Below are 144,179 nucleotides of genomic sequence, written 5' to 3' on the forward strand. Positions count from 1 at the left end.
CAGACCCTTTGCATCAAGCTGAACAAAAAGTCAAGGATGGGTCATTTTGGAAGAAGGAAAATTGTTTCTGTTTTGTCTTAAAGTGGTGTGAGGAATAGAAGGGATTTTCCTGCTGAATGAGAATGCAGAGAGGTTATTGGGTATGGGAAAAAGAGGCAGGATCTAGCTCTAAGTTCCCTAGTGGTTAGACCACCTCTCTATAGCACAATGCTGTGGTTTCCGAAGGTGTGCTTAAGAATTACCTGGAGATTTTCTAAAAACAAGGCATCCTAAACTCCACCGGCAGTGATTCTATTCAGTTGATCTGGATTTTGATACAAGATTCTGCCTTTTTGATAAAATACTACAGGTGCTGTTTTAAGGTAGATGGTTTATGGGTCATATTGCAAGAAACACTATCTAGTGTCTTGGTGGAGTTGACCCTGATTTCCACCCATAAACAGGGCAGTACACATTCCTTAGAGTAGTTTGCAGAAGTTTTCTGAAAGTCTCACTAATGGGCATTGGTATAGGAATATCTCTAGGTCTTTTAGGACAGGAGCCACTTATAACCATACAGATCTTCCCAAGTAAGTCAATTGTTGAAAATACAGAATAAGACCTCAAGTGATAGCAGATCTGGACTAGCGAGAAAAAGATGTGTCATCTGCCTTGCAGAACAATGGAAACCTCAACAAGTAGAATAAAAAGGCCAAGTAGACTATCAGAGATTTCATTGTGAAGAGACAAGAGCTATCTAGCAGTAGAGCAGACTATTTATTTGAATTTTTCTATACCCTTTAAATATCAGCTTTTTCGATGTTACTTTTCAGAGACTGTGACCTTTTAAGAAGTGAAAAAGCACCAAAATGCTATACACTATATTGAAGCAGTTTATCAAAATGTCACCCAACAGTTGATGCCAATTGCTAACAAGATATTGTGTTTCCTTATTTAATTGGCCAGCTTATCTAATTATGGCTGGTTTTGGATATTTATCGATGAGCTCTTTCCGAAGAAAAAACATCATCTGAAGCAATTTCATATAAATATATGAAAAGAATATAAAGTAAGGGAACACCCCCAATGAGAATTATGATTAGGTAATAAAGTTTACCTGTTTGCATGGATCCCTAATTTATAGAAACACCTCCATAACATAGCCAACACAAACCTGGATCATTGCCAATTACCTATGCCGCTGTACCTTCCAAAAGTTATCTTGGCATACAGCTCAACAGAAAAATAGGAAGTGCCTTGGAAATTACTCACAAAATGTGAATACCACATGTCAGAATCGGTGAGCTTTGGAAGAACTATAAAGAGTTTTCATTATTTAGGTCTGTGAAAGCAGAGGAAACAGAAATATATCTAATAATGTAAGGCAACGGAACCAGGAAATTTATAAGAAAGCTTAATCTGTGGATTTAATTTAAAATATTGGGCCCTGTTCAAACTGCGACATTAAAAACATTATCTCTGGCTGTAGTTGTGATCACTCAAAGGTCACAAAGAATAGGATGTCAAACTTCCCAAGGTTTTTAGACAAAGGACTTTTAATGAGTCCTTTCCCTTAAGCTTGCTTTTTTCTTCTCTTATGTGGACATGAAAGACAAAACCTTAACACATTCCACAATCAATGGAGAGGCTGCCTAGTGCCACTTATCTTAAATACTGTATTAATCTTATTTATTACCCCTTAGCTGAGGGTTTAGATAATTAAGTGGGAGTAGGTTAGTCCATGCTCTGTAGGAATGCTAATAAAAAAATTCCAAATCACAGTGAATTAAACAGAATGATACCCAACCTCACTGCCCCAGATATTATCACCAATGTGTTATTCAGCTTTAGGAGCTACAGAAAACATATGAGATTTAGAAAATGATCTTTGGTTCTGTCTCCAGTGTTCACTAAATTTGGAGAACTTCCTGGGGACGAAGTCTGGGCCTGTCTGGTTTGCAGAGTCTCAGAGATTCTCAGGAGGTTTATACCCAGGGCTTGTTTATACTCGAGAAGAACAGTATCTGCAGGGAAATTGAATCTTCAAGCCTCTAGGAGATACCTACTCAAAGGCTACAAACCTCTTGATGAAGGACCCTCTTGAGTATCAGGTTATTCCACATAATAAAGTAGAAGATTTTGTTGTGTGCTGCAAATAATATTATGCCTTAGAAGTCTTATATTTCAAATCCTCTTTGGCTCATAAATTGCTTGAGCTCCTATGGAATAAACACTGGGTGAATATTGCTGAATTCCTCTAGCTTGCTTACCGATGCAGGCTTTGCCACCGTTCAGGCCTTTGATTTGTCTGAAAAGATAGAACGGTCAGAAGCCCTGCTGGGACAATCAAGTTTTACTCTGCGTTTAGAAACACATGGTGAAAAACCAGGAGATAAACCTGCTAAGGTAAGGCTACTGAGACTGTAAAACTGCCATAAAAGCTATCCGTGGGTTGGTGTGTCACAATAAACCTTGAATCAAATTAACATCTCTTATTAATCACTCAGTAGTATTTCTACCTGAAAGTCCCCATGAGAGAAACACTCAAGTAACACTTCATTTTTTTATTTATCGTTTTTCACATTTGTTTTAATTGAAGTTCGATTTGCCAACATATAGTATAACTGCTAGTGTTCATCTGATCAAGTGCCCTCAGAAAGGATGAATACACACCATTTGCTTTGATGTGGATGGAACTGGAGGGTATGATGCTGAGTGAAATAAATCAATTGGAGAAGGACAATCATCACATGGTTTCACTCATGTGGAATATAAGAAATAGTGAAATACAAGAAATAAGGGAAAGGAGGGGAACTGAGTGGGAAAAATTAGAGAGGGAGACAAGCCATGAGACACTCCTAACTGGGAAACAAACAAAGGGTGAAGAAGGGGAGGTGGGCGGGGGATGAGATGACTCAGGTAACACTTTAAAACCAGTTACCAAAAATCAGATTTGGTATAGTATAAGAATGTTCTGAAGTGTCCTGAATATTAGCATTTTGCAATAAAACTCCTTAAAATAATATTCACACAAACAAACCCAAAACCTTGGGTCCTGTTCAACTATAGGAACTAAGATCTCTACATCCTATTGAGCTGAGCAACCACAGAGACATGTTTATAGTGCTGAACCCCAGAGAAAATGAAATGAGGGGAACAGAACCGTTAAAAATGATTAAGGTGCTAAATTGACTATAACAAAACCAGCACCTGCTTGGACACATTTTGGAAGAGGGTGGAGGGATACAACTTGGAGGTGAGATGATTTCCCTTATCTGGAAGCCATGACAGACTCTAAGAACTCTCTGCACTGTGACTTTTGTCAAAAACTACCTGAAAATGTCAACTGCTGCTTTGGAGATCAGCATTTTATTGAACCTATAATTCTTTTCTTTCTATTTCCCTCCATGAGCATAATTGCATTTACGTTGCCGTAAGAAAGAGAAATACTATTTATTCATTCATTCATATATAAAGCCATTTCTAAAACTTGAAGAATGTTACAAATACTGTTAAAATGAGATGATCATTTACATAATTTTGATTCTAAAAATGGTGAATTTATTCACCCTAGATCTTTGAACGTGGTCTGTGTGCAAAATGGCAGTTCTATCTAACAAAAATACATAGTAAGATTCTGTACAGTGTTGCTTCTTTCTTGAGAATGTCGAGAAAGGACAGTGGCTCACTTCATCCTTCTCAAATATTCCAGTTAATCATGAGAGCAGCTTCAGGATCAGCTGTTAGAAAGCATAATAGGATGGGGGGAGAAAAAAGAAAATATAATAAGATGAAGAATAACAGTATAGTTAACCTGGTTTACCCACTAGAATTCCAATCCCCTGCAGATCTAGGGAGTGTGAATGAAATGTGTTCTATGGTATAGGTGTGAGATGGCATTATGGGCTGAATTGTGTCCCCTAAAAATTCCTTTGTCGATGCCCTAACCCCCAAAGTTACTGGATTGGGAGATAAGATCTTTATGGGGGGTAATTAAAGTTAAATGGTATCCTAACAGTGGGTTCCTAATCCCATAAGACTGGTGTCCTAAAAGAAGAGAGATATGAGGGACACTCCTACACAGAAAAAAAGATCACGTGAGGACACAGAGGAGGCCGCTTATAAGCCAAGGAGACAGGCATCAGGAGAAATAAAAACTCAGCATATCTTGGTCTTGGACTTTCACCTCTAGAATTGCAAAAAAAACCCCAAATTTCTGTAGTGGCAGCCAGCGCCCAGTCTGTGGCATTTTGTAATGGCAGCCCAAGCCTACCAAGATAAAGTCTGTGGATGACCCTCTATCCTACACATGGTGCCTTATTGTCATGCCTTCCATTGTTCCCAGGATGCCTTTGGAGTTCCCGTGTGTGGACAGTTGATAATGGCTGATATTCCTGTCTTGTCTCCTGTGGTGCACACTGACTACCCCAAACTCCTATGTAGCTACCATGGTGGCCTGGGCTGCTTCTAAAGTAGTCCTCAGGGGATGGAAAAATTCTGGAGCCATAATGGGGCTTCCTGGATGGAATGCTCAGTTTGTTCTTTGAGACACTCTGAACCAACAGAAAGTACCACACACTTTTTGATTTGCCTTATTTTTTATAGAAACCCAACTCTCCCTAGAAATCTGCCCCCCAAACTGGAATTTTGTTCTCCCAACTTAAGATCTGTCTCAGCATAATGTTACAGCCACACAAAATACCACTCCAAAGCCTTACAAAATAATGCAAGTCTTTTTGAGATATACTTGACATATAAAATATTACTTTCAGGTGTACAACAAAATGATTTGATATTTGTGATCATCATTAGTTGACATCCATCACCACACAGAATAACATTTTTTTTGTAATGAGAATTTTTAAGGTCTACTGTCTCAGCAACTTTCAAATATGCAACATAGTATTATTAACTATAGCCCCATGCTGTAATTAAATCCCCATAACTTATTTATTTTATAAGTGGAAGTTTGTAACTTTTAGATCACTGTCACCCATTTTACCCACTCTCAGGGTTTTGTTTTGTTTTGTTTTAGATTCAGCATGTAAGTGAGATCATGCAATATTTGTCTTTCTCTGACTTATTTCACTTAGTGTAATGTACCTAAGACCCATCCATGTTGGGACGCCTGGGTGGCTGAGGTATGCCTTCGGGTCAAGTCACGCATCGGGCTCCCCGCAGGGAGCCCACTTCTCCCTCTGCCTGTGTCTCTGCCTCTCTCTGTGTGTCTCTCATGAATAAGTAAATAAAATCTTTAAAAGAATCCATCCATGTCACAAATGGCAAGGTTTCATACTCTTTTATGGCAGAGTAGTATTCCATTGTGTGTGTGTGTATAGTGCATGTGTGTAGATAAATGTGTGTTTATATACATATAAATATACCTATTATATATATTAATCTTCTTTTCCATTCACTCATTGATAGGCACTGAGATTATTCCAATATCTGGCTATAGGAAATCATGCTGCACGTTATGAATACAGGTTATGAATATGAGTTAGTGCTTTTGGTTCTTTCAGATAAATACCCAGAAGTGGAATTGCTGGATCATATGGTAGTTCTATTTTAATTTTTTTGAGAAACTTTGATACTGTTTTCTCTAGTGGCTGGACCAATTTACACTCCCACCAACAGTGCCCTTTATCCATATCCTAGCCAACACATGTTATTTCTCTTTCTGATAATAACCATTCTAAGAGATATAAGTTGATCTCAGTGGGTTTCAAGTTTTGTTTCCATGATGATTAATGGTGTTGACCATCTTTTATGGACTTGTTGTCCATCTGTATGCTTTCTTTGGAAAAATAAATATCTATTCAGATTATCTTCTCATTTTTCATTGGAATTTCTTGATATTGATTTGTATGGGTTCTTTATATATTGTGGATCTTAACATCAGATATAATTTGCAAACATTTTTTTCCCATTCATTAGGTCACCCTTTCATTTTGCTGGTTTCCTTTGATGTGCAGAGGCTGTCTAGTTTGATTGTGGCCTCACTTACTTATTTTTGTTTTTGTTGTCTTCACTTTTGGTGTTAAATCCAGAGTTATTATTAAGATTGATGTTAAGGAGCTTATTACCAATGTGTCTTCTAGGAAATTTATATCTTCTTAGGTTCAAGTCTTTCATCCATTTTAAGTTAATTTTTGTGTATGATATAAGCTAGTGGTAAAGTTTCATCTCTTGCATGTGGCTGTCCAGTTTTCTTAATACCATTTATTGAAGAGACTGTCCTTTTCTCATTGCATATTTTGGTCTTTTTGTTGTAAGTTAATTGAATATATATATATATATATAAAATATGTTATATGTATATTAATCAAAAGAGTATGGTAAAAAAAAAAACAAGAGTATGGTAGTAGCATAAAAAGAGAAAATAGTAATCAAAATATAAAATGTAAAAATAGCCAAGAATTTCTGGGCTCTCTATTCCATTGATTTATGTGTCTATTTTTACGCTAATACTTTTTTATTAATATAGCTTTGCAATATAGTTTGAAATTAGAGACTGTGATGCTTCCAGCTTTGTTCTTTCTCAAGATTGCTTTGGCTATTCAGGATTTTTTGTGGATCCCTACAAATTCTAGAATTGTTTATTTCTGTGAAAAACACCATTGGGGTATTGATGGGGATTGCATTGCATCTGTAGAACGAATATTTTGACAATATTCTTCCAACCTATGAGCACAAAAAAATCTTTCCATTTATTTGTGTCTTCTTCAATGTATTTCATCAATGTGTTATACTTTTCAGTGTACAGGTCTTTCACCTCGTTGGTTATATTTATTCTTAGTTATTTTATTCTTTTTGATGCAATTGTAAATGAGGTAGATATTTTAATTTCTTTTTAAGATTTTATTTATTTATTCATGAGAGACATACAGAGAGAAGTACAGAGACATAGGCAGAGGGAGAAGCAGGCTCCTCACAGGGAGCCCGATTCGGGACTTGATCCCAGGACCCCAGGATCACGACCTGAGCTGAAGGCAGACGCTCAATTGCTGAGCCACTCAGGCGTCCCTTAATTTCTCTTTCTGATAATTCATTATTAGTGTATAGAAATGCAATAGATTTTTGTTTATTGATTTTATTCGCAATTTTACTGAATTTGTTTAACAGTTTCTGGAGTGACTCTTAAAGGGTTTTCTTTTCTTTTTTTAAAAAAAGATTTTATTTACTTATTCGTGAGACATACAGAGAGAGAGGCAGAGACACAGGCAGAGGGAGAAGCAGGCTCCCTGCGGAGAGCTGAAGTGGGACTCAATCCCAGGACCCTGAGATCACAACCTGAGCTGAAGGCAGCCCTGAGCCAAAGGTCTAGACGCTCAACCATCAAGCCACCCAGGTGCTCCAAAGGGTTTTTTATACATAATATTATGTCATTTGCAAATAGTAATAGTTTTATTTCTTCCTTTCCTATTTGGATACTTTTTATTTCTTTTTCCTGCCTATTTATTCTGGCCAGGACTTCCAATACTATGTTGAATAAAAGTGGAGAGTTAAAATCCTTTTTTTTTTTTTTTTTTTGTTTCTGGTTTTAGTGTAAAAATTTTGATCTTTACAGACCAATATCCCTGATGAACATGGATGCAAAAATTCTCAACAAGATACTAGCCAATAGGATCCAACAGTACATTAAGAAAATTATTCACCATGACCAAGTAGGATTTATCCCTGGGACACAAGGCTGGTTCAACACCCGTAAAACAATCAATGTGATTCATCATATCAGCAAGAGAAAAACCAAGAACCATATGATCCTCTCATTAGATGCAGAGAAAGCATTTGACAAAATACAGCATCCATTCCTGATCAAAACTCTTCAGAGTGTAGGGATAGAGGGAACATTCCTCGACATCTTAAAAGCCATCTATGAAAAGCCCACAGCAAATATCATTCTCAATGGGGAAACACTAGGAGCCTTTCCCCTAAAATCAGGAACAAGACAGGGATGTCCACTCTCACCACTGCTATTCAACATAGTACTGGAAGTCCTAGCCTCAGCAATCAGACAACAAAAAGACATTAAAGGCATTCAAATTGGCAAAGAAGAAGTCAAAGTCTCCCTCTTCGCCGATGACATGATACTCTACATAGAAAACCCAAAAGTCTCCACCCCAAGATTGCTAGAACTCATACAGCAATTCGGTAGCGTGGCAGGATACAAAATCAATGCCCAGAAATCAGTGGCATTTCTATACACTAACAATGAGACTGAAGAAAGAGAAATTAAGGAGTCAAGCCCATTTACAATTGCACCCAAAAGCATAAGATACCTAGGAATAAACCTAACCAAAGATGTAAAGGATCTATACCCTCAAAACTATAGAACACTTGTGAAAGAAATTGAGGAAGACACAAAGAGATGGAAAAATATTCCATGCTCATGGATTGGCAGAATTAATATTGTGAAAATGTCAATGTTACCCAGGGCAATATACACGTTTAATGCAATCCCTATCAAAATACCATGGACTTTCTTCAGAGAGTTAGAACAAATTATTTTAAGATTTGTGTGGAATCAGAAAAGACCCCGAATAGCCAGGGGAATTTTAAAAAAGAAAACCATATCTGGGGGCATCACAATGCCAGATTTCAGGTTGTACTATAAAGCTGTGGTCATCAAGACAGTGTGGTACTGGCACAAAAACAGACACATAGATCAGTGGAACAGAATAGAGAACCCAGAAGTGGACCCTGAACTTTATGGTCAACTAATATTCGATAAAGGAGGAAAGACTATCCATTGGAAGAAAGACAGTCTCTTCAATAAATGGTGCTGGGAAAATTGGACATCCACATGCAGAAGAATGAAACTAGACCACTCTCTTTCACCATACACAAAGATAAACTCAAAATGGACGAAAGATCTAAATGTGAGACAAGATTCCATCAAAATCCTAGAGAAGAACACAGGCAACACCCTTTTTAACTCGGCCACAGTAACTTCTTGCAAGATACATCTTTGAAGGCAAAAGAAACAAAAGCAAAAATGAACTATTGGGACTTCATCAAGATAAGAAGCTTTTGCACAGCAAAGGATACAGTCAACAAAACTAAAAGACAACCTACAGAATGGGAGAAGATATTTGCAAATGACGTATCAGATAAAGGGCTAGTTTCCAAGATCTATAAAGAACTTACTAAACTCAACACCACAGAAACAAACAATCCAGTCATGAAATGGGCAAAAGACATGAAGAGAAATCTCACAGAGGAAGACATAGACATGGCCAACATGCATATGAGAAAATGCTCTGCATCACTTGCCATCAGGGAAATACAAATCAAAACCACAATGAGATACCACCTCACACCGGTGAGAATGGGGCAAATTAACAAGGCAGGAAACAACAAATGTTGGAGGGGATGCGGAGAAAAGGGAACCCTCTTACACTGTTGGTGGGAATGTGAACTGGTGCAGCCACTCTGGAAAACTGTGTGGAGGTTCCTCAAAGAGTTAAAAATAGACCTGCCCTACGACCCAGCAATTGCACTATTGGAGATTTACCCCAAAGATACAGATGCAGTGAAACGCCGGGACACCTGCACCCCGATGTTTATAGCAGCAATGGCCACGATAGCCAAACTGTGGAAGGAGCCTCGGTGTCCAACGAAAGATGAATGGATAAAGAAGATGTGGTTTATGTATACAAAGGAATATTCCTCAGCTATTAGAAATGACAAATCCCCACCATTTGCTTCAACGTGGATGGAACTGGAGGGTATTATGCTGAGTGAAGTAAGTCAGTCGGAGAAGGACAAACATTATATGTTCTCATTCATTTGGGGAATATAGATAATAGTGAAAGGGAATATAAGGGAAGGGAGAAGAAATGTGTGGGAAATATCAGAAAGGGAGACAGAATGTAAAGACTCCTAACTCTGGGAAACGAACTAGGGGTGGTGGAAGGGGAGGAGGGCGGGGGGTGGGAGTGAATGGGTGACGGGCACTGGGGGTTATTCTGTATGTTAGTAAATTGAACACCAATAAAAAATTAAAAAAAAAAGTTTTGATCTGTTCACCTTTGAGTATGATGTTAACTGTGAGTTTGTCATATATGGCCTTTATTATGTTGAGGAATCTTTCTTCTATATCCACTCTGTTAAGTGTGTTTATCATAAATGGATGTCAAATTTGTTGAATATCTTTTCTTTTTTTTGAATACCTTTTCTATAACTATCCAGATAATCATATGATTTTTATCATTTTTATCATTCATTTTGTTAACATGATGTATTACATTGATTAGCAGATGTTGAACCATCCTTGCTCACTGGAATAAATTGCTTTTGATCATGGTGTGTGATTCTTTTTAATGCATTGTTAAATTCAGTTTGCTAATATTTTGTTTAGAATTCTTCCATCCTCATCTGGTTTTGGTATCAGAGTAATGCTGCCCTGATAAAATGCGTTTGGAAGTGTTCCCTCTTCTTCTATTTTTGGAAAAGTTAAAAAAATACTGGTATTCTTAAATGTTTGGTAGAACTCACCAGTGAAACCATCTGATCCTTGATTTTGTTTTTTGGGAGTTTTTTTTAATAGCTGATGGGTAGAGGTTTCATTTTGGGGTAATGAAAAGTTCCGGAACTAGATAATTATGATTGTACAACATGGTAGGGTACCAAAAGCCACTGAATTGTATATGATTAAAATGGTGAGTTTTAGGTTATGTTAATTTTACCCCAATATAAATAATATAACTTAGTCTCTCTCAGCTTTTCTCAATCCTCTTCTTCCTCCAATAATAACTCAATAATCCATAAAGTTTTGGAAAACAATAATAATAGCTAACATTTTAGGTACTTACCCTGAGCCATACATTATTTTTAAAATTTATTTTATTTTTTAAATTATTTTTTGAATGGGAGAAGATATAATTTTTTGAGGATAGTTGACACACAATATTACATTAATTTTAGGTGTACAATTTAGAGATTTGGCAAGTTTATACATTATGTTGTGTTCATCGCAAATGTAGCTACCATCTGTTATCATATATCATTATTACAGTATCATTGACTGCGTCCTTTATGCTGTACCTTCTATTCTTGTGACCTACTCATTCTATAACTGAAAGCCTATATCTCTTTCTCTGTTCCACCCTTTTTGCCCACCCTCCTTATTAGTGGAATCATATAGTATTTATCTTCCCCAGTCTGACTTATCCTCTTAGTCTATCCAAGTTTTCTCAAATGGCACAACCTCATCCTTTTTTTAACGGCTACACAATATGCCTTTGTGTGTGGGTGTGTGTGGGGTGTATGGGTATATCGCATTTTCCTTGACCATTCGTCTATTGATGGACACTTAAGGTGCTTCCATACCTTGGTTATTGTAAATAATGCTGCAATAAATATAGGGATGCATATATCTTTTCAAATTAATGTTTTCATTTCCTTTGGTTCAATACACAATTGTGGAATTATTGGATCATATGGTATTTCTACTGTTTTCCACACTGACGACCTCTGTTGACAGTCCCATCAATAGTGCACAAGGGTTCCTTTTCCCCCACATCCTTGCAGACACTTGTTATTTCTTGTCATTTTGATTGTGGCCATTTTAACTGGTGTAAGGTGATATCTCATTGTTGTTTTGATTTGCATTTCCCTGATGATGAGTGATGTTGAGCATCTTTTCAAAAGCTCTATATTTTGATGTAGTCCCAATTGTTTATTTTTGTTTTTATTTCCCTTGCCTTAGGAGGCAAGGTCAGACAACAGGTAAGCAGCAGAATTTGGATTCAAACTAAGGAAAAACTGCATTCTAAACATTTTTTATAATACTATCTTCTGAGGCAAAAGGTGAAACTGCGTATGTGTTTCTTAATATTTTTTCACAGTACAAATTCCTAAGGTTTCAGTGAGAGAATAATCTGAGGGATAGGTGCAGATATTTGCTGAAAGTTATCACTCCTTTTTGACACCAGAACGTCTTTGGAGTAAGTTTGTGTACAGAGTCTGTCACCTCTTCGAGGAAGCTTCCTCCTGGAGTGGGTGGCCTTTACCAAGAGCTTTAGGATCTCAGTGGTCTTAGTCCAGTGAACCATGGTAGGAATGATTGTAGCCATCTGCTGTCAAGGATATTATTGTTTTACCTATGAAGTTTCTAGAGTTACCAGGAAGGAATTCCAGAATCTTTATTAAGTACACAGAACCTCCACTATATGCAAAAAGACATGTACATTAGAGAAAGAGAGTGAGTTAAAGAAACAATTTGGACATGAGATAGGCAGACAGAAGTTGGGCTTCTGTATTTAAAAGAAAAAACAAAGACACACATTCTGTATTAAGAAATTATTTTGCTTTGTAAATATAAATCATTAACAAAATATGAGGGCACAGTAAAAAGCAAGTGGGGTATAAAGGTTGATGGGCATAAAGACCAGATTCAGAGGTTTATGCACTGCATAACCTTGAGTGATTTTTTAAATTCTAAGTCTCTTGATTTATAAACATGGAAGAAACTCACCTCTGAGGACTGTAGAGGTCAGATAAAATAGGCTTTACAGATCTAAGAACACTGCCCAGCATAAAGATATTGTCCTTACATATTGCAAAACTCAAGCTTGAGAATAGAAGGCATCACTAACTTATGTCCAAGTTAGACTCTTTCTCAGAGAATAAGGACCTAAGTAGGATTCCCTATAATGGTGTTGTTGACTTGTTGACATGGAAACACAGTGGCAACACAGTTTGAGGGACCCTTTATAAACATACATAAAACTAGTGTTATGAGAAGTGGGAGATGTACAACAGAAAACTCATATAAAACCCAGTAAGTGAGGATCCCTGGGCGGCTCAGTGGTTTGGAGCCTGCCTTCGGCCCAGGGTGTGATCCTGGAGTCCCGGAATCAAATCCTACATCAGGCCCCCTGCATGGAGCCTGCTTCTCCCTCTGCCTGTGTCTCTGCCTCTCTCTGTGTGTCTCTCATGAATAAATAAATAAAATATTTAAAAAAATAAAAATAAAACCCACTAAGTGTGTTGAGAGGAGGAAGACATTATATCTAACTAGAGAATCAGGAAAGGCTTCCTGGAAAAAGTGGAGAACATATGTGATACCAATGTAGTGAGTATTTCAGTCGGGGCAGCTACTTGAACAAATAATAAGAGGTTGAAGAGCAACTGGCTTGAGTAGTTAAGTTTGGCTCGAGCTGAAAGTTTGTAAATGAAAGATAAAAATATGGCAAAAAGGAAATACACGTTTTGGGCAAAATTCTGGAGAGTCTTGCCTGCTTGGCAAGTGCTCAGGCTTTATCCAAAAAGCAAATCTGAGAGTTCCATTCTGAAGTTATAGAGAGTTGTGAGAAATGATGGTGAAATAGACAAAGCCTTGTGTACACAGAACACCCATTCATAAACTTAGGGCCCTACTCAATTAGGATGCCATGAATCAAATCTCTGAAGGTCACAAGAACTGTGTTTTATTTTATTTTTTTATTTTTTTTATTTTTTCTTTTTTTTTCTTTTTTTTTTTTTTTTTTAAGAACTGTGTTTTAAACATGCAATGCTTGACTAAACGTATACCTAGGTTAGGATTCAATATATAAATTGGGTGCTGAGTTAGACAGTACTGAACTGTCTGGACATGGAAATAGTCTACTCCCTTCCTGAGTTTTTTTCCCTATCGAGGAAATATTCATATTTGATCTTTCCTTATTTTTATTCATGAGCCATAATTCACACCCATCTGAAATTCTGGCAATGTCTCTGTCACTCTTAATGATACAGCTGAAGTGAAACATTTACTTAGTAAAAATCTGTAGTTAACCTCTCCTCTCTGCTGCCCTTGCTTCAAGTGTGTCCACAGGGCAAGAGTATTGCTCCAGGAGGTTGAAGGAAAATACCTGATGGAGTGAAGTTTAGAATTCAATTTCTCCTGCTTGTACCTCTTTTTTATTTATTTATTTTCTATCTGTACATCCTTCCTTACTTGTGCTTGCTATCTTCATCAATACTAATTCCAGTTCTGTAATCCTCCCTTTCTTTTATACATGTTTTCTGAGACAACTCTCCTGTTTCCATGCCAGTGGGGAAAAAGTAGAGGTACAGATAACCCAAAGGTCATTTGATTTTAGTTTCAGAATGCTATGTTACTTTGTTAAAAATGGACTTACTACTTTATTTTGCTAAGGAGCATAAAACGTCAGCTGGATAGTAGACAGTGGAACAAGTAGATTATGCACTCTGTTGTGAGGCAAGATGGACTAGCCATGGATTAATAATCTGCTATGAATAAACTGTTAATAGATAAATGATATTTAAGGATCAGAAATTGATGTGCTAGGAAAAAAATGTTAATTCATTCAGATTACTATTTGTTTCCCCCCAAAATTACTTAAAATACACTTGGCTTTGTTCTCTCTTAATAGAATATAATAGACCTCCAGTTTGGGACCATCACACATAGGGTAGGGTTGAGGCAAGGAAGTTGTATGCGTCTTCCTAAATGCCTAAGAGGCACCTTCACATGAACATTACTTCAAAATAACTTTGTTCTAAACTGAGCAGAGCATTGTACCCCTGGAAGCAACTGGCAATCCCAGTTTCCCCAGTCCACACTTCAAATCATTTTATTATTTTCCTTTTTCAGCAATCTCTTTTGAGGGCATTCCTTTTCACAGCTAAACTTGAATTCAGAAACAGCAAATGTCACTCTATGAAACATAAATGACCAGCTTTTCCAATTCCACATGTAAGGAGCTCCATCCTAAATAAGAAGCTGAAAAGACTGAAAAATCAACAACCCTCTTAGGATCTGTAAGAGAGGAGGAGGGCACAGGGCAAATAGCTGCCCACAAAATTGGGCACACCAACAGACAAATACCAGAGAATAACAATTTATTGAAGGAGAGACAAGTAAAAATCATTGTAGGAACCAGTGCTAGATTCGAAAACCTCAACTATAATTGGTGAATTGCTGGACATTCAGTTTGGACAACTCTGTAAGTTGAAAACTCCAAGGGGAGCCCCACAATTTTATGAGATTTACCACCAGGAGCTATACTAGGCTCAAAGTAAATATTGGAGAAAAATCCTCTTGTGCTTCTGGCAGGGAAAGGGAAAAAGAAACCATATTGAAATGCACTAGAGCACTTTCTTCTCCTTAACAACTCCTGCCCTCAGGAGAAACTAGTTAATGAGAGCCTGATCTGTTAGGTTATCATCAGAGCCTAACTGATTTGGGGAAAGGGAATACCTAGCTCCAGTTCACTCTGGCCATCCTATCCCACTTAAAGGGGGCAGAAAAAGTCCTGAGAAATACTGTGGAGTGTACAGTCTAGAGGTAGAGCCTCCCCTAAAGGACTGAGACCTACTCATTGAACTATAACACATTCTATCTTCATACCTTACCTCCACATTACTAAAGGTCTATTTATAAATATTCTTTTTATTCAGTACCTCATGCCATTATTAGGGGAAAAAATTACAAGGCAAAATTAAAAGCAAAAAAACAAAACAAAACCAAAAATGAGAAAATTTGAAGGGAGAAGACAAAAATCAAAATCAGATATCACAGGGATATTGGTATGATCAGACTGGGAATTTCAAACAGTTACGATGAATATGCTAAGGTCTCTAATGGATAAAGTAGACAAATACAGTAATGTAAGCATTATAAAATGAATTTGGGAGTTTTCTTTCTTGTTCTATTTTTTTGGAATAGTTTGAGAAGAATAAGTATTAACTCTTCTTTAAATATTTGGTAGAATTCACATGTGAAGCCATCTCCTAGACTTTGTTTGTTGGGAGTTTTTTGATTACCGATTCAATTGTATTGCTGGTTATTAGTATGTTCAAGTTTTCTATTTCTTCCTGTTTCAGTTTTGATAGTTTATATGTTTTTAGGAATTTATACATTTCTTCTCGGTTGTCCAATTTGTTGACTTATACATTTTCATAATATTGTCTTATAATTGTTTGTGGTGTTGCTTGTTATTTTTCCTCTTTCAATTGTGATCTTTATTTATTTGGGTCTTTTTTCTTTTCGATAAGTCTGGGTAGAAGCCTGTCAATTTTATTTTTTTCAAAGAACCAGCTTCTGGTTTCATTGATCTGATCTATGTCATTTATTTCTGCTCTAATCTTCATAATTTTCTTCTTTCTGCTTTTGTAGGCTTTTTTTGTTGTTCTTTTTCTAGCTCTTATAGGTATAAGGTTATGAGATTTTCTTGCTCCTTGAGATAGGCCTGTATTTCTATTTACTTCTTTCTTAGGACTGCTTTTGCTACATCCCAAGGTTTTGGACATTGTGTTTTCATTTTCATTTGCTTCTGTGTATTTTTAAATTTCTTCTTTGATTTCCTGGTTGATCTATTCATTGTTTAGTAGCATATTATTTAGCCTCCATGATATCAAAACCAGATAAAGATTCCACTAATTAAGAGAACTACAAGTCAATATCCCTGATGAACATGGATGCAAAAATTCTCAAAAAGTGCTAGCACCCTGAATGTAATACATTAAAAAAAATCATTCACCAGAATCAAGTGGGATTTATTCCTGGGTTGCAAGTGTAGTTCAATAGTCACAAATCAATCAGTGTGATACACCACATTAATAAAAGAAAGGATAAGAACCATATGATCCTTTCAAAGAGTTACAGAAAAAGCATTTGACAACGTACAACATTCATTCATTTTAAAAATCCTCAACAACTAGAGTTAGAGGGAACATACCTCAACATCATAAAGGCCATATATGAAAACCCCACAACTAATGTCATCTTCAGTGGAGAAAAACTGAGAGATTTTCTTCTGTGCTCAGGAACAGTCCACTCTCACCACTGTTATTGAACCATAGTACTGGGAATCCTAGCAATAGTAATCATACAATAAAAGAAATAAAAGGCATCCAAATCAAAGAAGTCAAACTTTCACTATTTGTAAATGACATGATACTTATATACAAAATTTGGAAGACTCCACTGGAAAAACTACTAGAACTGATAAACAAATTCAGTAACGTTGCAGATACAAAATCGATGTACAGAAATATGTTTCCTTTTACACAGCAATAATGAAGTGGCAGAAAGATAAATCAAGGAATCAATCCCATTTGCAATTGCACCAAAAAATATAGATACCTAGGAATAAACTTAACCAGAGGGGTGAAAAATCTGTATTCTGAAAACTATAAAACACTTATCAGTGAAATTGAAGATGCCACAAACAAATGGAAAAATATTCTATGCTCATGGATTGGAGGACAAATATTTTTAAAATTTCTATACCACCCAAATCAATCTATACATTTAATTCAATCCCTATGAAAACACCACTAACATTTTTCACAGAGCTAGAATAATCCTAAAATTCATATGGAACCACAAAAGTCTCTGAATAGCCAAAGCAACCTTGAAAAAGAAAAGCAAAGCTGGAGGCCTCATAATTCTGGACTTCATGTTATGTTACAAAGCTGTAGTGATTACGATAGTATGGTATTGGCAGAAAAATAGACATATACATCAATGGAACAGAATAAAAAACTCAGAAATGAACCCATAACTATCTAGTCAATTGATTTTTCCCAAAACAGGAAAAAATATCCAGTGGGAAAAAGACAGTCTTCAATAAGTAATGTTGGGAAAACTGGACAGCAACATGCAAAAGAATGACACTGGGCACTTTCTTGCACCATCCACAAAAATAAATTCAAAATGGATGAAAGACCTAAATATAAGACAGGAAAACATCAAAATCTAGAGAAGAACACAGGCAGCAACCTCTTTGACATCAGCTGTAGCAACTTCTTTCTAGATATGTCTCTGGAGGCAAAGTAAACAAAAACTATTGGGACTTAATCAAAATAAAAAGCTTCTGCACAGTGAAGGAAACAATCAACAAAATTAAAAGGCAACCTATGGAATGGGAGAAGATATTTGCAAATAATATATCTGATAAAAAGGCTAGTATTCAAAATATATACGAAATTTATAAAATGCAGTTCCCCAAAATGAATAATCCAGTTAAAAAAATGGGCAGAAGACATGAATAAACATTTTTTCTAAAAAGACATCCAGATGGCCAACAGACACATGAAAAAATTCTTAGCAGCATTCATCATCAGGGAAATGAAAATCAACACCACAATGAGATAATACCACCTCATACATGTTAGAATGGCTAAAACAAACAATACAAGAAACAATGGGTGCTGGTGAGGATGTTATTGTCACCACTGAAAGGGAACCCTCCTGCACTGTTGGTGGAATGCAAACTGGTACAGCCACTCTGGAAAACAGTATGGAGTTTCCTTAAATAATTAATAATAGAAGTACACTGTGATCTAGTAATTGCACTACTAGGTATTTATACAAAGAATATAAAAATACTAATTTGAAGGGAGACATGCACTTCAATGTTTATAGTGGTCATATCTATACTAGTTAAGTTATGGAAACAGCCCCAGTGTCTATCAACTTATGAATGGGTAAAGAAGATGTGATATATATTAGCACAATGGAATATTACTCAGCCATAAAAAAGAATGAAATCTAGCCATCTGCAACAACATGGATGGAGCTACAAAGTACTATGCTGAATTAAATAAGTCAGAGTAAGACAAATACCATAAGATTTCACTCATATGTGGAATTTAAGAAACAAAATAGATGAATAATGAAAAAAGAGACAAACCAAAAAAACAGACTCTTAACTAGGGAACAAACTAATAGTTACCAGAGGGGAGGTGGGTGGGGGGATAGGTAAAAAGTGTGGTGGGGATTAAGGAGCACACTTGCTGTAATAAGCACCAGGTGTTATATGGAAGTGTTGAATCACTTGATTGTACACTTTATTGAAACTAATATTGCATTGTATGTTAACTAACTGGAATTTAATTTTTTTAAAAAAGCTACATTCCAAAAATATATATAAAAGTAATAAAAAACACAATTCAGAAAGAAAAATAGAAAGCATTTTCTTTCTGGATAGGAAAAGTAAGCAAGGAACCCTAAGAGGTTACCAAAAAGAAATGCTAGAGGTAAAAACAAAACAAAACAAAACAAAAAAAACTAAAAACCCTAAAAACCTAAACACTACTAGGAATGAAGAATGTCTTTGATCACTTCATTGGTAGCTCATTAGTAGTAAATATGACTGAAGAAAGAATATATAAACTTGAAGATATTTCAATAGAAACATCCAAAACTGGAATGCAAAGAGTACAAATACTGGAGAAAACAGAACACTCATGAAACAAAGTATAAATAAATGAAATCAACACTAATTATACAGAATGGGTAGTGAAGTCTTTGAAGAAAATATGCTACTGTGTAGCTTTTAAAAGACTGGTAGTACAGATGAATAGAAAAAAAAACTCAGTGGAGGGTATGGTAAAGCTTTAGGGACTTGAACAAGCAGAGTTAATTTTAAGAGGTGTGTAAAAGTTCTGGTTAAAGTAGATTTATAATTGGGGAGTACTAAGATAAATCTTATATAGTTATGTTCTTGAAAAAAATCAAAGATAGGCATCTGTCAAGCCCATCTAAAAGGATTAATGCATGATTAAAAGAATATGAAACAATACTGTTGAGAGACATGTGAAAGAGAAAAAAGTTGAATGAAGACCACTTGGAAACTATGGTCATTACAAGTGTTAGCTAATTAGAAGCAGAATTAGGGTTATGGCAATGAGAACTGAAAATAATAAGTATGCTATGACTGTTCTGTGTCTTATACATAAGAAATTATGTTTAACATGTTAAAAATTGCTAATATGATAGGTGTATGAAATGGAATTTTATATTTGGAACAAATGTTAATGATAATATCAAGGCTATTGCTTACTCTTGTAATAAACTCAATATTTTAAATGCCATTAAAAAATAGAAAGTGAACTTAGATTAGTTGTAATATAGATTGCAAATTCTATAGCAACCATTTAAAACAGTAAAAAAAATAGAGTATAATGGATATACTAAGAGAGAAAATAGAATCCTATAAATGTTCAATTAAAACCACAAAAGGCAGAAAAAGATTGGAATTTAAAAATAGCAAAAAAAAAGTGCAATAGAAAATAGTATCAAATATGGTAGCTATTATTCCAATTATATCAATAATCACTTTGAGTGTCAATGGTCCAAATGGACCAATTAAGTGAGATTGTCAGAGTGGATCAAAAAACATGACCTAGCTACATTTTTTGTTTGTTTTTTGTTATATTTGTTTATAAAAAATATTTTAACTACAAAGACACACTTAGATTAAAAGCAAATGAAGCCCTCAGACCATAATGAAATTAAACTGGAAATTAATAACAGAAAGATAACTGGAAAATCCTCAAATATGCATTGATTTAACACTATACTTCTAAATAACACATGGCTCAAAGAAGAAATCTCAAGAAAAATTTAATATTTTGAACTAAATGAAGATGAAACATAACAAAATTTGTGAAACATAGTGAAATTCATTCTTTGGGGAAAATTATAAAATTGAATACTTAATAGTAGAAGAGAAAAATGATCTAAAATCAATCATATATATTTTCACCTTAGGAAACTAAAAGAAGAGCAAATTAAATCCAAACTAAGTAGAAGGAAAGAAATATTTCTTGTTAAGAAGTGTTTCTTATCAAGAAATGTACAGAAATCAACTAAATTGAAGTTAGAAAATCAATGGAGAAAATCAATGAAATCAAAAGTTTGTTCTTTGAAAAAGTTAATGAAATGTATAACTTTCAGGCCAGGCTAACATAAAAAAAAGAGAGAAAGTGAGAGAGAGAGTGAATACACAAATTATCAGAAATTAAAAAGTTTCTGAGACAAGGAATCACTTGACTTTTCTGAGTATCAATTTCCTTACCTATAAAATTATGCAGCCCACCTCACTGTCTTTTTATGTGAATCAATAGTCATGCAGTATTGATATTTTCTATAAAAAAAGAAAGAAGAAAGAAAGAAAGAAGAAAGAAAGAAAGAAAGAAAGAAAGAAAGAAAGAAAGAAAGAAAGAAAGAAAGAAAGAGAAAGAAAAGGGAGGACATCACTACAGATCCCATGAAAATTTGAAAAATAATAAAAAAGTACTCTGAACAGCTCTAAGCTCATGAATTTGATTCTGTAGATGTAATGGACCAATTCCTTGAAAGACACAATCTTCCAAAACTTCAAGAAAAAAATAGATAATCTGAATAGGCCTCTATTAAATAAATCGAATCAATGATTAATAGCCTTTTAATACAGAAAGCACCAGGCCCAGATATGTACATTGGTAAATTCTACCAAACATTTAAGGAAGAAATTATAATAATTCCCTATGGTTTCTTTCAGAGAATAGAAGCAGAAAAAATACTTCCTTACTCATTCTGTGAGACCAGGATTACCCTAATACCAAAACCAGGCAAAGAGACATGTATGTTCATAAAAGAACACTAAAGACTAGTATCTTTCATAAACATAGATGCAAAAACCCTCAACAAAATAGCAAATAAGATTTAACAATGTATGAAAAGAATTCTAAACCACCACTAAGTGGGATTAATCTCAGATATGCAAATCTGAGATTTGATGCAAGACAACATTTGAAAATTAATATGATCACACTGGATGTCTTCACTGAGGCAGTAAGACAAGAAAAGGAAATAAAAGGAACACATTGGGAAGGAAGACATAATAGTATCTTTGTTTGAAAATAACATTATCACCTGTGTATAAAATCTACAAGAATCAACAAAAAACTCTTGGAACTAATAAATGATTATACCAAGATTGCAGATACTAGTTAATATACAAAGGATAATTAACTTTTTCTATTTGCCAGTAATAGACATATTGAATTTGAAATTAAAAACACAATGCCATTTACATTAGCACCCTCTACCCTCCAAAATGAAGCACTTATGTATAAATCTAACAAAATCTGAATAAGATCTATATGAGGAAAACGACAAAACTTTGATGAGCAAAATCAAACAAAAACTAGTTAAATGGAGAGAGATTCCATGTTCATTACTAGGAAGTCTTAATATTGTCAAGATTCTTTTCTTTCCAACTTGATCTATAGATTCAATGTAATCCCACTCAAAATCTGAGCAAGTAATCTTATGAATATGAATAAATTGATTCTAAAGTTTATATGAGGCTAAAAACCCAGATTACCCAAAACAATATTGAAGAAGAACAAAATTAGAAGACTGACACTACCCAGCTCAAGACCCACTACAAAGCAAAAGTACAATGTGGTATTGGTGAAAGAACAGATAAATAGATCAATGGAATAGAATAAAGAACCTAGAAATAAATCCCATATGCATAGTCAGTTGATCTTTGACAGAAGAGCAAAAGCAATAAGCAACACAAAATAGTCTCTTCAACAAGTGATGCTGAAACAACTGGACATGCATATACAAAAAAAATGATCTAGGGAAAGATTTTACACTTTTTTTATATATATTTTTATCGAAGTTTGATTTGCCAACATACAGTATAACACCCAGTGCTCATCCCATCACATGTCCCCCTCAGTGCCTGTCACCCAGTCACCCCATTCCCCCACCCACCTCCCCTTCCACTACCCCTTGTTTGTTTCCCAGAGTTAGGAGTCTCTCATGGTTTGTCTCCCTCTCTGATTTTTCCAACTCAGTTCCCCTCCTTTCCCCTATAATCCCATTCACTATTTCTTATATTCCCTCTTTGAGTGAAGCCATATGATGATTGACTTTCTCTGATTAACTTACTTCACTCAGCATGATACCCTCCAGTTCCATCCATGTTGAAGAAAATGGTGGGTATTTGTCTTTTCTGATGGCTGACTAATACTCCATTGTATTATTGTATTATATAATATTATATACCACATCTTTATCCATTCATCTGTCAATAGACATCATGGCTCCTTCCATAGTTTGGCTATTGTGGACATTGCTGCTATAAACATTGCGGTGCCAGTGTCCCAGGCATCTGTATCTTGGGATCCCAGTGCATTGCTGGGTCGTAGGGCAGATCTATTTTTAACTCTTTGAGGAACCTCCACACTGTTTTCCAGAGTGGCTGCACCAGTTCACATTCCTACCAACAGTGCAAGAGGGTTCCCCTTTCTCCACATCCTCTCCAACATTTGTTGTTTCCTGTCTTCTTAATTTTCCCCATTCTCACTGGTGTGAGGTGGGATCTCATTGTGGTTTTGATTTGTATTTCCCTGATGGCAAATGATGTGGAGCATTTTCTCATGTGCGTGTTGGCCATGTATATGCCTTCCTCTGTGAGATCTCTCTTCATGTCTTTTGCCCATTTCATGATTGGATTGTTTGTTTCTTTGGTGTTGAGTTTAATAAGTTCTTTATAGATCTTGGAAACTAGCCCTTTATCTGATATGTCATTTGCAAATATCTTCTCCCATTCTGTAGGTTGTCTTTTAGTTTTGTTGACTGTTTCTTTTGCTGTGCAGAAGCTTTTTATCTTGATTAAGTCCCAATAGTTCATTTTTGCTTTCGTTTTCCTTGCCTTCAAAGATGTATCTTGCAAGAAGTTGCTGTGGCCAAGTTCAAAGAGGGTGTTGCCTGTGTTCTCCTCTAGGATTTTGATGGATTATTGTCTCACATTTAGATCTTTCATCCATTTTGAGTTTATCTTTGTGTCTGGTGTAAGAGAGTGGTCTAGTTTCATTCTTCTGCATGTGGCTGTCCAGTTTTCCCAATTTTATGCTTTTCACAAAAATTAACGTAGTTCAGAGACTTAATAAAACATAAATATATAATATAAAACATAAACCTGTAAAATTCCTAGATGATAACACAGGAGAAAACCTAGATGACCTTCAGTGTGGTGATAAGACTTTAGATACATTAAAGACACTTAACATGAAAGAAATAATTGATGTGAGACTTAATTAAAATTTAAAACTTCTCTGTGAAAGACCATACAAAGAGAATGAGAACAAGCCACAAACTGGGAGAAAATATTTGCAAATGACATGTGTGATAAAGGACTGCTGTCCAAAATGCAAAAAGAACTCTTAAAACTCAGTGAAAAGAACCCGATTAAAAAATGGGCCAGGGATCCCTGGGTGGCGCAGCGGTTTGGCGCCTGCCTTTGGCCCAGGGCACGATCCTGGAGACCCGGGATCGAATCCCACATCAGGCTCCCAGTGCATGGAGCCTGCTTCTCCCTCTGCCTGTGTCTCTGCCTCTCTCTCTCTCTCTCTCTCTGTGACTATCATAAATAAATAAATAAATAAAATTTAAAAAAATGGGCCAAAGTTCTTAAACACCTCATCAAAGACAATATACAGATGGCAGATAACCATATGAAAAGATGCTTCTCCTCAAATGCTGATAAGAATGTGAAGCAACCTGAATTTCTCATCTATTGCTGGTGGGGATGCAAAACGGTACACTTGAAAGTCAGTTTGGTGACTTCTTACAAAATTAAACATACTCTTAAGATACAGTCATCAGTGCTCCTTGGTATTTATCCAAAGGAATTGGAAAATAACATCTACACCCAAACCTGCACATGGATGCGAATGGCAACATTATTTATGATGTGGAAGCAACCGAGATGTCCTTCTATAAGTGAGTGGATAAATTAACTGTGGTACATCCAGACAATGGAATCTTGTTCAGCACTAAAAAGAAATGCTTTGTCAAGCCATGAAATGGCTTGACATGCAGGAAACATAAATGCATAGGACTAAGTGAAAGAAGCCCACCTGAAAGGGCTACTTACTCTATGATTCCAACTATATGACATTCCGAAAAAGGCAAAGTTGTAAAAAGATGGGTTGTTGCCTGGACTTGGGGGAGGGGGGTAGGGATAAGATGAGTAAGTGGAGCACAGAGGGTTTTTAGTGTAGTGAATATACTCTGTATGATATTATTCTGATAAATATGTGTCACTATACATTTGTCCAGATCCATGAAATGTACAACACTAAGAGTGAATCCTGAGGTAAACTATAGACTTTAAGTGATAATGATGTGTCAGTATAGATTTACCTACTGTAACAAATGTACTATGCTAGTGAGATGCTGATAAAGGGGAATGCTATATGCATGCATTGGAGCACGGAGTATAAGGGAAATCTCTGTAATTTCCTCTCAATTTTGCTGTGAACCTAAGCTGCTCTTAAAAAAACACAAATACTTTTAAAAAGTGTTAGAGGAACAGGAAAAAGATAAACATTTAAAAACTTGTTTTGGTGCTATATTCCCAGTCCTTTGTGCAGTGTCTGATACAGAATAAACACATACAAATTGTTTTCTGAGTGACTTGAATGAATGCATCACTGTCTGGTATACCACGCCAGCCATCATAGATGACAAAATCTCTTAAAATAGAGATTAAAAACCTAGAGACATAGTAACATGATGGAAGTGAGCCTGGTGATTTCTGTTGTAAATTGGAGAAAGCATGGCTCATCTTGAAGATGTAGTTGCTACCTGGAGCAAGATAAATATTGCTTTCTATACTGAAGATAGTGTTATAGACATTTTGAATTTTCTGGAAAACTTGCCCCTATGGATTATTGGGTAAAATATCCTAAATCTTTACATATTGGCTATTAATGTTAAAAATATTTAAATACTCTGGAGGCCCATAGGTTTTTCTCATACTCTGTATTTTGTTGATTACTTCCCATGGTGTCAGCGTGCTTCTCGGTCACCTGCATTTCCTGAATAGTGGTAGAACTAGAAGCTTGACCGGATTCAGTTTTGATTTCTTTTTCCTATAAAAGTAGTGGTAATCTGTGTTCCTGCCAGGAGGTACATCATATCTGATTTTTTTTTCTTTTTTCTGATGTTGGCATTGGGATTAAAAACTTTGATATTCTAATGTATCATTTCTTCTTACTTTGTTGACTAATATATTCCTATCAGGTAGGATTTTCCTTATCAACTCAAATAATTTTGTACAAGGAATGCAGAAAAATGCCTGTTTATTTCCATTTTTAAAATTAGTTTTCAAAATAAAGAGTTGTTTCCTTGGTATTTTTCAAATATGACAAATGAGTTGTTTTAATATCATTATAATCTCATAGGTTTAAACATATTGTTATACCTTAGTTGTCTTCACATAGTATCCCTTACTGATGCTTAAATTGTCCTCTGTAGGCTACTGGAGCCTCTTTAAGCTGCTTTCTAAGATTTTTGTTTTGTTTGACATACCTAGAAGTCATTGGGAATTTTCTTATTTTTTGAAGTAATCAAATATTTCAGTCTCAGCTTATAAATTTCCTCCCTCAGCCCTAAGAAGTTTCATGAGAAAATTTGAGCATCTTTTCATCTGGTTAAAGTGTCATTTGCATACCATTTCTGTTAATTGCTTATTCATATATAAAACTTTTCTTTTTCCTATGTGGTTATTGATCTTTTATTTATATCTTTTTAGAAAATTAGAAAATTGTTTTTGCCATGTCTAGGCAGTTCATCAAAAGGCAACTTTTTGGCCCCAAACTGAAAGATAATATTCCCATGACAGATCTTAAAATGATTCAATAGTTTAAGACTACATAAAGATCATATAACTAAATACCTTCTTCTAATATAGGACTGCTCCAGTAATTCTACTCCACAGAATAAACTATATTTGGCCCAACTCCATCATAAAATTTCCACTATTTGATTAAAATCTAAACTGGCTTCTGGCTTCAAAGGCTTTAAAGATTTCAAAGGCTTCAACTTTGACATTTTCCTAGTAAATTCTCGAATTAGGTAAGATCCCTATGACTGTTTCCCACTTAGCCTAAGTTTTCACAAAGTTCATGGATCCACATGGTTTGTCAGTGTGCACCCAAAGTAGGTCTTGCTCTCAAAGATTGATCCAGACAAGTCAAACTCTGTAGAGATGGATTTTTAGATTAGAATGGAAGTTCATTCTTTGACAATGTGAACACACACACTTTTTCTTTCTTTCTATTTATCTAAATATCTATCTATCTATCTATCTATCTATCATCTATCTATCTATCTATCCATCTATCTATCATCTATCTTCTGAAGAAGCTAAAAAGCAGTCAATAAGTGATGATGATGTCAGGGTCCTAAGAAGAAGCAGATAGCACATACCCAAAGTAGGTAATTGAAGAGAATATAGTTAAAGATCTATTTAGAGAGTTTTGACCAGGATTTTGGAATGATAATGGAATGGGCAACCACCCAAGAAGCCTCAACACAATGGTAAGTATACCAATGCTTGGTCGAAAAGGCCAAAAGGAGTGCTAGTGCCCAGGGCCTGGTGAGGGTGATAGCCTTTGAAGAGAGGCTACCTGGTAAAAATTGTGGCTTTAGTAGAGGAATGCAAGACCAAGTGGTAGTTTGAGTTAAAGAAGCTCAAGCTGAGGAGCATATCCTTCTGGAACATGAAGCAAGGCAGAGAAGGCTCGAGACTGTATCTTGTCCCTGGAGTCAGAGCTCATAGAAATCCTAAGTGAAATTCACCAATGATATGGAAGAGCATAGAGAATGGTTTTTTCCTCAGAAGGCTCTTATCCTCCCAGGTCCAGTATCTCTCTCACTCTGAGAGTGCTCACAAATATTAATATTTTCCAATTTACCTTTTTTTAGACTTCTTTCTAACCAACCCATCTGTGCTTACATCTTTCTTTAGACAGGCCTCAACACAACTGATTCTTCTCCAGTTTCTAGGTTCATCATGTTTCTAGGTTAAAATTAAAGCTGTACTTTCATTACCTAGATTGATCTTTGGCATTCTCAGGGTTATCAGCCATGTATGATAAGATGATGCGTGATTTTTCTGCAGATAGTTATTATAAACATTTAAGTTTTTTTTAATTTCACTCTCAGATCCCTATGTTTTTACATGGGAGAAAGGAGCTCCTTATAGTTTCTAATATTCTTCTGATACTGTCTTTCAGCACTAAAAATAAATAAATACACATCTATCTCATGGAATAGTTTAGTCAACAAAAATATTGATTGAAAAAAAGAATAGGTGCTGAAACTAACAAACATTGTTCTATATTTGTGTGACATAAATAGAAGAGTTAGCAGTCTAATTGAGAAGTTTAAGTTCATGATATCACACAAAGCTAAATGCAACTTGAAATAATGGAAACCAAGGGTAAAAAGGGCTAATTGAAGAACAGATTTAGATTTGAGAAGAGAAAGTGCATATTTGGGAAGAAAGAAGAAAATTTTATATACAAAACCACACAAATTGTATGTGTTGAACAACAAAATTCACCTGAAGAGCATAAGAACAATTAAATGAGGCCAGACAGAGTAAATTTAATGTTGCAAGCACAAACCAGTCTATGGAACACAAGGCAGCTCAAGAAATCTTTTCTGAAGTTATAAGCTGTGTGATTATCCATGTTTGAATAATGGTTAGGGCCTAGCTTATAGTGGGTAATATGGAGATAAAAGAAGATGTGGGTCTCTTGGTTATGTATAGTGCACAAGTGGTGATAAGAATGAGGTGACAGAGGGGTGCCTGGGTGGCACAGCCAGTTAAGCATCTGCCTTCAGCTCAGGTCATGACCCAGGGTCTTGAGACCGAGCCCCACATTGGGTTCCCTGCTCAGTGGGGTCCTTCTTCTCCCACTCCCTCTGCTCTTCCTCCCTGCTCATGCTCTCTCCCTCTCTCTTTCAAATGAATAAATAAATATTTTTTTAAAAAAAAGAATGGGGTAACAGAAATGACTGTAAGGTCCCAAGGAAAAACAAACAAACAAAAAAAAAAATGGTAACAACATAGAAAATAATTGGAAATTAAGAAGGAATGCCAAACTGTGGAGTGTAGGAAAAATAAGAACTTTAATTTCTGACAAGTCTACCTTCAGGTGTTGATAGTCAGTATAAACTTTCCAGGAGTCAACGGAAGTTTCATAACTGTAAAAGGATATGGTATCTAAACTGAGAACAGACAAAATAAAGTTGGTGAAGTGTTTCTTCTGAGCATATGAATTACCCAAAGCAGAGAAGCAAAGAGATTCTGTAAATATGCTTAGGAGTTTACCATCTCTCATGGCAAAGAATAATCAGAGAATAGTGGTCAGAGAATCAAGGTCTGGAGAGTAATAGATCATGGAAGTCAGGAGTGGAATTGCAATGTCAAATGCCCAGAAGAAAAAATCATTGGTTTCCAAACAACAGACCATAAATTTAATGTAAGCTTTCACTTTTAAAGATTCTATTCATTCTTTTTTTTGCACTAAATACAACAACAAGATTTATTAAATGTGTTGCATACATGTAAAATATTTAAGTCTACCCAATAATTACTCAGATGACAAATTGATCACAACATTCAATTTGTATTTTGCATTACAAAATTTATGAAGTACTACATGTAAGCAATCAAATTATCTTTGATCCTGATAATATATTTGTTTTCTGATTTAAGGAATGTGATGTTACAATTTGAGAACTTTTCATGAAATTAGGATCAAGAAATGAGAGCTATAACTGGATAACTTGTCCTCTGGTGATTACACGGAATGCTTCATGCAGTATAACTTCGCTTAAGACAATGTTGGCTACAATTTGTGTATGTTCAAAAGTGTAATGTGTGTATGTGTGTGTGTGTCAGATCATAAAATGAAATATGTTAGGATTTCTCTAATTGGTGGAAAGACCTGGAAGATTAAACAGTTGGGATTCCTTTCCTGGTCTTTATTCAAAGAATGTTTGTTTTGCACTGAACTTTTTGATGTATGTTGTTATATGTGTGTTTTGAGGGAGAGGGGGTTCCTCATAAGGTTTCCCAGAACTATGTTGCCTTATATGGTAATACAGATGTGAGATCAAACTTCATTTGAGAACATCAAAGACCATATCAGGAAGCCAAGTGATGTCAGATTATTATTCAGCATACCAAATAAACATCCATTGTAAAGTACACTATGTGGACTGGAACTGCTCCTTTGCTGAAAGTAGTGTGGGAAAATTAATATCACTGTGTGCAATATGAAAAAGAGCCTAAACACAAGGCTGGAATAAAACTTGTTTCTAGTCAGATTGAACTAGAGATAGATATATGTACCCAAATATAAATTGTACAATTATGGGGGTAGTTTACATGCTTCTGAATTCATTACCTGGTAAATGCCAATCTCTTACTAGCCTTTAAAAAATAAATCTGGGGAAGTTAGACCACAAGCTTCAAAGAAAAGGATGCTTCACGTTCAATATTATTGTCCCCTTAATTTTTATAAATAAAACTATGCTTATGGAAGCGCAGTTCCATTTCTTTACCTAAAGTTGGTTATTCTGTTTCACAGATCTTTACATTCTTCATTACACACCGAAATTGATTTTTTTCTTTTTAAAATACAAAGATAAAATACCTTCAAAAGAACGCATTTGCCATCTGGAAAACTAAGAGGAAAGGGGATTTTATTTTTCAGTTTGAAAAGAATGTGTGTTTGTAATTTTAAAAAATAAAAGTTGTATTCATATTTTGTATTTTCCATTTTTATTTGTTTTTCATAATTAAAGTGGCAATTTTTATTTTTTACTTATTTTTATCAATTTTCATTCCAGTATAGTTAAATTATAATGGTATGTTAGCTTCAGGTGTACAATACAGTGATTCAACAATTCTATGCATCATTACTCCATGTTCATCATGACAGTATACTCTTAGGCCCCTTCACCTATTTTACCCATCCTCCCATCCACCTCCCCTCTGATATGCTTTATTTTAAGCAAGTACCCTCAGTTAAAGTTATTTTTAACTTGAAGCATACTTCAGAATACATGATTCTAAAATATATATAAAAGTAAAATTATAATATATATGTATATATGCAGTAAATTAATGCTTATAGTGTGTGTGTATATGTGTGTGTGTGTGTGTGTGTATGTGTGTATGCATTCCGTCTAAGAAAAATAGAATAAACATTTTCTTCAAATACGCATGAAAGAATCCCCTGGTTAAATCAAATAAAAAGAGACATAATAAATATTATGAACTTAAAGAGACTAAAATCATACCAAGTATATCTTCCAACCACAATGGTATAAAACTAAAGATCAATAATAAAACAAAGCTGGAAAATCTACAATGTAAATATTAAACAACACACTATTCAGGCAGGGGACCAAATAAGAAATCAAACAGCAAATCAAAATATGTCTTAAAACAAAAGAAAAAACAATATTCCAAAACCTATGGGATGCAGCAAAATCAGATGCTAGAGGGAAATTTATGTTATAAATGCTTGTATTATGAAAAACTTTCAAATAAATCACATTACACCACAAGAAACTAGAATAAGAAGAAACTTAGCTTAAATTTGGTAGAGGAAGGAAATAACTAAGAAAAATCAGAAATAAATAAAATAGAGACCAGAATAAACAATAACATTGAAAGTAATGACCAGTTTTTCCAAAAATGCAAACAAAATTGGCAATCTTTTAACTACATTAACTAAGGGAAGAAAGACACAAAAATAAAAAGAGAAAACAACCCAACAGATAACCACAGAATACATAGGCAGTTTTTATTTATAAAGTTAAATTTATGTCTTGCTGCTGGTAATATACATTGATATGGCTAATATATAGCAATTTGGTAGCACATCAAGAGCCTTAAAAAAGTTAATTCTTCTTGACCCACTATTTCTAATTCTGATAAAGAGTTCTGAGGAAGTAATCCTAAAAATGCAAAATGTTTTGTGTGTGGATGTTTATTCTAGTTGTGAAAAACTCCAGAAATAACAAAAATGGCCAACTATAGAATGGTTAAGAAAATTGACATATAGGTTTAATAGAATTGTGTTACTTATGAATTACTATGGATTTAACTACCAGGCAATAGCTTGGAAATTCTTATTATTTAGCAACTTTAAATGATAAATTCAATATAAGCCAGCATCAAAAATAGTGTTTAGGTAGATGTTTCCTGATGAATGAATGAGTTAATGTAAACTCATTCATTATGAATGAATGAAAGGATTGTAGATCAATCTGGCACGTGTATTGTCCCTCTTTATTGAGGCATAATTGACATATGACATTATGTTAGTTTCTGGTACACCACCTAATGATTCAATATTTGTATATGTTGAAAAATTATCATAGTAAATTTAGTTAATGTCTATCACAATACTTTGTCACAAAAATGATTTCTTGTGAGAATTTTGAAGATGTACCCTCTTAGCTACTGCATGCAAGAAGGTATGAACTCTAGTCACTATGCTGTACGTTATTTCCCTATGACTTATTTCTTATTTCTAACTAGAAGTTTATACCCTTTGATGCTTTCACCCACTTAACCCACTCCCTACATCCTGCCCCCGGCACCCACCATCTGTTTTTTTTTTTTTTTTTTTAAGATTTTATTTTTTTATTCATGATAGTCACACAGAGAGAGACAGAGAGGCAGAGACACAGGCAGAGGGAGAAGCAGGCTCCATGCACCGGGAGCCCGACGCGGGACTCGATCCAGGGTCTCCAGGATCGCGCCCCGGGCCAAAGGCAGGCGCCAAACCGCTGCGCCACCCAGGGATCCCACCCACCATCTGTTTTATATGAGTTTGTTTTTTTGTGTTTTCTGTTTGTTTTTATATTTTTGGTTTCACTTTTTTCCTCCAAATTTTAACTTAAATTCCAGGTGGTTAACCTGCAGGATAGTACTGGTTTCTGTTGTAGAGTTCAGTGACCCATCACCCACATACAATACCCAGTGCTCATCACATAGGCTACATATGAGTGCTCATCACTGTATATAAGCAATGAATCATCAAATTCTATAACAGAAACCAACAAAAGGTGGTTTTTGTAGCAAGAAAATATTCTTTGTTCTTATTCCATGGTTCTGGGCATTAAATTTCTTCGTAGGAATTTAAGTTCTTGCACTATGATTTATCGGGAAGGCACTTCTACTTTTAACATGTTGAAGAATCTGATTCCTAGGTAAAATCTCATTTTAAGTTTTCTCCTAGTGAAATAAACATAAAAAGAAATGTCTCTGAATGACTGTCATCTACTGGTATTATTTCACTAAGGAAATTATTTTTTATTCGTTTTCTTTTTGTTTCAACTTTTTATTTAAATTCTAGTTAGTTAACACAAGCATAATATTGGGTTCAGGAGTAGAATTGAGTGATTCATCACTTACATATAACACCCAGTGCTCATCACAAGTGCCCTCCTTAGTACCCATCACCCATTTAGCCCATCCATACTCTTTTCACCTATCCTCCATCCATTGTTCCCTTTAGTTAAGAGTCTTTGTTGGTTAGCCTCCCTCTCTTCCCCCCCCTTCCCCTATGTTCACCTGTTTTGTTTCTTAAATTCCACATGTGAGTGAAATCATAAGGTATTTGTTTTTCTTTGACATATTTCACTTGGCATAATACACTCTAGTTCCATCTATATCATTATAAATGGCAAGATTTCATTCTTTGGTGGCTATTATTTCCATTGCATATACACATATCACCTCTTATTTATCCATTCATCAATCAATGGACATTTGGGCTCTTTCCATGGTTTGGCTATTGTTGATAATGCTGCTATAAACATTAGGGTGCAGGTGCCCCTTTAAATCAGTATTTTTGCATCCTTTCTGTAAATATCCAGTAGTGCAATTGCTGGGTCATAGGGTAGCTCTATTTTTAACTTTTTGAGGAACCTCCACGCTGTTTTCCAAAATGGCTGCACCAGTTTGAATTCCCACCAACAGTGTAAGAGGGATCCCCCTTCTTCACATTCTCCCCAACATCTGTTGTTTCCTGTGTTGTGAATTTTAGCCATTCTGGCCGGTGTGAGGTGGTATCTCATCGTGGTTTTGATTTGTATTACCCTGATGATGAGTGATGTTGAGCATCTTTTCATGTGCCTGTTAGCCATCTGGATGTCTTCTTTGGAAAAATATTTATTCATGGCCATTTCTTAACTGGATTATTTGTTTTTTAGGTGTTGAGTTTGATTAAGTTCTTTATAGATTTTGGATACTAACCCTTTACCCAACATGTTATTTGCAAATATCTTCTATTCCATAAGCTGCCTTTTAGTTTTGTTGACTGTTTCCCTTGCTGTGCAGAAGCTTTTTATCTTGCTGAAGTCCCAATAGTTCATTTTTGCTTTCATTTCCCTTGCCTCTGGCAATGTGTCTAGCAAGAAGTTGCAATGGGGGAGGTCAAAGAGCTTGCTGCCTGTGTTCTCCTCTAGGATTTGGATGGTTTCCTGTCTTTCATTTAGGTCTTTCATCCATTTTGAACTTATTTTTGTGTGTGATGTAAGAAAGTGGTCCAGTTTCGTTCTTCTGCATGTTGCTGTCCAGTTTCTTTCCTGTTTTATCAAAGATTAGTTGACCATATAGTTATGAACACATTTCTGGGTTTTTTATTCTATTCCACTGATCTATGTGTCTGTTTTTGTGCCAGTACCAGACTGTCTTGAGGACAATAGCTTTGTAATATAGCTTGAGGTCCAGCTTTGCTTTTCTTTTTCAAGTTTGCTTTGGCTATTTGGGGTCTTTATAATTTTGGTTTTGGATTCAATATATAAGTAAGATCATACTGTATTTATCTTTCCCTGTCTTCTTTTTCTTACCATAAATGCTTTAAAATCCATTTATGTTACAGTAAATGGCAACATTTCCTTCTTTTTTATGGCCAAAAATTATTCCATTCTATGTGTGTGGATACACACACAAATGTATGCAAACACACACATATCAGATTTTCTTTATTCATTCAGCATTTGATGGACACTATATTGTTTCCATATTTTGGCTATTATTGCCATGATGACCAAGGGGGTGAATAATTTTTTAAAATTAGGATAAATATCAAAAATAGAATTGCTGGACCATATGATAGTTTACTTTCTTAAGTTTTTGAGAAACCTCCCTACTATTTTCCATTGTGGCTGTTCCTATTTATATTCATACCAACTATGTACAAGTGTTCTCTTTACTCCATATCCCCTCCAACACTTGTTATATCCTGTCTTTTTGATAATAACCATATGGTTTTAACCTTCATTCTAGTTTATAAATGATTAATCCACCACCTTTACTATATATTTACATTTTTAAGGGAGATTTATACTTTTATATATTTTCTTGTTTCTAATTTGCACCTTTTTTTCTTTTTAGCTTAAGTCCCTTAAATATTTCTCATAAGGCTAGTGTAGCAGTTAATAAAGTTTTTTAGCTCTTTCCTGTCTGGAAACTCTTGATTTCTTCTTCAATTCTGCATGTCAACATTTCTGGGTAGCTATTCTTGGCTGGAAGTTTTCTCCTTTTAGTACTTTGAGTATATTGTGCCACTCTCTGCTGCATGCAAAATTTCTGCTGAAAAATATACTGATCATTTTATGGGGATTCTCTTGTACATAACAAGTTGTTTTTCTCTTGACACTTTTAAGATTCTCTTCTTGTCTTTAACTTTTGGCATTTTAGTTATAGTGTGTCTTGATGTAGGTACCTTTGGATTCATCTTATTTTGAATCTATGGGCTTCCTGGGTTTGGATGTCTTTTTCCTTTCCCAGCTTAAGGAACTTTTCAGCCATTAATCCTTCAAATAAGTTATCTGCCCCGCCCCAGCCTCCCTCCCCACACATCTCTCTCATAGCTGTTAAGTAGTGATTTCCCTCGGACACTGCTCATCTCTTTTTTCTCCAAAACTGAATACTAGATGCAAAGCCTACTTGTTTCATGAATAGAAGCAGTCCACTTTTGGCTGCAAACGAGGCAGGTAGCCATGGCCAGCAGCAAGCTTCCAGTGTCCTGGGTTGCAAACTAGACACCTCTTGCTCTTCACACACACTGGCTTTTAAAACCGCCCTGCCATTTTCTCCTATTTATACTGGAACCCCTGTAATGCAAATGTTGGTCTGCTTGATTTTGTATCATAAGTCCCTTAAGCTATCTTCACTTGTTTTACTTTTTTTCTTTTTGCTTTTCTGATTTAATGAGTTACACTCCTATTTTTTAGTTAACTGATCATTTCTTCTATTTCATTAGTCTGCTATTGAACCCCTCTAGTGCAATTTGTTGTTCAGTTACTGTATTATTCAGCTCTGTGACTTCTATTTTGTACTTCCTTATATTTTCTGTCTCTTTATTAAATTTCTCTTGCATTCATCTATTTTTTCAGGTTCATGAGCAATCTTTATGAACATTATTGTTAATTCTATTGGATAACTCACTTATCTCCATTTTATTTAAGGTTTTTTTTTCTGAGGTTTTATCTTGTCCTTTCTTTGGAACATATTCCTCTGTTTATTTTCCTTAACTTTGTGCGTTGGTTTCTATGATTAGATAAAATAGCCATCTCTCCTAGTCTTCAAGGAGTGGCCACATGTAAGAGATCAACCTTATTGTTTAACCCTGCCCTAGTATTGGTTGTCTCTTAAGCCCTTGTGATTGTCCAAACATCCTATTCTGTTTTTAATAACTCCCAGCATTTAGGAGTCTTCCAGATCTATTGTGTCTCAAAGGATAGGACCTTAGTCAGCATTTAGAGGCAGGCTGATTGGAAGCTGGACCTTTAGGTGGCAGCTTTTGAAGTATGCAGATATACACAGCTCTGTGGGGCCACAAATGTAAACTCCACTGGCCACCAAAGTTGGCATTTGACAGATGTCTACTGCAGCTGCAAAAATCAGGGACACAGACAAGGGTATAGAGTCTTCTGGGAGATCCTGGTGAGCTGAAGTGTGGCAGAGGGAGAGCAGAATGTGTCCGCTGGTTACTGTTCCTTACATATATGTATATAGATCCCTAGATGTGTGTCAAACTGGAAGACTACCCTTCTAGTTGAAGCTTCTGGACAAGCAAATAGGCCTCATTCACTCAAAGATTGGAGTGTGTTTCAGTCTACTTTGTGTGCAATGCCTGGTGTTATTACTGTTGTGTCCAAGATTGCGAGTCTGAGAAACCACCAAGGAACCGACACCAATGCAAGCGCATGAGGGTTTATTAGCAAGCTCTAGCCTGGGTCCAAGTATACCCAACACAGCAGAGCAGAGACTTGGACCCTGAAGTGGGTTACATCTGGGTTTTTTATAGGCTGGTCTAGGGGATTTCCAGAAGGGATGGAAGAATTCTAAGATGGGACTTTCTGACACAGGTGTGGGTTCTTTTGTCTTTCTGATATGGGATTACCTGCCGAAGACATTGAGGACATTCTGCAGTTTTTCCCAAAGTTCAGCTCTTATTCCCAGGGGCCTAAGATGGCTGTACTTGTGCTAATGCTAAACTTTAGGTGGGATGGCCTTAATTTTTCTCGGCCTCACATTTCCCCCTCTCAGAGGAACCTAAGGAAGGACCCAATCATCGGTCCAGGTTGGTCTCAGAGTGAGCCAGTGGGAATGATTAAACCATGATTCAAACCAACCTTGTTGCTGTTCTTGCTCCCGTTTATGACTAGCCAAACCTTTTCTGACTTTTGCCATAGAATCCCAGACTATTCCTGAGTGGTCAGTAAAGAAGCAACACTCCTCATCTGGGGCAGCACATAACCCCCCGCCCCCCTTGCAAAAGCCTCTCTACAGTTAAGATGCTCCTATCTTTTTAAACCTTAAAAGACTTTAAAAGCAAGGCTGAATTGGGTGCACATTTTTAAATGGCTAATGGGGATTGGTTCTGGCACGAAGAGGACAGAGCATAAGCAACATTAGTGGGGTAAGTGAGAACAGTGCAGTCTTAACAAAGTCCTTGCAGCTGGCCCCGCATGGGTGTAGTGGACCCAGGGAGTAATCCTGCGACCTTGAGAGTGGTGGGAGTGGCCAGGATCACGAGGTAGGGTCCCTTCCAGCGAGGTTGAAGTGTCTGGTGTTGGTATCTCTGCATGTACACCCAGTCACCCGGCCGGTATCGATGGGGGCCTGGGGGTGGCCCAGTCTCATAGAGGGCCCTCAGCTTAGGTCACACCTGCTCATGGGTTCCTTTTAACATTTGGAGGGAGAAAAGGAGTTGGTGATCAAACTCAGCAAGCACCTCAGGTTTAGATCTGGGTAGAGCCAGGCGCGAGATTTACACCCTGTCCCCCGGATTCTCAAGGGCCAGTGAGAGCTCCCCGGGCACCACCGAACTGCGACGCTTCCAAGGCACGGGCCCCTCTCTGGGGGCGAGCCCATTCCAGGGCGCCCTGCCCTTCACAGAGGAAAGAGCTCTCCCCGGGGCTCCTGCCGGCTTCTCCGGGATTGGTTGTGTTACCACACTGGACGCCTCACGGTGCCCATCTCTATCACTCCAGATTCGAGGATCTTACCCCGACTCCCTTTCGATCGGTTCCAACATGCCAGAGGCTGTTCGCCTTGGAAACCTGCTGCTAAACTGGGGATACTAGGTGGAGGAAGACCGAACTCGGCCTCGTAGGGAGTCAGTCCCATCTTATGGGGAGTTCCTCACCCTATATAGGGCGAAGGGGAGGAGAGTCACCCAGTCCCCGCCAGTCTCCAGGGCTGATTTAGTTAAGGTCTCCTTTAACGTTCTGTTCATCCCCTCTACCTGTCCTGAGCTCTGGGGCCTATGTGCACAATGTAATTTTCAATCTGCCCCAAGTACTAGTGCCACTCCCTGTGTTACCTTAGAGACGAATCCTGGGCCATTGTCTGATCCAATTCTAACAGGAAAACCAAAACTCAGTGAGATGTCTTCCAGCAGTTTCTTGGTCACGGTCTGTGCTGTCCTCTGCTCTGCAGATCTGGGCTTTTTTAGCTGAGGCCCAGTATCCTAGAGCCACTATGGTTTGTAGCAAGTCCCTGGTACTTCGCAGGCCATGTGTCCTGTTCCTCCTCCGCCAACAGGTTATCAAATGAGGGTGCTCGGAACAGAACTCACCCAAGTAATCGTTAGAGTGTGGTTTCCAAACCGGCAGCAAGGGAGTGTTCCATGCCGACTGGCAAGGCCTCAATATGCCCGAGTCCAGTAGTCGCCGTATGTGGGGTGTGATTCCCCTACATGCTACGAGAGGCATGGGGTATTGGCGGACCCTGACGGGGTCTGCCCACCGGCTTTAGTTCTATGTATATGGCTGGTCGATGCTGGGCCAGACCAAGTCCCCCAGTTTCTGCCCATGCGTGGGGAAATTCCCGCAGCCAATGGTCAATGTCAGTCATTGGGGCTGAGGGCGTTTGGTGGAGACAATATCCGTCTTCTAAACTCAGGAGAAGCACCTGAATAGGGTGCCCCTCCTTGTTTAGGATTTTTGCCACTTCGGGGTGGAAACAAATTTGTGCCCCCATCTTGGTGAGCAAATCCCCACCTAACAACGGGTAGGGACACTCAGGGATGACTATGAAGGAATGGGATACCCAGCCCATGCCGAGATCCACAGTTCTTCGGGTAGTCCACGAGTACTGTTTGGTGCCCGTGGCCCTTGCATCCATGAAGTCTTGTTTGCCAATTTCCCTTGGGGTTGTAATAAAACCGAATGTTGTGCACCAGTGTCCACTAGGAATTCAACAGGTTGCCCCTCCACTCTGAGAGTTACCCTGGGCTCGGGGAGGGGTGCTGAACCCCGGCTCCCCTAGTCATCCAGGTCATTCATATCCAAGATCTTGGCAGGGGCCTTAGGTCCTTTGTTAAGACAGTCTTTCACCCGGTGGCCCTCTTCTTTGTAGTAAGCACATTGGTTTTTGTTCAGCTTAGGGCGCTCCCAACGAGGACCAGTTGGGAAATTTAGGTGTCCTGTGGGTGTAGCTATAAAAATTGGGTCACCACAGGAGAGAACAAGCTTCTTTCTGAGAGGTATCAGTGATTTGGAGCAAGGTAAAGGGTGAGCACAAAGATTGCACAGGCCAGCTTCCCTTCCCAGAGAATACCCCAGCAGCCCTCTACTTGTATGCTAAATTAGATGCCTGCCCCTCAGGCTAATGCCTTAAAATAAGCAAATAAGCCTTTTCACATAAAGTCTGGGCACTCTTCAATTGACTGCTTTTATACTTGACCCCAGTGTGTGAGTTTGTGATTGTAGGTATTTTAAAAGCCATTTCTCAGTTCACTATGGTCCTGTGGGTCTTACAGATATGAGGCTCACTAGTTTTCAAAGCTATATTGCCTTGGGACTCATTTCTCACTCATAGGTCTTAAAAGTTGGGGTGCCCAATGTGGGGTTCAAACACTTCACTCCTCAGGTATATATTCCAGGGTTTTAGTTTTCTCCCAATGGGTCTATGCTGGCAGTGGAACTCATGTGTTTGCCTCCCCTTCCCACTTTGATGTAGATTTTTTTTTTTTCTATTTGCATGATGCATAGGAGTCACTCAGCTAGGTTCTAGGATTTCTTAGAGGAAATTGTTCCATAGATATTGTTCAATGTGTCCATGGAAAGAAATGAATCTAAGATCTGCCTATACTACTATCTTGAACCAGAACTCTACTGGTAAATATAATTTTTAAAAATTTTCCAGAATATTTTATAATATCTTTTATACACCTATTTTCTTTAAAGGAAACCAGTAATAAATGTTATTTTAAAAATCTAGTGATAAATTGAAGTATTTCCATCAAAGTCATTATAGCCTCACAACTGAACTACAAGGTCTCTAAACACTAGGATAGGTAGGTCTGTAGAGACATTATAATGTCTCTTATAAACAGTTCTCCATCACTGAGTTTTACACTCTTTATGATATATTGTCTTCAGTTGTCTATATCTGTTAAAAGCCCTAATAGTCACTGGATGATACATGTATTGGCTTGTTGTGAATAACATTTTGTCCAAGTGATTCTCACTCTTCTGTGAAAAACATGAACACATTTGAAAAACTGTCATGTAGCTAGGCTAGGGATTCAAACCATGTCTGAATATTCTAGAGTCTATCAATATTATATCTGAATAGAAACTTAATATAGTTTCTACCAATGGTCACTTTTGCTTTTTGGCATGTACAATATTAAAATCTGAAATTAGTCTCCCAAGAAGGATTATGCAACTGACCAACCAAGAGCTTCTCTTTCTCTCAGAATTATAACTGAATGACCATATAATTTTCCAGCCAAAACAAAATATTATTTTAGAGGGAAAGGGAAAATTATTTGCAGTTATGTAAAGACAAAAATATACATGGGGAGATGCCCCTGAAAACAAGAACATATGGCCATTTTAGTTCTAACAACCAATATGGTTATCCTTAAGGAAACTTGTTAGCTTAGTGATTTAAAAAGTTTTTGGTTATGGTGACTAATTTTCAATGAAAATAGAACTCTAAAGACTCATCATTCTCTAAACATATTTCTTATTTAATTGTGCATTTATTGTTATTATGATGATGATTTTGTAGATGTTCTGACAAACTAGCTGTTCTATCAGCTAATAAAATTGTTCAAATTATGAGAATACAAATTCACAGAATGAAAGTAAATATCTTAGGGATTATTGAGTCTAACTTTTTTTTTCTTTTCAGATAGGAAAACTAGAATGTAGGAACAGTAAGTAAATTGCCCAATGCTATACAGTAAATTTCAGAATCAGAAATGTATCTCAGGTATTCCAGTTGCCAATTAATACTTACCAGATTCTTAAGCACATTATTTCAATTATATTATGTCCACATTTTTTTTACTCCTGAAAATATTGCACTATATGTTAACTGAAATGTAAATAAAGACTTGAAACAAAAACAATAAATAAATAACAAATAAGTAAATAAAATGATATTTAGGACAACTATAGAGTAGTTAAAATCACTTGAAGCAGACCAACAATCTTGTTGAAAACCACTGGAAACGTCCTACAAACCACACACACACACACACACACACACTCTTAAATAAATAAAATAAAATAAAATATAAAATAAAATAAAATAAAATAAATAAAAAATAAAAAGATCTGTTAAAGGCATCAGAGAGCTACTGAAGCAACCAGTACAAGAAGAAAAATGTTTATAGAGAGAGGAAACCACAAATATGAGCTTACATTCTGTAGCCATTTTTCGTGAAGGCATTTGTCGATTCTATGCACAAAATGAAAACCTGAGAGTCCAGATTCTATGGATAGAGGGTCACTGGTGGTCACAGAGAAACAAGCAGACTTATGGGACTGGACAGACAAAGTTGGAAGCTTGAGGGCTTCAGATCAGACTGAGAGGGCAGTGAGAACTGGGCCTGACATGCAGCTAGTTTCTCCCTCAAAGTTTTGGCTGAATTCTGAAGCTGCAAAGGACAAAGGCATATGAAACTACACCTAATCCCTATAATAAAACAGAGAAGAGATTTTCCTTTTTTTTTTTTTTTCAGTCTTGCCTTACTACAAAAAGTATGTTGAATACAGAACAAACCTCCACCTCAAACATACCATTGGCCAAATAAAGAGGGGAGGGTGTTTCTGGTGAACATACCAGGTGTTACAATGAAAAGAGAGCTACACCTTAAGAACAAGCATGAACTAGGGGTAGTTTGAGCTTAATTGAACCTGTAATCTTATCTTCACTCAGTTCAATACTTAATTGAAGTGATAAAACCTCTACTCTATCTGCCTAGTAGAGAAAAGAATGATCCTCTCTTAAAAAAAAAATCAGGTGGAGTTCCTATGATTTTTTTTTAATATAGAGTACTACCATTCAGCCAAAAATAATCATGCCAAGACAAAGAACCAGACAACAACTCCAACTAAAGAAGCTTAAAAAAATGCAAGATAAGCAGGTGATCCAGATATTTGTTTTAGCAAAGGCTGAAATAACCTATTAATGATGTTTCTTTAAAAAAAAAAAAAAAAAGAGGAAAAGGTAACAAAAGAAATGGAAGATGGATACTTTCACCAGAAAATTAGAACTATGAAATAGAATCAAATGGAAATTCTAGAATTGAAAAATACTATAAGAGTATTCAATATAGATGGATCAAGTACAGGTTAAACATAGAAATCAGGATTAGCAAGGGTACCTGAGTGAATAGAAAATATCCAAACTAAAGCACAAAGAGAAACACAAATAGGAAAAAGCAAAAGCCTGAGAGACACATAGCACACATTGTAAAATACATATTATAAATTGGAACCTCAGTAGGATAAGAGAGAATGGAGAAAATACAATATTTAAGGAAATAATAGTTGAGACATTTTAGTTATTTTGACATTTTAATTTTTAAAAAAATTTAATTCCAGCATAGTTAACATACAGCATTAGTTTCAGGTGTACAATATAGTGATTCAACAATTCTATGCATTACTCAGTGCTCATCATGATCAGGTACTCTTAATCTCCTTCATTTATTTCACCAACACCTTTCCCCCTCTCCTCTGGTAACCATCAGTTCTCTATAGTTAAGAGTCTGTTTTGTGTTTGTCTCTTTTTTTTCATTGCTCATTGTTTTGATCATTCATTGTTTTGTTTCTTAAATTCCACCTATGAGTGAAATCATATGGTAATTGTGTTTCTCTGACTTATTTCACTTAGCATTTTACTCCAGGTCCATCCATGTTTTTGCAAACAGCAAGATTTCATTCTTTTTATGGCTGAGAAACATGTCATTGTATATATGACCACATCTTCTTTACCCATTCATCTATCAATGGACACTTGGGCTGCTTCCATAATTTGGCTGGCTGTTGTAAATAATGCTGCAATAAGCATAGGGGTGTATATATCTCTTAGAATTGGTTTTTACCATTCTTTTGGTATATATCCAGTAGTGAAATATATGGCAGATATATATATATATATATACATATATAATTATATATATATATAATTTGTTTTTTTGAGGAAACTAAATATGTTTTTCACAGTGGCTGCACCAGTTTGCATTCGCACCAACAGTGGGTGAAGGTTCCTTTTTCTCCACATCTTTGTCAACACTTGTTTATGTTTTTGATTTTAGCCACTAAGACAGGTGTGAGGTGATATCTCATTGTGGTTTTGATTTTCATTTCACTGATGATGAGTGATGTCAAGCACCTTTTCATGTGTCTATTGGCCATCTATATATCTTCTTTGAAGAAATGTCTGTTGAGGTCCTCTGCCAACTTTTAAATCAGATTATTTGGGATTTTGTGTGTGTATGTGTGTGTGTGTGTGTGTGTGTGTGTTGAGTTGTAGTTCTTCAGCTATTTTGGATACTAACCCTTTGTCAGATATGCGATTTGCAAATATCTTCTACCATTCTATGAGTTGCCTTTGAGTTTTGTTGAGTGTTTCCTTTGCTACACAGAAGCTTTTTATTTTGTTGAAGTCCTAATAGTTTATTTTTGCTTTCGTTTCCCTTGCCTCAGGAGACCTATCTAGAAAAAAGTTGTTATGGTTGATGTCAGAGAGGTTACTGCCTGTGTTTTCCTTAGGATTTTTATGGTTTCAGGTCTCACATTTAGATATTGAATCCATTCTGAGTTTATTTTTATGTATAGTATAAAAAAGTGGTCCAGTTTCATTTTTTACATGTTGCTGTCCAGTTTTCCCAACACCATTTGTTGAAAAAACTTTTTCCCATTACATATTATTGCCTTCTTTGTCAAAGTTTAATTGACCATATAATTGTGAGTTTATTTCTGGGATCTCTATTCTGTTCCATTGATCTATGTGTTTATTTTAGTGCCAATACTATACTGTGTTGATAACTATAGCTTTGCAGCATATCTTGAAATCTGAGATTGTGATACCTCCAGTTTTATTTTTTTTTTAAGATTATTTTGGCCATGTGAGGTCTTCTATGGTTTCATATACATTATAGGGCTATTTGCTCTAGTTCTGTGAAAAATGCTGTTGGTATTTTGATAGAGATTGCATTAGATCTGTACATTGCTTTTGGTAGTATAGACATTTTATCAGTATTTTTTCTTCCAATTTGTGGGCATAGAAAATCTTCTCATTTGTGTCACCTTCAATTTCTTTCATCAGTGTTCTATGGTTTTCAGAGCATAGGTCTTTCAGCTCCTTGGTCAAATTTATACCTAGATATTTTGTTATTTTTGGTGCAACTGTAAATAGGATTTTCTTAATTTCTCTTTCTGCTACTTTATTATTGTGTATAGGAATGCAACAGAATTTTGTGTATTGATTTAGTATCCTGTTACCTTACTGAATTCATTTATCAATTCTAGTAGTTTTTGGTGGAGTCTTTAGGGTTTTCTATGTATAATATCATGTCTGTTGCAAATAATGAAAGTTCTACTTCTTCCTTACCCGTTTGGATGTCTTTTACTCCTCTTTCTTTCCTGATTGCTGTGGCTAGGACTTCCAGTACTATGTTGAATGAAAGCAGTAAGAGTGAACATCCTTGTCTTGTTATCATAGAGGAGAAGCTCTTAGTTTTTACCACTTAGGATGATATTAGTTGTGGGGTTTTTAAAAAATATATGAGCTTCATTATGTTGATATATGTTCCTTGTAAATCTACTTTGTTGAGTGTTTGATCATGAATGGATATTATACTTCATCAAATACTTTTTCTGCAACTCTTGAAAGGTTTTTATCCTTTCTCTTGGTGATGTCATATATCATGTTGGTATAGCATGTTGATCATTTTGTGAATATTGAACAACCCTTGCATCCCAGGAGTAAATCCCAATGATCATCATGAATTATTAATTTTTTATGTGCTATTGGATTTGGTTTGCAAATATTTTGTTGAGGATTTTGGCCTGTAGTTATCTTTATTTTATTTATTTATTTATTTATTTATTTATTTATTTATTTATTTATTTATTTATTTGTAGTGTCTAGTTTTGGTGTCAGGTTAATGCTGGCCTTGAAGAATCAAAGTGGAAGTTCTTCATCCTCTTCTATTTTTTGGAATAGTTTGAGAAGAATAGGTATTAACTTTTCTTTAAACGTTTGATAGAATTCACCCGTGGAGACATCTGACCCTGAAGTTTCATTAGTTGGGAGTTTTTTGATTACTGATTCCATTTCATTGCTGCTAATCAGTCTGTTCAAATCTTCTATTTCTTTTCGTTTCAGTTGTGGTAGGTTATATGTTTCTAGGAATTTGTCCATTTTTTTCTACATTTTCCAATTTATTGACATATAATTTTTCATAATGTTTATAATGCTTTGTGTTTGTGTGAGTCAGGTATTATTTCTCCTCCTTAATTTCTGACCTTGTGAGAGTTCTCTCTCTCTCTCTCTCTCTCTCTCTCTCTCTCTCTCTCTCACCCTCTTTATGTGTCTGGCTAAAGACATAAAGTTTTTTGATCTTTTCAAAGAACTAGCTCCTTGTTTCATTGACCTGCTCTATTGCTTTGTTTTGTTTTCTTTTTTCTTTTGTTGTTTCCATTTGGTTTATTTCTGCTCTCATCCTTATTATTTCTCTCCTTCTACTAGTTTTGGGTTTTGTTTGGTTTACCTTTTCTATCTCTTTTAGGTGTAAGATTAGATTGAGGTTTTTCTTCTTAAAGTAGGCCTGTATTACTAGAAGCTTCCCTTTTAGCATAGCATTTGCTTCATCTCAAAGATTTTGAACCATTGTTTTGTTTTGTTTTCATTTTTCTCTCCGGGTATTTTTAAATTTCCTCTTTGATTTCTTGGTTGACATGTTCATCGTTTAATAGTGTGTTAAAACGTCCATGTATTTGTGTTCATTCTGGATTTTTTTCTTGTCATTGATTTCTGGTCTCAAAACATTGTGGTTGGAAAAGATGCATAGTATGACTTCAGTCTTTTTGGATTTATTGAGATTTGTTTTGTTGCCTAATATATTATCTGGAGACTTCCACGTGCACTTGAAAATAATGTATAACCTGCTGTTTTAGGGTTGAATGTTCTGAATATGTCTGTTAGATCCACCTGTGTTTTTCTTCAAATTTAAGTCTTTAATCCATCTTGATTTTATTTTCGTATAGGCAGTAGAAAAGTGGTCTGGTTTCATTCTTATGCATATAGCTGTGTATTGTTCCCAGCATTATTTATTGAAGAGGTTCTCTTTTCCATCTTGTATATTCTTGCCTTCTTTGTTATAGATTAATTGACCATATATGCATGGGTTTATTTCTGGGCTCTCTATTCCATTCCATATGTCTGCTTTTGTGCCAGCACAATGCTTTTTTGATTATTATAGCTTTGTAGTACATTTTGAAATCTAGGATTATGATACCTCCCAGCCTCGTTTTTTTTTTAAGGTTGCTATGGCTACTTATGTTTGTGGGGGGGTTTTGTTCATTTGTTTGGTTGGGTTTTTTTGGTTCTTCCATAAAAACTTTAGGATAATTTACTCTAGTTCTATGAAAAATACTGTTGGTACTTGATAGGGATTACATAGAATCTGTAGATAGCTTTCAGTGCTATGTACTTCTTAATATTCTTCCAGGTCATGAGTATGGAATATCTTACCATTTGTGTCATCTTTGCTTTCTTTCATCAATATTTTATGGTTTTTAGAGTACAGGTCTTTTACTTCATTGGTTTATTCCTAGGTTTTTAATTCTTTTTGGCATAATTATATATGAAATTGTTTTCTCAATTTTTCTTTCTGCTACTTTGTTATTAGTATATAGAAATGCAACCAGTTTCTGAGTATTAATTTTTCTGTTCTGAAACTCTATTTAATTCATTTATTACTTCTAATTATTTTTTGTTGGAATCTTTAGGGCTTTTTATGTATAGTATATCACCTGCAAATAGCAATAGTTCTACTTCTTCCTTACCAATTTCAATACATTTTATTTCTTTTTCCTGTCTGATTGCTATGGCAAGGTCTGTGTTGAATAAAGGTGGCAAGAAGAGAGGCACCAGAGTGGATTAATCAGTTAAGTGGCTGACTCTCAGTTTTGGTTCAGGTCATAATACCCATGGTTGTGAGATTGAGCCCCACCTCAGGCTCCAGGCTCAATGTGGAATCTGCTTTAGGTTCTCTCCCTCTCTCTCTCAAATAAAGAAAAGCTTTATTTAAAAAAAAAAAAAAAAAGGTACCAAGAATGGACATCTTTGTCTTGTTCCTGATCTTAGAGGAAATGCTCTGTTTTTCACTATTGAGTATGATGTTAGCTGTGGTTTTGTTACATATGGCATTTATTATGTTGAGGTATGTTCCCTTTAAACCCATTTGAGAATTTTTTTTTATCATGAATAGATATTGAATTTTGTTCAATGCTTTTTCTACATTTGAGATCATATTTTTTATCCTTCATTTTGTTAACGTGGTATCTCATGTTGATTGGTTTGTAAATATTAAACCATCCTTGCATCCCTGGAATAAATTCCAATTGATTGTGGTAATTCTTTTAATGTATTATTGAATGTGGTTTGCTAATATGTTGTTGAGGATTTTTCTATCTTGCTTTCCTTTTCTTTTCTTTTTTGGTAGCATCTTTGGTTTTGGTGTCAGGGAAATGCTGGTCTTATGGAATGTATTTAGAAACTTTTTTCTACTTTTTGAAATGGTTTTAAAAAAATAAGTGCTCTTTAAATTTTGATAGAATATACCTGTGAATTAATCTGGTCCTGGACTTTTGTTTGTTGGGAATTTTTTGATTACTGAATTTTGTTACTAGTAATTGGTAGATTCAGATTTTTAATTTTTATAATTCAGTTTTGGAAGATTATATGTTTCTAGGAATTTATGCATTTCATCTAGGTTTTGCAAGTTGTTGGCATATAATTTTTTTCTGGTAGTCTCTTATAATCTTTTGTTTCTTTGGTGTCACTTGTTACTTTTACTCTTTTGTTTCTAATTTTATTTATTTGTGTTTTCTCTTTTTCTGATGAGTCTGGGTAAAGGCTTATCACTTTTATTTATTGATTTTTTTTGCTCTGTTCTTTATTATTTCCTCCCTTCTGTAAACCTTGAAATTTGTTATTTTATTTTCTAGTTTCTTTGCATTGCCTAGTATTTTAGGAAGATTTAGTATTAAGAACAAGGTGAAGTTATTGTGATAGTTATAGATAAGAGATTTTGAAATTGAGCTTGTCTGAATTCCTACAACCAGACCCTGGAGTGACTTAAATACAATGTAGAATGTATGGTGTTAGAAAGTAGCATCTTCATCAAGCTATAGAAAAAAAAAAAAGATAAATAGATTAATGCACTGATTTTTCTTCTATCTTCCATCCCATTTACCAATTCATTCTGTATCCTCTGCCTTGCTCAGTGCCCCAGTTGGCTGACCCCTACAGACTGCATCAACAACTGGGCTCCCTTGCCCTCTGGCTGTGTTCTATCAGTAGGAAACACTAGATAGAGGAGAACATGTTTGGGTTATTTCTTTCCTATCTACTCCCTGCTATGGCATTTGCCCTCTAGTAATATCTGCCTTTCTCTAGGACTCTAGTTTTCTCTGAGCTCCAGTAATAGCTTTCCCATTTGCATTTTCAGCATTAAAGGTATTAATGATTTCTTCTGTTGCTGGTTTCTGGGTTCATTATCATACTTTATTTGTTCCCTTTCCTTGCTCACACCTCTGTAAGGGATCCTTTCATAGGGCATCTTCATTTGAAGAATCTGGAGAAATTCCATTTTCTATTGAAAATCAGACTTACACAATGAATTCTAATGGGTAAACTAAAGATTTATAGAAAATAAACCAAGTTATCATCTAATGGGTGCTTATTTTTAAATAGCACTAATATTTTGGGGGACAAGAATCTTTGGTGGTTATTTTAGCCAACTCTTATTTTTAACTGTAATGACTTTGCCTTGGATGGGAGGAGACATGGCATAAAGGACAGATACAGGCAAGGATGTGAAAGGGAGAGATGGAAAGAGGAGGAAATAGGCAGCCAAAGCAAACTTTTGCCTACTTCATATTTTTTCCTCAGCGCCAATTTTGGCCCTAATCCTGAATTATTCATTTTAGCGGATACTGAGGGAGAAAGATCAGGAAAACTTATCAGAGTGCTGTGATAGTTAAATATTTGATACCTGTGGGATGTTATGTTAGGCAATGAACAAAGCTGCCAATTCCATCTATTTAATCTAACAACACACACTCCCTTACGTATCTGTCTTTTGCAATTTCTGAGACCCATATTTTTTTGTGCTGACCATTAGAACTTAGTATTAGGTAAGAACTTGATAGCTGCATAAATTTTCCAAAGAGACCTATTTTAGTTTGTTATAACATTGTCATGGCCTTCCTCCTCATAGCCTCTGGTGGCAATTTTTTGTCTCTATTTGCATTTATCTACCTCCTACAACTTGTGGCAACTTCTTGAACTTGGCAAACCTCTTTAGTAATCCAAACCATGGTCAGTAAAGGCCCAGAGTTCCAGTTCAAGTCCTACTACTGAGAGAGGTCACTTGAAATCAGAGACTATCTGGGATGCTTAGGATCTTGGCAGAAGCAGTGCAGATCCCTAAGAAACACTGGAATAAGACTATAGCTTTCGGACTCTTCCAGGCATAAAGTAAATTTCTGCGAAGACCTCTCTAATACAAACCTGAAGATCTGAGGCTATTTCATGCTCCCTGAAACCTCTGGAGCTGTTCTGGACTCAAAATATATCTTTGGGAACAAACATTGTCCTTAAGTGACTGAATAAAAAGCACTTCTGTGTCCCCCCTTGTCACTGCTCTGCTTCAAACCAGGAGTGGACAAGCCATCTTGTTTCAAATTCTCTAGTGGCTCTATGTGTGTATTTTTCCATGATCAGCATGGATTTGATCAAATCTGAAAACCCTACATAATGTATGCCAAGCACATTCAGATTCATTTGCATATAAATCATCACAGATGACGCTTTATAAAGATTTCTGAGATGCCTCTTAATAAGCATTTTCAAGCCTCTTTTATTTTTCTGTAAACATTCTCTTTAATCTCAAGTTCTGGAAGGTTTGAATTTGGTTTGAAATGGCAAGCCCAGGAATTTTGAGCAGATCCTGACAGGCCCCAGTTCTCCCAGTCCTACTTTTCATCCGTCAGAGATTGACTCAGAATCCCTTGGCCAGACGGATGAAGAGTCCCAGCTGTCAACTCACGTCTCCCACTGGTACTTTATACGCATTGGCTTTAAAAACAAGAGTGTTTTCATGTTTTAAATGCTCATTTACAAACCGTTTCTCATCTCTTGAGTCTCTGCAATGTTCCCTCTGAAGCCTCTATGCTCCCAGGGGAATTTTCCCTGGTTTAGGAATAAATAGGAAGAAGGGGGGTGGGAAGAACAGCCCTCTTCTGATAAGCTGTCCCAGCTGACAAGCCCTTCCCCTCAGACCCATCCACTTAGATCAATGAACATTTCACAGGCTTAACCAGTTATCTTCACAAGAAGACAAGGCCATTACACAGTCACATATATAAAGAGGTACACAACATTAAAAATGCTTCCCACAGATTGCAAGGAGAAAAAAAAACTCTAAGTTTCCTATCTTATGCAACCTCTTAGAAATATCCTTCTCCTCTCATTCAACTGCTCTTTAAACTTCAGGCATTCTTTTTGTTATTGTTTCCTTATGATTTCTCAAAAAGCCTTCCATTACCCTTCTTATGCAGTGTCATCATTTGTTCTGTATATTTTTATATGCACATATTCTATAATACATAAACATAGATCAACAAATGTGCAAGTTGGAAATTTGCTTTTCAGTGACATATTTCAGTTCCTTGTGTGAATATTTATCTGATTTCAACATAGATAAAATGAGTCCGTTTTTGTAGAATCACTGTTACATCAGCCTTTTGTGATGTATGCTGCCAGCGTCTTCTGCATGTAGCCCACAGATATGTATGAAATGAACAAATGCAAGAATAAAGATGTATCATGCCTGATTACTAAAGTAGATTTTACTAATTTTTTTATTGAAGTAAAAGTGACATATAATATTCTTTTAGTTTTAGGTGTACATCAGAGTGATTGGATATTTTATATATTATGAAATTATCTCCACAATAAATCTAGTTATCATTTGTCACCATACAAAGTTATGACACTATTATTGCCTATATTCCCTATGCTGCACATTACATCCTCATGGCTTATTTATTTTATAACTGAAATTTTGTATCTTCTACACTGATTTTTCTTCCACCACCAATCACTTTTCCCTCTGGTAACTAAGCTTGTTTCCTGTATTTATAAGTCTGTTTCTATGTTGCTTTATTTTGTTCATGTGTTTTTAATAGATTTCATATAAAAGTGAAATATATGGTATTTGTCTTTTTCTGACCTATTTCATTTAGCATGATATCCTTTAGGTCCATTCATGTTGCTGCAAATAAGTTTTCATTTTTATGGCTAAGTAATATTCCATTCTGTATATATACTGCATCTGCTTTCTTCATTCACCTGGATTTTGAGGTTGTTTCCATATGTTGGCTATTATAAATAGTGCTACAATGAATAGAAGGGTCTCTCTTGAGACTGGTGTTTTCAGTTTTTGTTTTTTCAGATGAATATCTAGAAGTGGAATTGCTGGATTATGGTGTAGTTCTATTTTTAATTCTCTGAGGAACCTCCATACTGTTTTCTACAGTGGCTGCACAAATTTAAATCTCCCACAACAGTGTATGATGGTTTCCTATTCTCCACATGCTTGCCAGCACTTTTTTTTTAATAGCCAATATGATAAATGTGAGGTGATAGTTCCTTGTGGTTTTGATTTGCATTTTTCTGATGAATGATGTTGAGCATCTTTTTATGTTGGCTGTCTATATGTCTGATCTGGAAAAATGCCTGTTCATGTCCTCTGCCTATTTTTCACTGAGTTATGTGCTTTTTTGATGTAAATTGTAGAAGTTTTTTATATATTTTGGATATTAACCCCTTATTGAATGTATGATTTACAAATATCTTCTCACATTCAGCAGGTTGCCTTTGTGCTTTGTTGATGGTTTCCTTTGCTGTGCAGAAGCTTTTTAGTTTGATGTAATCCCAACTTTTGTTGCCCTTGCCTGAAGAGACTGGTCCAAAAAAATATTAATAAGACTAATGTCAAAGAACTTACTGCCTATAGTTTCTTCTAAAAGTTTTATGGTTTCAAGTCTTATATTAAAGTCTTTAATCCATTTTGAAATTTTTTTGTATATAGTTTAAGATAATGGTCCAATTTTATTTTTTGCACATAGCTATCTAGGTTTCCTAGCACCATTTATTGAAGAGCCTCTTTTACCCCATCATATATTCTTGCCTCCTTTGTCATAGATTCATTGACCATATATGTGTGAGCTGAAGTATATTTTAAATACTAGCAGAAGTATGTTTGGTCTAGATCTCTAAACTGGGTAACACAATAATCATTATGTCAGTAAGATAGTAATAACAATTATATTATTATATAACAATTTCTTGTCCACAGTTATTACATATATTATCTATTTTCACATATAATCTCATTTTTCATCTTGAGATACTGATTGAATTTATTTGCAAGCTAGATTAGTCCCAATGTTAAAAGTATCCAGTTATCATTTGGATTTATTACAATTTGTTACAATTGTTACAATTTCTATGGTAGGAATGTGAAATTATATGAGAAAGCTGATTCAGCCCAAATATCCATTGATGGATGAATGGATAAAGAATATGTGTGTGTATAAATGAATATAAAAATATAAAATATTCATATATTAGTCAGCCATAAAAAAGAATAAAATCTTGCCACTTGCACTGATGTGGATGGGACTAGAGAGTATTATGCTAAGCAAAATAAGTCAGAGAAAGAAAAATACCATTTGATTTCACTCATATCTGGAACTTAAACAAAACAGCTGAACACAGAGCAGAAAGAAAGAGAAAGGCAGACCATGAAATAGACTCTTAACTGTAGAGAACAAATGGAGGGTTGCTGGAGAATAGATAGGGGAGTGGGGTTAAATGGGTGATGGGTATTAAGGAGGGAACTAGCTGTGATGAGCACTAGGTGTTATATGTAATGAATCACTAAATACCACTCCTGAAATTAAAGTTACGCACTGTATGTTAACTAACTAGAACTTAAAGGAAAACTTAAAATATTAAAAAAGAAAGCCAACATTGTTTATCAATTTACTATGCTTTTGGGCATATGATAAAATATATATCAGATGTCTCCTCTCTTCTCAACCCTAGTATATTGGTTAGAATACAGATCAAAATGCTATAATAAAGATAGTCAAATAATGGAGCAGAACAAACAAATTAGAAGCCCATTTCCCTGTCCTCTAACAGTTCAGAGATTAGCAGTGCGGGGCTAGAGGCTTTACTTTTTTTCCTCCACAGGATATGTATAGCACCCAGGCTGCTAGCTTCACTCTGCTATCTTCATTATGTGTCTTCTACCTCTGGGCACATGGTACTTGCTCCAACTATTACCATTTTCTAGCCCAGAGAAGAAAAGAGGAAGAAAGAAGGAAATCATATTCTTTAAGGTCAAACCTTAAAATGTCACTTCTTATCAAATCTATTGAAAGAGCTTAGCCACTGAGTCATATCCTAAGGGAGGCTGGGAAATATGGTATCTAGCTAACTTGCCACATGCCCTGCTGAGACCTGGAGGTGGATTGGTGGGGAGGTTCTATAACTAAAGTGAAGAAGGAGTAAATGGACACAGAGAAAATTGGCAGCATCTGTCACAATTTGATCAAACTATATCTGTATACTTGATGTATGTTTCCTTGTCTGAAAGTTGGGATGAGCAGAGGATGCTTCTGGAAAAGAAACCATTGTAAGAGAAAGCCAAGGGTAAAAATATAATCCTATAGTATTTCTTCCACCACTGAAAGAAAGGAACAGTTCTGAGGATAACATGGGGTCAGCCACTGTCACATCTTCTCTCAGATGTAGGCACATGTGTCTGAATTTTCAGGAAAGAGAAAGCTAAACATTTTCACCAAGAGACACTTTTTTTCACCCAAAGTCTATAAGACTTGGTGATGAAAGAACAGTACAGAGTTAGCTTGGTCCAATCTTCCAGGTCTACAGACAAGTATCTCCCGTACTGGGAGGTGGTTTCAATGGTAATGCTCACCTGAGGGGTGCTGGGGCAATGTAGGTGGCTTCAGGACAAGTGAGGTGGAATTGGAGCCAGCATTAGCAGGCATGGAGACACAAGGAGGACACAGGTGGATAGTAGCAGGAAATAACTTAATCAAAGTCACTATTGGTAGGAACAAGGCCCTGGAAGCTCAGCCCTAATTCCCAGAAAAGTCACTTTGGAAGATGGTTACTTGGAAGGGAGTTCTCAGGAGAGAAAAGCTGACACAACTCAGAGTACAGAGTTAGTCTGGTGTCATTGGAAGAGTCCATCTATTTATTGTCATTGGAAAAGTCCATCTATTTATTTCTTACTATAAAAGCAGTAAAATATATTTTCCTCTCTGCCTCCCTGCCCCCCAAAATGTTGACATGTGGTATAACTTCTGCTTATCCTATGCCTAGGGGTTAATTTCACAAATTTAATAGCCTACAGTCATTAGGTACAGAAGAGTTACATTAGCATTTGCTCAAATGACCATTTTTATTATTTAATGGACAGAGTAGAAAATAATCCAAGGGGGCAAATCCTCAAATACATTCACTAGCAGTGTTCCTCTAAATTACTAATATAGAACTCAGAATTATCCCTCTAAAGATTTTATAAAAACTAAACAAAATGAAAGCCACTTTCCCTCTTTTTTTTTTTTAATTTTTATTTATTTATGATAGTCACAGAGAGAGAAAGAGAGAGGCAGAGACATAGGCAGAGGGAGAAGCAGGCTCCATGCACCAGGAGCCCGATGTGGGATTCGATCCCGGGTCTCCAGGATCGCGCCCTGGGCCAAAGGCAGGCGCCAAACCGCTGCGCCACCCAGGGATCCCCACTTTCCCTCTTTATATAAAAGGTCCATCAATTTTTGTCTCAATACATAGTAACCCTATCTTCAAAGTGACAAAACATGGATCTTTATGTAAATACTTTGAACTGCCTGTACTTCCACATAATAGTCAAGTTAAAATTCATCCCACGTGTTCTGAAAGTATCGTAGTCTACCAGATGAGTTTGGGTGGATGCAGAACAGTTCAGCACATTTGATTTTTCATTGACCTGATGTTTATATTGGGTGTTTAATTGTTTTAAAGCATGACTAAAGAGTGAAAAAATGCTACAGGAATTCATGGGTCCAGAAGAAATCTCTGCTCGGCTGAATCCACTAAACTACACCTATCGGTATTTTCTAGACCTATTCTTCTCCAAACCTTTTGAGTGTTTTGGGATTACAGTGATTAAGGAAAGTGGCCATGATGACAATTTTCTATTTAAAAACCTTTTAGCAAAGCAGCTTCTTTCTCCCCATAGAAATGTAAGATTTTCCAAAAATTCCCAGAGAAAGAAGTTGAAGAAGAAAGAATGATTTTCCTTGAGCAATGAGATGTCTCAGGGATGTATTAGTTGACTTTTATATTTTTATCTCTCTCCCTTAAAGATAAGGAAGATTTCTAAATCTTGACAGTGGGCAGAGTGGGGCTGTTAATAGGGAGAGGAAAGTAAGCTTGGCAATGGGACGGAGTCTTAGAAATAATTGGCTTTACTTATGACCTAACTCCGAGGAGAAATGCTGCAGGAGGCTTAAGTTTTACTGCCATTTATTATTATTTTTATTTAGTATTGACTTTACCTTTAAAATGTTTAGCCTGTTTCACTTATGATCTTCCCCAGCAAGCAACTGAACACTACCAATCATGTGGTCAGCTTTGGAGAAGACTAAGTATTAGTGTAGATTTTCAGTTTTCTCTCCCTTTTACCTCCTCCTGAGACTATGAGGTTCTCACATTTTAATTTCAAGATTTTTTCCCTTTTCCCTTTTTTTTTGCTGGCAAAACCTGCTTTTCACTTGTATTAAAACTGTCAAAACTGCCCAAAGGGAAAAAGTATATGTTTTCCCCTTGGTACTGAAAAGAGTGAAGAAGCATATTTTGGCAGTTTCAGTGTAGGTGTGAAATTTTTCACACAGCTCTACAAGGGAGGTACACAAGTCTGGCCCTGTTGGAGCATCTGATATTTCATGGATGGCAATTTCTTTAAAAGGTATGGCCTAGGGCTAAATTAAAAGATGGGGATTTAGACTAGAAATGATAGCATTCCGTTGAAACAATTGTCAACTATGTGAAAGATGCTGTTGCATATTTAGACAACAAATAGTGCCCCTTTAAATTTTCCCCATGGCAAGTTTTATTGTAAAATAAAGATTTGGAGTTATGCATCAAACAATGTATTTTAGCTCATAGAACCCATGCCATAAACAATGCAAAATATATTAGCAAGGTATTGATTTTACATGAAAGCCTATCAGTTAGAAAGATGCACAAACCAATAAAGCATCACCATGGCTGGGTAGGAGATCTCCAGACACAATTTATTTTTAATTTAAACCAATTACTGACTTTGCTGCATTTAGAATGGTATTGTATATATTCTTTGAAGGTTTTTTAAAAATTCAATCAAATAAATTACATTGATTTCATATTCCATATTAAACAGTCTTACATTAGAGTTGACACATTTTGATCACTACCATAAAAGTACCAAAGCTGGACTAAATACCCTGGATTTTTTTCTCAAAGACTGGTGGCCCAAACATGAATCGAAATATTGATGTTCATTTTAACACTATTTATAGCCTGATCCATTGCTGATTTTACCTCACAATTAAGTTCAATTACAATGGAAATTTATCAAAATAAAGTCTTGATTGACCATCCCCTGATTCCATCACATTTTGGGGGGTGTGGGAGCAGAGAGAGTGAGGGAGAAAGAATCTTAAGCAGACTCCATGATCAGTCACAACCCTGAGATCATGACCAGAGCCAAAATCAAGAGTTGGTTGCTTAACCAACTGAACCACCCAGGTACTTCCCATCACAGTTTTAAAATCTCAGGTTGATAACTGATCAGACCCACAGAAAATTATAAGTTTTAAATCAAATGGGATTCATATAGCCAATCCTTTACACTTAGACATCAAGGAGTCTCGATACAATTGAATGCTATTTCAGTGCCTTTAGCATATTTAAATACTCATGATGCACACAAGAGCTACTTGTTTCTATTAGAAGGTATCCGAGCAATCTTATTTCAGTTCTTGCCTATTAGGTGATGTTGAATCATCTTTTGAGATTTCATATATACCCATAACTTTTCATTCTAAATCTAACTTTTCTAGGGGGGAGAATCCCTCAATATATCACTCAGTCTTTGCTTGATATTTTCCCCCAATAAGGACAATAATATTTTATAAATGCTCAGATTTGGATTCTTATGGTAATGAATTTCTTTCCCTATGATTTTCATTTAAACTAATTCTGTCTCCGGAGCCACCTAGAATACATTCATCTCTTATGATTATAATGCAGATATTTATGGATGTACGTCAAACTTTTCCTTGATCTTCATTCAGTTTAAAGCCCTCAGTTTCTTATCCCTTATCTGGGACATTAATCAACTCTTCCCTCCCCATTTGGAGTTTTATCTCAATGTTCTTGTTTTCACCTTAATAATTTCTCTTTCTTATGAGCATTACTGTTGTTAGATGCTATGTTCCTAAGGATTTTAAAACATTTACCCTGATCAAGAGAATATAAAATTATGATACAGAACTTTGGCATTTGCGTGAATCACAGTTTGGGTCCCCAGAACACCAAGTTTCTAGACTACTGTAGCCTTTCATCATTGTGCATCTCAGAATTCACCCCATGCAACCATCAAACCAACAGCCTAAGAACCAGGCAGGGAATTTCTCAAATGCTCCAAATAGCTGCACATCACTACAGATTATGACTGCTTGGATTTAGGGAACATTTTTTGGCTGGGGAAACATTCCAATGGGATAGATTAATCTATGTAAACCACATAGCTCAGCTGAAACTGCTGTTCGGCATTCTAAATTGTCAGTTCGGTCTCCTTTCTGCACAAAAATGCACATTTCTTCCTATAATAAAGATATTTTATAATAGCAATAAGGCAACTCCAGGGTGTGTGGTTATCACGAGATAATCATACCCTAGAGGGATTACAGACACTTGGCTGTGGCTCATAACACCCCATGTGTGTGTTTATCTCATGATAACCACACTCGCTTTTGTATCTTATTGCCTAATTATCCTCTTCTAATGCAAAATACTAATTTTTTGTCTGAAACAATATGTGCAAGGATGCATTGCTAACAATCACAGGAGGACATTGACAAACAATGCTGCTGTTACTCTATACTCACTTCCCAGAAGAAAATTGATACGCAAGAAGAAAGTTCTCAAGAGTGATAGGTGAACATTATAGTCCGTTTTTGAATGAACTGCTTCTTAAGAGACTATACAGAGGCCTCTGTTTTACTCATTAATACTATAAGATAAATTACCCATTTTTTTCCTTTCTCTTTTAGATATTTCTCAATAATAATTAAAAACTAGAATATGAGCAGGAATTTCAAGTCTGAAAAAATAAAGACCCTAAATTTCATTTACTCCCAGAACGTTAATGACAGAGCTTGATTTTGATTTATTGAATTATCTAAGTTAATAAGAATATCTGTATGCTACTTATTCATTTCCCCACATATATTTTAACTGTCAACCTTTCAAGTTGAAAAATATATATTAAATGTTGTACCGTACAGTAGTGCAATTAATCTGGAATCATTTTACTAACTTTTATGAAGTGAAATTATTGCCTATATAATTATCCCAATTATATGCAGTAATAATAATTATTTTTATATTACATTATTATATAACAATTAAAGCCAATAGTGGTTACATGTACAGATTTCCTATGAATCTGATCTCAGAAATGAACATTTTAAAGTTTTAATTTCTAAAAATCTTATCTGTAGGTGTTTGAATATATTTAAAACTCTGCAAAGGCCATTAAGGACTCTTGTATTTCATTAATTCAGTTAAATTTAAATTATTCTGAGCAAAAAGAAAGTCATTTTTAGGACTTTTACCAAAAAAATGCTATATTCTTAAAATTGTATATTTGTGTGTGTATGTCAATATACATGTGAGTTCATGTTTGTGCGAGTGTTTGTATATACATGCCACTTGAATTTTTCAAAAGTACTCTTTCAATACATGCTTCCACAGACCATGACCATTATTCTCAAGGCCACTCCGTATATTTTCTTAACCTTACAAACTCAGTTTCCTCTTCCTGGTTTCTGACTTCATAAATATCACTGGGTCAAATTTGCTTCAATTCAATAAACCTGTTCTTTCTGAACTGTCTGGTTATGGGCTGCAAGACAAGTTGTTTGCTCCGTCCCTGGAGTCCTATTCCAAGGGTACATTCTTGAACTTTGATTTTAGGGATGGATTATTCCCCTGCATTTACTAACAAAGACTACATTAAATCTCAACCCATAAATGACAGGTAAATACAGCAACAATTATTAGTGACTTGAGGGCATTAGCTTGTTATAAGGAATAAAGGGTGAAAAAAGATACTTAAGAAGTTGCTACTCCATTAATAGAGGAAAAATGCAATGCTTACTTAACATTCAATTATTCACTGGCAGGTAATTAATGGGAAATACTATTTTATTGTTTTTAGACACAGGCATATTTTCTTAGAGCTGAAAGGCATCTTAGAGCTCATCTATTCCAATCACCTCTTCATATAGCCAGGAAAATTTGACAACCCCATCTATTCTGCTTATTTATCTTTTACTAAGAGCTAGAAAAGAAGATCTTTTCAATCAATACACATAATTACCTACACCAGAGATGTTGTGAGGCTGAAATTAAGCAGATTTAGCTAAAGCAAATCTTTTTAGACTAGTGCTGGGCATCATTCTGTTTTTCCATAGCTTGCAGTTGGAGAACAGAAAGAGTTGAAGAGTGTGAACAGGTAAAAATATTGGACAGCATCTCAAACTGTGTGCTCTGTATTTTCATTTGACTTTGTGAATAGAAATTTCCAATATGTAGTTGGAGACAATTCTTAGAGTTTAGTAGATATTAAACAGATATTATGAAAAGCCTACCTACTAGAAACCAACTAGGTCCTGGATATGCTAGGACAATTATGCTTTAATGCATTGGTGAAATCATAAGAGAGAAAGTAAAAATTTCTTAGAACCAATAAATACAAAGGAACAGAGAGCTGAAAGAGTCTAAGTGCAAGATATCAGCAAATAAGAGAGTAAATGCTATGCTGGAATAAATGCTAACACTATTCTGGGTTGAGGACACTATGCTCTAGGCCTGTGCTTTTTTATGGCAATCTAATTTCATAACAAATACACATTTTAAAGATTTATTTTTATTTATTTATGATAGGCATAGAGAGAGAGAGAGAGAAAGAGAGAGAGAGAGAGAGAAAGGCAGAGACACAGGCAGAGGGTGAAGCAGGCTCCATGCCGGGAGCCAGACGCGGGACTCGATCCCGGGACTCCAGGATCGTGCCCAGGGCCAAAGGCAGGCGCAAAACTGCTGAACCACCCAGGGGTCCCCCTAAATACACATTTTAAAAACATACTTTAAAAACTAGAAAAATATATGCTTCAAAATAACTTAAGAACATAATAGAATTTGGAGACAAAACACTTAAAAATGAATGTAATTTACATGCTCTGCAAAATTTATAAAATGCAACAAAAATGATTACCTGAAGGATATTTACAATCCTAAACTATTAAAAAGAATTGCTGATGAATAATAATCTAAACATCTAATATATCAAGAAAAGAACAATAAACTTAAATATAATATAGACCTAAAGCAATAGAAGTCTAGAAATAAAACTTATTAATGTCAAAGAAAACAAGAATGCAAAAGAGAGTATCTACAAAGAAGTGATTCTTTAAAGAGAACCCCAAGTAAAATTAATTTTAAAAATGGAGATTACACATAAACAATATTAGGGGAAATATTTGTGTAACAGGCTAAATTTAAATGCCACTAAGAGTTGTGAATATCTTAATGACCATATAAATTTGAAAAATGTAAAGACTGAAAAACTGTATATTCTGTATCAAGTGTTTGAAAACCAGGGCCAGATGTTTTTACCAGAAAATTCTACCAGCTATTCAAGAAACACCTTTTTAATCTTATATAAACTCTTCCTAGAGAACACTTATAAATAGGGGCACTACAGGTCATAGTACAGTACTAGTAAAACTATGAAATAAAAATCAGAGAAGGAGTATCCAATGTAGGAAAATCACAACCTATTTAATTCATGAATTTACATGAAAAAACTCTTAAAATGTAACAATACCTGAAAAAAAAGCCTAACCACAATCATAATAGAAATTCAAGGGTGACTTAACGCTAGTAAATACAACTATAATTTAATATATAGATGGATTAAAGGAAAAAATTATTTCCTCAATGGGTAAAGAAAAAGCATTTGAAAAAATTAAATATCAATTTATTTTTCATAAAATAATTTTTTAAAGATTTGAGAGAGAGAGAACAGGGAAGAGGAACAAGCAGACTCCAGGCTGAGCACATAGCCCAACGTGGGGCTTGATCCCATGACCCTGAGATCATGCTCTGAGCCAAAATCAAGAGTCTGAGGCTTAACTGATTGAACCACCTAGAGACCCCTATAAAATCATTTTTTTTGGCAAAGTAGGCAAAGAACATACTTAATGGAAAAATATTAGAATCATAACTGTTAATAACAGGGCAGAAAATAAATTATAAGGTTTGGAAAGGAAAAAACTAAACTGTTGACAAACAACTGATAAAGTTTCTCAATTTAGATCACTACAAAGAATATACAGAACAATTCCTGGAAGATTAGATGTATTAGTAAGTTTGCTAAATATCCAAATGTAAAAATCCATTACATTTATATGCAACAGCAAAGAACAAAAAATTAAAATTATATATAACAAAAATAGATGGTACCTAAAAATTAATAAAAATGGATAAGACTTCTATGAAAAATAAATAAAGAAACACAAAGGAAATCTCAATACCATATTTATGGATAAAAAAATTTCAATGAAATCTGAATCAAAACACAAATTTTTTAATGGAAACCGAAAAACTATTTATAAAATGTAAAGAAAAAAAAAAAACTAAGGCTAAGGAAATTACTCTCCTAAAGAAGATGGAAACTTACTCTACTAGATATCAAAATTCATCATAAAACTGTGCTAATTAGGGCAGTATGGTATTAGCTCAGTCATAGACAAACAGATAAACATAAAGGAATAACTAAGCAGATACATGCATCTATGAAAACTATATAGACAAAGGTGGTGTTTTAGCTCATGGGAAAATGAGGAACTGTGTATTAAATCGTGCTGTGACAATGGGGAATTCAGGTACAAGTACCAATGTAGAGCTTTACACCATAAAATACATGAAAATAAAATCCAAACATATCTAATTAAATGTTACAGTAAAAACTTTAAACTTTTATACCACCTTTTTGGAGACTATCTTTAGAAACACAAAATTGAAAAAGTTTTCTTCTGCAAGACATAAACACACACTCACATGCATAAATTCATGCTAAAGAAGAATAAATCTTAAATACAATTTTATATTTGTTAAAATCTATGCAGATGAAAGATAAATCATAAACTGTAAGAATATGTAATCAACAGGAATACCAGAATATGAAAACAACCACTACCAATACAATAAGGGGGCTTAAAAGAGAGATTTAAGAGGGAAATGGCAAAAAAAAAAAAAAAAAAAAAAAAGAAAGAAAGAAAAGAAAAAGAAAGAAAAAGGGGGAGATGAAATTTTGGGGTCTTCTGAATTTTTTTACATGATGGCAGAAGTTGTGAATCAATCTAACCAATAACCTACAAATTGGTAGAGTGATAAAAATGATATGAGAGGGATGAGTTGCTTAGCCTGGTGATTGGGGCAGGTGGGATGGAGTGTTAAGGAGCTGAACAGATGTTTGACCAAGTCTACTTGTTTCAGCCTCATCCTGTATTCCTGCTCAGAACTCACTGTTGTCCCTGCCAAGCCCTTTCTGCAACATTAACATGACTTGACTTGCTTCTTATTGGTGTCGTCATTCCTCATCTCTAGTGAATATTAAGGGTTCAATGTGTTTTGTTTTGTTTTGTTTTGGCTTTATATTCTAAGAGACATCTCAATGACTTTCTTTATCTCCTCCGTTATCTTTGTCCTTGTGAGCTTACAATACTTTTTATATACCCTGTTGTTGGTATGATGAAGAATTAAAGATACATTCATGTGTCCAATAGACCATGATTTACTTAAAATTCTCTACTTGAAAATTATTGCTAAATTATCACTCTCCACAATCAGCTGAGGTCTGTAGATTCTCTGGGTCCCAATTGTGTTTCGTTATAGAAAACTATATTCTTTGGGTATGAATTTGGCTCCAGTACTTACTACTATGTTAGGCTGGATCAGCTATTGATTGTGCACAGCACAAAATATTTTAAGAATAAAATAAAATTCCAGGATTATGTAGCAAATGTGTGTCATTATGGCCCTTCCACCTTGATGAATAGTTGTAACACCCACAGTATTGATCTTTGATCAGAATGTACTTGCCAAAGGAATATTATAGAGGATTTCCATTTTGGTTTGGAATTTGGACAGATATTTTCCTCTCAAGATTCTAACCAAGAATCTTGGCAAGTCTCTTGGTTTTTCTGTTAGTTTGAGGGTTAGCAGCCGCAGCCTTTAGCCTGAGAAAAGCTTAAATCAAATGAAACTGATCACGGGTCTATTCTTCATGGACCCCACTTAGGGATTGCCATAGAATATCGTACTGAATTTGGCATTGTGGCCTGGATGCCCAACAGTTTGGTGATCTGATCTCAGTCTTGTCTTTAACATGCTAAATGTTATATTCTTAATCCCAGCTCACTGCTTTAGTTTCTTTATAGGGAAAAAAAGGGGAGAGCATAGCCAAGAAGGTTTGGTCCAGCCATGAATGAATATGAAATCTTAGAGAGAAGGCTGGGCTCATAGTGAGAAAATAATGCTGGCATTAATCCACTTAGAATTGCACAGTGCTCCCACCCCCCCACCTACAATGTGGATTGGTTTAACACCCTTTGTTGGTGTTATTTGGCCATTCCCTTCAAATGCTAATGACCAGCTAGTTTAACACCCTTTATTGGTGTTATTCGGACAGTCCCTTCAAATGTGAATGAATAGCTTGCTTTGTTTCCACAGACAGGGGAGCCAAATAACTACAGGGCCTAGAAGCAAATTATTTCTCTGGTATAGACCCACCCTGAATGATGAATTGCACTCTATGGTGACTGTTTCACTGAAGACTGATATTTCCCTACCCATCGCAAACCAGGCCAAAAAAGGAGCTAAACCATTTTCTCCTCATTATCACCTCATTAAGCAGCCTAGCCAGTGCAGGGCTGGAGTAGAGGCCTGCTACAGGTAGCTTAATGAGTTTCTTATTTATAGGCCCTGTGCTGTTATGCAAAAGCTTGTTATTCCCAGGCTTGGAGTATGGCATTTTCTGAAGGGAGTTAAGAAATGTAATTATCAAGCATCTTAGTATGGGCATCACACCACTTCTTGGCCACTGGATCAACAATAAATAATTTGCTAGATTTGTAGAATTTAATATTATGCTGTGATGTTTACCCCAATTTTCTCATTTTCTTCTTCTAACAACAGAACAGATGCTGCCCCAGATGTGGAAAATGCAGATGTTTGCCAGCTTCCGGATAACTCCAAATTCGTAACTGCACACAGCATTCTACAGATCTTTCAGTTTGATTTTTTAGGGGAAAAAAAACCCTCCCCTCCCAAAAAATGTGTTAAGTATTTTCTTTCATTTTTTATACATGACTTGGAGATCACGTTTGAGACATGAAAAGCAGACCCAATTTTAGTTCCCACATGAAGATATTAAAAATTGTTGATTTTGTATGCAAATATACGAGACTATAATCAGTGTTCCATATTTTGAGTTAAAAAATAATAAATGTTCATTGCCTGAAATTTTAGTAAGCACTGACATGACATAAAATGTTAAACATGTAAGTCATTGTCTTAGGTCTAAAGAAGTTTATCATCTGAAGTCCCAGTAGTCATAACTTAGGTGTATATGGAGATACATGTTTATTCAAGTGTGTGCAGATGAATATGTATATATGTACATATGTTTATCCACAAAGACAGTATATGCTGAAGGAAGTAGAGGATAATTTTAAAACAAAATACAAGTTAGTAGAGAACAGGCCAAATAAAAGGTACAATATCTGTTGTCACAAATATATAGTGACTTATGATGTCAGAGCAAAATCCACATAAAATAGACCCAGCTAAAGGAAAAGAATCTGGCTGTATTTAAGCAGTTAATTTAGCAGACACTAATAGTTCAAATATTGGAATGCCTGTGCTGGGTGATATGGAGTTAGAAATGAATATTTATAAATATGATGAAGAGATGGTTTATAATAAGTGGTGGTAGAGTAGATGCATAAAGTCATATAATAATACCATACAGAAAACTGCTTATTAGACAAAGAAAAAACTAAAGGAGTATCAGGAGGAATTCTTCCATTTTAAAAAAATGAAAGGAAATGGAATGGATGAGTTAGAATTTGAGCTCAGACCTAATAGAATGGGAAGGTTTAAAAAAGAGTAGTTGCTTCCATTATTTTCATGTGGGACTGACTAAGGAGCAATAATTGGTTATCAGGAGCATTAAAGATGGACTTCTTGTCCAGAAGCTATAGTTTCAATATCTGCCCCTCCATTTTCACTTGAGTTTTATATATTTGAGATATTTGACATAGACCAAGAAATGGTTAAATCTCACCCTACTCTGTGCTATCCCTACACAAAGAAGCTCACAAGGGTGTAAGGTAGGGGATGACAGGTTACATTCAGAAAATAGGGATTAATTTATCCTGGTAAGAAATTGGAGTATATGCATAATAATAGTAGAATATATAGATTAGAGAAAAAAGTGTAGGTGAAGATAAGAGAAAAGGTGGGTCAATAAACCCAGGTTAGAAGCACTTGGGTGGTTTAGTGGGTTAAGTGTCTACCTTTGGCTCAGGTCATGATCTCAGGGTCCTAGGATCTAGCCATGGGGCTCCTTGCTTAGCAGGGAGTCTGCTTCTCCCTCTCCCTTCACTTCTTCCCCTAGCTCATGCAGGCACACACACACACTCTCTGTCAAATAAATAACAATCTTAAATAAAAAATAAAACCAGGTTAGGATTTTTAATCTTTGTTCTTGAGACAGTATAGAACATTTATTTTTCTTCTAATTCCCCCACCCCCACCCAAGCAATAGGAAGGAATGATCAGATAGTTTGGATAGACTGGTAAAGAGAAAAACTAGGGGCAGCCGGGGTGGCTCAGTGGTTTAGCACCTGCCTTTGGCCCAGGGCGTGATCCTGGAGAGTCGGGATCGAGTTCCAAGTCGGACTCCCTGCATGGAGCCTGCATCTCTCTCTGCCTGTGTCTCCGCCTCTCTGAATAATTAAATAAAATCAAAAAAAAAAAAAAAAAAGAGAGAGAGAGAGAGAGAGAAAAACACCATAATTTGAGAGATCATTTAGAAGCCTAGTCAACAGTCCTAGTTAAGGTTAAAAAAAAATGAATTAATGGGGATCCCTGGGTGGCTCAGCGGTTTGGCACCTGCCTTCTTCAGCCCGGGGCCTGATCCTGGAGTCCTGGGATCAAGTCCCGCATCGGGGTGCCTGCATGGAGCCTGCTTCTCCCTCTGCCTGTGTCTCTACCTCTCTCTCTGTGTGTCTCTCATGAATAAATAATTAAAATCTTTTTAAAAAATGAATTCATGATATTTTAGAGTTGGAATACTAATTTAGCAATTGAGTTAGAACACTTCTATAGTGAAAGGTTTGTATAATTGAAGGATAACTAAGATTTTAACCTTGGATAACTAGGGGAATGACAATATCATCGATAATATGTGAAAATCTATAGGAGCTTATGCTTTAGAATTTGGTAGTGGAAAAGATGGTAAAAACTTATTTTTAGAATGCTAATTTGCCAATAGTGTGTCCAGCAGGCAGTGGCAAATTTGAAATTGCAGTTTGAAAGAATATTTTCATTTACCTTATAGCAGCAATTATAAGACAGTATAGAAAGAAAATAGAGAATGGAAAGATCCATTATGTACATTGTATGAAAAGAAGAGAAATCTGAGGAGAAAACATGTTAGTTCAGTTTCACAGTAGTTTATGTAAGAGGAATATTCAAGATGAAATAGATGAGTAGTGTCGAATGTTCTAAAAAAAAAAAAATCAGCGATTGGGAAAAGGTCATTATATTTGCTGGCCAGATGGTAAGAAATGAACAGTTGAATATTAATCTATAAGTTTTTAGCTTAACAGATGTATACAGAAAATTTCATCCAAAAGCAATGGAATACAAATTCTTCTTAAGTGCACATGAAACATGCTCCAGGATAAATGATATGTTAGGTCACAAAACAAGTCTAAGAAGATTGAAATCCTATCAAGCATCTTTTCAACCATAGTGGTATAGAACTAGAAATCAATTACAAGAAGAAAACTATAAAATTTACAAATATGTAGAAATTAAACAGCTACTGAATAACCAATGAATGGGTCAAAGAAGAAATGAAAGCAAAAAGTACTTTGAGACAAATAAAAATGGAAATACAACATACCAATACTTGTATAAGATGCAGCAAAAGCAGTTCTAAGAGGAAAGTTCATAGTGATAAATGCCTACATGAAAAAAACAAGAAAAATCTCAACCTAACTTTATGTTTCAAGTCACTAGAAAAAGATCAAAGCCAAGCTTAATAGAAGAAATGAAATTAAGGTAAAAAAATTTTAAGTGAACTAAAGACTAAAAAGACAAAGTTGACAATTACTTAAAGTCATTAAAATAAAAAAAAGAAAAGGAGACGAACTAGAAATAAAAGGTAATGTTACACCTGATACCACAAAAATACAAAAGGATTATAACTGGCTACTGTAAACACTTATACATCAACAAAATGGACAACCTAGAAATGGCTATTTCCTAGAAGCATACACAACCTACCAAGACTAAATAATGAAGAAAGATAAAATCTGAACAGGCTGAACTGTGTGGAGACTAAATTGGTTACCAGAAACCTCCTAAAATACAGTCTAGGACCAAATGGCTTCACTGTTAATTATACCAAACACTTAAATAATAATTAATACTAACCCTTTTCAAACTCTTCCAAAAAACAGAGGATGAAGAAACCTTTTCAAACTTATTTTAAGAGGCCAGCATTACCCTGATACCAAAACCAGATAAAAATACCCCCCTCAAAAAAGAGGCCAATATTCCTGATAAAAATAGATGCAAAAATCCTGAACAAAATATTAGCAAATCAAATTCAAAAATACTCCATGATCACGTAAATTTATTCCTGGGATGCAAGGATGGTTCAACATCCACAAATCAATCAAGCTGATATGTCACATTAACAAAATGAAGTTAAAAATTATGATCAGGGAGGGCACAAAATTACAATGGTGAAGACCCTGAACTCACTTCTTCCACAAACGAAATCTATACCTATTTATGGAGTGATTCCTCCTGAAGAATTGAGAACTGAAGAGCTTCTGTGCAACAAAAGACTGAGAGACTACTTAGAGAATAAGAGAGATTGAGACATGGTAACTAAGGGACCCCCCACACCAATGCTACTAATTGCAGTGGGGAGGGACAGTATGGATATGGTGAATAAATCCTTCTGCAACAAAGACATTAGAAGAAGAAGAAGAAGAAGAAGAAGAAGAAGAAGCAGCAGCACCATGGTTTAAAAGAGCAACTAAAGTATAAACAAACTAGCTCTAGAACCCTGCCAAATGTCCCAAACAGCTGGAACTCTCTCTAGGTCAGAAGGGCTGCCAAATGCTATGGATTATATTCCCCTTCCACCATGATAATCTAGAAAAGAGCAGAATCGAGATAACATAGCTGTCCTCCTGCCTCAGTGTGACTTAGATCTCTAGCCCAAACCAGCAGACCCACCAAGGCAGCCCCAGGATGTTGAACATTTCTGGCAGTACTCACTAGAGCTCCTGCCATCTTGCCAAAATGGTATAGGTGAAAAGCATCCTGGAACATTCCAGGCCTGCACCATTTTGGCTCTAGATGACTTGTCAGGGCATTTCTGATACAGAGTGCCCAGGGATCACCCATGTTCACCTTGGCTTTGGATGACTTGCCAAGATGCCCTCTGTAGAGAGAGGCCTGGGAATACCCTGGCCCATCCCCACTTCAGCTTCAGCCATCCTGCCAAAGCAGCCCCTATACAAAGTGCCCAGGGACCACCCCCCGCCATGCCAGCTAGCCAAAGTTATCAGGCACACATAGGCTACCCAGGGATAACCATATACAAGATCATTTCCTCAAGTTTAGGAAAAGGACCTGTCCCACATAATTTTCAGAAAAAAAAAAAAGTCAAGCAAAATAAGGAGAGAGACATATGCTTCAAATGAAAGAATAAAACAATACCTTAGAAAAAGAACCAAATAAAATGGAGGTAAGCAATCTACCTGATAAAGGGTTCAAAGTAAAGGTCATAAAGATTCTCAATGGACTCGAAATTAGAGTGGATAAACTCAGAACTTCAACAAGGAGACAGAAGATATTTAAAAGAGTTTAATAACACAAAATGACAAAATATGCTAGATGGAATCAACAGTAGATTAGAGGATGCAGAAAAAGAAATCCATGATCTGGAGGACAGAGTATTGGAAAGCACCCAAATAGAACAGCAAAAAAAAAAAGAATTCAAAAAGTGAGAATAGGTTTAGGTTAAAGGATCTTTTGCCCAACATCAAGCAAGCAAACATTCACATTATAGGGGTCCCAGAAGGGAGAACAAAAACTTGTATGAAGAAATAATAACTGAAAACTTCCCTAACTAGGGAAGGAAACAGACATTCAGGTCCAGAAAGCACAGAGAGTTCTATACAAGATTAACTCAAAGAGGTATATGCCATAACACATCATAATCAAAATACTGAGGATTAAAGATAGAGAATTTTTAAAAGCAACAAAAAAGAAGCAACTAGTTATGTGCAAGGGAAGCATACTAAGTCTATCAGCTGATTTTTCAGCAGCAAATTTTCAGGACAGAAGAAAGTGGCATGATATATGCAAAGTGCTGAAGGAAAATAAATAATCCTACAGCCAAGAATACCTAGTAAAAATTATCATTCAAAATTGAAGGAGAAGTAAAGAGTTTTCCAGAGAAACAAAAGTTAAAGGAGTTCATCACTACTAAGCTGTCCTTACAAAAAAAGTTAAGTGGAATTCTTTAAGTAGAAAAGAAAAGGCCATAATTAGAAGGAAAATTATGGAAAGTATTTTGTGAGTAAAAGCACACATACAATAACAGTAGTAAAGCAATCACTTATAAAGCTGGTATGAAGGTTAAAAGGCAAAAGTAATAATTTTAATTTTATCTAAAATCTAAAAATATCTAAATGAAACTCAAAAAAGTTATAAAATATGACTATATATATATGACTATATATATATATATATATATATATATATATATATAACATGGAAGGAGGAATAAAAATGAAGATTTTTAGAATCTGTTTGAATTTAAGTGACCATTGACTTATGTATATTACTATTTACTTAGGATGCTATATGTGAACCTCATGGTAACTACAAATCAAAGCCTGTAATACATAAAAAATAAAGCTAAGCTTAACACTAAAAATGTCATCAATACCAGAGAGCAAGAAAAGAAAGGAACAGATAAGAACTACAAAACAACCAAGAAACAATTAACAAAATGGAATAATATGTACCTGTCAATCATTATTTCATTTTTATTTTTATTTTGACAGAGAGAGTGAGCAGGAAAAAGGGAGAGAGATAGAAAGAGAGAGAGAGAGACTATCTTTAGCAGGCTTCACACCCAGCATGGAATCTGACATGGGGCTCAATTTCATGACCCCAAGATTATAACCTGAGCCAAAATCAAGAGTCAGATGTTTAACCATCTAAGCTACCCAGCTGCCCCTCAATAATTATTTTAAATGTCAGTTGTCTAAATGCTCTGATCAAAAGCCATAGGATGAGAGGCTGGATAAGACCCATCTACATGCTGCCCATAAGAGACTGTAACTTAAAGACACATATAGACTGAAACTGAAGGGATAGAAAGATATCCCATGCAAATGGAAGCAAGAAAAAAAAAAGCTGGGGTAGCAATACTTAAATCAGACGAAATAGACTTTAAAACAAAGAATGTAACAAGACAAAGAAGGGCATTATATAAAGGGATCAATCCAACAGGAGGATATACAATCATGAATATCTACACATCCAACATTGGATTATCTAAATACATAAAGCAAAGATTAACAGACAGAAAGGGAGAAATTGACAGTAATTCAGTAATAGTAGGGGACTTTAATGTCTTACCAACATCAATGGATAAATCATTCAGGCAGAAAATCAATAAGAAAAGAGTGTCTTTGAATGACACATTAGGCCAGATGGATTTAATAGATACATACAAAGCAACCCATCCCAAAACAAGAGAATACACATTCTTTTCAAGTACACATTGAACATTCTTAAGGATAGATCACATGTTAGTCACAAAACAAGTCTCAATAAATTTAAATTGAAATTCTATCAAGTATCTTTTCCAGCCAAGACAGTATGAAACTAGAAGTCACTTATTAAAAAAACCCACAAAAAACAAAAACAAAAACCCAAACAAACAAAACAACTGGAAAATACACAAACACATAGAGGCTAAACAACATGCTACCAAATAACCAATGGGTCAAGAAAGAAAACAAAGATGGAATTTAAAAAACCATAAAGACAAATAAAAATGAAAATACAACAGTTTAACAAGTTTTGTGACATAGCACAAGCAATTCTGAGAGAGAAATTTATGTCCATACATGCCTACCTTAAGAAGTAAGAAAAATCTCAAAAAATCTAACCTTATACCTAAAGGAATTGGAAAAAGAAATAAAGCCCAAAGGTAATAGAAGAAAAAATAATAAAGATTTCAATGGAAATAAATGAAATGGAGACTGAAGAAACAATAGAAAAAAAAAAATCAAAGCCAGAGGTGGTTCATTGAAAAGATTAGCAAAGTTGGTAAACTGTTAGCTAGACTCATCAAGAAAAGAGAATCCAAATAAATAAATCAAAAATGAAAGAGAAGAAATAACAACCAACACCACAGAAATACAAAGGATTATAAAGATTATAAAATATTATGTACCAATAACATGGTCAAACTATAAGAAATGGGTGAATTCCTAGAAATACAATCTTCCAAAACTGAATAAAAAAAAAAAACCAGGAAATTCAAATAGACCAATTATTACTAATGATATAGAATCACTAGTTTAAAGACTTCCAACAAAACTTAAAATGAGATGGATTCACAGGTGTATTCTATCAAACAGTTAAAGAAGAGTTAATACCCCTTCTCAAGTATTCCAAAAAAAAAAAAAAAAAGGAAGAGAAAGGAAAGCTTCCAAATACATTCTATGAGGCCAGCATTATTTTGATACTAAAACCAGAGAATGACACTTTAAAAAAGAAAACTATAGACCAATATCCCTGATAAACATAAATATAAAAATCCTCAACAAAGTATTAGCAAACTGCATTCAACGATACATTAAAAGGATCATTCATCATGCTCAAATGGGATTTATTTTAGGGATGCAAGGATGGTTCAATATTTGCAAGTCAATCAATGTGATATGCCATAGAAATCATATCAATAGATGCAGAAAGAGTATTTGATAAAATTCAATATACATTCATGATAAAAACTATCAGCAAAGTGGGTCTAGAGAAAACATACCTCAACATAATAAAGGTTGTATATAATAAACCACAGCTAAACATCATATTCAATAGTAAAAAAGTTTTTTTTTTGTTTTTTTTTTAAGTTCAGGAACAAGACAAGGATATCCACTCTCACCACTTTTATTCAACATAGCACTGGAAGCCCTAGTGATAACAAGCAGACAAAAAAATAAAAGGCATCCAAAATGGTAAGAAGTGAAAATGTCATTATTTGCAGATGACATACTATACATGGAAAACCCTTGAGACTCCACCAAAATATTAGGATGAATTCAGTAAATTTGCAGAACACAAGCTAATAATATCTGTTATATTTCTATACACTATTAACAAAGTAGCAGAAAGAGAAATTAAGAAAACAACTTCATTTACATTTAAACCTAAAATAATACCTAGGAATAGACTTAACCAAGGAGGTGAAAGACTTGTACTCTGAAACTACAAAACAATGATGAAAGAAATCAAAAATGACACAAATGGTAAGATATTTCATGTTCAAGGATTGGAAGGATATTGTTAAAATGTTCATACTACCCAGAACAATCTAGAGATTTAATGCAATTTCTATGAAAATACCAACAACATTTTCACACAACTAGAACAAATAATCTAAAATATGTGTATGGAACCATAAAAGACTTTGAAGAGCCAAAGCAATCTTGAGAAAGAAGACCTAAAGCTGGAGGCATCACAATTCCAGATTTCGAGATATTCTACAGAGCTTTGTAATTAAAACAGTATGCTACTGGCACAAAAATAGACAAATCATTGGAACAGAATAGAGAGCCTAGAAATAAATCCATGCTTGTATGGTCAACTAATACATGACAAAGAATATAAGAATAGAGAATGGGAGAAAGACAGTCTTTTTAATAAATGGTACTGGGAAAAGTAGCAACATGCAAACCAATGAAACTGGACCACTTTCTTACACTCCACACAAAAGTAAACTCAAAGTGGACTAAAGACCTAAATGTAAGGCTTGCAATCTTAAAAGTTCTAGATCAAAACTAGCCATTAATCTCTCTGATAGCAGCTAGAAAAAAACATTTTCATATACAAGGTGTGTCTCCTCAGGCAGCCACTGTGGAAGCAATACAGAAATTCCTCAAAACTTAAAAATACAGATATCACACAATCCAGTAATTCCACTACTATTTATCCAAAGAAAGTGAAAAGATTAATTTAAAAAGATATATGCACTCTTATGTTTATTGCATTATTACCATAGTCGAGAGATGGAAGTAAACTAAATGCTTATTGGTAGAAGAATGAGTATTAATGATATGATATGATACACATAAACACTGGAATATTATGCATCCATAAAAATAGGATATCTTGCCATTTGCAACAGCATGGATGGACCTAGAAGGTGTTATGCTAAGTGAAATAAGACAGAGAAACACAAATATCATATGATTTCATTTATAAGTGGAATCGAAAACAAAGCATATGAACATAGCAGAAACAGAAACATAAATACAGAGGACAATCTAGTGACCACCAGAGGGGAAGGGGGTGTGGAGATGTGCAAAATGGGTGATGGAGGAAATGAATAGGTCACAATGATGGGAGGTACAGTATAGGGAATATAGTCAATGGTATGCATTGTATGGTGACAGATGGTTGCTTGATTTGTGGTGAGCATAGCATAACAGTTGTCAAATACCTATGTTGTACACCTGAAACTAGTGTGACATTCTGTGTCAACTCTACTTGAATAAAAGAAAAAAAAGATGCAAGCAATTCCACTTTGCTTACTTTGGTTCAATTATGCCTTTCAGGAATTATAATTTTTCCTTATGATACTTACACTCTAGACTCTGTACTAGTACTAAACAAACTATATTCATTTATTCATTTAGCAAACATTATGCACTAAAAAATCATATGATCATCTCAAAAGATGTAGAAAGGCATTTGACAAATTCAGCATCCATCTATGATAAAAACTTTCAACAGTATGAGTATAGAGGAAACATACCTCAATATAATAAAGGCCAGGCAGCCCAGGTGGCTCAGTGGTTTGGCACCGCCTTCGTCCAGGGCCTGATCCTGGGGACCCGGGATCGAGTCCCAAGTTGGGCTCCCTGCATGGAGCCTGCTTCTCCCTCTACTTGTGTCTCGGCCTCTCTCTCTCTCTCTCTCTCTCTCTCTCTGTCTCTCATGAATAAATAAAATCTTAAAAATATATATATATATAATAAAGGCCATATATGATAAGCCCACAGCTAACACCATACTCAATGGTGAAAAGCTGAAAACTTTTTCTCTAAGATCAGCATCAGGACAAGGATGCCCAATCTGCCATTTGTATTCAACATATTACTGGAAGTCATAGCCAAGCAATTAGGCAAGAAAAATAAAAGCCATACAAAGCAGAACAAAGGAAGTGAACCTGCCACTATTGGCAGGTGACATGATACTATATAGAGAAAATCTCATGGGCAGCCCAGGTAGCTCAGCAGTTTAGTGCCACCTTCAAGCCCAGAGCCTGATCCTGGAGACCCAGGATCGAGTCCCACATCAGGCTCCCTGTATGGAGTCTGTTTCTCCCTCTGCCTGTGTCCCTGTCTCTCTCTCTCTCTCTTTCTCTCTCTCTCTTTCTCTCTCGAATAAATAAATAAAATATTAAAAAAGAAGAAAATCTTAAAGACTCCACCCCAAAAAAACAAACAAAACTGTTAGAACTAAACAAATTGAGTAAAACTGTAGGATACAAAATCTATTTTACATCTATACAGATAACCTAACGAAGAATTTAAGAAAAACAGTTCCACTTACAAATCCATAAAAAAAAGAATAAAACATCTAGGGATAATCTAACCAATGAGGTGGAACATCTGTACACTGAAAACTATAAGACATTGTTGAAAAAAAATGAAGACGCAAATAAATTGAAAGCTATTTTGTTGTGCTCATGCATTGGAAGAGTTAATATTGTCAATATACCCATACCCAGTGCAACTGCTATCAAAATTACAATGGCATATTTCAAAGATATAGAACAAACAGTTCTAAAATTTGTATGGAATCACAAAAGACCCTGAATAGCCAAAGTAATCTTGAGAAAGAAGAATAAAGCAAGAGGCATCAGGTTTCCTTTTTTCAAACAATAATACAAAGCTATATTAATCAAACCAGTAGGGTATTAGCATATAAACAGACATATTTCAATGGTATAGAATAGAGAGTCCTGAAATAAACCCATGCACTTATGGCCAATTTATGACAAAAGAATCAAGAATATACAATGTGAAAAAGATAGTTTCTTCGATAAATGGTGCTGGGAAAACTGGCCAGCCATATGCAAAGGTATAAAACTGGACCAATATACCATACCCAAAATTTACCCAAATGCAACAAAGATTGGAACATATATCTGAAACCATATGATTCCTAAAATAAAACTAGGTACTAAGTTTCTTGACATTAGTATTGGTTGTGATTTTTTAAAAATTTGATGCCCAAAAACAAGGCAATAAAAGCAAAACTAAACACATGGGACTACATCAAACTATGAAGCTTCTGTACAGCAAGGATACCATCAACAAGACAAAAAGACAACTTAGTGAATGGGAGAAAATATTTGCAAATCATATAACTGATAAGGGGTGAATATCCAAAATTTATAAACTTATACAACTCAAAAGCAAAAAAGAAAAGAAAACACCAGCCTGATTAAAAAATGGGCAGAGGGTCTCAATAGACATTTTTCAAAAGAAAACCTACAGATGGCTAGATGCATGAAAAGATGTTCGATATCAGTTATCAGATAGATGCCAATTAAAACCATAATGAGATATCCCCTCACAGTGAGTGGCTACTATCAAAAAGGCAGAGATAACAAGTGTTGGCAAGGATGTGGAGAAAAGAGAACCCTTGTGCACTGTTGGTAAATTGGTGCAGCCACTCTGGAAAACATCATGGAGGTTCACAAAATATCAGAAATAAAATTACTCTTTGATCCAGCAATTCACCTATGGATATTTATCCAAAGAAAATGAAAAACACGAACTCAAAAAGATATATGCACCCTGTATTTATTGCAATATTATTTACAATAGCCAAGATATAGAAACAAACTAAGTATCCGTCGATGAATGAACAGATAAAGTAAACATGGTATTTACATACAATATATTGTTTAGTCACAGAAAGAAGGAATTCTTGTCATTTGCAACAACATAGACAAATCTTAAGGACAGTATGTTAAGTGAAATAAATGAGAAAAGACAAATGTCATATGATCTCACTTGTATGTCAGATCTAACAAAACCAACACCACACTCATGGATAACAAAACAGATTGGTGGTTGCCAGAAGCAGGGGGGATGAGATGGGCAAAATGGGTGAAGGACGTCAATAGATGCAAATATAGTGAATAACTTAATACATTTGAAAAATCAAATAAAATGAATATATCTTATGAAAAACATTAGCAACTGGACACAAGAAGAAATGGAAAAACAACATAGTTTTATATTTTTAAAGAAATCAAATACTTAATTTAAAATCATTCCACAGGAAAACTTCTGGCCAAAATAGCTTCACAGGTATGTTACTCCAAATATCAGAAGAAAAAAATATAGCAGCAATCATACGCAATGCTTCCAATGGTAGAATAGGAATACTTTCCAATTACTTTTAGGAGAATAGTATAAACCCATGCAACCAAAACCTAATAAGGTCATTAAAAAAATAAAATCAGTATTATGGGCCAAGCTCTTTTTTTTTTTTATAACTGCAGACAGAAATATTGTAAATTATTAGTAAACTCAATCCAGTTCCCCATAATAAAAGAGGATAGCACATCAAGTTGGGCTTATTCTAAGAATGTCAGGATGGATTAATATTCAAAACAAATTAACTGAATTTACCATATTAAAATAGTACAGGAAAAAAGCTTATGATTTCAATAATCCAGAAGAGTATGTGAAAAAATATAATGCCCCTTTATGACTTAAATACACGTATACATTCACAAACCAACTCAGCAAACTGAAAAATCAAGAGAAACTTCTTCAATCAGATAGAAGTCATTTACAATTGTTTTTAAAAAAACACAAGACTAGAGCAACACTTTGCTTCTATGAAGTACTGTACCAGAGGTCCCAGCTAATGCAATGCCAAGGAATAGTAATTAAAGAGATATGGAGGTCACAAATTTCCAGTTAGAAGTTCTGGTACATAATACAACAATACTGCATTGCATAGTTAAATGTTGCTAAGAGAGTAGATCTAATTGTTCTCACTACAACAAAGACATGATAATTCTGTGAAGTGATGAAGTATTAACCCTACTGCGATAATCATTTTGCAACATATAAGGATATCAAATTATGTTGTACACCTTGAACTTATAAAACATTATATATCAATTATATCTCAAAGTGGGAAAATATAAAGCCATGTGGAATGGAAAGGTAAAAATGAAATTAATTATTCAACAGAACTCCAAAAGAACCTACAAAATCCAATAGAATTAATAAATGGTTTTAGCAAAATCCTTGGCTACAAGGTTAATCAATAAATATAAGTTAATTGTATTCTTATACACTTGCAGCAGACATTTAGAAAATGCAAACGAATACCATTTATAAGAATATAAAATTGAATACTAGGAATAAATCTCACAAAAAATATGCAAGTTGTTCACACTAAAAAATATAAAACATTACAGGGAGAAAATAAGGCTAAACTAAGTGGAAAGTGGTTTTCCCTAAATACAATCTCAAATTCCCAGAAAATTTTGTTAATATTGACAGATTCTAAAATTTTTATGGAAACAAAAGACCAAGGATAACCAAAATAATATAAAGAACATATCTAAAAGATTTATACTAACACATACAAGACTTTCAAATCTATAGTAATTAGCAATATATTACTGATACAAGGACAAATAGATCAGCAGAACAGAACAGCCCAGAAATAAACTCACAAATATGTAAGTACTTGACTTATGAAAGTTACTTCCAAGAAAAAATAAAAAGGTTCTAAACCCATGTCAGCAAAATTTACCATTGTCTTAACTACTAAGGTAGACAGTCATTTTGATTGATGCTCAAATTGTATCATTTGATATCAATCATTTTGAGTGATAGTGTTGCATATTTTGTCTGTGTGTGTGTATATATATATATATATATACATGTACTATATATGTATATATATATTTGACTTTCTTAAAGGTAAGTCTTCTATTTTCTTAAATATTGAAAAGATTTCACAATCTTCTCAAAACTAAAATCAACTTTGGCATGTTTTTCAATTTTCATGTAATAAATTGACATTTTATCACATTAATTACATGTTAAGTGAGCTTTATCAGCATATTAAAATAACTATAAGGAGAATATAGCTGTAACTTGACATAATATGTATTTGAATTTCTAAGACATTGCGAAATCTAACTCTATAAATGTCTACTTTCACATTTGAACTTTAAAGTGTCAAACTTATTTACCTCCAGGGAATGTCTAAGAAGTCAAATCTTCCTAAATACATGGTTTTCACACATAACACCATCTTGACAACATCTGGACTTCACAGAAACCACAGGGTAAGAAATAATCCTCAAAACCTAAAACAACTGCATTCCTATCAGGGTAAAATGATTTTCTAGAAAATGCTTGATTTTTTCTGTAACTACAACTAATATAAATATATATTAGTCCTATCCCTAATGTAGCTAATCTAACCTTTGTATAGTTTCTGGAGAAGGTCGGGGGACCATTTTCTCTAATGATTCAAAAACCTGCTCTTACCCAGAGACAAAACATCAGGGAGAATTTGATAGGCTGACCAAAGAGACAACCTTTTGATAGCACGTGACATTGCTGAATATCAGTGGAAATTTAGCAAGTAGAACAGGATTCTTTCCAGTTGATTTTTTAAAAATATTTTATTTATTCATGAGAGACAGAGGCAGAGGGAGAAGCAGGCTCTCTGCAGGGAGCCTGATGTGGGACTCCATCTCAGGACCCCGAGATCACACCCTGAACAGAAGGCTCAACCACTGAGCCCCCCAGGCATCCCTCCAGTTGATATTTACAAAGAGCATCCTTTTCTATCTTTCTGGTGCTTCACCATACAACTAAGTTTGAACGTTCATCATCAGCCAATAAAACATAGTATAGATTAATATAAGACAGGAACAAGAAAATAAAGCTAGTACAATAAAGAAAAATCATTAAAACATGAAAAATCAATTTAATAATATTTAAAACCTCAATCCTAATAAGTAAATCCCACAACAAGTTTGCAATCAGACTTCGTGGGGCGGCAACTCTTCTATAAGCAGCCCCTTGATTTTACACTGCCTTGGCCTACATTGAAGTTAGAAGCTCACACCATAAGGGAGACTTGGGCCACATCTGCAGGTCTGATGGGAGCTTTAGCACTTCCCCACTGTGGCAGATAATTCTCTGCTTGCCGAGAAAGTCACTGCAGAGGTGTCAGGGCAAAGGACCGATTCAACCAATTTGTAGACACCAAGGGCAGCATCGTCTATTCAAAGTGAATTGGAACTTGATAAAAAGAAGTTCACAAGGTGAACATCTGAAGACAACTGAACTCGAAACACACACCAGGCGATAGGTGTCAAGAGGTGCTGCCATCCGGGCTGCTGACCCATGCCATACCTGGAAACTCCCTAGGATTCAGGGATTCAGGCAAGAGTCCCCACATGAGCTCTTGCTTTGCCACTTATTATAGGACCTTTGGTTGAGCCACTTTCCCCCTACACCTATTATCTTAAATCCAAAAATCAAGATAAAACACCAGTCATAATTAGCTTGTGGGATTGTTCTGAAACAAAAAAGGATAAAAATATGAGAACACTCTGTGGCCTCTGGCTTTTTCGTAAACCTGGACTCTCTTTGTTCATGCTTAACAGTATCAGGATGCTAGTGGAACAGGTTTGGGGATGAGCGGGGAGGAACAAGAGTCAAACAGCTGGGTTTAAGTCCCGATTTGCAATTAGGAAGTAATCTGCACAGTATTACATAGGTGCTTAGGACACAGAGAAAAAAAAATCACTGCAGCTTCTCTAAGATTAAAAAGTGGAGTAGGTAATATCCACTAATACCCAGAGCCACTTCACACTAGAGTATCACACATTTCCAACCTGTTGCGCTGGACTGAGCTGTGCCGTTTGCTTTAAACAATAAAAATATGGATAATAGTTTCCTTCTACATAAAAATGTGAAGTTTCAGCATGTAAGCTGCCTCGCTCTCTTTTTCCATGCTTCTCATGTTGTTTGAGGATATATTTACCCCTCAAAAACCCCCAGTGTACAAGTGGGTTGAGCAAGGATTGCTTTATGTTGTTTTATAAGCCATGAGGTTTTAAGATTTTTTTTATGATTAATCAAGTTTATCTTTCCTGATAAAACAATGAGGTTTTATTGTTTTTTTTTTTTCCATAAAGCTACACTTATTCAATTTAAAGAACTGGACTTCATTCTGAGTTTGTGATTTTCCTACCTTCTTATGCTGTGGTAAAATATCCTTTATCAAAAGATTATCATGCTGTTAGAGACAGAATTCCAAACCATGAAGTTGTGAAATTACATGAATACAATGAGGATGTACCATGTGGCTGCTGCTTTGGGGAAAAATAATCATAATACCTGTGAGAATACACCTTCAAAAGATTTGCCCATCAAGCCTTATGTTCTAGCGCATCAGACTTTCTATGTGAGAACATACATCAGAGTTTGGGTTTCTCATTGGGAACCAAATCATGATAGCTTTGCATGACCTTTCAAATAGTATGGCAGGTCTCTGAGTGTCCCACTGATTTGGTCTCAGATGGATGGATGAAGTTCCTGTATGAGGCGTGCTAAGTGGCTGCCTTTACCGTGTATGGCACTTCAAGGCCATAATACAGTTTATGGTCTTCAGACATCACCCACGTGGTGTGAAGTGGTATGAAAATGGATCCGTGATTCCTGTATAAGTAAAAGGTTTCTGATCTAACACCAAACAGTTCAGGACCCAAGCCCATTTGAAAGAAGATTTAGGCTAGATGACTCAATTTTCAGAAAAATAAAGTCAAATTCTAGGCCCACTGTGGAATGAATAGTTTTTTTTATCTAATAAGTGGACTAGAATGGAGAGAGGCCGTGTGGAGGAGAAGGTTGAAAATTGTCAAACTGGGTACAAGTTGGCATTTGACAATTCAGAATTATGGAGGCCTCCCTGGAGCCCCACTGTGCCTTTGCACTGCTAATTCCTGGTGTTTATTTTTCCTTTAGGTGCCTTTCCAGTGGAGCTAACAAAAAATAAAAAACAAAAACAACAATAACAAAAAAGCAAAATACAACAGTCTCCAACAGACTAAACAGCTGTCTCCAAGATCAGAAAGCATCAGAAAAGACCCTAAAGAGTTGTGTAATCCCAGAGGAAGGTCTTGTTGAAATGGAGAAGCGCTTGCAGCAGAAACCTTGGAAATCTCAGGGAGTGGAATTTTATTGTCAGAACTTTGAATGAACGTGCAGCCACAGATCCTGGGAGCGTTAAATAAAAATTACCAACAAGCTGCCTTACCTGCGTGCACTCCACTGAAGGGAAGGGCAAACGTGAGCAAGTCGCGCTTGTACATCAGTCAAAACTCTGACAGCTACCCTGTGAAGTCTGACGAGCTGCCATGTGCTCGACTACGTAAGATACTCTTAACTGAACCATAAAAAGACAAATAAATTAGTAATTGCATCCTTCCTGTCAATGTCCTTTTGTGTGAACTTCTCAAGCTGTTGGTTAACATTGTCTGGAATGATTTATCAATATATTCTTAGCTTTCTTAGAAAAGACAGATGCGCTTGTTTTTTTTTTTTTTTTTCCAAGTTCTTTTTTGAATGGATTCAAGAAAATGATACAGATATTGCCAGTTTCTGGACCTCTCCTTTTATTCCCTGTTCAGCCTCTTCCCATTAGGAAATCACACCAATAAGATTAACATAATCTTTCTTGGAATTGACTGTTCTTTTTAAATAGATCCCATGATAGACATGTGTAAAAATCAATAACAGGCTCCTCATTTGTCAAAGCTAATGACTAAACTCATTTTGAAGTTCAATAGTGGTTACTGAAGAGTGGCCACACATTATATATCTAATCCTGTAGGTCTCTTCACTCTGCAGAAAAAAAAAAACAGAACAAGGAGGCTTTGTTGCTTGAGGCACAATATAAAAGCTTGGCTCTCCATTTTATTTGTACATATTCATTTTTCCTCCAAAGTATGATGATTTTCTTGATAGTCCGTGCTGATATGTTAAAGGCAATAAAATGAAGAATGCATCTTAGAACAATTTCTATTACCTTTTCCTCCCCCACCTTTTAAAAACCAACTGCATTGTGAGCTCCTTCAATTATATCCTTAATTTCTTGAGGTTATGGGCCTCATCTTACATATTTACAATATTCCTCAGAGAGACTAACATAGCGATTGGGTCACAGGTTAGCACAAAATAAAGATTTTGTTGAATTAAACAGAATTAAGTTCTCCAGTATCTTGGTCCATGGCGATGATCTTAGACTGGACCTTCACATCCAGTGCAAAGTACAATAGACAGAGCTCTCCGGCAGACTCTTCTTTGATAGATGCCCTGTATCAGAAGGTGGTTTAAGCAGTGTTGGCTTCTGAGCTGTTTTCTGTTTTCTACCTCCCATGATACCTTTTCCTGCAACTGTAAAAGGGTGAGAACAGGCAGGTTTTAACAAGATATCCTCCTCCCTTTTAAATATCCTCTGGTTACCAGTGTAGGCCAGCAGCCCAGCATCCTGAAATCTAGATTAGAGACGTGGATGGAACACACGTGTGACATTTTGCCCCTGATTGAGAGTAGATTTTTCGATCATTGTGAACAAAGGCAATCTCTTCTATCTGCTTGATGCTTTATGCTTTATGTAGCTTCTTCATATACACACCATCTCATCTGCCAACCCCGAATCAAAAAAGTATTTCATTCCCCTAGAAATTCCAAATCGTGGTTCGCTGTTGTGCATTCCTCACCTCCTCTGCACATTGTTGCCAGGTCCTGGGCTCTGGGTTGTGTATTGTATTGTGTGCCCATTGGACACGGCCATCTCGTAGAATCAATAGGTCAGACACAATTTGAAGCCCCCTAGGTAATGGATTTTAAAAACTGCTGGAGTGTAGGGGAGAGAGACCAGAGGAAAAGGAATCCACAGAAACAATAACTGAAGTGGAGTGATGCATTCATGATAGGAGCTGGAGAACTCCTGTTCTTTCTAATAGCTTCTCAGGGGAGAAGCCGCCCTTTTCCAGAAGGAGGTATCCTGGGAATAGCAGAGCCACTGCCATTGCATGCTTTTGATGAACAGAAACCTTATCAGTGTAATTCCCCTTGAGAGTTGCAGGAATAAGGAAGGAGTTTAAAGACTTTTGAAAAATTTGGGTTGTGAGGGGGAGGAAAGCCCAGCACTTGGCTTCTTCATTTGGAATATCTCCTGTGAAGGGAAGGGTTATTCTGCCAAGTTTAGGACCCTCGCAGAGCTCCCCGATGCTGACAGCTAATCTAAGCTCAGTGCATGAGTTTATTCTTGCCAGGGGACAGAGGGAGCAATGAAGTGAAAAGGATGTTGAGTGAATTAAATGCAAGGTACAAAAACAAAAATGCTCGCCTCCAACTGAAAATATCACTGTGTGATCATATTTTCTACTACAGCTGTGCAATGAGGATGGCAAAGCATCAGTCATTAAATAATAAGTAGCATAAATCATTTTAACTTAGGAATAAGACACAGACACCTTGCAGTTTTTAATTATTTTTAGAAGCCCAAAGTGTTACATGGCTCTGTCTGTCTCATCGTTATAAGACTGAGGTTGGAAAAATCAAGGAAGCAGGTGAAACTTATACTGTCTCACATCATGGCTTGGTGGCATATATTATGAGGCAAAATTAGCCCTATTTTTTTCTCTTCATAGAATCCTCAAAGCCTTAGGTATCTGGTGGCATAGGAGGAGCAATGTAAAGCCATTCTATGTCCAAATATAGGCTGTTTATGTGGTACAAAAAAGTTCAAGTGTATCGTGAAAAGCACTGTCACGTTAACATCTCTCATGTATGTCTCTATGTGTCTATATGTACATGTTTTTAAAATATATTGATTTTGTCCTCAGTTGCTTTATCAAATAATGATATGTTTTTATTATTATTAAGTTTGCCCTCTCTCTCCTGGAGGCTTGGGAAATGTCTTTTTGAAAGGTAGGGTAACAAGTCTAAATATTGCTAATGCAGACTACAGGCTGTGTGAGTCTCCATCCTAGTGATATCTAATCAAATAATTTAAGGTTAATTTATGGGGATCTGACCCTTCCTCCAGAGCCCAGGGGTTTGCATTTATAGCTGACCCTTGCACAACACAGGTTTGAACTGCTCAGGTCTACTTTATGATGTTTTTAAAATAAATACAGAACACTACTCTAAATGTGTTTTCTCTCCCTATGATTTTTTTTTTAAGATTTTATTCATTTAATTGAGAGAGAGACACACACAGCACATTGTTAACATCTCTCTTGGGGAGAGGGGTAGAGAGAGAGGGAGAAGCAGACTCCCCACTGAGCAGGGAGCCCCATTTTGGCTCCACTCCAGGATCCTGGGATCATGACCTGGGTCAGAGGCAGATGCTTAATCAATTGAGCCATCCAGGTGCCCCTCCCTATGATTTTCTTAACATTTTCATTCTCTATTTTACTAAGAATACAGTACATAATACATAGAAAGAATGTGTCAATCAATGGTATTGGTAAAGCTTCTGGTCACAAGTAGGCTATCAGTTACATTTTGGGAGAGTCAAAAGCTATATGCAGATTTAGTGGCTGCAAGGAGCTGGGGTTGAGGTGGGGGTTAGTGCCCCTAACCCTGTGGGGATAGCACAGAGTAAAGGAGAGGGAGGAAATGAAAAGATGGTGGGTACAGGTGTGGAAAGCCTTGTATAACATGTTAATATATCTGGATAGTATCTTCTACGTGGAGAGGGGTCAGTAAAGCTTTTTAACTGGAGAAAAATCATGACTGAATCAAAGTTTTCCAGCTATAATTCTGGCTAAAGCAAGGAGGATAAAAGGAGGAGAAATTAGAATTATAGTTTACGGGCATACTTCAGAAAAGAGATAAAAGAGGTTCAAATCAGAGCAGTGTCAGTGGACATGAGTAGAATAGCAGTTATTGAGACCAATGGCATTTTGAAGGTAGAACCAAAGAACTGGGTAACTGAGTAGGATGCATGAGGGAGAGTCAAGAATAATGCTGATGTTTCTAGCAGAGCCTCCAGACCAGACAGAGATGATGAAAGCCTACATGAAGAATCCAAGACAAAGGTGAGACCAGAAAAGGGGGTACCATTATGGGGTCTTGTGTCATAAAAGTTACATGGTTACCACTTACCACTAAGAATTTTTTTTTTTAAAGAGAATAATGACATGATCTCTTCTAGGTAATTTCCCCTGGAGTAAGCGGCAATCATAACAGCTTTAATATTAGGTGAGGTTTATATCGGTATATAGGTTAAATTTTAAAAAGGTCTGGAAATGACTATGGGATCAGGATGGTAGAATGGAAAGAACAGTAGATTATAAATCAGAAGTCATAGTCTCCATTAGCCCACCTGATTGACCTTAAACAAACAACTTGGTCCCTACAGTTGTTCATTTCATAACTTGTGAACTAGGAGTAATGATGCTTTCTCTTCCCTCCTCTCAGTATGTATGAGGATCAAGTGAGATGATGCATTTTCAGGCCAAGTGAGAACTACAGAGTGCGGCATAAGTGATTTGGATGCATCTTAACATGTTGTTAGTTTGATAATTAAAAATAAAAACTCTTGATTGAAAGTAATTTCTCAAAATATTTTCAGGGAAAGAGATTTAAATTCTATTAAAGGATTTAGTCACAGCTGGGGGTTTTCTTTCTTTCTCTCTCTCCCTTTTATTTTTTCAGTTTCTGAATACAGCAAATCTTCCCTTTGCCCAAATATTAAATCTATGAGGCTACAAATATAACCCTACACATGGCATGCATTATAAAAACAAACCCTGAAACATTTGTCTGGGGCAAAATAAAAGAAACTGAAAAATTGAAGATGTCAAGCATTTTTACTTAATGCAAGATATTCCCATTATTTCTTTTCCTTTTAATAAAGTTCACACTTAGTTGCTCTCTTGAAAACCAATTCTTCCTAAAGCTTCTCTCTTCATCTTTAATATGACTCTTCTCTGAAGCTCTCATTTCTATCCAGGCAGTATTATTACGTATCTTACAAAGTCGAGCATTAGAGATTAATTACATGTGAAGTACATCTGATGGCTCTGGGGTTTCTCTGGGTAGTAGTGAAGGCTACCCACTGGTGTCATAAAAGCTGTGTAAATTTAATTAAAATGTAGCTATTTCATTGGGTCTACTATGCAAGTAGGTCCTCTGGTCTTCTGTAAAAAAGAATGATCTTGTATAAAAACTCACAACGTTAATGTAAAAGGAACAGAATACATTGTGGTAAGTGATAGCCTGTCAGAGCAGCCGGGCACAGGATGGGGAAGGCTAACCGAGAGGGAAGGTCTCCGATGTAATAGTCCTGCCTTTCAACCTCACCAAAGCCCCTTTCCAAGGGCTGAAAAGTGCACTTGGGATTCCCTCTGATTTCAGCGCTCTCTTGGTTGTTTATTCAGGAAGCCCCACGGGGTTGTAAGCAGATACGAGTTTACACCACAGTAATCATTGTCATTTCATTCTCCCAAATAGCTAAATGAGCCTTTCTACCCTTACTTCTTCCTGGCACTTCCCCAATATTGAATAAACTTGAATAACTAAAAGGGTCAAGTTTAACATCAAGTCCAACCAGGAGACCCACCTACAGTTTACAAGCTTTGTGGTTTATAAGCATCTGCTAGGAGTGGGTCAGGACTTTTGATTCTCTGGAGAGAACTTTCTCAAAAGGCTCTAGCAGATTTGGTCATCTCTTTATTTTGTCAAAAAGTAGTAAGCTGCCAGAGTGCAATTTGAAAATGGAAGGCAGGCATTCTATAAAATTACTTCTATAAAAGTAGTAGCACAGGATCTGTGCAAAAGCATTTGGGAGCAGTGTGAAATAACAGTAATAATAATTGCTACCATTTATTTCATGATACTATGTGCCAGATATACATGTGTTATTTCCAGCTCTCACACCAACCCTGGAAAGAATATACACCCGTATTGTAATGCAAAGAGCCTATGTTTTGAAGAGAGACAAAAATGGTTTGAATCCTGAATTGGCGACTCTGGCTCTCTGAATATGTTTCTTTATAAACTAATATTTCGCTGGGAAGCTCTAAGTGATGCTTAAGGAGTAAGTGTGTGTGTGTGTATATATATATATATATTCTTAACACATTATCTGGCACTCAGTAGAAGTTTTTCAATGTTAGTTCCCATCTTAGTCTTTAGTAAGACTATCTGGGACTCAATATTTTTGAAAAATTCTCTAAGGATGGGGATTTTGTGATTTCTTGCATAGTCTTAACTTCCACTAGTGTATAATTTTATCATGTAGAGTTTTGTCCTATCCAATGTAAAAATGTGCATAATGTGAAAGAAATAGCTGTCCTATGCTAGATGAGTGTTTAGTTGATCTTATTTGGCATGCTTACCCTGCATTAGAACATTTATTTATTCTAGCTACCTTGGTGTGTATAAAGTAGGATATGTGGTGGAAGGGGCAGGGAAGGAGTGAAATTTTAACCTTTAACTAGGTCTGGATACTCTGGTTTAAGATGTTAACATAGGAAGTCCCCGAACTTACCTCCTCCCACGGACACACTAAGTCTTATAGCTGCACATGGAACAATTTCCTCTGAAAAAAATCTAAATACTAGCTAAGCAACTTCTGTACTTCAAACAAAAGAGGAAAAATCTACATCAAAGTGGGTGGGTGAAGCTGAGATACAATTTCACCATAAACCTTACCGCTGGAATGGTGACTCACAATCAGGAAGGGACTTAAAATCTGGAGCTGTCCCCTGAGGAGCTATGGATTTGAACTGTATATTGGGCACCCTACCTTTTTAAGACCTGTACCTGAGAGATTAGCCCCCAAACATCTAGCTTTGAAAACCAATAGAGCTTTTATCCATGAGACCTGCAAGGCTATGGTAAACTGAGAAATGGCCCTTAAAGGGCTCATGGGCTCAGACTCACCTGCCCCAGGTACCAGTGCAGAAGCACTGAGAGGCTTGAAGACTTTCTGTGAAAAAGGCTTATTTTCTTATCTTACAGCATTGGCCTGAGGGTGAAGCATCTAATTTGGCACACATCTAGAGCCTGATGAGGCATCTTTAAGGACAGAAGCTTGCAGGCATCATCCTTGTGCTCTCCTCTCTGCTTTCTGGTACTTCATGAAAAGGAGTGGATTCCCCAGTTTTCTGGCTGCCACCTAGGAGATACCCCTTGACAGCCTGGCTCTGGTGGCCAGGGGGCTTGTGTTTCTGGGTCCTACCAGATTGTAATAATCAGAGAGACATTTCTAGGGTGCTTGTCACCCCCACACAGACAGCAGACTAAAACACATTCCAGTCTTTTTGTGAAAAGAGCTTATTTGTTTGTCCTGGAGCTACAGCCTGACGGACAGGCTTCTGGTTTGTTACAGATGTGGAAATTTCCTGAAGCGCACACTGGAGACATAGGAGGGTGGATCCCATCCTCCACTCTCCCTCTGCCTTGCTCTAGTTTGCTGGAATCTCTCAGAAAAGAATTCATACAGTCATTTGGGACCCCAATTTTTGTGACTGCCATCAAGGGATACCTCTAGATTGTGTGGCTCTGGTTGCCAATGGGACTTAAATTTGTGGGTCCCACCAGACTACAAACAATGGAGAGACTTCTTAAATGGCCACCAGCCCTAGTGCACAGTCTTTCTATGAAAGAGGCCTCCAGCTTATCTTCATTGCTGTGGTTTAAGAGGCCAGCTTCTAATTAAATACACATCAAAGAACCTATTGTTCTACCATGGAACTCAGAAGCCAGTGCTATGTTTGTGCTCTTCCTATGCTATGCTCCACAGAGCCAGTATCTCCTGGAAGGGAGCTTATACATGCATCTGATGCCCTGGTTTTTATATCTGGTGTCCATTTTTTATGGCAGCAACCAAGAGGATGCCCTTGATTGATAGCCCTGGTGGCCTATGGGACTTGCTTTCCTGGGTCCCAGGGAACTATAGCCAAAAGAGAGCAGTTGCTGGCAGGCTGCCACCCCAAGACAGACGACTAAAACACATCTCTAGTCTTTCTATGGAGAAGACTTATTTGTTTGTCCTAGAGTTTAGGCCTGAGGGCAGGCTTCTGATTTGGCACACATTTATTGCCCTCCTTAGGCATGCCCAGGAATAGAGGTCAGTAGAACATACCTATGCTCTCCCTCTACCTTACTGGAGCTCAGCTCACCAGTACCTCCCAGAAAGGAACTTATATAGTCACCTGGGCACTGATTTTTACAACTCTCACCAAGAAGACACCTCTAGATTTCCTAGCTCTAGTGACCAATGGGATTTTGGCTTATGGTCCTCACAGGACTATATATATTGGCATACTTTAAAAATTGCTGCTTTAGATCTGTCTTTCATCAGCTTGAAACTAGGTACTGACTATGATCCTCCCTTTGGGACACTGACAGGTGTTGGCATACTTTCAAGAACTGGGAGTCACTAAAAATAAAATAGGTTGCTTGGACTACTATGAAAAATTATATGTCAACAAACTGGACAACCTAGAAGAAATGGATAAATTCCTAGAAACATACAACCTAGCAAGACTGAATCATGAAAAAATAGAAATATGAACAGACTGATTACTAGTAGGGAGATTGAATCAGTAATCAGAAACCTCCTAACAAACAAAATCCAGGGCCAGACAAGGGAATTTCTGCAAAACACTGAAGAAGGATTAATACCATTTCTTCTCAAACTTTTCCAAAAACTTGAAGGAGGACTTCTAAAATTACTCTATGTGGACAGCATTACCATGATACCAAAACCAGACAAGCACACTACAAAAAAGAAAAATACAGGCCAATACCCTGGATGAACATAGTTGCAAATATCCTAAACAAAAATATTAGCAAATGAAATTCAACAACACATTAAAGGATTAAACACCATGATCAAGTGGAATTTATTCTAGGGGTATAGAAAGGTCCAACATCCACAAAATCAATGTGACATGTCACACTAACAAAATGAGGATAAAAATTACATGATCTTAACAGATTATACAGAAAAAGTCTTTGACAAAATTCAAACATTCCACTTATGATAAAGACTCTCAACAAAGTGGGTATAAAGGGAATGTATTTAAACACAATAAACATAAGCACACACTTACTGTCATACTCAAAGTTGAAAAGCTGAAAGCTTTTCTTCTAAGATCTAGAACAATATAAGGATACCCACTCTCCCAACTTTTATTCAACATAGTATTGGAAGTCCTAGTTAGAACAATTAGGCAAAAAAAAAGGAAATAAAAGACATCCAAATTGGAACAGAGGTAAAATTGTCACTATTTACAGATGATGCATTATTTGTATATAAACCCTAGAGACTCCACCAAAAAACAATTAAAACTATTCAACAAATTCAGTAAAGTTGAATGACACAAAAATCAACATAGAAAAATCTGTTGTTTCTATACACTAATAATGAACTATCAGAAAAATAAATTTAAAAATCCCATTTACAATTGTATCAAAAATAATAAAATACCTAGGAATAAATGTAACCATGGAGGTGAAAGACCTGTAGACTGAAAACTAAGACACTGACTGATGAAAACTAAAAAAGAACCAATAATGGAAAGACTTTCTGTGCACATAGATTCAAAGAATTAATATTATTGAAGTGTGTATGTCTCTCAAAGCCATCTACAGATACAGTGTAATCCCTATCAAAATTCCAAAGGCTATTTTCACAGTGATAGAAAAAACAATCCTAAAATATGTAAGGAACCACAAAAGATCTTAGATAGCAAAAGTGATCTTGAGAAAGAACAGAGCCAAAGGTATCATGCTTCCTGATTTCACACTGTATTACAAAGCTAGAGTGATCAAAACGGTATGGTATTGGCATAAAAGCAGGTGTGTAGATCAATAGACATCCCAGAAACAAACCCATGCACAAATGGTCATTTAATTCATAACCTAGGAGGCAAGAATACACAAATGGGGGGATATCAGTCTCATCAACAAATGGTGCTATAAAAAAATGGACAGCCGTATGCAAGAGAATTAAATGGGATCACTATCTTACACCATAAATAAAGTAACTCAAAATGGATCAAGCAGTGAACACAAAACCTGAAACCATAAAATTCTAGTAGAAACATAGGTGGTAAGATCCTTAATATTTTCGGTGATAATTTGTTGAATTTGATAACAAAGGCAAAGGCAGTAAAGGCAAAGATAAATAAGTGGAACCACATCAAACTGAAAATCTTCTGCACAGTAAAGGAAACCATCAATGGAATGAAAAGGCAACTTATTGACTAGGAAAAATATTTGTATATCATATCTGATAAGGCATTCATATCCAAAATATATTGACTCCATATAATTCGTTGCAAAAAAATATACATGATTAAAAAATGGGCAGAGGATCTGAATAGACATTTTTCCAAAGAAGATATATAGATAGCCAACAGGTACATGAAAAGATGCTCAACATCATTAATCTTTGGGAAAATGCAAATCAAAACCATGACATATCGCCTCACACATATTAGAATAGCTATTATCAAAAAGACAAGAAATAACAAGTGTTGGCAAGGATGTGGAAAAAAAAGGAAACCCCTGCGTACTGTTGATAAGAATAAATTGGCACAGCCACTATGGAAAACAGTATAGAAATCCCTTAAATTAAAAGCAGAGCTACCAAATAATCCAGAAATTCCACTTCCAGGTTTTTATTTAAAGAAAATAAAAACATATAAAAATATTCAAAAAAGGGATATACGCCCTCATGTTCATTGCAGAATTATTTACAATAGTCAAGATAGAAAAACAACCTTAGTAGCTAGCCATTGATGAATGAATTACAAAGTGTGGTGTGTATACACACACCCCCACATACACCATGAACAGTATTTCAGCCATCAAAAAGAAGAAAATCTTGCCATTTGTGACAAAATGAATGGAACTTGAAACACTCCTGGTTAAGTGAAATGTCAGAAAAAGAAAAATACTATGTAACTTATGTGTGGAATCCAAAAAGCAAAAACACCCCAAATAAGCTCATGGATACAGGGGAAAAAAACTGGTGTTTGCTAGAGGCAGGGAGTGAGGGTTAGGCAAAATATGTGAGGAAATTCAAAAGTTATAATCTCCCTCTTATAAGTCCCAGGATGTAATGTATAGCGTGGTATTTATAGTTAATACTGCTACAATGCATATTTGAAAGTTTCTGAGAGTAAATCTTAAGAGTTCTTATCATAAGAAAATAGTGTGTAATTACAGAAAATAGATGCTAATTAGTGTGTTTCATTTTGTAATATATACAAATATGGAATCATGTTGTACAACTGTAACTATATAATGCTATGTCAATTATATCTCAATTAAAATGTCAGAAAAAAGAACAAAACCAAATAAACCACTTAACTAGTTCCTATCATGAGAATCTCTTTTAATCAGAATTACTTTTGTCCGGGATATTTTTGTCTTTGTTCTTATAGCTACCATTCTCAATCCTGACAGGTCTGTGTAGTCTCCGTTTGTTTTTCATACGTAGGTTTAAGGCAGAGACCCTGAGAAATTGTCATTCCCTATAAGGCTAGAAGCTGTACAAACTTTGAAGAGTCTGGAGTAAAGGTGCAAGGAGGTAAGGCAAGGTTGGAAAGGAAACACGAGCTTGATTCTTTGTGTTCCTACCACAGTTGCTGACATAGTTGTGGAAAAGATAAAATTCCTCAGACTTGTTCTCTGCAATTCTTAATTCTCTATTCTTGGGTATTTTATTCCTCAAACTTTTAATACTCTTAATTACTCTATTGAGACCATTTCTGTTATATAAGCATTACATATTGGGCAAGTTATTTTTGTACTGAGTCAACAGCAAATATCAAGAATTTTGATATTTGTTTTTAGAATGACATATTTAGAACACAGAAAAGGTAGCTGTTTCCAAATAAATTAGAAAACTCCAAACTGAGAATCTTTCAGTACCATTTAGTATTAGAAGGGTACAAAAAAGCAGAATTTCCTTCCTTTCCTCCTAGAAGTTACATATAAAAGAAAGGACACACATAAAACAAAGAGTCAGAAGAAAATAGTTTCTACAAGCCTTGCACAAACAACAATTTATCATTAGTCACCGTTCCTTTCATTTAAATGAGCATTCAAAAATACATAAATTTTTAGAATTCTATGATTTTATTTAAAATAAGGAGATAATAAACATTTAGCCATTGTAGCACAGTAAAATTATAATTTGTTATATTTCCTCCTCCAAACACATACCAATAATAGATAAAATATACCAGTAGAAGACCAAAATACTTTATCCTTAAAAGTAAAATAAGTGACTTTGCAAAGTGAAAACTGAAAGAAATGCAAAGAGGAAAATGTTCTGAATACACAATCTTGCTGCCCTTAAGAAGCAGGTGATAGTAAACAACACTGCTTGTGGACAAGGCTCTCTAGGTTATGAAATAGGACCAAGAAAAGTTGCTGAACACTCCCTATGGCTAAGGTTTTTAGCAAGTTGCAAGCTGGGAGTCGGAAGACAGATATTCTCACAACAAGGCAATGGTCAAAGTAGTCCAGCAGCCAACTGACTGGAACAACATTGTTCCCAACATCATCATGGGATAGGAGCCCCTATACTCTTGGTTCTGGGCTAGGGACAATAAGTCTGGATAAATACTATGTTAATGCATCTAAAACAAAGATAAAGAGAGGGAACAAAGAAACAAGTGGAATTCCTCTCAGAAACCAACCAAATTCTAAGAAGGAAAAGATCTAATTCTATAATAGGCACTGTCAGTGCCCCTTATTTCCTTGTTCTCACTGCTTAAGTACATATTGGTCTGACATTCAACATCTGCATTTCTTTTAGTCTTCCTATATGGGCACTGAATCCTGCTTGTCTACTGGTCTGGTTGGCATACTAAAAGTGATGGAGAACTAATGCCTTTGGGGAGCAGCCTCAAGCTGACTAATGGAAATTGGTACATAAATACGAGCATGACCCTTGGGTAAGATAACTGTAAGAGGTCTGTTCTACACTGGTCCCAGAAGTTTCCTTGCAAGATTGACTGCTAGTTACACACAGGGGGTAACTGGTTCAGTTATACACCCATCATTGGTTGTTTTAGTCTGTCTCTTTTGTCCATTCTTCTACTACTATTTCCTTCACCTCCCAAATAACCTACTTACACTCACATCCTTTACTCAGGGTTAGTTCCATGGAGAACCCAAACCAAGACAGATACTGAGAAGGATAGCCAAAAATATCAGAAGAAGGAAGATAGATTGTTCCAAGGAGAAACTAACATAGTGGAAAAGTCTAAAAAATTCTTTAAAATAAATGTTTTTAGTGTCCAAATATAAATGAAGAATAAGTCATATTAAAGAAAAGCAAGGACTTATGGAATAAAGATAGGCAGAAATGAAGCAAGACCAAGAAGATATGAAACAAATATAATTTGAAAAATTGGAAAGGAGATATGCAGTCTTCAAAATTCAAATAGTTGAGAGGTATAGTAAACCTGACACTGGATAAAATGGAAGAGTCACTCATTGAATTAAAAGAGAAACTTAGCCTGTATATAGCATGCAAGATTTAAAAAAGAAAGGTCAGTAGAGTAGAGAGATAATGAAGCTATAGAACACAAATACACAAGCAGGCTTCTAATTAAAGATGCTTCTAAGGGCCCACTGTAATCCTTCGCAAAGACCTCAGAGGCCAAGCACTATGTTCATCTTCTACCTTTGTAGTGACCTGGAGTGCCAGTATCTCCCTGAAAGGCTTTAAATGTGGCACCCCATTTTTTAATGTCCAGTGTCCCACATATTGTGGGTACCACCTAAGGGTTACCCATTGATACCCTGGGTATGGTGGGCAGATGGCTTGTGTTCCTGTCTCATGAACTGTAACAGCTGAAGCACTAACACAACCATACGCCCCCCCCCACACACACACACCCACCAGAGGACAGCACAGAGAACAGACTGAAACACATCCTGACTTTCTGTGACAGAGGCATATTTGCTTACATTGGAGCTTGAGCCTGATAGGTATACTTCTGTTTCATCATATACGTAGAAACCTGGTAAGATGCTATCTTGTGAGGGAGGCCAGTGGATCCCATCTTTTTGCTTTTGGCCACTAGTATCTCCCACAAAGGAGAGTGTACATTCATCTTGTGCTCTGATGTTTGTGACTGGCTTCCAGGGAACTCTTTGAGGTTTCTTCCCTCTGGCGTCCTGTGGGACTTACAATTTAGGTTCCAAGGGAATGTGCAGATCTGCATACTTTATGCTGCTGCCTGAGGGTCTGGCTCCAGGCAGTGTGAATCTAGGTACTGAATGAAATCCTCCCCTTTGGGACAATGACAGGTCTTTGCACACCATCAACAACTAGAAGACATTAAAAATAAAACAGTCTGCCTGCACAATCACAAAGGTTTGAGAGACAACCAAGAGCTAGGGTAAGTTTGAATGATAAGGCTTATCACCTATATGAGGTCAGTCTTGAAGATGGGGGGGGCATGGCTGTTTTAATTAAAGCATAGAAAACACTACAGAAAGCCAATGATAAAGAGGAATATGATCCAAACTAGATAAAAAGAGAAAATCTCAGAAAAAGAGAAAAATTTCCTAATAAAACTGAGATAAGTGATTTAGCTGATAAGGAGTTTGACATAATGTTCATAAAGATGTTTCACCTATGTAGGTGAAAAAGGGGTGAACACAGTTAGAACTTACAGTAATAGAAGACATAAGAAAGTAGAAAGACTAGATGAAGTAGAAGACAGAATCAATGAATTCAAAGACAAGTCAGTGAGACTTACCCAGAGAAGCATAATGAAAAAAGAGTGTAAAAAGCAAGCTTAAAGGACTTAAAAGGCAATGTCAACTCAACCAACATTCACATTGTAGAGGTTCCAGAAGGACAAGAGAGAAAAAGGCAAAAAATTTATTTGAAAAAATAATGGATAAAAACTTCCCTAACCTAGACAGGGAAACAGATCCAGAATCCCAGAGACTCTCAAAGAAGATGAACCTAAAGAGACACACACAAAGATATATTATAATTAAAATATCAAAAGTTAAAAACAAGGAGAGAATATTAAAAGTAGAAAGAAAAAATAATGTGTTAAATAACAAGGAAATGCTAATATGACAATCAGCAGTTTTCAGCAGAATCTTTGCAGGTCAAAGGGAAATGGCATGATATATTCAAAGTGTTAAAAGGAAATAAAAATTCCAACCAAGAATACTGTATCCAGCAAAGTTGTCATTCAGAATTGAGGTAAAAATAAAAGTTTTTAATACAAGCAAAACCTAAAGGAATTAATCACTACTTGACTAGAATAAATTTAAAGACACATATTTAAGCTGAAATGGGAGGCACAAATTAGTAACAGAAAGACATAAAGTCTAAATCTCATTGGCAAAAGTAAATATATAGCAAAATTTAAAATAATCTAATGATGCATAGGTGATGAATTAGTCACTTATAAAATTAGTATGAAGGTTATTAGATAAAATCATCAAAAAATAACTGTAGCTATATTAATTTGTTGAGATATACAAAATAAAAGATATGAATTGTGATGTCAAAATGTGGGCAGGGAGAATTAAAAATATGGAGTATTAGAATATGTTCAAGTACATTGTTACCTATTTAAAATAGACAGTTATTAATATAAATAGTCATATATAAACCTTATGGTAACCAAAATGCAAAAATCTATACTTGATATCCAAAAGTAAAGATTAAGGAATCTAAACATACCACCACAAAAATAATTAAATCACAAGGGAAGAGAGTAAGGTAAGAAAGGAACAGAAAAGCTAAAAAAATAGCTGGAAAACATTAACAAAATGGTAATAAATAGATATAAATAATATCTATAATATGACATATACAGATTGGAAGTAAAGGAATGGAAAAAGATATTTCATATAAATGGGAACCAAAAAAACCCCAAAAAACAAGTATAGCTATACTTCTATCAGACTTTAAAACAAGGACTATATTAAGAGACAATGAAGGCCATTACATAATGATAAAGAACTCAATCCAAAAGGAGGATATACCATTTGTAAATATATATATATATATAATATACTTATATATGCACCCAACAGATGATCACCTAAATATATGAAGCAAATATTAACAGACTTAAAGGGAGAAACAGACAGCAGGACAATAATAGTAGGGGACTTCATTATCCCCACTTTCATCAATGGCTATCATCCAGACAGAAAATCAATAAACAGTCTTAAGATGACACATGAGACCAGATGAACTTAACAGAGATATATATATATATATATATATATATATATATATATATATATATATAATATTCTATCCAAAAGAAACAGAATATACCTTCTTCTCAAGTGGAATGTTTCCAGGATAGAACATATGTTAGGCCATTATATAAGTCTTAATAAATTTAAGAAGATTGAAATCATATCAAGATTCGTTTCTAACCACAATGATATGAAACTAGAAATAATTACAAGAAAAAAACTGGAAATCATAAATATGTGGAAATTAAACAACATGCTACTAAATAACCAATGTGTCAAAGAGGAAAATAAAAGGAATTTTAAAAACCCCTTGAGATAAAAGGAAAGTGGAAATAAAACATATCAAAACTGATGGGATACAGTAAAAATAAGTATGAGAAAGAATTACATAGTGACAAATGCCTGACAAGAAACAAGAAAAATCTCAAATAAAAAACCTAACTTTACACATCAAGGAATCAGAAAAAGAATTGAAGTCCAATGTTAGTAAAAGGAAACTAATCAAAATCAGAGCAGAAATAAATGAAATAGTGACAAAGGACAACTAAAAAGAGCATTACAAAAAAAAAGAACAATTTTTTTTTCAAAGATAAATTGACAAAGCTTTAACTAGATTCACCAAGGAAAAAGACAGGACAGAGATAAAATAAGATGTGGGATGCGTGGGTGGCTCAGTGGTTGAGCACCTGCCTTTGGCTCGGGGCGTGATCCTGGAGTCCTAGAATCGGGTCCTGCATAGGGCTATATGCAGGGAGTCTGCTTCTCCCTCTGCCTCTCTCTCTCTCTCTCTCTCTCTCATGAATAAATAAATAGTAAATAAAATCTTAAAAAAAAAGATAAAGTAAGATGTGGATTAGGAGAAATTAATACTGATAACATAGAAATATGAAAGATCATAAGACACTACTATGAACAATTATACACTAATAAATTGGACAACTTATAGGAAATGAATAAATTCCTAGAAACATACAACCTACCAATACTGAGTCATGAAGAAATAAAAATCTAAATAGGACCAATTACTAGTAAGGAGATTAAATCAGTATTCAAAAGCCCCAGCTGAAGTCCAGAACCAGATGGCTTCACTGGCCAATTCTACAAATATTTAAAGAATTAATACCATTCCTTCTCAAACTCTTCCAAAAAAAAAAGAAAAAAAAAAAGAAAAAAAAAAAAAAAGAAAAGATAAAAGAGCACTACTTTCAACCTCATTTTATGAGATCAGCATTACTCTGATTCCAAACTAGACAAGGATATCACAGAAAAGAAGATCACAGACAAATATCCAAGACAAAGATAAAGCAAAAAATAAAATAAAATATTTTAAAATATTAGCAAACTGAATACAACAATAGATTAGAAGGATTATATTCCAGGGACACCTGGGTGGCTCAGAGGTTGAGTGTCTGCCTTCATCTCAGGGTGTGATCCCAGAGTCCTGGGATCAAGTCCCACATTGGGCTCCCCACAGCGAGCCTGCCTCTCCTTCTGCCTATGTCTCTGCCTCTCTCTCTCTGTGTCTCTTATGAACAAATAAATAAAATATTTAAAATAAATAAGTCATATGATATGCCATAATCAAGTGCTAGTTAGTCTAGGGATGCCAGGATAGTCCAACATACACAAATCAGTCAATATGATATACCATATTAACAAAATGAAGGATAAAAATCATGTGATCATTTGAATGGATGCAGAAAAAGCCTTTGACAAAAATCAGCATCAATTTATGGTAAAAACTCTCAACGAAGTGAATATAGAGGGAACGTACTCTCAACATAATAAAGGCCACCATAGCTAACATCACTTATAAGCATGAAAAGCTCAAAATTTTTCTTCAAAGGACAGAAATGACACAAAGATTCCCACTCTTCCAACTTAAATTCAACATCTTATTGGAAGTCCTAGTCAGAGCAATTAGCCAATAAATAAAAGGCATTCAAATTAGAATATAAAAAGTAAAACTATTTGCAGATGATATGATAGTGTATGTAAAAAAAAAAATCTGAAAGACCACCAAAAACTATTAAAACTAATCGACCAACTCAGTAAAGTTGAAGGATACAAAAATCAACATACAAAAATCTGTTTCTATGCATTATTAATGTAATGAATGAATAAAATACAAAGGAATAAATTTAACTAAGAAATTGAAAACTACAAGACACTGATGAAAGAAATTTCCAAATAAATGGAAAGATGTTCCATCCTCATGGATTGAGTAATTTGTATTGTTAAATTCTTTATACCTGAATTTATGCAATCTACATATGCAATCTACCAACCTACATATGCGATCTACCAATGCAATCTAGAGCAACACAATCTTATCAATCTTGAGAAAGAACAAAACTGGGGTCATCACACACACACACACACACACACACACGCATTTCAAAATACGTTATAAAACCATAGTAATCAAAACAGGATAGTATTGGAATAAAAATAGACACATAGTTGAATGAAATAGCATTGAGAGCCCAGAAATAAACTTATGCATATATGGTCAATTAATTTATGGCAAAGGCACCAAGAATATAAACTAGGGAAGACAGTCTCTTCAATAAATGAAGTTGGGAGAACTAGACATTCACACTCAAAAGAATGAAACTGGACCACTATCTCCCATCATACTCAAAAATTACCCAAAATGGGTCAGTGATTTAACATAAGACTTGAAATCATAAAACTCTAAAATAAAACTTGAATGATTTTTGGATTTAACACCAAAAGTAGAGACAACATAAACAAAAATAAGCAAATAGGACTACATCAAACTAAAAAGCTTTTGCATATCAAAGAACCATCAAAAAATAAAAAGGCAACCTACTGAATGGAAGAAAATATTTACAAATTGTATATCTAGGAAGGTGTTAAGATCCAAAGAATATAAAGAGCTCATATGACTCAAGAGCAAAAAACCCCAAACAATTCAATTAATAAATGGGCAGAAGTTTGGAATAGATATATTTTTCTAAAGAAGATACACAGGTGGCCCACAGATACATGAAAAAATGTTCAATATTGCTAATGGTCAGGGAAATGCAAATCAAAACCACAAGATATCACCTCACACCTGTTAGAATGGTGAGTATAAAAAAAAGACAAGAAATAAGATGTGTTGGCAAGGATGTAGAGACAAATTAACTCTTGTGTACACTTTGTGGAAATATAAATGGTGCAGGCACTACAGAAAACAGTATTAAGGTTCCTACATAACTAAAAATAAAACTATCATACAATTCTGCTATTGTACTTATGGGTATTCATCCAGAGAAAAGAAAACACTAATTTGAAAAGATATATGCACCCCCGTTTTCACTGCAGTGGTATATACCAAAATATGAAAGCAACCTATGTGTGCATAAGTAGTTGAATGGATAAAGAAAGTGTGGTATATTTTCACTCAATGGAATATTATTTGGCTGTAAAAAAATGAAACCTTAAGGCACTTGGGTGACTCAGTGGGTTAAGTGTCCAACTCTTGGTTTCAGCTCAGGTCATGATCTCATGGGTGTGAGATCAATCCCCATGTGGGGCTCCATGCTTAGCAAGGAGTCTTGGGATTCTCTCTCCCCATCTGCCCTTCCTCACCACTTGCACTCTATTTCTCTCTCTCTCAAATAAATAATTATTTTTTTAAAAGAAATTTTTCCATTTGTGACAACATAGGTGGACTTTAAAGGCATTATGCTAAATTAAATGTCAAGCAGAGAAAGATACTATATGATTTCACTTATATGCATTAAAAAACAAAACAAAACAACAAGCTCATGGATACAGATGAGTGGTTACCAGAGAGAGAGAGAGAATTAAAGTACTGATAACAAATTAGAAAATGTTAAGAGTGGAGGTGCAATATTCTAAAGCTTTTATACTGCCCAGGAAATAAGTAAATTTTATGTGTTCTTAAAATATAGAAAGTTTATTACATAAATCATTTCCCTGAAATTAAAGAATAAAAACAGTGGGCTGATAAAAATTACTGTCCAAAAGAAGGCAGGAATGAGAAAAACAAATGCAAAACAAAACAGTGGATCAATTAGCACAAAATAAATTAAAAATATCAATGATATAAGATATGACTACATTAACATTTAAAGTATTTTCAAACAGGATGAAATAAAAGCTACATGGCATTTACTAAATGTAAATTTATAATATAAGGATACAAAATGCTTGAATATAAAAGTGTAAAAAATACAGAAGACACATAACGACCCAAGGAAATATTTTCTAGCTATGCTATATATAAAGAAAATAGTCTTTAAGACAAAAGCAATAAAAAATAATAGCTTATTCTAGCCAAAATATACAATTATAAATTTTATGAAATAAATGACAAAAAGGAAAACATATAATGTAAAAATTGAGAGAATTACAGGGATAATCTGATAAGTCCACCATCTCAGTGTACTATTATAACATACATTTCTTAGTAATCAATGGATAAAGCAGACTCCCCCCAAATCAAGTATAAATAAAGAAGATTTGAACAAACTTGACTTAATACATATGTAGAAACTTTTGTATGTGTACACCAGTAGCAAATAAATATTTCTCTCAAGCACATATAAAATTTTTATGAAAACTGATCACAAACATAGCTATAAAGAAAATCTTAACACACTTATTTGACCATAAACAAAAAAACTTGTAACTAATAAGAATAAAACTCCATCAATGACCTAACACCTAAATTAAACAGGAAAGGAAACACATTGGAGAAAATTTAAAAGAAGGAACAGTAGATAGCAATTGAAAAAAGAACAAAGTATCATTATTCACAACAATATGGATGAATCTCATAGATGATGTTGGTTGAAAGAAATCAGACACAAAAGGTTATATGCTGTATGATTCCATTTCATGAATTTCAAGAGCAGACAAAACTAATTGGTAGTGATAAAAATGATGGAAAGTTTCCTCTGAGGATATTAAGTGGGGAGGGGCACAAGGGAACGGAACTCTCTGAAATGTTCTATATCTTGATCTGGATGGTGGTTTTACAGAGATGTATTCATTTGTAAAGTTCATTTACCTTTATATTTAAGATTTTGCACTTCACAGTATATACGTAATACTTCAATAAAAAAAAACTTAAGAAAACAACATAAAGTAATTAAAAAGAAAATAAACATGTAACAGAGACAGCAAAACCAAAAATTGTGTTTTTCTAGTAGGGTAACGAAATCTACAAATTTTCATGTGGATTGGTAAAAAAAAAATGAGAGAACAAACAATTTTAAAGTAAAAAAGGAGACACAATCTAGGTGATGTAGGAATTTAAAAGATAAGTGAATATGAAGAATAACTTTATAGTAGTACACTTGAAAATATAGATGAAATTAATTTCTAGGATACCTTGCCAGAATAACTAAAGAAATAGAAAATCTGAAGAATTGTACAGAATTAAACCCCGAATTACACCTATTTTGGCCAACACTAAACTTCCAGGTATTAAAATTAATATTTAACCAGAGGTAGGTCAAAGCCACATGAAATCATCACAGAATGAATTTCTGAGACACAGTACTTAATAAATTAAAATTTATTTGAAATATTTGTTTATAATAGCAATTGTATCTTTTTTAAAAATAGCAAATTGGGGATCCCTTGGTGGCTCAGCGGTTTAGTGCCTGCCTTTGGCCCAGGGCATGATCCTGGAGTCCCAGGATTGAGTCCCACAACATCAGGCTCCCTGCATGGAACCTGCTTCTCCCTCCTGCCTGTGTCTCTGCCTCTCTGTCTCTCTCTGTGTCCTTGATGAATAAATAAATAAAATCTTTAACAAAAAAAAGCAAATTATGGAAGTTTAGACTACAAGAATGGTAATTCTTTTCTCTGTCAGTTGCTATATTTCTCCTGGAGCCATGCTACTGTATAGTTGTGATACAAAATCTGCTGTTTCTCACCTGCCATATTTAATAATATAATAAACTTCTTTATGGCTGGCTGAATATAATAGGGGAAAATGTTTTTCATAAAATATTTTCTAGTAGTAAATTTGTACTTGGAATTAAAAACTTGGAAAAATCTTTTTAAAAAAGCTATTATAGTTGGTTATGAATTCATAGCTGTTACTTTTACAGGCACTTTTTACATCATTAGCCTTCATAAACTAAAAACTATAAGAATCATCTTAAGTTATTGCCAACTTCATTTTTGTCCTCATTTGATTAGCAAGAAAAATTCTCTATTATTTTTTTCATTCTCTTTATACATTTTGGATGTATACCTCCAGTATGACTTATGAATTAAATTTTATGTGATATTGGAATTTGTTTTCTTCGTGAAATTTTTACCTGATAACATTGATATTATATTTATAATCCATTTGTTCCAGATGGGAATTATAGCAAAAAAGCTTTCCAAATCTATTCTCCCTCATATTAAAACTTAAGTTTTTAAAGGCATCAGTAGGCTCAAAAATGATAACATATTCTTAAATTATTCCAGTAGCTAATGTGTTTTCTCATAATATATTAAGGCCAATTAATATTTTACTATTTGAAAATTTATATTGATTGTGAATGTTAAATAACTTTCATAACATCCATTTTTTAACATCCAGTTTTGTAGCCTTTTATCTTGCAATAATAAATATACATTTCCACCTCAATCTACAAGATTTCTCACTTCTTTACAAATTCACAAGAAAATTTCCTCATGTGTTTGAATTTTATTCTAAATTACCTGTAGAATGCTTATCTAAATGAAAATTTGGATTTTAATAGTAAATCTGAATATCTGACTTGTTTATACTGAGATAGTGTTAGCCTTGTTAGATGTAGTAGAAATTATATATTGATCATGTACAAACTTATTGGCAGAAATCTCAAATAGCATTTGGCTATTTAGGCTTCCAAAGTTTGAGGAAGAAGTTGAAGCTAAATAGTGGCTTCTAACCTAATACATAGACTGATGTCAAACTTAGCATATGTCTAAATGATTACTAAAGTTGGATTGCATTACAAAACAGTCCAACAAACACCAGGCCCAGATGTGTTTTTGAGGTCTACCTAATAAAAGAAACAAGTCTAAGTTTACACAAACAAGTACAGAATGGAGAAAAAAAGGAAAACTTCCCACCTGTTTTATGAAACTAAGATAAACTTGATACAAAGCCTGAATAAAATGTTACCTGAAGGGATGATTCCAGACTAAAATCACTTGTGAAATTTGATGCAAACCCACTAAACAAAATATTAGCACACCAAATTCTGTCATATAAAAATATACCATGACAAAGCTGGATAGATCAAGGATTGCATGGTTTAGTGTAAGAAAATTATTTAAATAATTCACTAATAGAATACTAAAAGAATAAAATAACCATTTCAATTGATTTAGCAAAAGATTTTGATGAAGCTTTGCATTATTATTTTAAAGTTCAGCAAATTATTGTTTTCACTGTTAAAGAATTCCTTTTAATATTTGAAACATGTCAAGAGTGCTAGGTATCTCTAACACTGTTCAGTATTATTCTTCAGTTCTTGAACGATGCAAAAGTAAAGAAAGAATGTGTAAAAGACTTAAGTGTTGGAAAGTGGGGAAACTTACATTATTTGCAGATAATTCCATTGTTAACATAGAAATCTCAAGGGAATCAACATATGATTTATTAGATTTAAAATGTATACAACAAATTTTTGGATAGCAAATTATTTTCATTTCCATTCACAATTACAAAGAATTAAAAGTGCAATTTATAAAATAGCAAGTATTTATAAAGAATAACAATATAAAATACATAAGAATAAATATTACAAAACATGTGCAATCTCTATGAAGAAAAATATAAACTTTATTGAAGGAAGTTCCAAAAATGGAGAGAGAGATCATGTTCTGAGAGTACAACACTTATATTGGGAAGATATCAGTTCTGCCCAAATTGATTTATGAATTCGATTTAGTCACAATCAAAATACCAACAGAGTATATGTGTGTTACGAAAGAGAGAAGGGGAAGTGGGGAGAGAGAGGGAGAGGGGAAACTAAAATTTATGAGGAAGGGTAAAGGGACAAAATTAAGACCTTGCTCCTAAATATGATGACTTAGTAGGGGGGATTTATTTTAATAGGTACCAATCTTAGATTGAATAGATGTACTATTTCAGACAATGTAAACCTATGCAAAAATAAACACAACAAGTAAACAAATACAATTTAAAATAAGTAATATAATTAACAAAATGGCAATATGCACATATCTATCTATAATGACTCTAAGTGTAAATGGATTAAATTCCCTGATCAAAAGCTAGAGTAGCCAAATGGATTAAAAAAAAAAAAAAGACCCATCTATATGTAGCATTTACAAGACTCACTTTAGATATAAGGACATACACAGACCCAAAACGAAATGATGGAAAAAGAAATCTATGCAAATGAAAACAAAAGAAAGCCGAAGTAGCTATACTTACATCAGACAAAATAGATTAAAAAAAAAAGACTGTAATAAAAGATATAGAAGGATATTACATAGTAATAAAAAGGTCATCAAATAATATATAGCATTTGAAAATATTTACACACCCAACATAGGAGCACCTAAATATGCAAAGCAAATGGTAACAGACCTAAAGGGAGAATAGACAGGAATACAATAATAGTAGGGGATTTTAATACCTCACTGGCATCAATGGATCCAGAAATCAATACATCAGGCTTAAACAACATAGTAGAAACATGGGCAGCCTAGGTAGTTGAGCAGTTTGGCACCACCTTCAGCCCAGGGCCTGATCCTGGAGACCCAGGATCGAGTCTCATGTCAGTCTCCCCTCATGGAGCCTGCTTCTCCCTCTGCCTGTGTCTCTGCCTCTCTCTCTCTCTCTCTCTCGAATATAAATAAATAAAATCTTTAAAAAAAACATAGTAGAAACATTAGCCTTAACATATTACACTAGGTGGACTTAATAGTTATTTACAGAATATTTCATCCAAAAGCAATAGAATACATATTCTTCTCAAGTGGACTTGAAACATTTCACCAGATAGATCAAAACAAGTATTAATAACTTTAAGGAGACTGAAATCATATCAAACTTGCTTTCTGACCACAACAGCATGAAAATAGAAATTTACTACATGAAGAAAACTTGAATATTTACAAAAATGTAGAGATTAGAAGCACCTGGGTGGCTCAGTTGGTTATGCATTTGTCTTTGGCTTAGGTCATGATCCCAGGCTCCTGGGATTGAGCCTTATATCAGGCTCTCTGCTCTGTGGGGAGCCTGCTTCTCCTTCTACCTCTGCCTGCTACTCTGCCTACTTGTGCTCTTTCTCTCTGTCAAATAAATAAATAAAATATTTAAGTGAGATTAAACCACATGCTATTGAACAACCAATGTATCAAAGAAGAAAACAAAAGAAATTAAACACAATAATACAAATAAAAATGGAAAGGTAACATACAAGAATTTTGGAATATAGCAAAGGCAGTTCTAAGAAGCAAGTTCATTGCAATACATGTCTACCTCAACAAGTAATTCTTATATAAACAACCTAATTTTATACCTCAAGAAACTAGAAAAAGAAGAAGAAACGAGATCCAAAATTAGTTGTTTGTTTGTTTTTAAGGAAATAACAAATATGAGGGCATAAGTAAATGAAAGGAACTAAGAAGATAATAGGAAAGATCAATGAAACTAAGAACTGGCTCTTTGAAAAGAAACAAAATTGAGAAACCTTTAGCTGGACTCATCAAGGAAAAAAGAGCTAGAACTCAAATGATTAATATGAGAAATAAAAGAAATGTTATAACTGATAGCACAGAAATGCAAAGCATTATGAGACTTCTATAAACAATTAAACATTAATTGGACAACCTAGAAGAAATGGACAAATTGCTAGAAATAGACAACCTACCATGGCTGAACCATATCATAATAAAAGAATATTTCAACAGACAAATTACAAGTGGATTAAATCACTAATCAAAAACCTCTCTGCAAACAAAAGCCCCAGACCAGAGAGCTTCATTGATGAATTCTACCCAACATTGAAAGAAGAATGAATGCCAATCCTTTCAAAAAATAGAAAAGCAAACTTTTCAAAATTAACTTTACAAATTCAGAATTACCCTGATGCTAAAACCAGGCAACGAAGCCACAAGAAAATTAAACACCTATATCCCAGATGAACATAAATGTAAAAACCCTCAGTAAGATATTAGTAAATTGAATTTAATAATACATTAAAAGGATCAAACATTGGGGGCCAGGGGTACAATCGATTAAGCATCTGACTCTTGATTTTGGCTCAGGCATGATCTCAGGATCATGAGATCAAGCCCCACATCAGGCTCTGTGCTCAGTGGGGAGTCTGCTGGAGATTCTCTCTCTCCCTCTTTTTGCTCCTCCCCCTACTTGCTCTCTCTTGATCTCTCTCAAATAAGTAAATATTTTAAAAAAGGCATCAAACATCACAATCAATTGGGGCTTATTCTAGGGATGTAAAGGTATTTTAATATCCACAAATTAGTCAATGTAATAAGCCACATTAACAAAATGAAGGATAAAAAACATCATCATCTCAATAGATGCAAAAAAAGCCTTTGACAAAAATCAACATATATTTATGAAGAAAAAAAAAACTCTCAACAAAGTGGGTATAGAGAAAATGTACCTAAACATAATAAAGGCCATATATGACAAGCCCACATGTAATATCATATTCAATGGTGAAAAGCTAAAAGCTTTTTTTTCCCCTGTGAGATCAGTAAAAAGACAAGGATTTTAAATTCTCATCACTTGTATTCAATACAGATTGGAAATTCTAACCAGAGCAATTAGGCAAGAAAAATAAATAAAAGGCATCCAAATTGGAACAGAAAAAGTAAAACTGTCAATATTTGCAGATTACATATTATATATAGAAAACTCTAAATACTCCATCAAAACCTGTCAGAATAAACAAATTCAATAAAACTGCATGATACAATATCAATGCACAAAAGTATATTGCATTTCAAAACAAAAATGAATTATCAGAAAGAGAAGTTAAGAAAACAATCCTATTTATAATTGCATCAAAAAGAAAAATGCCTCGGAATAAATTTAATCAAGGAATTGAAAGACTACATATTTAAAACTATAAGACATTAATGGAAGATATTGAAGAAGACACAAATACATGGAAAGATAACCCATGCTTATGGATAAAAGAATAGACTTAAAATGTCTATCCTACGCAAAGGTATCTATATACTCAATGCAATCCCTATCAAAATTCCAATGGCATTTTTTACAGAAATTTAAAAAAATCCAAAATATGTATGGAACTGCAAAAGACCTTGAATAACCAAAGGAATCTTGAGAAGATGTAGTTAGAATCATCACACTCTGTTTTCAAGCTATATTACAAAGCCATTGTAATCAAAACATTGTGATATTTGCATAAAAATAGACAGATCAGTGGAACAGAACCGACCCCAGAATTAGACCACACATATGTGGTCAATTAACTTATGACAAAGGAGCCAAGAACATCAACAGGGAAAGGATAGTCTCTTCAATAGTAGTGTTGGGAAAACTGGGCAGCCATATGCAAAAAAAAAAAAGAAGCGGACAGCATTTTACACCATATACATATAAGAAATGAACTCAAAATGGATTGAAGATTTGAAGGTAAGACCTAAAAGCCATAAAACTGCTAGAAGCAAGCATAGGCAGTAAGCTTGACATCAGACTTAGAAAATTTTTCCTTCATCTGACACCAAAAGTAAAAGTGAAAAGGCAAAAATACACAAATGGGACTACATCAAGCTAAAAAGCCTCTGCACAGCAAAGGCAACCACCAACAAATGAAATGACAATGTACTGAAGGAGAAAATATTCATGAATCATGTATCTCTCAGGGGCTAATATCTAATATACCAAAAGAATGTATATGACTCAATAGCAAAAGACAAACAGTCCAATTAAAATTAGGCAGAAGATCTGAATGAACATTACTGTAAGGAATACATACAGCTAGGAGACAGGGACTTGAAGAGATGCTCTACATCACTAATCATCAGAGAAGTACAAATCAAAAGCTCTATGAGATATGACTTCACACCTGTCAGAATGGCTAAAATCAAAAGGAAATAAGTGTTGGTGAGGATGTGAAGAAAAAAGAACCCTTGTTCAATGTTGGTGAGAATGTAAATTGGTGCAGCCACAATGGAGAAGAGTATGGAGGTGCCTCAAAAAATTAAAAATTGAACTAACATATCATTTAAGAATTTTAGTTCTGGGTATTTATCCAAAGAAAACAAAACATCAAAAAAAGAAAAAAAACCCAAAACATCAATTTAATATTGTATATGCATTCCCCTGTTACAATAGGCAATATATGGAAAGAACCTAACTGTCCATCAATGATACCCCCCCCCACACACCCCATCATGGAATATTATTCAGCCATTAAAAATGCTGAAGTCTTACCATTTGAGACAACGTGATAGAACTTGAGTGTATTATGCTAAATGAAATAAGTCAGAAAGAAAAAGACAAATACTGTATAATCTGTCTTATATGTGGAATCTTAATCAATACACTACAATATAATATAATAGAGAAACTCCTAGATACAGAGAACAGTTTGGTTGGCAGAGGCAGGAGGGTAGAGAAGTAGGAAAAACGGGTAAACTATTTTCATATTTTTAGCTTAAATAAATTGCACAAAAATACATTGTTTAGGTTAGTGATACATATTGTAAAAATCATAACTGAATAAATGCAAAATGAAGGAGAGAGTAGTCACTTCTGAGGTAGGGATATCTATATTACTTTATTTTACGACACTTATAAGCAATAAAAATAACCTTACAAGTAAAGATGTAAAATGAAAAAAGTGAAATAAGAAAATATGCCTGCATCTGCTCCTATGTGAAGAAAGGAAGGGTAGATCAGAAATTAAGGAGATGGATTATCTACATGGGATGGCTGGGAATGGGCTGTACTGACATGGAAGAAATGGAGGAAAGATGACAAATACTTCTCAGAGGATACATATTTTTTTGTATGGTTTTAACTTTTGGAACTATATCCAAAGTATAATCAACAACAAAAAAATATAATCGAAAAGGATGAGGGTAAAAATCCTCAAAATGAAATATAAACAGAACCAAATGAACCAAACTCAATTTCAATTGAGTAGCATGACCACACTGAAAGGGAGAGGATGACATAAGTATTTTTGCAATAGCATTTGCATTGTATGCCCTCAAACTAAAGACAAAAAGAATTGTAAACAAATGTTGAACTCTGATTGTAATTTTTCTTCATACGGAGGAATGAGTAAACAGTTTTAAAGTTACATTCTATATAATCTAGGATTTAGTAAAATAATAAATATTTTGTGGACAATGAAAGACAGATTGCTCATTGTCCAAAAGGGAACTACAAATGTAAAAAGGAACTAGAGAAGCTAGAATGAACCCTGCGGAATTAGATTGGAACTGAAATTACCTCAATGAACTCATGATTACATGATATGCACAAACTTAACATATATATACATTTATGAAATACAAGTGTATATACACACTGGGCCACATACATGTATATGTGCACATATATTTACCCATATACATCTCTCTATATTTTTCTGTTCATCTATTTATGTGCCATTTACCTACTCACTATCCATGTAGATTGATGTAGAAATTGATACAGATGTGTGTGGGTACATATGGAGAAAGAAGGATATGTAGGTGGATATGTGTGCATGTGTGTGAGTGTATGTACATGTATTTCCTAGCTCTGTCCACTGAAAGACCCAGAAGTAATTGGGAGCAATGAGTATCCATTGTACTTAAATCTTTGTTTTTAAGTGTTATTCTTCACTAAAGGAAAGAGTCCCTCCTTTGGAAAAATGGCTGATTCTAGTGCTGACAAAGTGCAAAATGATTCTAAATATCTTACTGCATCAGAGAACAAGGGAGTCCTCAAAAATGATGGAGACACATCAGAAAAGATACGCATGACACAGTTAAACAGTACGTTTTAGCATTTAAGAATGATTCCAGCTACCCAAATTTCCAATTTTGAAGTATTGCAAATCCAGAATATTCTCATTGTAACTTCTTCTACCTCCTACCAAGGAGATCTTGACACAGATTTGAGATTGACAGAAATTGCAACTTGAAACTGAACAGATATGATTAACCTTGTGGAAATAGTTTAAATTACCAAAATGAAAACTAGAATTATTATTTTAGCACTGAGAGCAGAGATAATCTAGGAAATTATCCTTCTCAATTGTCATACAAAAATCATTGGTACCTCAGAAATCACTGATGCCCCAGAATTACCTGGAGAGTTGCTAGTTCTAATACATATATCCATCCTCCCAATTTCTAGCACTCTCCACTGATTGCAATAACTCTTACTGCCCATCCCCCCCTCAACATCACCATTTTATAGGAGATTAGATATAGAGAAGTTGGTATATTTGACTAAATTCATATCACTAGTTTATGTCAGAGCCATAATCATAAGGAAAATCTACAAAAATTCAGAAAGAATACCTCCTTCACTTAAAGCCATTATCAAGGAGTTTATTTAATACTTCTTCCAATACTTCTCCTTCTGTTGCATCACTTATGCCTCAATAGAGAAAGCTACCAAAGGTGAAGGAAGAGATAGAGCTGATAAAGGTGGGAGATGGAGATGATGAAGTCTTCCCCTTACCACTCAAAATTGTAAAGTGACTAGTATATATTAGGTGCTTAGGAGAAAAAGTTAATTTTCTCTCTATGCTCTCTCCCTCGACCCCCTTCAAGTAGCCTTGTAAAAATGTTAGCTTTGAAGAGTGGGTTTTTAAAAATATTTATTTGAGGGAGAGAGAAAGCGAAAGAAAGAGAAAGAGAGAGAGAGAGAGCAACTGGGCGAGGGGCAAAGGGAAAGGGAGAAGCAGCCCCCCAACAAGCAGGGAGTCCGATGTAGGGCTCTTTGCCAGGACCCTGAGATCATGACCTGAGCTGAGGGCAGATGTTTAACCGACTGAGCCACCCAGGTAAACAGAAAGTGGCTTTTTTTTTTTTTTAAGATTTTATTTATTTATTCATGAGAGACACACAGAAAGAGAGGCAGAGACAGGCAGAGAAGCAGGCTCCATGCAGGGAGCCCGATGTGGGACATGATCCCAGGACTCCAGGATCATGCCCTGAGCCAAAGGCAGATACTCAACCGCTGAACCACCCAGGCATCCCGATAATGGCTTTTTTAAAGGAGTATACAAATAAAACTAAAGAACCTAGTGAAAGGTTTAAAACATTGAACTTCTTTCCCTTATTTCCCTATATTTCAAGATTTTCTGTTTTCTCTTCATGTCTCATTTCCCTAACCTAGATCTGTTTGCCATCTGTGAGCCAATAAATTTGCTCTTAGAAATTGTAATATATACTATGTTCCTCGAGTATGGAACAGAAAGGGACCTACTACATTGTACAAGCACCATTATTTTATGTTTCCCTAAAAATTAAGAAATTCTAATTTATCTGAGATCTCTTTTTATTCATATAGTTCATTACTATGTGGCTGGGAGCACCAGTTAAAAAAAGCAACAACAAAAAACCCCACTTAGCACAAGAGCCCAAAATTGTTTATTACAGGAAAGAACCATTTACACAAAAACAATTCTACCATAGTCCTCCCTATGATAATAAGATTATTTCCCTCAGCAAGGCAAATAAGTTAATACCATCAATATTTCCCCAGTTCAACATTAGATTAAAGTATCTTTATCTTCCAATTAACCTGCAATTATGTGTCTTAATATCTGACATTCTCTTGGATTTTGGTTAATCCATACAATGCCAATATTTAAAGATAAGGTCCTCAGGTCAATCAGCTAGAAACCATTCCCAGAAGTTGATGCTAATCAAATTTGTTCATGCAATTCAGTGACTATATTGCCATGATAAGTTTTAGAACAGATGTTTGACATGAAAGAAAGGTCTTTATGGTAGAATTTAAAATCCTTTTGTTCAGTAATGACAAAGGTTATTAAAATACACTTTTGGGGGGATGACCTAATTAAGGCACTCGATCAAAAACAATCAAAACAGCAGCCCCCTCAAAGCATCCCCAAGTACAAGGTTTCTCAGCCTCTGAATGTAGCCACGATGAAAGCGCAGCATGAGGAATGGATAAAATTATGATCTCGCCTGAGAAATTAGCCGTAAGCACTTGTTAATAAAGGCAAATAGAATTTTACAAACCAACATATAAACTTTGCAAGGTTATTTTATTGCCTTCTGCACCAAGGTAAAGTAGATTGATATAATTACCTCCCTTATATTCTTATTTAATTCATTTTTTAAAATCTTGGTTGATGATAGGAGGTCTAAAAATTAGAACGGATTGAATCTGGCTATTCTTTTAGCTTGAAGCTGCTTGATCCTTGATCCTTGATTAAACAGGTTTTTCTCCTGAAAGAAATCCAAATACCCTGCACTCCTCACTCTTATTTCCCACAATAAAAAAATGATTATATTGCTTTTCCTAGAAAATTCCTGTTTTGAGGTAAATGGTAGAAAATACACCCATTCACACCCTTTCCTCAATGTCCAAAATTCATCCTTCTATTGAACTAGCCATTTCATGTTTAAAGTCGGCATTGAAATGTTAAGTGTAAAACAGTTACATTTAAATGTTTTTTCCACCTAATTAAAAACTGAAAAAAGGAAACACTGAATAAACAGTCTAAAAAAGTATTTTTCCACAAAGCTAGTTTTTCCCTTAAACTATTTTGATTATTTCTTTTCATCTTAAAAAATATCCCAATCCATTCTCATTTAGAAATTACCAGTGCTGGTAAGCCTGTATCATTGCATCATTCTGATGAAATTCAAGGGTATGTTCATTTGGTTTCTAGGCTGGGCATTTTGAATAGCTTTATAAAACAACGCAGATTTGAATATTGTATTTGTTAATCAGAAAGTCTCCTGGTGCAGTTAGCATTTTTATTGTTTTTAATGATATAATTATAGAAAAAGAAAATCAGCGTAAAATTATCATCAGGTAAATTATCATCAAGTTCCTTATAGAATTTACTAATACAAATCGTGATGTCCTTGCAGACTAACCTCCAGACCACGAATGAACTAAAGTTTCCCTGCATGATTTAGATCCTTTCACCCAGGTCTGAAATGCTCTGATAAAGAAATATTTCAGTGATAATTTTCATTGTGATTCTCATGGAGAAAATCGAATTCAAGTTTTCACTAAACAAGTTCTTCCACAAAACCTCCCTATGCTGCCACTATCTCCTTTACAGATTCTTAACCAGAACTACTTAAGCAAAGCTGTCAGAATGCCTGTGAAGGAGCTGTTCTAATAGGACATCTGTGAAAAGTTAAAATAGGCGGTATCAATTAAAGACTCATGACCACAGGTCACAATATTTTACTTCCATGTAGAGTTAAAGCTAATCTTTCCTTTTAAGGTTATTAATGAGGCAAGTTGTACCAATACTAGCTTATGTATATTCAACAAAAATTTCAGAATAAGGGTGGAATCTATATCATTAGTTAAAATAAAACTTGTAAAAAACAATCTTGTAAATGAGCTATAGCTTTAAAAACATACCATCATCTAATCCAAAAAGGGACCTTCCCAAGATCAGAGGCCTATTAAAAACCAGAAATGTTAGACATCTGTTGCTGTGTTGCATGAAGGCAAACACCAAGATATATTGGTACCATATGTGAAAGAATAGGATTCCAAAATCCAGCTTTGCTGGTATTTCCCAACATAAGTTGTGAGGTTCATAGAATAAATAAAATCAAAGATGAATAAAAAATCCTATCTTGAAAATTAAGCAATTCTTCATATCAAAAAATAATATAGCTTGATATATGTAACCTGTTCTAGCAATGTGTTACAAGTGACTCCTGGAAGGAGACCGCAATTATAGTTGAAGTACAACTAATATTTGAAGAGAAATATGTGAGAAGACTCTAGGAAAAACGTAACTCCTGGGTCAGATGCTTGGGAAATGCCAGGGAGGCAGGGACAGAGGCTGAAATGGGATCTCATTTTGTTTTTATCCTAGCAGTTCCTGATCCTTTTTTAAGTTCAAGGGTGATCAAAATTTGTCACAGAAGGCCACAGTTGACTCTGTGGTGCCCCATCCTAGGCCAGGAGATGGAATATCATTAATAAGCTATAGTGTTGATTCTGCTTGAGACCTCTCTGCCAGGATTGTGACAGTTTAACAACTGAAAAGGGGCAGGAGGGATTCTAATGACCAAAGGAAAGCCCTGAGGTTGTGGAGTAGGGTCCACTCTTTGGACACAATAACTATCAATTCCTTCAGGACAGAATAAGGAAAATATCAACCTTCCCATTCACAACTTGGGGCAGCAAAGAGGGTGGTAGTGACATTTAGTAGCAAGAATTGGATCTTCCTAGTAGAAAAAAAAAGGCAAAACAACAGTTGAATTATCCTGGCAGTGGTCAAAATGAGGAAGTAGCTAAAGCACTATCTAATTTTGGAGAGCTCACTAACCTTGTAAAGCATTGATTAATCTAACTAATCTTTGTGTAATCACATTGTTTCTGAAGTAATAAGTAAGCCTATCTTTAAGAAAAGAGAGGGTGGTTTTCTTAATCAGTTTATAGCTATAATTTCCAAACAGGAAAATAGTCTTAAGGGGCAAATATCTCAGGGAGTAGATACAGTAACTAGATCTAGAGTCAGTAGAAGCAAGAAGTCTATACTCATGAAATTAAAGCCCATATATTACCAAGGAACTGTTCTGGAAATGAGGAACAAAAGGAAGAATGGCTATTTTCTTGGAGTGGTGTGCAATAAGTTCTCTCAGAAGGAAAAGAGAAGGCCTCATGAGGAGGTTTATAACCTCAGGACTTCACAATTATTCCATTTATCCCCAGGAATGTGGAATATATTCTACTGTCATGAGGAAACATGTAGAACATACTTGCAAAGAATCTGCAAAAGAAGTACAGAAGCAATGTTTAAGGCCAGGTCCCCAGGATCATATTCCTAAGGATAGAAAACATCCCTAGGTTCCTTTTAGTAGAAGTCCATATGGGGGATGTAAAAGATAAACTTCAGTTTGGGTTTAGTGTGACCAGATATAGACAGAAAATGACAAAAAGAGAAGCAATAGACCTCTGTAATTTTATGTGGATGTTCTTGGCACGTTACATGGTAAACAAGTCAGCTTTTCTAGGTTACTCTGAGGTACCCGAACACTCAAATCTCAGAGGCTTACAACAGTTTAGTGATTGCTTAGGTTAAATGCTGGAGACCCCTGACTATTGCTACTCACTCAGTCTCTCTCAGAGCTGTATAGGGGTGCCCCACTCTTCGAAAATATATGATTGCCACTTTGCCTTTACAAAAGACCTACATTAGTACCTATTTTCGCTAAAAGAAATTCAAAGAGGATTTTCACTTTTACCAAAAAAGAAAAAAAAAAAGGCAGAAAACAAAAACAGCATTTAGTGTTTGTTTTGCAGTGAGCCTGCATGAGGCAGCCCACCAGCGAGCTGAGGGGGCCCCACCCCACCCTGCCACGCTCCTTCCCTAGAACTAGGCTCAACATCTCCGCATCGAGCCATTACAGCCGTGGAACTGTGTCTGTGAGCATCTGTGCTTTATCTTGTTTTATTTTGTGCATCCGTTAGCAAGATGTATCCTGAGGCATCAGGGAAACCTAAGAGAGGTTATTTCTGGGGTCTGGGGACGCTCAAATATTTCCCCATACAAACTAGTGGCATTTGCTTCTTCCCCTTCTGTCATTTTGGTTTACAAAAGTTTTCATAGGAATATTCTACTTCCAGGTAGCAGGGGAAACCTGTTTCTTCTCTCTGGGTCTGTGCTGAAAGGATAGCTGCTCTCTAGGGTATGTCTTCTTGTTGCCAGTGGGCTAAGCAAGACTGTGTGGCTCATAAGGCTTCTGCTTACTTGTCATTGTCTAGGTAAGTCATCTGGTGGCATTTGATTTCAGTTACGTGGGAAATACTCTCATCCCTACTGTAGGCACTGGGTATCACACGGTGATGGACAGGGATGAATAAAGCTTTCACAAGGAGGACAGAGAGTATATGGGACCAGTAACACAATCCTCTACTATAGTGGGAACTTTAAATGTAATCAAGAAAGAATACTTGTTTTTGTTTTCTTTTCAAATTTTTACTTAAATTTCAGCTAATGTACAGTGTATTAGTTTCAAGTGAACAAGTTGATGATTCATCACTTCCATACAACACCCAGTGCTCATCACAAGTGCCCCCTTTAATCCCCATCATCTATTTAACCCATCCCTCATCCACCCACCTCCCCTCAGTTTGTTCTGCTCCTGCCCAATTAACTGTTTTTTTGTTTTGTTTTGTTTTTGTTTTTCTCGACTTTCTTAACTGGCTAAAGAAATTTCAAAACAGATAGCACTTTAGAGCTATACTGGAAACTTACTAGAATGATTTCCTGGGTGTAATCTATTAACATATTTTAACTGGAGATATGTGGGAATTGGATGAATAAACCAACAGAGCCATCAAGGACAACTTTTAAAAATATTTTAAAGCAAAAAAAAAAAAACATCTGCAGAATAGACAAGTAAGTTTTTCTTGCTGTTGAGAATTAGGTCATTCAAAGGGTTCTTCTAGGAGTGAAAATACAGAGAAGAAATTTCAGGTAAGTTTAGATGAGTTGTCACCAGTCCGGGCCACTGACTTAACTTAGTCAAGGTGAATGGTACAAAGTCCACACTCTAGGTCTCGATGATATTAAGAGATTAAAATATATAATAGAAATTTAATTAGCTAGAACACAGTGAATTGGAATAGTGAAGAAACTGGTATATTTTATTCAAATTTCAGGAGAAAAAAATTGCAAAACAAATATGCTGAAAGAGCTAGCATATTCTCTAAGTTTTTAAGAAATTCGTCTAAATCTCCTCCATCTACATTTAAGTAGATGGTAGCCTAGGATTACTGCCAGGGGGGTGGAGAAGGAGGGGAGAAGCTGCAGTAATCATAATCAATCTCTTTTATTTAAAAAAAAATTAAGCATGGCTTTGCTTTAGAAAATTTGAAAATAAATTTTTAAAATTATTTTTAAGCATGAATTAATCAGAAAATTCAGTGAACTACTCCATTCTTTGAATTTGTAGTTTAACAGGAACAGGTTAGCTCATATTCATATAACTGTGAAAGAGATTCCATTCATTTATTCACATCAGTCATCTGGCTATTCATTATCACAGAGCTGTTTAAGACCTAGCTACCCTGTTAGCCTCAGTTTGCTTCTTCTAAAAAGAAAATTAGTTCTTGTGAGCACTCAATGAGATAATTATGCAAAGATTTCGGATAGCATCCAGCACCCAGCAAATGCTTGATAAATATTGGTTATTATTTTATAATTTATTCACCCGCTTAACAAACATGAAAACAGGGTCATTTAATCAGCCAGACCAGTGGTTGGATACATTGAGGATAATGGAATGAGCAGAAAATTTGAGTCAAGTATAATAGAATTTTCTGTTCCTTTGAAATATCCTTTCTCAATGGCATAACATTTCTTAATTTGAGCAACCAATTTCTTAATCTCAATGTTTCAAAAAAAAAGAATCATCAGAAAATTGTTAAATAGATGGAAATAAAAACTAAGCCTATTATATAAATATTACTTTAAGATAATTCCCTAACCTTTTTCCAAGCAGATAACAGATGCTACACTCCACTGTTTCAAGAAATGCTTATTTTCATTAAGAGAAAAAGCACACTTAAGCAGTAAAAGGCAAATGCCTTTAGCCAAAATCTTAAGAAGCACATTTTCATATCTGAAGTGACTTTTCTCAAATCTAGATTCAGTTGGTGGCCTGAAGTGACAGCCTGCCTACTTTTGTTGGAGGCATAGCCAGAGGTCATCAAGATCAATGAACATCATTCCTTCCCTCAGGAGGCTTACAATCTAGTACACAGGTCAGGTTTGGTGTGCAAATGGCTAAAGTAGAATGTTAAACTACTTTCAATTCTCTGGATCATCCATATTCTCTCACAACCATGATCTCCTAGTTAACTTGCTTTCTGAAAACAAACCAAAAATCCTGATTTATAATATTTGCTTATATCCATGATATAATTACTCCCAGCACAGCTAATGTCAAGTTATCAACAGTTGAGTAATTGGATCTTTAAATTCCTGAATATTAAACAGTCGATTCTTTTGGAGCAGCACAACCCAGCTCAGCTTTTTAACTGCTCTACCTCTATGGCCTGTGCACTAGCTAATCTTAGAATTCCCCCTTTCCTTTTGCCCTGGTGGTTTTCTATACAAATTTTAAGTTCCCACTCATTCCATTTGCTTCAGGAAGTCCTCCAGAAATCATCTAGTCTGAGGATTTTGTTTTCTTCCTTATTTCTTCTCCAGTATTCTGGACTTAACACAATATATATCAGAATGTGTATCATCCTATATTGAGAGCATCTGTGTACTTATCCTAACCTTTTCCAGGCAATTGTGAACAACTTGAGTTAGAATCTAGGACTTATCTCTAATCCCTTATTGCTTGGCACACTTTCCTTTCTTGTTAGAATCAACACACAGGCATGAAAATAAACACCATGAGAGAAGTGCAACGAACCCTGGGAGTTCAAATGAGAGAAAAAAAAAAAAAGTGATCAAGGTAGGTCTTGTGGAACAGAGGCACTTGAGGATAGGCTTGAAAATGGGTAGAATTTCTGCAAGGAGAGATTGGAAAGTGTGGAGAATACTCCATGCAGCAAAAAGGGCATGGACATAAATTTCAAGGATAAGACTATGGGGCATATTCAGTGGAAAAAACATACCACCTGTTAAGGGAGGGCCATCAGTTACATGTTGGAAAGAATAGTGGAAAATCAGTCTGGTTGGGGTTATAGAGTCCAGGATTCTAAAGGTTGGTTGAGGAACTCGAATTTAATTTGGTAAGCAATGAAGGATTATTACAGTTTTTTGAGGCAGGAAGTTAAACAAATAAGACCTAAGCTTTAGTATAACTGTCTGACAGGAGAATGGAGAGACCATTACAAGGAGAGGTAGAAAAACATGAAAATTAGGAAAATCAAAACTAAGGTGTTTTGTTTTTTGTTTTTGATAGAGAGTACTAGTGGAGATGGCAGGGGCAGAAGGAGAGAGAGAGAACTTTAAGCAGACTCCATGTCCTGTGTGGAGCTCAACACAGGGCTCAATCTTATGACCCTGACCCTCAGATCATGACCCCAGTCAAAATCAAGAGTTGGACATTTAACCAATTGAACCACTACACACCCGAAAACTAAGGGATTTTAATGAGGGTGGAAATTGGGGGTGGTGAATTTTAGAGCATGGGTCAGCTGCACTTTTCCCTTTCAAGTACAAATATATAGTAAGTAGACAGATCCAACAGAAATGGTGAACTTGTATAGTTGCTTGGCCTTCAAATTATCTTCTCTCTCTCCCTCTGTCCCTTTCTTTCTTTTTGAAATTAATAAACCTTTAGCTCTATATCAGAAATGAAATATTCTATCTCTACCACAGGAGATGTTGAAATAGTAATAACCAATATCACTCTTTACTTCCAATATTTCTGCCAAAGAACCATGTATATTCTTATTAATACAAGATTTTTACATCAAAAAATGGCATACACAATCATCATGCTTTGCATATCTCAAATACTATGAAATAAATTTTTCCATCAGCCTTTTAAAAATATCCTGTAAAACAATATATAATTACATATTGGTGAATCTAAAAATAAGTTTATAAACATAAATCAGAATCATGCGTCCAACTCCGGGTTATAAAAGCCAGATGACATAAGTAATAATTCTCCTGTATCATACCATGTAATTACTAGCAAACTCTCTCCCTTGACTTGATCATAAACTTGCTCTTCAAAGCAAATTTGTATGCTTTGTTTTAACCTTTAATGGCTAGATACATTACAAAAATCCCAAACAAGATATGCTCTACAAGATTTCTCATCAGAGACATCATTCGTTAGTTTAGATATTATCAGTAGTGGTAGGCTGCCTTTCACATACTTCCTCTTATTAATTCTTATTTTAATGTTTTCAGTTTAGGGTTATAAATAGCTCACAGGGAATGGATGAATTTATGATGTTATAGAACAAAGATATAGATTATATGGATTTTCTTGTTGGAGCTCTATATTAAATAAAAAGACTTCAATAAATTATTAAGGCCAAAAGCATTTATACAAACCACAAAATTCTGCATAAATAGAGGATTAAAGCCCATTGGTGGTAGTATAATTTCTATCAGCTTCTGTATTTCCAGAGTAGGAAGAAAATGAGAAGCATTGTGGGTACTCTTTCTGGCATAATTCCTCTTCACCTTCCCTGTGAATTTTTTTTATTAAGCTTACTTTAGTTGTGTATATATATATATATATATATATATATATATGGATAAAAATATTCTACATTTCTATTGCATTTAAATGATTTGTTTATATGTTGGTCTTCCCTTGAAAATGAGAGCATTGTATTTCATTTTTGTATACCCTCATTCTCTGAACAGCATAGAGCCTAGGACACAGTAGGTCCTATATAGGTGCTTGTCAAAATGAACTAGAGTGTGCTACACTGAGTTTTTGCTGTTTCACATTTATGCATGTATAAAATATAGCTACTTTTGTAGCCCATTTGTCCACAACTTCTAGGGAAGAAATATTAGCCATTTCATTATGAAACCACAAGTGCTCATTAGTAGACAGGAGGACACTAAAACTACAACAGTGTCAAGTGTCACAATGAATAGACATCATCCTGAATGCATAGCCTAGATGTAGAATTTGCGAATTTTGAAGTTAAACTCTTTTTATCATATATGGACATAATATCAATGGGAAGGAAATGTGGTGATACTTTAAAAATGCAATTAAAAATGTAATTGTGTTACATTGCTGCAGCAAGCCAATGCTGGATAGAAGTAAAAGTTTCGACCCTTATCAGCCTACCAAGAGGCAGGTCCTAGTGTGAGGACAATTTTGAAGGCTCTACTCTTAATAATAAAAGACTGTGGTACAGGGATATTTTTCAACTAGCTGGACAAAAGCATAACTCTCCCCAAAAGGGATGTTGATTATAAAGCCCAAGAAGAAACCCAAGGAATAAATTGGACAGTTAATTCAGTAAATGCATACCTGCTGAAAGATGAACAGCCATAATAAGATCAAGTGTATAAAGATATCACCTCCTATTACCTCCTAGGTAATACAATAAATAATATTTCCCCTAAAATTAAGCCAACAGGGTAACAGATTATTCTATTCAGAAGGCAACCATGCTATCCAATGGTTATCATTCAAAGGAAGGCTGAGGAAAGGATCCTCCTTTCTGGGTACAGCTTCAATATGGCAGTTCATTTGTCTGAGACATATTCACTCAAGGCTGGTATTCAAATCACCATCCTTAATTAGAATTGTTGGCTGCAGTGAATAATCTGTGGATGGCTTTGAGTTGTTGCCAAAGATAATACATCTTGGTGAGGATTGGGGGGGGAGGGCAGCTAAACTTTATGGGAAGAGCAGCTCTTTTCCCATAAATGATGAATCAATCCATTATATTTGTGATAATCAATGCCCTGGATCCTCTTCATGTCATGGTAGGGGGAGGGAAAACCTTAGTGGCCAATCATTATTAATTCATTCATTTCAGTAATATTAATCACGAGGAGCTAATGTGATATTAATGGGACTATAATGTAGACTTCAATAAGAATTTCACTCTAGAATAGAAACATGGTATAGATTTTGTTTTGTAACTTAGTTACCCAACGAGTGCTTTTTAAAGATTTTAAGGGAAGAAGGAAGCTCGGACATGCTTTCTACTTGAGTACAGAACTAGGGGAGAATTATATTGAGGGCTCACCCATAAATTTCCTGGTTGGGCCAAGGGTTGTCTGAGCCAGTCAGCACTTCTGACAGTGAAATGTTCTTCCAGGAAATACGTATTGCTGAAGCTGTTGGGGCAGGAGTGGCAGCAGAGGCAGGTTTCTGGGAATGGAATCTAATTTCTAATGGAGACTGTCAGTTTTTGAAAGGAGTTTAAGAGGGATGAACAAGGAGGGCAATAAAGCCTATGTTTTAATCTTGGATTGGAGAACCTTTCTGGAATGACTTTAATACAATCTCTTCAAATGTTTAATGGGACTCATTTCTAAAGGCTTTGAGGGAAAAACAATCTCAGTTCAACAGTTTCAGTGTTTCAACAGCCAAGAAAAGAGTGGTCAGTGTCCATGCCTGCTGGCTTAGTCCTCGTGCAGGCCACCATCTCGCCATCTTGCTGGAATAGCTCAATAGCTGGGTGATCCCACAAACTCTTGAGGCTAGAGAAGAGCCTCAGAGAAGTTGTAGAAGATAATTAGGCCTATTATAACTGACTCCTGGCTTATGCTGCTCACTTACCTGTTACTGCTCATGTCCAATCGATCAGCTCAGAATTCCTACATGAACCACATTGTTTCTCACATTCTTGCTTTGTTCATGTCAACCTCTCTGTCTAGTACTTTTTTTATTCTCCATCCTTAAACTAGCTGCTTTTTCCTTATGTTTTAAGGTTCAAGTCAAGTATCACTCCCTCCAGGAAGCACTCCCTGTTTTTTCCTTCCTCTCACTCATTTCTGTGCTGTTTGAACTTTCTGGGCACATGTCTCCTGGGATACTTACTTCATAGTTGAAATGACTGTTTTACCATTCTCCTATTAAACCATGAACTTCTCAATGCTTAGATGTGTTTCTTACTCATTTATCTATCCTCAGCACTTACCAGATTACCTTCCACATAGTAGAAAAAAAAAAAGCTCAATGAATAAATAATTTGAATATATGAACAAATATGTTAACATGTTTGAACACAAGCCTTAGTATTTTAAGTTGTCTTTGGTCCTACTAGGCACATTGTTAGTCTCCCACATGTTTTCCAGGATACTTCGATTTGTTTACTGTTTTACAATTTATTCATGTCTTTTCCCTTAGTAATCACTAATGTAATCACATTATGTAAATGTCACCCTTTACATAATTCAGCCAAGTCTCTGTTGCCCAGTCTAAGGTTACGCTACCATTCAGCTCATCCTTTCCAAAAAGAAAAAAAAACAAAAAACAAACCAAACAACAAAACAAAACAAAACAAACCAACAACAACAACAACAAAAAAACCACCCAAAACCAAAACAAAAAAAAAAAACCCTACACTTTTGTTGAATATGTTTGCATGTATTTGGAAGAAAAATCCTGGGAAGCATCTTTTTCAAGTTCTTCAAAATTGACACCTCTAAAAAATAACTGGTGATCTTCACACACATTTCCCCTCTATTCCCCATGGAAGTCAGTTATATTAGCATTCTCCCAGTGATTGAGGGCTGGAAGTCCTAGTCAGGCATGGCTTCCTCTCACTACCCACACTGGGTCAGTCACCTTGTGCTCAATGCTAGCACTTTAACCTCCAAATTATCTCCTGAGCGTTTCCCTTCTTTATCCCTTCAGGGTCTCTCTCTTAGTTTGGGACCTTATCTTTTGTCCAGTTTATACCATTGCTTCTGACTCAGGCCTGCCTTCCAAACTCCCTGCCCATTGTATCCCCGCCCTCTCCACAGACTCTGTATAGGATTAAGTCTGAAGCCCTTAGCTAGTACAGAAGGCCTTTTCCAATACATCTCCCAAACACACTTCAAGTTCATTTCATGCCATCCAAAACTTGTTTTCTTCTGGTCACATGCAGAGTTAGAGCAGAGTATTTTATACTGGGAATAGTCTGGGAAGGCAGGAACAAAATATTTTTAAAGGCAAAGGGTTATGCTAGGAGTGAAGCTTTGCTCCATTGACTTCTACTTTAGGTCCTAGAACACAACCACAGCTGAAGTAAGCAAACACAAATGCCTTAGCTACTTCCTCTGAGAGAAAGGCGAATCAAAGCCTGACAGTACTTACTCTTTCTGATCCCTCTCAACTGTGAAAACAAAATACAAGTTAATGCCTGAAAAACTTATCTTGCCATCATTGTCTATGCACTTGTTCTGGATTTTACCTAGCAGTACAGTGTAAATGCATGAACTCTGGAGCCAGATAGCTCAGTTCCATTCCTTAACTAGTCTATCTCCTTGTGTCTTTGTTAACCCTTCTGTACAATGGAAATATTAATAGCACCTTCACCAGGTGATGTGATTATTGAATTAGTTACTGTATGCAAAGTACTTAGAATAATGCCTACCACATAGCAAGCTCCATATACAGATTAACTATGTCTGTGTACCATGCTCTTTAGCTATGTAGCCCACTATTTTGCCTTCATCTCTTTGTGGATGACTCAGATCAAGATTTTTTTATTTCTCATCTCTCTCCTAACGTTAGTTCTTGTGGAGGCCGGGAAAAATTAAGGCCATCCCACCTAAAGTTTAACATTAGCATAGGTACAGCCATCTTAGGTCCCTGTGAATAAGAGCTGAACTTTAAGGGGAAAAACTGCAGAATGTCCTCAATGTCCTAGGCAGGTAATCCCATATCAGAAAGACAACAGAGCTCAGAATTGCCCTCGGCAGAGAATCCCATATCAGAAAGACAACAGAGCCCACGCCCCGTGGTAGAAAGTCCCATCTCAGAATTCTTTCATCCCTTCTGGAAATCCCCTAGACCAGCCTATAAAAAACCCAGCTGTAACCCACTTCGGGGTCCAAGTCCCTGCTCCACTGTGTGGGGTATACTTGGACCCAAGCTCGAGCTTGCTAATAAACCCTCGTGTGGTTGCATCGGTGTCAGCTCCTTGGTGGTTTCTCAGATTCGCAATCTTGGGCACAACAGAATAATGTTCTCACATACTTTGTGCCATGAAAACCAAAGCTATCATGCCATCTAGATGCTTCTCATTAACTTTGTTTCCTTCTTTTCCTGTAGCCCTCAAAGCAAGTTGGCAGGTCCTCCTGAACCTCCTTCCTTTTCACTGGCACCATGCTAGTCCAGCATGGTCTGGACAGATAGAACAGTATGTGAATTGTCTCAAGTTAGAAAATATTTTAAATTGAATGAGATTAAAAACACAATATTGTCAAAACTTGTGGAATGGCATTTAAGAAGTACTGAAGGGGAAAAGGAGTAGCACTAACTGCCTATATTCAAAAAGAAAGCTCTCAAATCAATGACCACAGCTTTCACCTTAAAGAACCACAAGAAGAGCAAATTAAACCAAAGTAAGCAGGAAAAAAAAAAAAAAAAAAAAAAAAAGAGAGAAACAGAGAGAGATAATAAAGACCAAAGCAGAAATCAATTTAAATAGAAAAGAAAAATATCAGTGAAACCAAGTTCTCTTTCTGTGGGATCAATAATATTCATAAACTTTGAGTCAGGCTGAACAGGAAAAAGAAAAGACACAAATGACCAATATTAAGAATAAGAAAGGCTCTTCACTTATGGATTTGACAGATTATTAAAAGGATAGGAAGGAATATCGTGAATGATTCTATGCCAATAAATTGGACAACTTAGAGAAAATGAGCAAATTCCTTGAAAAATACAAACTACCAAACTCACATAAGACAAAAAAAGATAACCTAAATACGATTTATCTATTTTAAAAAATTGATTTTTTTCTGTTAAAAAAACTTTCTACAAATTATTCTAGAAAATTGGAGAAACAGTACTTTCCAACTTATTCTAGGAGTTCAGCATTGCCCTAATATCAAAACCAGAGATGGTTTTATTACAAGGAAACCATCTTCCAATAGATTAAAATTGCACAGATCTAAAATTTACATAGATATGAAAATACTCTGCACACATCTTTAATTATCAAATCCAAAAATATAAAAAGAGGACAATGCATTATAGGGCTTATTTCAGGAATACAAGAGTAGTTTAACGCTAAAAAAAAAAAAAAATCAATGTAATTCACTCTATTAACAGACTAAAAATGAAAAAAACATATTCATAGGATTTTCTTAATAGGCATTGAAAAATGTTTGACAAAAATCCAACATCCATTTACGAAAAGAAAAAAAAACCTTCCAGCAAAAATCAGAAGAGAAAGTGCCTTCCTCAGTCTGATAAAGGACATAAAAAACAAACACCATAGCCTATGTCATACTTAATAGTGAGAGACTACAGGCTTTCCCCTAAGATCAGAAACCAGACAAGGGGGTCTTACCACTTTATTCAACATTATATTAGAGGTTCTAGCTAGTAAAATAAGGTAAGAAAAAGAAAAGCCCTCTAGATTGGAAAGGGAAATGTAACACTGTCTTTATGCACAGATGATATGACCATGGAGGTAGAAAATCTGTTGGTATCTGCTGCTAGATTAACTGCTTTACAACTAATAAGCAAGTTTAACAATGTTATAGTTCACCAGGTCAATATTAAAAAATCAATTTTATTTCTATATGTTAACAACAACCAACTGGAAATTGAGTTAAAAAGACACCATTTACAATAGCATCAAAAATATCAAATATTCAGGGATAAATCAGACAAATGATGTGCATGATCTATAGCCTGAAAACTACAGAAGCGTTGCTGAGAGAAATTAAAGATGACCTAAATAGACAAATATATTTGTTCGTGTATAGGAAAATCCAACTGCTAAGATGTCAGTTCTGCCCAAATTGACTCACAGATTATTTGTACAGTGATTATTTTTACTGTTTTTGACTAGGACACTCATGCCATGTGTATGTACATAGGTCAAAACAAATTTTGCGCTTCAAATATGTGAAATTTTTTCGCATGACAATTATACTTTACTAAAGCTGTTAAAAAATAAAACCACAAAAACCTCTTCAGTGGCTCTCAAAAGCTTTCATGTGATAAAATTCAAGGTTTTCAGTGGGAAAATACGGGCTCTCAGATTTTAGTATTAGCTAAATCTCTTCAAGAAAATAAAATAATTTCACCTCTTTCAGTGAGGATTCTCTCATCTATAGAACAAAAATGAAAAAAAAAAATCTTACTGAACTGGTTTTTGTTAAGAATAATTGTAATATCTTATTTAAAGTGCCTAAGATAGTGCCTGACACCTGGCATTTGAAATGCCTTTAATTTGAGGTAACTAGTGAAAGCAATTATCAGCTGTTGCCTTAGGGATCAATCACTGTTTAAAAAGAAGAGGAGGAGATAAAGCAGCTATCCCTTAGTTCACCTTTTGCCTGGGGCTCATCCTGAGTTTGTGTCACTTAATAATTTATAGAACTTTCCGTCCTACAATTTAAAAACTCAGAATCACAGTGTACACCATAATTTGTTACCAATACTTTAATTTTGATATTTTTCACCAAAAAAATTGTTTATATAATCACAACCGTAATACGTTAAGTGATAACTCTGTTACCATTGACATTTAAAACGTGGATTTTTTTTGCTTAAGATTTTATTTATTTATTCATGAGAGACACACATAGAGAGGCAGAGACATGGGCAGACAGAGAAGCAGGGAGCTCGCTACAGGGAGCCCGATGTTGAACTCAATCCCGGGACCCCAGAATCACACCCTGAGCGGAAGGCAGACGCTCAACCACCGAGCCACCCAGGTGTCCCAAAAATGGATAAATTTTAACCTAAAGCAATTTTTATATACCATATATACCATTTGAAATGTATAATTTTCTTTTCTCTAAAACAAACACAGCAAAAACTCAACATTTATTTATGAACTTTAGGTAGTGAGTGTAACTAACTTTATGACCATGGGTAAGTCCATAACATTCCTAGATCTCAGTTTCTTCATTTTTATAGAGGAAGGTTTAGATTATAGGACTTCTAAGATCTTTGCTTGCCTCAAATTTATTCTGCTAGGATAGTATATGCTGAATTATTTGAATTCCTTTTGAGGGTGATTAAACAATCTTAATAATTTCAAAGCATATTGTTGAGTATTTAAGATAACTTTATAACTATCACTGTGTTTCTTATAGCAATTGTAAACATATAGATATTTTTCTTGGATAATTTGGATCAACAGAGAATTTGGAGGCTGCTAGATTGGAGAAAACACTGACTAGATCCACTGATTCCAATTCCATAATGAAGGATACTATTTTTTAAAAATAAATGTCAGTGAAAGGGGCCAAAGAGTGGCATGGTTGGATTATATTAATTATAATTAATTAATATTATTATATTAATTATTATCCTTTTTTCTTTTTCAAGTATGCACAGAGATTTAATTTTTCTAGTTTGGCACACCTGAAATATTTACTTCAGATACTAAGTTTCATTCTACTTCAGAGGGCAACAGAATACGAGTGTACTCCTATTACAGCTGGTCTTCTCAATAGCCCATATTTTATTTGGGGTTATAAAACTTGGAAATGAAAGAGAATATACGTAAGTAGGATTAATTTTCATGAGTGTGCACATACATGCACATGTAGGTGTTATTGCCAAGATTAAAAAAGAAAATCAGTAATGACAGACAATTTTTTTATGCATTTGCCTCATTGATAAAGTTTTATCTTTAAAAGGCATTGTTCTTTGCATAGTTGCCTACCTTATGTTTGTGCAAACTCGTTTGTAAACCCACACAAATATGTTTTGTTGAACATAATGCTGTAGAATTTGTGAGGGGAAATTTAAGCTTAACAATATCTAATACTTTAAGAACAATATTAGGGATGATGAACATGTGTATTAGTAAACAAAATACTTTTATCTATACACATTTGTGTGTACATTTTTGTGTACACTGAGATGCACACAGAGATGTATATACATGAGAATATTTTTTTAAAAACTTGTCAAAAATAACGGAAGTTGAAGAGAGCACTTCACAAAAATCTCCAAACCTCTAGATGATACCCAGAATAATTTTTTTTTAGAAATGGAAAAATAATTATAAAATATATTGTGTTAATAAATCAGAAAAGGCGCTTGAAATAATCTCATAAAATGTTATAGCTTAAATAATGCCCTTCATCAGTATTCTTTGTTTAACATTTTATGTTTATTGATAAATGAAGATGCATTTAAATAATTCAAAGAAAACATTAGCTGCAAGCAAGGAATTAATAATTGATAGGACTGGAAGGACTCTTTTCACTTGGGAAATAGATAATATTAGCTTAATGTGGGGCTGTAGGAACAGAGGAAATGTAATGGATCTGCCTGCTTTAAACGGATGATGGTTATTGTGGTCTAAAAGTTGCTACAAAGGCAAAAGCGGGACAGCTCGGCAAGTGCAATAGATTTCACTCATAGGAGCTGACAGTGCAAATTGTGGTCTGATGTGCCAGATTTATACGTGGTAGGAGACCTAATGATCATGACATATAATGAGGAGATGAAAAAAAAAAATAAATGCAAGTTAACCATAATTGGAAAATGGAAAGAAAAACCCTTTGAACGTAACAAGATGATAAAAATAAAGAGATTTTACTTTTCTCCTTCATCGTGCTTGAGGACAGAGGCCAGTTAGAATATGACTACCTTGCTTTTGACGAGCCACACCTATCATGAGGTTTTGGTTATATTCTTGCTGCAGCTCATGCAGAGGCTTCAGCTGCACATGTGGCAATGCCAACAGCTTTGGGGAGTCACGGAAGGATGAAGAGATGGAAGAGATACAGATGTTGGCTATTTTCATCTCACCTGTACTTGTCCTTCTCCAAATATGAAAGAAAATTGAGTCCTACACATCTGGGAGTTCCAGAGGTCATTAATTTTGTCCTGCCCACTCCCTGGGCAATGGAGTTATTCTTGAAAGTGCCCAGGGAATGTTCAAATTACTTCCTGGTAAATTCATCTTTGTCGTTGGAAAGACTCTTTAATTTCTAATCTGGCATAATTTAAATATATGTCTTTAAGAATTACGTGTAACATGTATTGGTCAAAAAGAACCTTGCGGGCAGCCCCGGTGGCCCAGTGGTTTAGCGCCGCCTTCAGCTCGGGGTGTGATCCTGGAGACCCAGAATCGAGTCCCGCGTCGGGCTGCTTCTCCCTCTGCCTGGTCTCTGCCTCTCTCTCTGTGTCTGCCATGAATAAATAAATAAAATCTTTAAAAAAAGGAACCTTGAAATGCTAATAACCATTTCATATACCATCCCTCAAACTTGTCACTTTTGCCTTAGAATGTTTATTTCCAAAAAAAATAAAAATGCAGATATGGAACTGGTTTCAGAAAACTTACTTTTTTGCTGAAATTTCAGCCATTTACAGTGTCTGCTGATTCTGCAACCTACCCTTTTGGTGCGAATGTTGAATTCCAACTCTTGTAAACACTTAACTCTAAGGAAATAGGACATTTCTTTTGGTTAAGTATTATAGGTCAACATCCTTCTCTCCTCCCCAGCTCCCATCCTTCACACAAAACACACAGAAGAGCCTATAAGAAAGGCAAATATAAATCTGTCTTTTCCCCAAAGTTCTGTTTCCTCGTCTTCTGTAGAACAGAACAGCTAGAATGGAGTCACAATGTCAGAGACCTCCTAAGACTGGAGACAAGCAAAACAAACTGCTATAGGCAGCTAGATGAAGGGGGAGAAGTCCCAAATGAGCAAAGTGTGGCCAATCGGTGGTGCTGAAGAACTCTAGGTTGATGTTATGCACGAATGTGAATTAGGTGCTGGCCATATATTCAACTTTCAAGAGAAGCCAGAAATGTGATTTTTACTGTATCTTAAAGCTTGAAGTGCCAGTCTACATTCAAATGAATATTGCTTGAATGAGTCGATGTTGTACAGACCAAATAAATGTGCCTGCATGACCAGAGTGAATTGGAGTGAGTCTAGTTGGAAACCCTGGATGCATTCTGAACTCCCTTCCTACCTTCCCACGAAGGCATGAACTTCACTAGGAAGTCTCTCATTTGTGCAAATTAAAAATTGACTATCCATTTGATCGCTCCTTTACTTTGTAAGCCAGTCTTTGGGTAGCCAGCAGATACCATACTATTTAGAACTCATGATAATTTTAAGATTAACTTTGAAAACACAATAGTAACTTTAAACTGATCACAAAGAATGTATGCTTGTTGTAGAAAGTATAGATATTACCCATAATTCCACCATCTGCAAGCAATTAATGTTACTAGTTTAGTGTACTGCCTTCTCTTTCATTTTCCTATACCTATAAATTTTATATTGTATAGTAACTGGAATCTTATGTATAGTTATGTTTAGACACTATTTTCAATTTATTATGGGTTTTCTTGTGTGCACTAAAGCACTTTTAGAGATGGAAATTAGTATTTGCATAACTTTTAAAAATATTTTTCTCCTAAGACTTAGATCTGATTGTTTAGTAATTGTCTTTGTTAAGGAAAAAAGTTTTATGCTAGCCAATGAGGAAACAAGTTAGAATTTAGGTCCCTGCAGGCATGTTATGAACAATTATCTTACAAAAAAATAAGGAAAATTTCATATTGAAATAGGAGATTGCTATTAACCAGCAACTAACCTTCATCCCGAGTTTTCCAGTTTTTTAAAGAATATACTTATTAATTTATTTTTTTCATATGCATATTCTTTTATTTATTTTTATTTTTATTTTTAATCTTGATCTTGGTGTTCCAGGCATTGTGCTGTGTGCTGGCAATAGACAATTGAACATAAGCCCAACATTTTACCAACTGTTTTAGCAGAAAAATGTTGTTAGGAAATAATATAACTAAAATCTCATAGAAGTACTACTATAGAATGAATACTGCAGAGGCTGGAAGACCTGAAGCCCCAAACATGAATGGAAGTCTATAATGTCTAAGTGGATCACAGCACATCAGTAGTGTTTCCTCATGATTCCTATTTCTTCCATTGTCCACTTGGGGCATCTGGATTGTTCTTGGCCATGTTTGTGTGTCACTTATTATTCTACATGATATTCTATATGCTTTTGTAGTTTATTTTGGTACTTTAATTTTTTTGCTTTTATCTCGATGAATTACATTCTTTCCTTTGGCGTATTTTTTTCAGTGTGTAAATGCAATTCTATAATTTTTCCTTTGTAGCTGTTCATTTTGAAATTTGCTATTCATCTCTTAATCATGTATTATCTCAAGTATTAAAAACATTTATAAGACTCATATTAATATTTACCCCTTATAGGATAGCCATAGTCTTTGTATTTAAAGAATTTGCATTTCAGACAATAGACCTGCTAAATGGTATTGAGTCTAAAGTCAACTCCTCTACACTCTTAGAATTTCCAAACCAATATGTAAAAGATAGGATTAAATGACCAATTTACATCATTTTATAACATATTCAACTTTCCAGTCCAGTTAAGTATCTGGTACAAGAAGGGAGTGTATGCTTTCCAACTGGGAGCAAAGACAGGTGATAGTTTGAAGGTCTGTACCCAAGAACCTGTTACTGGTGATTGGTGGTTTTCTAAACTGGAGCAGACTAGGAGTAGAAGCCTGTATTATTAGTCTGTTAGGGCTGCTACCCCAATATAACACAATCTGGGTGACTTATATACAACAAAAACTTGTTTCACCTTGCTCTGGAGGCTGGAAGTCTAGAATCCAAGTACCAGCATGGTCCTGTTCTGGTGAAGTCCCCTTTTTGGGTTGCAGACCACCAACTTCTCAACTTCTATGTCTTCATGTGGCAATAAAGAGGGTAGGGAGCTCTGTGGGGTCTCCTTTATGAGTGCTTTTTCTATTCATAAGGGCTCCATCTCAGGACTTAAGCACCCTTCAAAGGCCCACCTCCCAATACCATCCCACTAGGCATTAGGTTTTCAACATAGGAATTTGAGGGAGACAAACATTCAGACTGTAGTAGAACCAAAGCAGACACAGTGACAAGATCAAGTTTACAGGAGGAAATCAGATAGCCAGACTAAATCAGGTGGCATGTAGATTCTGTAGGAGTAGCAAAGGCATGCACTTTCCAGGCCCAGACAAAATTCTGATTGTTTGATATTACCCTCACTGAGTTTTTACTTCAGCTTCCATGGCTTTCTGTCCCATGCCATAAAAAGCACATTCTGGTTTCTGGTTCTAGGACTGTCCAACTATTGACTATCCAATAAACTTAGGAGAACAAATATGGTCTACAGCTATTGATTTCAAAAGCTCAGACATTCACTGTATCTATTTATAAAGCAGACATAGTATTTCATAAGGACTACAGTTACAATCTATTGTTGAGAAGTTAAAATTAAAATAAGCTTAAGTTAAATATTAAACACATCTTAGCTATTAATCAAGAGTATATTCAGATATAAACTCACACATACTTGGTCAGTTAACTTATGACAAAGGAGCCAAGAATATACAAGAGGAAAATTTCCTTCAATAAATGGTGTGGGGAAAACTGGACAATCACATGCAAACGAAAAGAACTAGATCCATATCTTACTCCATACACAAAAATTAACCCACAAAAATGGATTAGAGACTTGAATGTTAGATCTTAAACCATAAAAATCCTGGAAGAGAACATAGGCAATAAGCTCCTTGATATTTGTCTCAGCAATGATTTTTTTCCCCCCTTTGGATTGGACACCAAAAACAGATGCAATGGAAGCAAAAGTAGCCAAGTGGGATTACTTCAAACTAAAGCTTTTCATAGCAAAGGAAACCATCCATACAATGAAAAGGCAGCCTACTAGGTGGGTGAAAATATTTATAAATTATGTATCTGATAAGGGGCTAATATTCAACTATTTAAGAATATATACAACTCAGGAGCAGAAAACAATATAAATAAAAAAATGGGTAGAAGATCTGAATAGACATTTTCCCAAAAACACAAAGATGGCCAACAGGTATATGTAAAGATGCTCAACATCACTGGACATCAGGGAAATGCAAAGGAGGTATCACCTCGCACTTGTTAGAATGGCTATTATCAAAAAGAACAAAAAATAACAGGCATTGATGAGGATGTGGACAAATGGGAACCCACGTGCACTGTTGGTAGGAATGTAAATTGGTGCAGCCACTATGCAAAACAGTATGGAAGTTGCTCAAAAATTAAAATTAAAATTACCATGTTATCCAGCGATTCCACTTCCAGGTATCCAAAACACATGAAAACACTAACTGGAAAAGATGCACCCTATATTCATTGCAGCATTATTTACAATAGCCAAGATATGAAAGCAACCTAAGTGTCCATTGATGGGTGAATGGATTAAGAAATATGGTGTGTATACATGCACACACCCACCCATCCATCCACACACAGGAATATTGTTCAGCCATTAAAAAGAAGGAAATCCTGCCATTTGAAGCAACATGAATAGAACATCATGGTATTATGTTAAGTGAAATAAATCAGACAAAGACAGACAAATGCTGTATGAGCTCACTAATATGTGCAATTAAAAAGAAAAAACAAAAATGAAAATACTACCACCACCACCACCACCGCCACCAAAAACTGAGCTCATGGGTACAAAGAGCAAACTGGTGGTTTGCCAGAGGTGGGAAGCAAAGAAGCAAAATGGGTGAAAGGTATTCCAAAGTACAAACTTGCAGGTATAAAATAAATCATGGGGATATAATGCATAGTGACTACAGCTAACAATACTTTGTTGTATAGTTGATGGTGGCTAAGAGAGTAGATAGGAAGAGTTCCCATCACAAGGAAATTTTGTAAACTACATGAGGTGACGAACTTGTGATCATCTCACAGTGTATACTAATAATGAATCATTTTGTTGTACACATGAAACTAATGTTATATGTCAATTATATCTCAATTTAAAAAAGAGTATATTAAGCCCTATGAAAGTACTGTGAATGCTGGATAGTAAATAAACAGCCTTTACCTTCCTCTCACCTGCAGGCTTACTGATGAGATAAGACATGTATGTGTGAAAAAATAGTAAAAGAATACAAGAAATTGCCTAATTTAAGGTCCAATACCTCTTACTACTCATTGAGACTTCTGTTACAGAGAAAGTTGGATTAGGAAAAAAGCAAAAGAAAAGCAAACAAATGATCCTTCCCTTCTAGTTTGGCCACAGTAAATATCGGAGTGGGGTGAGAATACTTTAACCTCAGGGAAGCTTTCCAACTGCTGGGCTGCGTGCGGCCTGTGGCATATTTAATGAAACTCACATTTCTCAGATTCTTCAGCTTGGGCCTCATACTTTGCCTAATGGGTTAAATCAGGACATGGTAGGTTAATTAACTATTGCTGGCAAAGAGGAGAGAAAGGTGAAGGAGGACCCACTACAACCAAAAAGTAGGATTCTAAGTGGTATCAGAAATAACTGATCAGTGAGAACCCAGAGAACCAACCCTTGGAGATGTGAATCACCTGCCGACATAAAGATTCCTCAGACTGTACATATATAGGATGGGCTAATGTGGCCGGGCTCTCCTGGGTTGGAGATTTCATGTCACTTACATTCTTATTCACAGTTGCTCACCAGCTCGTCTGTGCATGTTTCCATAGACAAGTCATAATGTTGGGCCTTAGGAATTGCAGTGGAAGAAAGCAATCCCCTCCTCCCCATAGCTCCGCTCAGAAAAACTTAGAGCTAGATGAACTGCCAATGACAGTAGACACATGCCTGGGATTCTTTTTAAACTCCATGCATGGCTTTTAGTGGCATAATTACAGCTGTTCAGTAAGTGATGCCTCTAAGCTCAGAGCTGCAATGAGAAGCAGCCCAGCCAAGAGAACCAGGAGCAACACGTTCTCGTTATTGCCAGTGAGTAGGGACAGAACATATGGTCATTTTACAAAGGTGAGTTACCAATAAGCAGGAACCCCAGCCAAATGGTTCCCAGCTGGATTTCTTCTTTTAAATTCTCTTTTTGTCCAATTTTTCTTCTCGCATATTTTGAATTACTATTTTTTTTTAATTGGAGGTGGGAATATATCAGGAAACTCATTTGCAGCCAGAAAAATAACTTAGGGAATAAATTATCTGAGTGACACATTGCCACATCCATAACTTATGGATGATGAAGCAACTCAAAAAAGAGTAACTATCATTGATATTAACCTTCAAATGGCATTTCCTTGCTTTCCCAGTGACAACACAGAACTTCCTGGTAGGGAAGGAGGAGGTAGGTAGACCACACTCATCTTGGTGGCAGCTCAGTGATTCCAGGCTTTGCCATTGGAGTTGATGTTCATCAGCACCAGCCCATCCACCAAGAGGTCAGGCGAATCATAGAGAAAGAAACACTGTATGAGGGTTCTTAAGACCTCACTGATGACCCAGATCACCACGGCTGCGAACCTGCCTGGTGCTACTTCAGGTGCTGCTGCTTGTCCTCCGCACCTGAAACCTCTCAAAATTCTTTCCTCTCTTTAGAATCTATGCCTATATTACTGTTTTCCACTTCTTTTAATTTATCTTTGATGATATTCTGTTGTAAAACTGATCAAACCTCTCTCGAACTAAGAGAAAAGATTTTGTGCGTGTGTGTAAGAGAGAGACAGAGACCGCTTGGTCTTTTTGTGAAAGGGCTAAACAAAGTAAAAAATGCCCTGATGCAGCCCTGCCCTACAGGTTCCTGGGGTTCTCTGTCTCCCACTTCCTCCCCCCTCCCCCTGCCCCTTGTTAACAACAAGAAAAATGACTTGAAGGGAATTCATATATATAAATATAAATATAAATATAAATATAAATATAAATATAAATATACATATATATAACACTATATATATGTTATACAAAAAATAGACATCAAACAAAACAACACAAAAACCCAAACAAGACGTATTTAGCAGAACAGCCAGCAGTATTCACCCCATGCCCTTCACCCCTTACTTACCCCCACCCCCCATATTCCTCTCCTCGGCTCCCACAAGGATTCTTACTCTCTCAACTCTCCAGTACCATAAACACCTGTGGTGGCCAAAGAAGACTTCCAGTTGGTAGGCTAGGTCAGGGAGAGGGGGCAGGACACCAGTAGGATGGGCTGAGAAGTTGGGGCATCAGGAAGTGAAGGGATAGCCTGACAAGACTCACCCAGGCACTAAGATGACTAAGGATTACACAAAATAATAATGGGAAACTATCCAGTATAATTCATGTTGTATAGTAGTATTTAGCATGTAACACATCAAAGTTTCTGAAAGGTAGCTTCTACTCACATATGAATGTGTGATGTAGATATGGGGAAAAGAAGTCTAAAGCCATAAGAACCCTATAATATTTTGAGTAAACTCATGATGTGGAGAATCTTGCAATGAAGAATTTCATAGTACTGTTGTTATTCATCTCCTGTGATCATACTACAGTATATATCAGCAAAATAGTAGGAAAGAAAAATATAAATATATTTGCTTATGTTATTCAGTGTTGCTACCAAGGACACACACATACACACTACAAGATAAAAATACAAAAAATAGTGAAGAAATCATGGTGAAGGAAACATCACAGTAGAAAAAAAGTCAAATTAACTTATGGAAGGCACTCTGTAAAGTTTTTGCACTGGTCTTGGAGATCACAGGTTTTATTCTGAGCTTGTATTATTATAATAGAGAGGGCAGCTAGATTTAAGCTCATCTGGAGTTACTCTTGCCTCTGCCTATTCATCATCACTAGAGTTTGAAGTTCCAAAGCAAGTAATACCACCTTTCCAACACAGAATACAGTCTACAGAATTTCTGTTCATTTGGTGGAAGTCTTTGTGATACTTAGTTAAATATATTCTGCATCCATTAGAAAAGTGAGGCTGCATCTAGGCAGATAGTTGTGATTGGCAGAAGGGGAGATATGGGAAAGAACGGAGCTTGGCCAACTGGAGAACACCCCCCCCACACACACACACACACAACTGCTGCTTAGCCCCAGCCTATCCTGCCCTATGGAAATGTGGATGTGGGCCCAGCATGGCCAACATTGCTTTGTCAGTCCTTTCATTTCTGGGGATTACTCAGTTCAGCTCCTCAAATCTACTTGTTTACCGGGCAATAGGCCTAACAAAAAAATTTGTGAATAAATATAGAAGACAATGATAAAGTCAGCATTCCAAATAGAAGAAGAAATTGGCAGTTCTGTGTAAAAGACAGAAGTTAAATAAAAACCATTTTTGAGAATGCTGTCTTCCTTGACAAAATTACTAATGAGACCACTTATCTGAAGGGCTCTTGCAAAAAACATGGCATAGCTGTGTTTATTTTCATTAAAAAACAAGCCAAATTCAAAACAATGTCAACTATCCTACAAAACCTTATAATAAAAATGGATGCTCTAGGGAGATGCAATGTTTTTATCCTGTGGTTTCAAGGACCTGTCAACACTGCTAAGTATGCCCCAGGAGTATGTGTAACCCATTTGAGAGTCTGCCACTACATAAATTCCTCCAAATCTCATAATAGCCTTTTTGTGGAAGACGAGTAAATGTTCTCATATCACAGATGTAGAAAGTGAGGCTTAAGAAATGAAAGGCTTCATTCTCACTTCTTAATTAGTGATGACTCTGGACATAAAATCGGGTCCTTTAAATCCATAATTTCTTGGGATCTCTGGGTGGCTCAGCGGTTTAGTGCCTGCCTTCAGCCCAGGGTAGGATCCTGGAAACCTAGAATCAAGTTCCACATCAGGCTCCCTGCATGGAGCCTGCTTCTCCCTCTGCCTGTGTCTCTGCCCCCCACCCCCCTCTCTCTCTGTGTCTCTCATGAATAAATAAATCAAATCTTTTAAAAAATCCATAACTTTTTCCCATTTGGAATCTCCAAATTCAGTTTCTAAAAATCTCTAATGTATGCTTTGTATGAATGCTATCAAAAGTTTAGGTCATCTTCCAAAATATGGAGATAAAAAGGTTACCTAAAAAATTCCAGGGACTAAGACAATTCTGTTGATGCTAATTAATTTTCAAATGATTTCTTTTTGTTCCTGATACAAGAGAGCCAACATATTGTATGTCAGGTATTTGATGTGAGGAGAAGTTCTGCTTTGCCATATATTTACTCTCTGCTGATTTTGTTCACAAATATGTAGCAAAGGAATAAACATCTCTTTCTTGCCACGGTGGCTGTGTATAGATTGTTGACAACAGGGGGTGAAAATTGGCTCCACTCTTTCCGATGACTGGTATTAAATGGAACAGTCTTTGAGAGGTGCCAATTCTTCATAACTAATGGTGGTCTTTTGAAAGAGGTTTTTCCAAATGTGTTTGCCTTATGAAAGAGTAGTGGTTGGGGGCAGTCCATTACCCTTTCCAATAGGGAAGATGGATTAGTTTTGACTGACTCTGTGTAAAAAGCTTGGTTCTTATCCAGTTGGCAAGGGCATAAAGCAAAGTAATTACTTGAAAGTAAAAGGAAAGAAAATAAAAAGATAAATATTGTATCTAGTATCCTCCCTGGCTACTTGGGATTCTGGCTTGCTTTCCAATTAAAAAATAATAATAATAATCTTTTTTAGGGCCAAGAAAAAAATTCCATAGTATCCCATGGAAAATCTCATTCAACAGCGGTTTGGGATGTTTATAATGGCATTCATCTTTTTTTTTTCCTTTTGAAAAATTTTATCAGAATCAGATTAATTAGTTTTGTGCCAGAGTCCCAAAATCTATATGGCATCATGTGAAAGATAAGTGAAAGCATTAACTAAAATGGGAAATATGAAGCACAGTCCATTTCTTGAGACAACCACTATTTAATATATAAGCTAGCTTCACCTCATAGCATTTTTGTGGTGATGAGAGCCTATAGAAAAAGTTGTTTGCAAGCAAATGTATGTATATTTGAACTGATGTTATAAAATACAAAATTTTCATAGTTTGAAGGGAGCAGAAGAGCAAAAGAATAGTTTAAGATTTCAAAACATTTAAATTATGTGATCTAAATACCCTTGATAATTCAACGACATCACAGACAACAGTTCCTAATTTATAACTATCAGAAGTGAGACCAAAAGGTTTCATAACTTGTTCAAATAATTCATCATAGTAAGCTTATCTAATAATAAGCTAGAATAGGCTTTTTCATACACTACTAAAATTTTTAGAATTTGCTGGAACTCTGTAAAATTAGAAAAATGTAAGGACTATGATGCTAACAGAAGATTAAAAAAAAAGAAAACCTTCAAATGTATCAGTTTTTGTCTCAATGATTTCCCTTCTCCCTGTTCCTCAGGATTAAAAATTTAAAAAGTATTTTCATACGTCAAATAACTCACCCAAACTGTTTAATCCCACCAAAAATACCTCTTAGAAAACAGGCCTCTAAAAATAAGCCTTCCCCATTTTTAAATTGCTCTTCATAATTCACTGTAATTTAGGTTATTAAACCCTTCCCAGTGGTGAGCTCTCGTTAGCAGGCACAAAGCTGGGGAGGGAGGCCACCTCACCCACAGTCAGACAAAGGGGCTTATCGTTGGTTGAGAGCTACATGAAGCAGGACTTCAGAGGGCGCACATCTGTATTTGAACACACATCCTGACAGATATGCTTTTGCATGTGACATAGAATCTGGGAGATGAACAGATAATTTCCACTTTTAAAAGATTGTAACTTTCTAGAAATCACAGTCCTACACAGTACTATAGGATGAGCATGCTGGGGATGGTAGGGAAATTACTCAGCAACCAGTATGGCATAGGCCCCAACCAAGTGGAATAAATGCCAGCTAGAGGCAGGCCCAGGAGACCCCTTGGTGGTCCAGGCTTCAATCCTTTAGTGTCTGGATTGTGGGAAGTCTGGGAGCCTTAAGGGGAGTAGCAGTGGAAAAGTAGGGCAAAGCAGTGTCTATTTAGTGAGTATATAACAATATTTTAATGTTTTAGCTACTAGAATAGCTGTATCAGTTCGTATCACTGAATATCAGCCCTAGTATGATCTAGTAATATTATTGAGAGTAATTCAGTTTCTAATTTGGTTAATTTGGAATCTAATTTTAAGTTTTCAATGGCAAAATGCATTCTATTTATTATTTACAATTTTTATTTTACTATGTACAAATGAACTTTGGAAACACAAACTGATTTTATATTGTACACGATGATGTTGCTATTGTATATTACCATCTGTGGTAATCACAAGACATACATTTTGGATAATAATATTAATCTTTCTAAAGCTCTTCACACAGCCAAATGATAACCAAGTGTCAACGTAGCTTTTAATTGTAATGTCTACTTCTTAAGCTTTAAAATGCATTCTATATTTAGCTATTTTAGATTTTCAAATTCTGGCATTCATTCTAACTTATAAAATCCTCCTTAGATAAGTAAGGCAGGTAGAGAAACCCCAACCCAATGCAGAAGATGAGGAGCAAAGCACCTTCTGGACTTGGCAACATGCTCCTACGTCACTGTG

Source organism: Canis lupus, chromosome 32 (genome assembly GCF_048164855.1).
Source record: "Canis lupus baileyi chromosome 32, mCanLup2.hap1, whole genome shotgun sequence".
In the NCBI taxonomy this organism is placed as follows: domain Eukaryota; kingdom Metazoa; phylum Chordata; class Mammalia; order Carnivora; family Canidae; genus Canis; species Canis lupus.